This window comes from Tasmannia lanceolata, unplaced genomic scaffold, assembly GCF_043159265.1.
Source record: "Tasmannia lanceolata isolate RefF3 unplaced genomic scaffold, GAP_Taslan_0.1 ptg000002l, whole genome shotgun sequence".
NCBI lineage: Eukaryota > Viridiplantae > Streptophyta > Magnoliopsida > Canellales > Winteraceae > Tasmannia > Tasmannia lanceolata.
Window position 1 is genome coordinate 19397917 of NW_027518679.1, and position 144179 is coordinate 19542095.

The 144179-nt window shown below is 40.5% G+C and overlaps 3 protein-coding genes, 1 long non-coding RNA gene and 1 pseudogene across 5 annotated transcripts in view; 3 read left to right on the forward strand and 2 right to left on the reverse strand.

Moving 5' to 3' along the window:
• Positions 1-1619: 1619 nt before the first annotated feature.
• LOC143889017 (uncharacterized) lies at positions 1620-2192 on the reverse strand. The gene has a single exon (XM_077393364.1). The coding sequence runs from the start codon at positions 2190-2192 to the stop codon at positions 1620-1622; it is 573 nt and encodes a 190-aa protein (XP_077249479.1).
• Positions 2193-15967: 13775 nt separating this feature from the next.
• On the forward strand, positions 15968-110898 carry LOC143884869 (uncharacterized; annotated as a pseudogene). The gene is made up of 3 exons (XR_013253087.1): positions 15968-16517; positions 97849-98024; positions 110084-110898. The product of XR_013253087.1 is annotated as an uncharacterized LOC143884869 (transcript).
• LOC143882766 (uncharacterized) lies at positions 65775-66173 on the reverse strand. The gene is made up of 3 exons (XR_013252308.1): positions 66051-66173; positions 65877-65969; positions 65775-65795 (listed from the first exon to the last, which is right to left on the reverse strand). It is a non-coding gene; the product is annotated as an uncharacterized LOC143882766 (long non-coding RNA).
• Positions 110899-113885: 2987 nt separating the features above from the next.
• Positions 113886-115970, forward strand: LOC143882773 (RPM1-interacting protein 4 (RIN4) family protein). The gene is made up of 3 exons (XM_077386198.1): positions 113886-113946; positions 115020-115205; positions 115736-115970. The coding sequence occupies exons 1-3, from the start codon at positions 113920-113922 to the stop codon at positions 115781-115783; spliced, it is 261 nt and encodes an 86-aa protein (XP_077242313.1). The 5' UTR covers positions 113886-113919; the 3' UTR covers positions 115784-115970.
• A 27702-nt stretch (positions 115971-143672) lies between these two features.
• The window catches only part of LOC143882779 (RNA-binding (RRM/RBD/RNP motifs) family protein), a 645-nt gene continuing 138 nt past the window's right edge, over positions 143673-144179 (forward strand). Inside the window, exon 1 of the mRNA XM_077386201.1 lies at positions 143673-144179. This exon is cut by the window's right edge and continues 138 nt beyond it. Coding sequence (XP_077242316.1) covers positions 143830-144179 — 350 coding nt within the window. The 5' untranslated portion in view covers positions 143673-143829.

Consider the following 144179-nt stretch of genomic DNA (forward strand, 5'->3'; position numbering starts at 1 on the left):
CTCTCCGGTGGTCCGTCGAGTCAGCACCTGGGCAGTTCCTCTTCTTATCCGCCACCACCTCCTCCAGAGCAGTAGATGGATGCAGTTATTTGCTGATGGGTCAATTTTTTTGGGTCCGACTCCTTTGCTATATTCGGAGTCTCTTTGTGGATGTTTTGGGCTGTATTAGCTTTATATTTCTACAGCTGCTATATGATGGTTGGATATTTTTGGAGCTTTATATTTATATAGCTTTATACTTTTTGACAGTGAGTGTGCTTGATCAAGGATACCCCATTTGCAAATGGCATGAAAGTAGCATCTAAAATAAAACCTGTGTTGCAAACTTCATTGATGGAGAGAAATATAGAGAGTAAACAATTTTCTTACGCGCAGATCCAACGCCGGAGCTGTTAAATAATCAACCATTTTCTAGGTACAAATTGAAGGCTGTACATTATAAGGTATAAAACAGTAAAATTTCTCAAAAAACATATCTACACATAATGCTAGGCCATTCCCATATAACTTCATAATCTTCAGATGAATCCTCACTGGTTGAATTGCGCAGTGGTTCATTGGTCCTTAGACCAGAAGTTTTGGAGTTGCGTCTAGATGACGACCCTCGAAACAGTTTCTATCAACGAAATACAAGTCCCTTCAATTCAAATGATCCAAAAAATACAACAAAATAATCGTACTTAAAAGAACGGAGGCGGCCGGGATAGGACGGGCCTGCAATAAAATTTAGAAGAATAGTTTAAAGCTGGGGCACAGATTGTATTGAGGATCATAATATAAGAGAAAACACAAGTTTAAAAATTACATACCGGTTTCCCATTGGTGCGGAAGGCCCGATTGAGACCGCGTTTGGCTAAGGACTTACGATGGGCGGATTCTTGCACGATCTCTTATTATGTCCAAGTTGACCGCAAGTACCGTACTTATGGTGCACTCCTCTTTGCATCCCTCTCTCCGTTCTCACTTTTTTCGGTCGTCCTGGCTGTCGTCTTGATTTTGGCGGCAATACCAACGGCAAAGGATGGGTACGCTCCGGCCATTGCGATCGGTCTAACGTGGGGTAAATTGCTCCATCGTAACTCATTCGATACGTATCGGCATGATACCATTCCTCGCAGTAACTGTATGGGTCTCGTTGGTCCAGTCCCATGGCTGCTATCGCATGGGAGCACGGCATTCCCATCGTTTGGAACAAACAACACGTACATGTTTTCTTTTCTAAGTCCACCTCATCAACGTGGTACTTGGACTTGACCTCATATACGGTCCAACCACACTGTGCGCCATATAAGCACCTGCTAGAATACATTGTTCGGCCAACCAGTCTTCCGCGTTTGGGGTCAAACGAGTCGTCCACTTCTGACCTGCCTTCTGACAGTATTGAAAGAAGTCAGATAGTTTCCATCTTGTCTGTTCGACAAGTGCTGCAATAGGCAACTCCCTTGCGCCCTTTAAAAGTGCATTGAAGCTCTCAGCCGCGTTAGTTGTCAGCACGTTATATCTAGAACCTTCAAAATAAGCGCTGGCCCAATTTTGTTTAGGAATCTCCGATATCCATTTCTCTGCGCTTTTACTCATGGTTTTAATACTCTCCATCGCATCCTTAAAAGCACCCTCCCTTAGGAATATGCAGCATTCATAAAAAGTTTCCACAGATCTTCACTCTTAAATTTTCCATGGAAGTTGGCACTGAGGTGGTGGATGCAATAGAAATGGTGCGACCCTGGGAGACCTTCCGCTACGGCTCTAGGCAACCCCTTCATCCGGTCGGACCCAATCGTGATGACATCTCGTCCTGCAGAAATGAAATTCTGACGGAACAAATGCAGGAACCATACCCAGCTATCATACGTCTCAGCCTCGACTACTGTAAGTGCCAGCGGGAATAACCCATTGTTGCCATCTATCGCAGTTGCCGCTAGTAGAGTCCCCCTGTACTTCCCCCGCAGATGGGTCCCATCAATTAGGGCGAGGGGCCTAACACTTCGGTTGAACGCACTAATGCTAGGGCCAAATGACCAAAAGAAACGCCCAAATGTATCATCCCCTCTTGGCCGCAGCTCTCGAGTTCGGCACAACCGCACTACTGTGCCAGGATTCCTTCTTACCAACTCATCAGCATATGCAGGCAGGATGCGATATGACGCCTCGGCATTCTCACACATAATTTCTTGTATGATCATCTTTGCCATGTGGGCTTTTCGATACGAGATTGTTATTCTCCAGTGGGCCTTGATGTACCGTCTTATCATAGGAGCCTACTTTGCAGTGGCCATGGGATGATCGTTTCCTTTCATTGTGCTTGAGCATGTGTGCTGAGGGATAAATGTTTTTACCTTAACATAATATGTATAAGTGGTCCCTGTGATACGCTATGGGCATGTACGATCCTTGCATCTAACGCCGTACTTTGTGGGATTTGTCTCTTGTGGGACAAACACAAACCGATGCCGGATTGCGTACTCTGTGACTTTCTTCTGAAAGACTTTAAGATTTGGGAAGATTGCCCCGACCGAGAAATCCTCAGGTCCCACGATCACATTTACTTCATCACCCCCTACAACCATTTCATCCGCTTCCATCGGCTGCCTTATATTGGTATTTCCCAAAGCATCGCCTAGATAATTACTAGGTTCATCCTCCTCCTCATCACCCATCTCATCATCGTCACGGAAGTCCTCTTCATCATAACCGAAGTCCTCTTCATCGTCGTTATTACTGCCATCGTCCGGTGGACCCAAATCAATAGCATGAATATCACATTCAAAATTGCTACAGAAGTCCCAATCGTTTCTGCCTGGTTGGATTTTCTCAAACTCGGTCTCATTCAAAGTGGGATCTTCAAAATCCTGATTCAAGTCCACTTCATACCTGCAGATCGGTAGCCAATTAAAGTTAAAGTAATTGATTTACAAATGAAAGGAATGAATATTAATCGCACCCAACGTTCAATACTATAATTTACCGATGTATGGTATGAATACCGCCAAGCGTTCTTTTCTCTTTTCGAGCAACGGCCGTTACAATCGGTGATGCAGGAACTACGGGGACAGTACTAATATTCGGCCTCGAAGCCTCTGCAAATGAGGAAGGAATCATAGGCTCCGGAGAATTGTTTCCTCCGAATCCGAACTCTTTAGTTACATATAGGGTCACAGTGTTAATGACCGTACTATCAAAGAGCATCATTACTAGATCAAGGTCGTCGTCATCTCGAATATCATGTAAGATGATATGAGATGAGTCCAAAACATATCGACACTTTATAGATAGAGAAACGTCACTTCGATTGGTCCCAATTTTGCTATGAATTAGATTATCAAAATCTCTATATTTTGCTGTCCGGCCAACAATAAGAGGCAACATCTTCCCGCCCACGTATTTAAATGATACCACATCCTTTAGAGTGCCGTCGATGTGTAAGACAAAAGAAGCCCTTCGTTCCTCTCTCCTGTAAAGACAAAATTAAACACTGATTAGAAGTTGTTTAAAGCAATTTAAATGTGCTAAAAATGGAAAGAGAGGAGAATGGAAAGGTAACTACATACTTTTCCATGGAAGGGAGGTTAGTATTGGTGCAATGCAATAGAATGGTACTTTGGAGTGAACCAATCGAATGGTGGTTTATGCCCCTAGAATGAAAGCAATGGAATGGGGTGTAAACAAATAATGTGTGGGGTGTAAACAAATAATGTATGAGAAATTATTGATTTAAACCATTGATATTTGAAAAATGAGGGGTTTTCTCAACTGAGTTCTAAATTATTAGGCGTTTAAAACAATGATATCTCACACATTATTGGTTTAAACAATTGATTGTGGGGTGTAAACCAATAATGTGTGAGAAATTATTGATTAAAACTACTGATATTTGAAAAATTAGACGTTTTCTCAACTGAGTTCTGAAATATCAATGGTTTAAACCAATGATATCTTACACATGATTGGTTTAAACAATTGATTGTGTGGTGTAAACCAATAATCTATGAGAAATTATTGATCTAAACAATTGATATTTGAAAACTTAGAGGTTTTCTCAACTGAGTTCTATAATATTAGTGGTTTAAACCAATGATATCTCACACATTATTGGTTTAAACAATTGATTGTGGGGTGTAAACCAATAATCTGTGAGAAATTATTGATTTAAACCATTGATATTTGAAAAATTAGAGGTTTTCTCAACTAAGTTCTAAAATATTAGTGGTTTAAACCAATGATATCTCACACATTATTGCTTTAAACAATTGATTGTGGGGTGTAAACCAATAATCCGTGAGAAATTATTGATTTAAACCATTGATATTTGAAAATTTAGAGGTTTTCTCAACTGAGTTATAAAATATTAGTGGTTTAAACCAATGATATCTCACACATTATTAGTTTAAACAATTGATTGTTCAAACTTTAGGGTTGTAAACCAATAATCTGTGAGAAATTATTGATTTAAACCATTGATATTTGAAAAATTAGCTGTTTTCTCAACTGAGTTCTAAAATATTAGTGGTTTAAACCAATGATATCTCACACATTATTGGTTTAAACAATTGATTGTGGGGTGTAAACCAATATTCTGTGAGAAATTATTGATTTAAACCATTGATATTTGAAAATTTAGAGGTTTTCTCAACTGAGTTATAAAATATTAGTGGTTTAAACCAATGATATCTCACACATTATTGGTTTAAACAATTGATTGTTCAAACTTTAGGGTTGTAAACCAATAATCTATGAGAAATTATTGTTTTAAATCATTGATATTTGAAAAATTAGCTGTTTTCTCAACTCAGTTCTAAAATTTTAGGTGTTTAAACCAATGATATCTCACACATTATTGGTTTAAACAATTGATTGTTCAAACTTTAGGGGTATAAACCAATAATCTGTAAGAAATTATTGATTTAAACCATTGATATTTGAAACATTAGGGATTTTCTCAACTGTGTTCTAAAATATTAGTGGTTTAAACTAATGATATATAACACATTATTGATTTAAACAATTGATTGTTCAAACTTTAGAGGTGTAAACCAATAATCTGTTACAAATTATTGATTTAAACCATTGATATTTGAAAAATTAGGTGTTTTCTCAACTGACTTCTAAATTATTAGTGGTTTAAACCAATGATATCTCACACATAATTGGTTTAAACAATTGATTGTGGGGTCTAAACCAATAATCTGAGAGAAATTGTTGATTTAAACCATTGATATTTGAAAAATTAGAGGTTTTCTCAACGGAGTTCTAAAATATTAGTGGTTTAAACCAATGATATCTCAACTTCTTACAAACTGTAGGTTTAAACCATTGTTTTTGCAGAAATTAGGAATTTTCCAATTGATTTTCTAAAAATTTGTGGTTTAAACCATGTAGATTATGGGTTTAAAAATAAATTTCTGAGAAACTATTGCTTTAAACCATTGATCTTTGAAAAATTACAACTGATTTTCAATATATTAAGGGTTTTAAAAATGATTTTTCACAAATATTGATTTAAACCATTTTTTTTCCAAAACTTAGTGATTTAAACCATTGATCTTTGACAAAAGTGAAGGAGAAAGTCACAGTGAGGCCATTTCCAAAAAAAAAAAAAACCATTTCAAGAAAATAAAGTCACAGTGAGAGGGGTACCAACCTCTTTTGTGCCGGTGACGGGGAGAGAGAGGACAGTGAGAGAGGTAGAGAAGACCGCCGGAGAAGACCAGAGAGAGAGAGAGAGAGAGAGAGAGAGAGAGAGAGGTGGGTGGGTGTATACTGTAAAGTGCTTTGGGTTTCTCAAATTTAAATTTCCAACAGCTGAAAGTAATCATCATAGCCTCTAATTTGATTTGATAGGGGGAGAGAGAGAGGGAGAGAGAGAGAGAGGGAGAGGGAGAGAGAAAAACGTATGTAAGGGTCTTCTCGTCAAAGTCACTCTACATTGGTCATTTACAACACTCCCCCTTGACACGTCATTATCAAATTAAAGCCCTTTTTTTTGGTCATTTTCTCAAAAAAAACATAATTGATTAGATAAACTTTTTATCGAAGATAGAGAGACTCCTATGTAACATTAAGTTAAAAAAATATTGGGATTTCATGGTGTTGTGTTTGCCTTGAATCCCTTAAAAGGCAATTACTTGTTTTATTAGGACTCTTATATTGGCAGGTTCGTTTGATTGAGTTTTCCAAAGATAGTTTCCTATTATATTAGGAAACATTGAGAACGGTACTATCCAAAACGAACACAAGTAGAGAGAGAGTCTGGCATAACGTTTTATGCCTACAACACAAAGAAGGAAAAACGTCTTCACTGCATACGACTTTGAGTGAAACCAAGTTGAATTTTACAGAGAGAGACAAGGTGGGTTTTCTGGGGCTTTGGCGAGAGGTAAAGTGAAGAGGATACAACTGATTTGGGATCTCTTGTAGAGGAAGAAGCAAGGCCGCTAGGGAGTGAAGGCGCTTGGATCCTAGCGGGCGTAGAGATTGTTTTTCTTGTAATCTGGAGAAAGCTTGGGCTTTTGTAATCCGGTGAGTGCTTCTTGTAACCCAATTATTTTCCACATAGTGAAATATTTTTAAGTCTTCTCCCGTGGTGAACCACGTAAATCTTGTGTGCTTTATTTGTGGTTTGGCTTGCGCTTTACTTTATTTGTTCTTGCAAATTAACTACGAACACGTTGCCTAGTGTTAACACATAATACCGGAAACACAATTTCGTGTTCGGATTATTAATGGGTCACCGCGGAGGGCTGATTTTGAGCCTTAATTCCGTAACACATGAGTCTTTTATTGCTTTTACATTCTATTCACTCATCTTGATTAATCGTCAATATATTTTTCTGGGCATCATTTGGGCTGAACCTGCATTGGTGCGGCGGCTATGCACCTATCGTATTTTTTTTTATTTTTTATTTTTTATTTTTTTTTTGTAGTTTCTGTAGTTATATCCCAATCTGATTTCTAGCACGAGTAGGTCAGTCAAAGAAACTTAATGGGATAAGGCTACCAACCCCAAAAATGCGATGATGCGACCCTTTTACATAGAGAAAACAAAATTGGCTGGTTTATTGTGAAATATGTTCTTCAATCCTACCTTCTACAAATTTCAAAATTTAGACATAGTGTTGAAAATTTAGTGACCCAGTAGCATGAAGAAAAGCCTAGTGCATTCTGAATATAAGTTGTAGTATCCAGGCCCAATCATCATGATTAAACCACTCACAGGAAAGATAAGTGTAATTAAAAAGTTACGAAACTTCCTCAATGTCTTTTTTTTTCTTGAATGTGTAAGCTACAGGTTGAACCATAGAATGATTCAAAATGCATCACTTTTTAAATGCATTAAATTACTTCATTACATGGCATTGGCATCTTGTTTTCCCCAAATATTGTTGGACATCTGATCTTTTCGACCACAAGTTGCAGGTACCTTACCATTAACATTTTTCAAATGCAGTCAAATTTTAAATATATTCAAAATTTCGAGAAGAGGGAGAACTTGGTTGAGGAATTCGTGCAGTTTTTTTTATTTCCAAGTATAACTTTGGGATCACAAAAACATGTGTTGTTGTATTTTGGATGAAGTGTTATGATATACAAGCATTGTAATCAATGTTAAAATATCTTGAAACACAACTCTGACGCAATGAGGGTCCAAGTCTAACTCGAGTCATCTTTCAGTTGGGTTATTTGAGGAGGTTTTGTGTCTCCTATCCGTGAGGACCCATAGTTTTTTTGGAACTAAACCCTCAAGATACTTTCTCATTGAGATCGTTTTTTGGCTGCCTTTTATGTGTTGAGAAGTTCCTTCAGTGGAGTCACATGTGGAAGACTCCCATCCCTCCAAGGGTGCAACAATTTTTTTTTTGGATGGTGGCATTACAGAACAGTCAGTACTATTGACAGTGTTAAGAGGAAGAAGTTTTGACTCTCTAATATAATTAAAATCCTCAAGGTGGCCTCAACGTTTGCCCCTCTACTTATTCATTATGATGTGGTTAGGAAATTATGGATCTATGTTGGTATGGTTAGGCATTTTCAAGGTTTTAAATTTCGGTTTTGGTCAACATGGAAATGGAAACATTTCGGTTTCCGTGGAAATCTTGTAAAATCACGGAAACACATGGAAACATATGCAAATGATAAATTTTTTAAATCTTTAAAAAAAAAAATGCTAATGATGAAATTTTAAGACGAAACTTTGGGAAAAGCTAGAATAAGCACAAATACATACTTAGAAACAATCAATTAAGCAAGAAAGCCATCTATAATGGCTTAATCAAATCGAACACCTAGTGACATGCGTTGTCGCACATGTCTGGAATAGTAAAGTCTATAAAGAAGTACAATGTAATGAAGTATAAGAAAGTACAATGATCAGTCTCCCCTCTAATTATTAGGTATTATTTAGTGGCAAACCGTACAATGTAATGTAAGCTGTCAATACCACATAGAGTTACAAGGTATTATTGATCCTATGCCGATTTGGCATCCCATGCATAAGATACAGTTACTTTGTTGTGCAATTTAATGATGTTTCCTACCAAATATCATTCTCTACATAAATGAAGTGAAATGCAAATAATATCTTTCCATTTTTTGTGGTTCTGCCTATTTCGGTCAAATTTTGGCAATTTCGGTCCAATTCAGAAATTTTCGATCGAATTTTAGGAATTTCGGACAAAATTTTAGGGAAATAATGACGTAAAAGAAAATCATGTAGATTTCGTTTTGGTGGGGATGGAAATGGAAATATTTTGGTCATTTCGGGGAAGTTTCGGGGAAATTTAAAATCATGGGCGTCTTCCATCCTGTGGAAGAGTGGTCTTTTTGACACTTGGGAGATCGACTAACCATAACTCAACTCAACTCAACTAAGCCTTTGTCCCAAACTAGTTGGGTCGGCTAATGAATCCTTTAAAAAATTTGAATGAAGAAGGTGAAAGAATCTGCCCGGCTCAAATTGACTAAGTCTAATCCTGACACTAGTTGGGTTCGTCTACATGGATCATTTTCTTCCATTCTCTCCTATCCAAGATCATGTTCTCTGTTATGTTCCTAGCCATCAAGTCTTTCCTCACTGCTTCTACCCAAGTTGTTTTTAGTCTGCCCCTACCTCTTTTTACTCCTTCAGCTTGGCACGAGTCACTTCTTCTCACTGGAGCATCCACATGCCTACATTGGATATGCCCAAACCATCTTAGGCTGTGCTCTCTCATCTTCTCCTCAATTGGTGCCACCCCCACCTATTATGTTCCTCTCCAAGGTCGACTAACCATAATGGTGAAAATATCGTTCTCTGAAGAAATGTTTTCTTGTTCCATTTGGCCAGATCTGACCTTCATCTTCTCCAACAGTGACCTAAGGCACAACAAACTTGGTTTTTCTTATTCAATCAATTTAGTTGATAAATTGATGGATTGTGTCAAAGTTGAAATATCTAGAAAACTATGGCTTGTGATCTACCATTTCTCATTGCTTTCCACATGCTCTATGGTGTACTCCACTCAGCAAGATGAACTTTCCTATTGAATGGAAACCCCTCTGGATTCTTATCAACTTCTTTTCAGCTGTCCTAGGAAGTAGGTAAATAGACGTGAATTATATTGGCTAACAAGACCACGGTGCTTAATCAAGGCTAGCAACCTACTACCCTATCGTGCAGAAAGTATCTATGTCACAAATATCTCTGATATTTTCAAAATATCATGTCTTTATCACGACATTTTGATAAAATGACAAAATCATGAAAAAATCCCGAGATTTTAAAAATATAGAGATATTTTCATTTTCATCATAAAATATCACGATAATATCACAATATTATCCCGATATTTTTATAATATTTTATTTTATATCTTTTTATTAAATTCTATATATTTATATGTTTTTTAAATAATTTTTTTATTTTTTATCACCCCCTTCCTCATCTCTAACCAAGATTCAAAATTTTCAACCGCTTGCTTGTGTATGCATATTTATATGTTTTTTAAATAATTTTTTTATTTTTTATCACCCCCTTCCTCATCTCTAACCAAGATTCAAAATTTTCAACCGCTTGCTTGTGTATGCGACCATTTTCATTTGATAGACTGGTATATCTCAGGTATATACTGTTGGAAATTTGTTGAGGGTACTGTTGATGATAGAAAACAGAAACTTGTTGCTTCAAGGCGTGATATCACTTTCCTTAAGACAAGATTCGCCCCCACTAGTAGTGTGCAAAGGGGATCCGCGAATTGCCTCCAAGATACAATGAAGCCTAGTAGGGAAGCCCTACTAATGTTTGATGACGCGTAGCACTAGCGGAATCAAACCCGAAATGCCCTTCCGAAATTTCAAGCCTTAGAGAAATCTCTAGATTCTGTTTCTGCAGAAAAACAGTATCTAGAACAGTAAACAAAAGAAAAAACAGTATGTAGAAATACTTGGGGATTTTTGTGGGAGTGTAGAAGAGAGTGTAAAATCAGTCAGAATTGCCAATTCGATTTCTATATGAAATGACTGAAGTTTGCACATTTTTATAGACCATCTGGTGTCTTTTCAGTGTGAAAAACACCTCTACAGGGCACCTTTCCAGAATGTTTGAAATCTGACCGTTAGATCGCACCCATTGATATTGAATGGTCCTGATCGATTCTAGAGGTGACTGTTGGTTTGAGTAAATCCTCTCTCCAACCCAGTCATCGTTAGATCAACCATCTATGGTGTGGATCGCACCCCCTTGGCACATGACCGTTGGGGGAAGGGACACAACCCATTTGATCACACCCTTTGACCGTTGGAGTCATGGGCCCGTTGGGCCGACCGTTAGGCCCGAACCGAAGCCCAACCCAACTGAACCATTCGGCTTGATGGGCCTGCGAACCATCAAGCATAGATGAAGGTATCTCTCGATTTGAACCTTCACTTAGTGAGGACATATCAAAGTTAACCAGAATTGCATAGTAGACGTATCTTTGAACTAGCTATTCTATTTGGTTAACCGGATACGTCTCACACACAAGATTTCACCTCTTTGGGCAATTTCTAAAACCGACACATGTACTGGCCTTGTGTCTATATCTTGGTTTCGTGAGCGCTCTAGAGACTAGCCAGGTCTCATAGGAAGCGGCACCACTTCCACACTCACATAGGTAGGCTTATCAAGAGTGCCCCTGTAACTAAAACACTCCAACACTATGTTATAAGCCTATTAAGAGTTTAAATACTCAGCCTTCTCCTTTTAAACATTACAGGTACCAAGCACTTTACCTTGGGATGGCAAATAATACAGATTATAGTGCTTGCAATCACTCCATATGATGTACTTGAACTCATTGAACTCAAGACTTGATGTTTATTCAAGTGTTGAGTTGATGTTCCATCATTGGTGACTATTGGTTAATGGCTTTAACCCCATCCCTAATGATGTTTTACACACCAGATCTCTTGCAAGAGCTTTAGTGAATGGATCGGCCAAGTTTTGGCTCGATCTCACAAAATCAATAGTTACTACTCCATTAGTAAGTAACTCTCTTATAGCACTATGTCTAAGTCCTATATGTCTGGACTTACCATTATAAACATGATTATATGCCCTTGATAGTGTGGCCTGACTATCACAATGGACATAAATCGATGGCATTGGTTTAGACTATAACGGAATTTCCAATAACAAATTCCGAAGCCATTCCGCCTCTTTACAGCATGCTGCCAGAGCTATAAACTCTGCTTCCATAGTTGAAGTTGTTATGCATGTCTGTTTCTTAGAGGCCCAGGAGACTGCTCCCCCACCAAGGGTGAAAATCCACCCACTGGTTGATAAATGGTCTATACGCTCAGTTATCCAACTAGCATCAGAGTATCCTTCTATTACAGTTGGATACCCACTATAACATAAACCATAGTCTATAGTTTTCTTTAAATATTTTAAAACTCTATAGACTGCATTCCAATGAGAAAAACTAGGATTACTGGTAAACCTACTAAGTTTACCTACAGCATATGCTATGTCTGGCCTAGTACAAGTCATAGCATACATAAGACTACCAATTACACTAGCATACCCTAGTTGAGAGATAGTCCTACCAGTATTAAGATACAACTTTATATTTGGGTCAAAAGGTGTTGAAATGGGTGAACATTCAAAATGGTTAAACTTTTTAAGAACTTTCTCAATATAATGTGATTGTGTTAGAATAAGACCATTGTCCTGTCTTATGATTCTAATACCCAAAATCACATCAGCTTCACCCATATCTTTCATATCAAAGTTTTGAGAAAGATATGATTTAGTACTTTGAATGCTTGCAATATCAGTACCAAAAATTAACATGTCATCAACATATAAACAAATAACAACACCTTTGCTGCCCTTAAATTTACTGTATATACATTTATCTGATTCATGTATCTTATAACCATTTGACACTAAGACTTTATCAAATCTTTCATGCCATTGTTTAGGGGCTTGCTTAAGCCCATACAAAGATTTGATAAGCTTACATACTTTATGCTCTTGGCCTGGCAGAATAAATCCCTCAGGTTGTTCCATATACACTTCTTCATCAAGTTCACCATTTAAGAATGCGGTTTTAACATCCATCTGGTGAATGTGAAGTTTGTATATGGAAGCAAGGGCAATCAACACTCTAATGGTAGAAATCCTAGCAACAGGTGCATATGAGTCAAAGTAATCAATACCGGGTTTTTGAGTAAACCCTTTGGCAACTAACCTTGCCTTAAACTTTTCTATGGTCCCATCTACTTTGATCTTCTTCTTGAAGATCCATTTACAAGATTAATGTGACCTAAATGGGGACCAAGCAAATTAATTCACGCCACAACATTACAACTGACGTGAGCCGGCCCTTAATTTTAGGGAAATCATAAAAAGTATTTTTCTTTTTGAACACATGGTGTATTCTCTGCTAGGTCCTATTAGATCCTATTCTCGGTTTCCATATCATTTTCCAATAATAAAATATTCAAAATGAGACTACAAAGAGAATGATTGAGGCCGGGCTCTATAGTACCAGGAAGGGCAGAAGGGCCTTTGTTTCTCCACTTTTCCAAGATTAATGTGTTCTGAACTAAAGTCTAAAACTACACGCAGAGTGTAGTTGTTTGCATTCATTGCTCGCATGCCATACTTTTTCTCTTCCACCAATGGAGGCCTCTCCATCTTTAATGTTGTTATTGGGTAGCAGGTTAGTTGATCCGAAATAATTATATACCTTTTATCAAGCATGTAGAAAATACTTCTAAATACATCTTTAAGCCATTGATGCCCCCAATCTTGCAAATAAGATCTTAATTCCTCATATCAACGGTCACGATCAAAATCACCAAGGAAATGTTCTACTGGGCATTGGGTCATGCTCATTTTCCTTCATCAAGGCCATGAGTATTTCAAGTCAAATACCATATCCGTTCCCCGGCCAAAACAGTTAGGATAGATATTACCACCCGCTAGAGATAACTACTGGCGTGGATCCACTCTGATCTGACCAAACCCCTTTTTGTTTTCTCTCCTCCTTCCTCTTTTTGAAGCCATGTAAGCAAAAAATACAAGGAGAAAAAAAAAAAAAATTCTATTCAACCCCATTTACCTTTTTTTATCTTATCACTCCCATAGATTCTTTTCCTAGTCTTTATTATTGGGTCAGGTGGAAAAACCATGAAGCCAATCTGATTTACTTGCTCATGTATCATAACTACCTTCAAGATCATGATTGATCAATAGTTCAAAGGGGAGATCTTTTCTTGTTTTTTGGCATCATATCTCTGAACCATTTTTTCCCATAATTTCTCTTTTTATTGGGTTTTTTTTTTAACTGGTTTTGGATGTAACATATTTTGTTTTGTTTTGGGTGTTATTGTTAGTACGTTTTTTCTCTTTAATTTTTGTAATTTAGCTCATATCAGGCATTGATTTTGTCAAGAAGTGGAGTGGAAAGCAGGAAATAGAAATACCCATGTGGGTCATATTTGTTTTTTTCGAATTTCTATTCGTTAAACAATTATTCTTTTAGGAACCGGTTTGTTCATGCTGCCATTTCATGCATTACATTAATATGATCAGTGACTAGGTCAATAAAGGTTTGAATTTTATAGGTTAGTTTGATTTATATAAATGAATTGTTTTGCTGTTTTATAAAAAAAACATATAAGACAAGATTCGCCCCCACTAGTAGTGTGCAAAGGGGATCCGCGAATTGCCTCCAAGATACAATGAAGCCTAGTAGGGAAGCCCTACTAATGTTTGATGACGCGTAGCACTAGCGGAATCAAACCCGAAATGCCCTTCCGAAATTTCAAGCCTTAGAGAAATCTCTAGATTCTGTTTCTGCAGAAAAACAGTATCTAGAACAGTAAACAAAAGAAAAAACAGTATGTAGAAATACTTGGGGATTTTTGTAGGAGTGTAGAAGAGAGTGTAAAATCAGTCAGAATTGCCAATTCGATTTCTATATGAAATGACTGAAGTTTGCACATTTTTATAGACCATCTGGTGTCTTTTCAGTGTGAAAAACACCTCTACAGGGCACCTTTCCAGAATGTTTGAAATCTGACCGTTAGATCGCACCCATTGATATTGAATGGTCCTAATCGATTCTAGAGGTGACTGTTGGTTTGAGTAAATCCTCTCTCCAACCCAGTCATCGTTAGATCAACCATCTATGGTGTGGTTGCGTACGTGCGAAGTGCAAAGTGCGCCTAAAAAAGCGCCACTATGCGCCCTATAGCCCATAGCCCATTGCCCACGCCACGCGCGCGCGTGCGCGTGTGCGAACGGTGCGTTGCACCGTCCCGCGGGTCCAACCATGGGTTCAACCCAATGTGCAATCAACAAGAGTTAGAAAAGGTAGTGCTTTATAAGCCCTTCTCTTTCTTTTCTCTCATCCGATGTGGAACTATCTTTTCAACTACACTTCTACATCCTTTTGTAAAAGCAAATATTTCCAAGAAAACATTTTCTTTTTCCCAAACGCTTTTGATAAAATATTTTCCAAAACACTAAAACATGTAATATACATGATTTTGAAAATGCAAAATCACTAACATATACTACCATTCAATATGTACAGAGAGAGAGAGAGAGAGAGAGAGAGAGGTGCTGACAGGTATATACTCTATATTACGATCTCTTTTTACTCGGTCATTTCTCCTGAAGTTGGGATGACCATCAACTTTTCAGTCATTGTTAGTCTTAATAATGCTTGACTTTCCTTCTTCAGATCAATTAATATAAGCTTAACTCCGGGTCTATTAGATCTTCCCAAGGAAAACCTGTCAACTCACTCTTTAAAGTCTGTAATATAACTACAACACATTTAAATGCATTGTTGCAGTTTTGAGTTTTCTATGCTAATGTTTTGTTATTCATGTAGCATTCTGGTCTTGGGATTCTAATTTCCAATCCCGTTGTTAATGAACACTGTTCTATCATATTTCATCATTTGAAACTACCAGTTACTCCAAAAGCTTAAGCTGTTGGAGAAGGTGTTATTTAATCTTTTATACTTTTAACACTCCCCCTCATGTATGGCCCCTGTTTTTAGGGTTGGCCTAAACATGGCACATGTGGCCCCTCTTTTTGGGTTTGGCCATTGTATGTGGATTTTTGCTATCAAGAAGGTTTGAACTCAGGATCTTTGGCTCTGATACCATGTGAAACTACCAGTTACTTCAAAAGCTTAAGCTGTTGGAGAAGGCATCATTTAATCTTTTATACTTTAACACATCATTTGCACTTAAAAGACATCTTTAGACAATCATTAAGGTTTTTTGAGTTCATCATTATCAGTTGTTTTGGAGAACCTTAAATGAATTCCAACCTGCCAAAAAGGGAAAAAAAAAGATTTTTCCAATTTATATGACCACTGTTTTGTCAAAGTTAGAAATAGTTTCTATTGAATGAACACAACTTTATCTTCATTTCTTTGGCACTTCATGATATTTTTCTTTCTTACCTTGGTTTTTTATCTGCAGAGAAAATGCAAAGCAACCCTGAGGCATCCCTTAGATGCCTACAGGGTAAGGAATTTCATTACAATCAACCAGATGATGAAAATGCTGTTGAAACTGAAAACTCATTTGGAAGTGAGGCCTTTGCATTTCCAAATGAAGGTTATCACAGACCTCTATACCAACAAGACTTTTATATGTGGTCAACCTTTCAACCTGATGTTCAAAAGCCTCAGCACAACCAATGGAGTACCTTGGAAAACCATTTCTATCCAATGAACTGGGAGTACTATTTTCCCGTAGAAAATCGAATTCAGTACATGCCTTTCAAGATTTGTTCTCAAGGTTACCCGTACGATTTTCAGTGTCAAGAATTTCAACATTTTGTGGTCATTGACTTTGAGGCAACTTGCGACAAGGAGAAGAATCCCCATCCACAAGAGATCATTGAGTTCCCATCTGTTGTAGTTGATTGCACTGGGCAGTTGGTAGCTTCTTTTCAGACATATGTGCGCCCTTTCTATCATCAACTTCTCAGTGATTTCTGCAAGGAGCTCACAGGCATTCAGCAAATTCAGGTGCCTAGCATTTTTGATCTTCATCTTGATGCGGATTGTAGGCCCAATAAGAGGCATATTTTCCCATTAGGACTCTTAGGGATTTATTTCGACCTTATTTAGTTTCTAGGATTTTTGTTTCCTTGTTTTAGTTTTTAGGGCTTTTTTTCCCATGAAATTTTATTTCCATTGCCTATATATAGGCCTTGTGTATTAGAGATAAGAAGTTTTGATGATGGAATAGATCTGAATACAGATTCTCCCCTCTTCAAAAAAGCCCTAAAAACTAAAACATGGAAATAAAAATCCTACAAACTAAATAACATGGAAATAAATCCCTAAAAGTCTTAATGGGTAAATATGCCTCTTATTGGGCCAACAATCCACATCACATCTTCCCTCAGTTTGTGATATGGAATGATTACTTCCAGCTTACAGGCAGTTATAGTTTTCTGTTTAGTTGCTCGCACAATTTTTTTGATATTGCTACTGTTATGGTGCTTCACCTTTACGTGGTTTCAGTAATTTACATTTTTTTTACAAGAGTGTAAATATCCCACCGTAATTGATCTAGTTTTTATTGTTCACTATGTGTAAAAAGTAATGACTACAGTTTTCTCTATGAGATCCTTAGATCTTCAATTGAGCATCATTAGATGGAAATATGGTCTGTTGGCAAATTCTATTGGCGGGTTTAGACCAACTATTACGTTTTCAAAGTTAAGTTTTACTTGTCAATTTTCTTGTGTATAACTTTGATACAGTGTACCAATGACGCGAATCATTAAGAAAGTTTTGGGTCAAATGAAGTTTAATTTTATTCGTTAAACCTGGTTTGCCAGGGGATCCAAGTGATTGTCTCAGTAGATGCCTACTGCCTTCTATTAAATCCTCTGCTGATTGTGCATGTGATGCCATGACTATTTGACACATACTTTTCTCTTATGATTTGGTTGACACTTTGAATTTATCACCGACACACGTGTCCGACACAACACGCATGTCCACATGTTTCAACAGTCCTTTGGACACTTTTAAAGGTACTGCTAGAAGTGTTGACTTAATGTGGGTGTTTGAACACTTTTTTTTACTGTGTCAAGTGTGACATTCTTTTTTATTATTGAGTATACTGTTTTATTATTAACTCTTCTTTTATTATAAGGTCTTCTTTAACCAATATTTGTTGTTATATCCCCTCCCATAAACCTTGAACCTTAAACCCTAAACAAACTCTTATTCCAATACTATATTCATTGTATCATATTGGTCTCTCTTTCTCGTTCTATATTGGAGACGAAAGAGAACTAGATTAAATTGATGAATGCGTTATTATTTGATTATCTCATATTTATTTTAAATTATAGTTGATTAATTGTAAGATTTATTAGTTTGTTAAATGAATACCATATTTATATTGTTACGAATTATGATAGTAATTAGTAATCTTATAAGTATGTACTCGTCACCATTTCTAGATTTTTAGATATTTCCATGTCAGATAACTTGTATCTGTGTCAAAACTCGACACACGAATCCTTATCTACAAATCATGATTATATATACTTTGTATTTTAGCCGTGTCTCCGTTTGCAATTTTGGGGTTTGCCGTGTCCGACACGGTCCGATACTCTATGTCCGTGTCGACATGCGACACTTGTGTCCGTGTCCACATATCATAGCTTTTCTCAGGGTAACAACATCCTTCCAATGCTCAATATTCAAATGCTAAAGAAAGAATTTTGTTTTTTGTAAGATGATACAAGGCTGCACAAAATCTCAGGTTTGAAGCTCTTGTTGAACTGGAAATCGGTGCATTTCAAGAGGGTTCAGCCGACGCTATAGAAGTCAGGTACAGACATCTTTTACGGTGACAGAGACCTCAGGACATGGCTACCTTAGAAAACCTGAAGAGAGATACTTTCATGAAGTTTTAAGATAATATTTGAAATAAGTTTTTCTTTGTATAAATATTAATTTATTTACTGTAAAAAGATACAAAATTGTATTCAAATAAGCAGCAGTAAATTATTAGAGCATGAATAATATGTAAATAATGGAAATAAACAAGAAAATAGAAACTAAGCTTCAGTCCATAAATCTATGCTGGCACGTGCTTGAAGACTGTTCTCGGAAATTGAGTGTTTGGGTGTGTGAGGACTGAGGAGTTGGTTGAAAATTGCAAGAAGATCTGTACGGCCTTTCTTTCCTCTTCCAGAGGTCCACATAAAACTGGAAAAGTGTTTTCCAATTTGAAGTAAAGAATAGAGAAGGAAAAACCATGATTCTTGTGTCTATTCCTTGCCCTAACTCAAGCAAATTCCTTGCCACAATGGTTTTCAAATGTTAGGTCTAAAATTGGTAACAGGTTATGGTAGGGCCGGAAGGGCTGATCTGACAAGCCACAGCTGAAGGGCTAGTGGAGTCCTGCGCTGCACAAGCACAGACAAGGATGCAAAGGGTCAGAAGACCAACCCGGAGTGGTGCTCCGGACGGGCGCTTCGACACTCAAGTCAGTATGAGCAGGAGTGCAGAGCAATGTCAGAGCAGAAAGCTTAGGGTTTTTTATTTCAGATCCCTCACCTTAGCACAAGTGAAGGCTATTTATAGTGATTCTGAGCCACCTGTCCAGGACAGGTGGTAGCCTCTGTATGGACCAGGTTTCATACCTAGGAGAGGCAGGTGGAAGTCCCTGATTGGTCCAGGTGTCACACCTAGCAGGGACAGGTGTTGGCTTTGCAGTGGTCCCTGTGAGGGCCACGTGTCAACAGCCGATTGGTTGCAGATTTTGGACCCCATCAGTTGCCCCCTGGTTCTCCGAGCCATTTATGACGGCTTGGAGAAGCAAGAAAGCTTACTGCCATAAATCCAAGCCCTTCTGGGCGGCCTGGAAGGGCTGAAATTGCACCGGAGGTCTGTCCGTCTAGGCCTTCTGGGCGGCTCGGCCGGGCAGAATTTGCACTGGAGGTCTGTCCGTCTAAGCCTTCTGGGTGGCTCGGCCGGGCAGAAGTTGCACTGGAGGTCTGTCCGGCCGAGCCCTTCTGGGCGGCTCGGCCGGGCAGAATTTGCACTGGAGGTCTGTCCGGCCGAGCCCTTCTGGGCGGCTCGGCCGGGCAGAATTTTGTCTTCTAGCGAACGCGTCATATCCAGTCCGTCTAAGCCTTCTGGGCGGCTCGGCCGGGCAGACTTTTGTCTTCTAGCGAACGCGTCATATCCTGTCCGGCTAAGCCTTCTGGGCGGCTCGGCCGGGCAGAATTTTGTCTTCTAGCGAACGCGTCATATCCTGTCTGGCTAAGCCTTCTGGGCGGCTCGGCCGGGCAGACTTTTGTCTTCTAGCGAACGCGTCATATCCTGTCCGGCTTAGGCTGTGGACGGCCAGGCCGGGCAGGTCTTTTGGCGTCTAGCGGTTGCGCCATATCCTGTCCGGCTAAGGCGCTGGACGGCCAGGCCGGGCAGGTCTTTTGTCTTCTTCAGATGACCAGATTTTCTGGTCGGCCTGAGATGACCTCATTTTCTGGTCGGCCTGTGATGACCTCATTTTCTGGTTGGCCTGAGATGACCTCATTTTCTGGTCGGCCTGAGATGACCTCATTTTCTGGTCGGCCCGAGATGACCAGGAAAAATATCCTGTCCGGCCATAGTATTGTACCGGAGTGAACCAAGCGGCTCCTTAACCCCAGTTTAAGAACTTGGATTTCATTGTGGGTGGTTTTTGGCCCCCGTACTCTCCTGGCCGGGAGTTGGCTCACAGCCATTTAGAGGCGAACCGAGGTGAACCACCAATGCAAGATCCCATTTTTCTGAACTCGGATTTCAGGTGGTTTTCCACGGGTGGTCCCTGGCCGGAATTGGGTTCCAAGCCATTTCGGGACGGACCGGAGTGAACCACTGCTTGGATCCAAGTCTTCAGAACTTGGGCTTTATAAGGTGGTTTTTCACTGGGTGTCCTTGGCCGGAACTGGTCTCCAAGCCATTGCGGACGTGCCGGAGTGTACCACCGCTGAGCTACAGAGGTCTAAGTCTGCAAACACTGCAAACACTTAGAGCTGGGCTGAGGAGGTCTAAGTCTGCAAACACTTAGACTCTCCTCCGAGCTGTTCCCTCCGCCTATCATCAGAAGATGAAGTTCACTACACCAGGAGGTGTAGGGGTTCTCAGAGGGGATCAACCCCAGTCGAGGCGGTGCTATGTAGCGGCACTGAAAGGGAAGAATGCGTCCCTTTGTACAGCGATGACTACCTGAGGGTTGTCCAGATCGGCTCTGCCCTATCAGAGGCCGCGCAACAGGATCTTGCTCAGTTCCTCAGAGCCAATGCTTGAAGGCCTGTAAAGAATCTCTGTAATTAGCAAAGCCAACACCTGTCCCTGCTAGGTGTGACACCTGGACCAATCAGGGACTTCCACCTGCCTCTCCTAGGTATGAAACCTGGTCCATACAGAGGCTACCACCTGTCCTGGATAGGTGGCTCAGAATCACTATAAATAGCCTTCACTTGTGCTAAGGTAAGGGATCTGAAATCAAAAACCCTAAGCTTTCTGCTCTGACATTGCTCTGCACTCGTGCTCATACTGACTTGAGTGTCGAAGCGCCCGTCCGGAGCACCACTCCGGGTTGGTCTTCTGACCCTTTGCATCCTTGTCTGTGCTTGTGCAGCGCAGGACTCCACTAGCCCTTCAGCTGTGGCTTGTCAGATCAGCCCTTCCGGCCCTACCATAACCTGTTACCAATTTTAGACCTAACAGATTTGGCGCCATCCGTGGGACCCCGGAATGAAAAGCTGTTCGGAACCTCACTCAAGCAATGGTAGGAAAAAACGGAAAGCATGTGCCAACCTCCCGGACGACCCGGGCTACAGCCCCCTGCGAAGGAAGAAGCGAGCGACTGGCCTCGCAGATAGAGGTCGGGGCGGTAGGGGAGCAAAGTCCGACTCGCTCGGACCGCTCAGACCCTACCCCGACCCCGAGGGAGATGCATGCCCTTTTCCAAGAAATGACTGCTGTGATTGCGCAGTTCAGGAATCCGGCTCCCGCACTCCAGCAGCACCCAGCCGAGGCTTCTCAGCCCACCCAGAGGAGGGGAAGCTCCCGCAGAGAGCACACGCCCCCGCCCCGGGAGCAGACTCATCACTCCACAAGATGAGATCACCTCGCCCCGAGCCTCGCCTACATCACCGGTCACGATCTCCCTCCGTACAAAGGCATGGCAGCAAGAGAGACGCCACGCACGGAGAAGGATCGCGGCACCGGCGAAGGAGTCCGGCCAGTCAGTCCGGCTCTGCAATGAGCCCGCTAGCAAGAAGAGAGAGGCCCGTCCACCGGGCAGAAAAGAGAGACGACCTGATGTTACTAAGGATCCAGCAGATGGACCACCGGATTGAAGAGCTCGCCAGAGAGCAGGGCCGGCCTGCCTCCCGGATCTTCACAAGCACTCCCCCATTTTCGGACAGAGTGCTCAGCGCGGCAGCCCCCGAGGGCTGGAAGATGCCGCAAATTTCGCAGTATGACGGGACCACCGACCCCGTGGACCACTTGGAGACTTTCAGGACTACAATGCTCCTCAACGGGGCGTCAGATGGATTCCTTTGCCGGGCATTCCCCACCACCTTGACTGAAGCCGCGAGGGACTGGTACTCGCGGCTCAAACCCAGGTCCGTGGACAATTTTGATGACTTTGGGGACGACCTGGCCTGTCACTTTATGAGCAGCAGAAGACCCAGGAAGACGACGGCTTCGCTGATGGCCCTTAGGCAGGGAGATGATGAGGCCTTGAAAGTGTTCGTTGGTCGCTTTAATAGGGAAGCCCTTCAGGTTCCTAACCTGGATCCCTCCGCGGCCACGAATGCCCTTCTGGCCGGCGCCCGATCAACGGACTTCAGACGAGCAGTGGCCCGGCGCAATCCGCAGTCCCTCGCAGACCTGATGGCCGGGGCGGAGGAGTACATCTCGGTGGAGGAAACTCTCGCCGCCCTGGACTCTGCTAACAAGAGAAGGCCTGAGGAGAAGAACCCTACCAAGCAGCGTAGGGATGATAAATCTCAGAAGAAGGAGAGAAGCCCTTCCCGAAAGGGGAGAAGCCCCCACCCGAGAGAGCATTACACGCAGCTGACCGCGTCCAGAGCACAGATCCTGGCAGCCATTCGGGAAGAGGATTTCATTCGGTGGCCGGAGAGGCAGACCTCGTCGGGAAAAAGAAACATGTCCCAGTACTGCAGATTCCACAAGGACCACGGCCATGACACCAACGCGTGCCTTCATTTGAAGGAGGACCCTCGGAAGGTACTTAAAAAATAATGACAACAGAAGAGAGCGGAAGGACAAGCCGAGGAACAGAGGCAGAAGCCCCCGGGGCGCTCAACCTCTGGACGACCGCATCCAAGCTCCTGCCCCGGCCAGCCCCCTCCTCAGGTACCTCAACCTCAACCTCATGGTGTTATTAGTACCATTTCAGGAGGGCCGACCGCAGAAGGAACCTCTTCATCAGCCCGCAGGACTTATGCCCGGCAGGTCAACGCCGTCCATACCCGCAGCAAGAAGGCCAGGCTAGAGAACGAGATATCCTTTTCAGATGCAGATCTCGACGGCCTGATCCTCCCGCATGATGATGCCCTGGTCATCACCATGCTGATGGCGAACTGGGAAATGAAGAAGATCTTGGTCGACAACGGGAGCTCCGCAGACATCCTCTATTATCACGCCTTTGAGCAGATGCTGATCGGAACTGACCGTTTGAATTAAATTTCAAAGAGAAATAAAGTGGAGTTGTCACTAAACAGTGTCCCTCATTTTTGAGTCACTAATATATGCCAGCTCCTCCAATAAAAGACTCTAAGTGTTTGCAGACTTAGCTCTCAGCTTAAGTGTTTGCAGACTTAGAGAGCGGCAGTGGTGCACTCCGGCGCGTCCAATTTAGTTTGGAGATCAGTTCCAACCATGGACCCGCCCTAGTGGAAAACCACCTCAAAGACCTGCCCGGCCTGGCCGTCCAGCGCCTAAGCCGGACAGGATATGGCGCAATCGCTAGACGCCAAAAGACTCTTGTTTGCAGACTTAGCTCTCAGCCTAAGTGTTTGCAGACTTAGAGCGGCAGTGGTGCACTCCGGTGCGTCCAATTTGGTGTGGAGATCAGTTCCAACCATGGACCCGCCCTAGTGGAAAACCACCTCAAAGACCTACCCGGCCTGGCCGTCCAGCGCCTAAGCCGGACAGGATATGGCGTAATCGCTAGACACCAAAAAGACCTGCCCGGCCTGGCCGTCCAGCGCCTAAGCCGGACAGGATATGGCGCAATCGCTAGACGCCAAAAGACTCTTGTTTGCAGACTTAGCTCTCAGCCTAAGTGTTTGCAAACTTAGAGAGCGGCAGTGGTGCACTCCGGCGCGTCCAATTTGGTGTGGAGATCAGTTCCAACCATGGACCCGCCCTAGTGGAAAACCACCTCAAAGACCTGCCCGGCCTGGCCGTCCAGCGCCTTAGCCGGACAGGATATGGCGCAATCGCTAGAAGCCAAAAGACTCTAAGTGTTTGCAGACTTAGAGAACGGTAGTGGTGCACTCCGGCGCGTCCAATTTGGTGTGGAGATCAGTTCCAACCAAGGACCCGCCCCAGTGGAAAACCACCTTGAAGATTCTAAGTGTTTGCAGATTTAGCTCTCAGTCTAAGTGTTTGCAGACTTAGACCTCCTCAGCTCAGCTCTAAGTGTTTGCAGTGTTTGCAGACTTAGACCTCTGCAGCTCAGCGGTGGTACACTCCGGCACGTCCGCAATGGCTTGGAGATCAGTTCCAACCAAGGACCCGCCCCAGTGGAAACCCACCTTGAAGATTCTAAGTGTTTGCAGACTTAGAGAGCGGCAGTGGTGCACTCCGGCGCTTCCAATTTGGTGTGGAGATCAGTTCCAACCGTGGACCTGCCCTAGTGGAAAACCACCTCAAAGACTCTAAGTGTTTGCAGACTTAGCTCTCAGCATAAGTGTTTGCAGACTTAGAGAGCGGCAGTGGTGCACTCCGGCACGTCCAATTTGGCTTGGAGATCAGTTCCAACCAAGGACCCGCCCCAGTGGAAACCTTGAAGATTCTAAGTGTTTGCAGACTTAGCTCTCAGTCTAAGTGTTTGCAGACTTAGACCTCCTCAGCCCAGCTCTAAGTGTTTGCAGTGTTTGCAGACTTAGACCTCTGTCCAGGACAGGTGGTAGCCTCTGTATGGACCAGGTTTCCTACCTAGGAGAGGCAGGTGGAAGTCCCTGATTGGTCCAGGCGTCACACCTAGCAGGGACAGGTGTTGGCTTTGCAGTGGTCCCTGTGAGGGCCACGTGTCAACAGCCGATTGGTTGCAGATTTTGGACCCCATCATCAAACATCAAGTTTGTGGTTCCCAAGAGTGTAAAGCTGACACAATGACTGCCCTATATGTTGCTCTATGTGTGATGTAAAAGGATCCAAAAGTTTTTAAGTGATCCCTATTCTTCAAGATATCCAATTTTGCTGATTTGTTGTAACACATGGGTTGTATAGCCACTCTTCAGCATAATCAGTCGTAAGTTGATTGTAAGGCCTAAGTTGAAACTGGAGCCTGGAAGGGCTTGGCTTCTTGGGTGACATTGTTGTCTCTGACACTTTGTCACCCCTCATTGTACCGTAGAATAAAGAAATAGAAGCCCCAGAGTTGTTTCCATTTATCAAACTGTGGTCAAAAGAGTTTTTGAAGATGTTTTACACCCTTATTGTATTGGCCATCATAACTATTATATAATAATAATAATATATTGGTTGTGTTAGCATTCAAAACTATAACTATGAAGTTTAATATCTTGGTCTAGGTCTAAAAGGTAAGTATTCAACATGCTCGTGGACAGTATCATTGTCAGTTGTTATGTTACAGAAAAAGAAGGTTATGTGGATATGTTGAGACAAAGGTTGTGCATACATTTTAATAAGGAGTGCATCCTAAGAAGTGAATCCATTTTAGGTGTTTAGATGAATAAAATAAGGATTAATAATCTATGGAGCGTCTAAGAAGTGAATCCATTTTAGTAAGTGATCTTAAGTGTTTCAATGAATGAAATAAGGATAAATAATCCATGGAGCGTCAATGATTGTGCATACATTTTAGTAAGAGGGAGATTAGGCTATATATGAATGAAAAATGTAAGGATTAACAATCTACAATGAAAAAGCTAATGATGGAAATAATCTCTCTTGGACCTCCACTCTAGATTTTGGAGTGTATAAGAATACATCTCGGGCGAAAATCCAAAATTTGTAGTTTGGCCTAGAAAGATCAACTAGTTATTGCATGAGTAAATTTGATTAGTTCTCTCAAGATTCTTCCTCAAGTTCTTGATATCTCTATTGCGTAAGAACTTGAACTATGACTAAATTTGATGAGTTCTCTCAAGATTCTTCCTTAAGTTCTTGATATCTCTATTGCGTAAGAACTTTGGAACTATTTTCAAGATGAATTGACAATAGTTAGAGGCACATATCGAGATGAATGCTGCAATCGGAAGAAGGCTTCTTCAGCGTTTGATTACCAGTTGAAATGTCTTTTTGATCGGCTTGCTGCCATACAAAAATTTATCGTTGAGAAAGTTGAAGTCAGGATGTTCTTGGGGGCCTTGGTGATGAATATAAACTATAAAATCTATGTTACAGCATGGCCTTTATATGAGGGTGGAACTTCTACCTCGTGGCACAAATTTTCTTTGGGAACTAGTCCACTCAATCCTTAACTTATACAAAGGTTTGTATTAGTGACACATCTTCCACTCGTAGACATGGACAAGGTGTATATGTTACACCATGGTCACTTTATATGAGGGTGGAACTTCTATAGTGTGAGGCACAAAGTTTCTTTAGGAACTAGTCCTACTCGATCATTAGATTATATGAAGGTTTGTATTTTGTATTAGTGACGCATCTTCCAATCTTAGACTTGGACAAGGTGTCTCAGAATGAGCCTGTTGACAAGGTAGAGGACAATACTGCTTTCAGACTCACATGCAAATTGCTTGCTTATGAATCATCTTATTGATATTCCTTTTCATCTTATGCTCACAGACTCTTGGTCTCTTGCCCATCTCTCTTCCTACTTTTTACATTGCAGACTAGATTGTTGGCCCTTGTGGTTTTGGTGCTAGTGATACTATAATCCAAGTGGTCATTGTCAAATTCTGATGAAGAAAAAAAAATTCTTCTTCCCCATTCTCTTGGATATTGTCTTTACCCTTCCATTATGGGAAATGATATTTACGCCCCTTTTATCACCAGTGTTAGCCCAAGGGTTCAACAAGTACTCCTATTGAATTATTTTGATGATTAACAAACTAAATTTGTTTTAAAGGTTTTATACACTAATGATTTCCATTGGCAAAGTTATAATGTTCACAGTGTACCATCCTCAAGAGTGCATGACAAGGTTGAACTCAAGGTTGAACTCGAGGTTGAACTCAAGCACAAGAATGGCAAATCAACTCAAGCATCAATGGAGTTGAGTGAAGACATCTCAAAGCCTCTACAAGGTGCCAACAAGATTGAAGACCAAGTAAATTTAGAATGTAAATGGTCCTCAATGTTTAGTCTAGGTCTATGGCACAAAGGAGAGTTAAAATCAACCTAGATAGAATTTAATGGGTTTGTGAATGTTCATAGTGGTGTCTCAACATTGTTGGACTCTCATGACACTCCATTTATCTTGAAAAATCAAAGTTCCAAAAGCCCAATCAAAATCAGCAAAATATAAGGAAAATCTGCTGGCCGTAGGCTTCTCGGAACTCCGAGAATATTCTCGGAGCTCCGAGCTCGGAACTCCGAGAAAATTCTCGGAACTCCGAGAATTGTTCCAGGTTCAAAAAAAATAGCCGCTCGGAGCTCCGAGCCCGGAGTCCGAGACGACCGTTGGGGTGCGAATATTTTGTGATTTTTTGTCCCCTCTATTTATATGAACCTAGGGACTCTTGGGTTTTCTACCCAAGGACATTACAAAGATTTCAAGAGCACAAAAAGTCATTTGTTCTCCTTCTCTTGAAGATCTTCACTCTCCATCTCTCTCTTGTGCCATTTACCTTAGATTATTCTTGAGAGACCTTAGGACCTTCACTTGTTCAATCTTGTTCTTGTGAGAGTGAGTGAGCTTTACCTTAAATTAGCCTATCTAGAGGCAAGCAAGCTTTTTCATTTCATCTTCTTTGTATTTGGCACAAAGGGCGCCGTAGAAGACCCTTGGAGCGTAGAGCTCGATTTGTACAAGGCGGAAGGAACGCCGTATTTAAGTTCCTTGGAGAAGATAGTGGAATCCTCAAGGAGAGTAACTTGAGAAGAGTGGAGTAGGTCTTGAGATAAGACCGAACCACTATAAAAATCTTGGTGTCAAAGCTTCTTTGCCTCTTCACCTCTTCTTGTGTGGTAAGTTTTCACTATTGCTTTGAATACTACTTTTGATTTCCTATTCAATCTAAAACTAGTGCAATCTAAGTTTTCAAAATTCTTAAAATTTGAAAAGAAACCCAATTCACCCCCTCTTGGGTTGCTAAGTGGAATTTCACTTGGTATCAGAGCATAGGCTCTTACATAGGAATTCTCTTTGAAAACCTACAAGGGAAAGATTCAAATGGCAACCTTTTCTCATAGCAATGAGGGGCAATCCACCACTAGACCTCCCTTCTTCAATGGCTCAAACTATCCATATTGGAAAGCTAGAATGAGAGTGTTTTTAAAATCTTTGGATTTTGATGTTTGGAGAAGTATCCAAAATGGATATAATGAACCTAGTGTTGATATGGAACTATGGGATGAAAATGAAAGAAGAGAATCCACTATCAATGCAAAAGCAATGAATGCCTTGATTTGTGCCTTATCTCCCGAGGAGTTCAATCGAGTTTCTACTCTTGAAACCGCTAAGGAGATTTGGGATATGCTAGAGGTAGCTCATGAAGGGACAAATCAAGTGAAAGAGTCCAAGATGAATCTTCTCTTTAGAGAGTATGAGCTATTCATGATGGACCCAAATGAAACCATTGCCGAAATGCATACTAGGTTCACAAACATAACAAATGGGTTGAGATCCTTAGGTAAACAATTGTCTAGCAAGGACTTAGTTACCAAAATACTTAGATCTTTACCTAAAGATTGGGATCCCAAGGTCACCGCCATTGAAGAAGCAAAAGACGTATCAAAAATGGGCTTAGAAGACTTAATAGGTTCCTTAACAACTTATGAAATGATTTTAAAAGGAAGAGAAACCTTAAACAAACAAAAGGAAGATACAAAAAGGAAAGGAATAGCTTTCAAAGCAAGAGTTGAGAGTGAAGAGGAAGAGAGTGAAGAAGACACACAAGATGATCTTGCTCTCTTCACCAAGAGATTCAAGAAATTTCTCAAATTCAAGAAAGGAGGCAACTCTAGCCAAGGAAGAAATAGACCCTCAAACAAAGAGGAGATGAGATGCTATAAGTGCAACAAGGTTGGTCATATACGGCCAAATTGCCCACTCATCAACAACAATGACAAGGATAGGAAGAATAGAAGACATGGCAAAAAGGCTTTGTGTGCGGCGGCTTGGGATGAAGGGAGTGCTTCATCCGGAAATGAATCCAACGGAAAGGATGAAGATGACCTTTGCTTCATGGGACTCGCCGATGTAACACAAGACATCTCCTTATCCGAGGTAAATGATGTTGATGATATATCTCATGAATTCTCTAATGATGAACTAATTTTTGCTTGTGAAAAACTTCATGAAAATTTGGATTTACAACTCGCCAAAAACAAAACAATGAAAAAGTCCTTACAAAATGTCACTAGGGATTTTGGGTTCATGAAAAAGGAATTCGATTTGCAAACCAATACAAGTGAAAATTTGTTTTTGGAAAACAAAGCTTTGAATGAAGAAGTAGACAAATTAATCTTTGAAAACAAAAGCTTAAAAGAAGAAAATGAGAAACTTATTTTGAAATGCAAAGAACTTGATTTGACATTTAAAAAATTCTCATGTGGCAAAAATAAACTAGATGAAATTCTTGAAAATAAGCTTGTCTCTCTAGAAAAAAATGGTCTTGGTTACCAACCCTTTTCTAAAGGAAAAGCCTCATTCAAAAATAAAGCTATAGGAAATTTCTCCTACATCCATGCTAACACTAGTGCCTTTATTCCCACTTGTCACTATTGTGGTAGAATAGGACACTTAAGGTTTGCATGCAATGTTAAGAAATCAAAAGCAACAAAATTTATGTGGGTTAAAAAGAATGAGCTTTATGATGTTGCTAACCTTGAAGGACCCAAGAAAAAGTGGGTACCTAAAACTTCAACATGAGCTTTGATTCTTGTAGGTGTGCTTGAAAGGAAAACCTTCAAAGGACAAATGGTTTTTGGATAGCGGTTGCTCAAGGCACATGACGGGAGATGTAAGCAAGTTCGCCTTTGTCACCATGAGTCATCAAGGAAATGTCACCTTTGGGGATGATACAAGAAGCAAAATCCTCGGTGAAGGTACCATTAAAATTAAGGACATTAAGGTTGAACATGTTTTGCTCGTTGACGGTCTTTCATTTAATTTAATAAGCATTAGTCAACTATGTGATCTTGGTCACAAAGTTCTTTTTGAAAAAGATAGATGTAAAATTTTGAATTCCAAGAATAATGAAGTTGAATTTGTTGCATATAGAGATGGCAATATGTATTCATTAGCATTAGAAGACCTTGAAAATCAAAACATCCAATGTCTCTCCGCCATGGATGATAACCATTGGTTATGGCATAGGAGACTTGGTCATGCTCATATGGATTTAATTTCAAGATTATCTTCTAAGAATCTTGTGAGAGAGTTACCTAAACTCAAATACATTAGAGATAAAGTTTGTAGTGCTTGCATTCATGGAAAACATGCTAAAAACTCTTTTAAACCCATAAGTGTATTATCTACCTCTTGTCCACTCCAACTCCTTCATATGGACCTATTTGGTCCCATGAAGACTAGTAGTAGAGGAGGAAGTAGATATGTATATGTGATTGTTGATGACTACTCTCGATTCACTTGGGTGTTATTCTTAACTAGTAAAGATGAAACCTTCAAGAAATTTGTCAACTTGTGCAAGCGAATTCAAAATGAACAAGGGGTTTTCATAAATGAAATTAGAAGTGATCATGGAACCGAGTTTGAGAACTTTGAGTTTGATACCTTTTGCAATGAAAATGGAATCAAGCACAATTTCTCGGCTCCAAGAACTCCCCAACAAAATGGGGTAGTTGAAAGGAAAAATAGATCTATTATTGAAATGGCTAGAACTATGTTAAATGAGCACAATGTTCCAAGAAACTTTTGGGCGGAAGCCGTTCACTCGGCTTGCTATATTTTAAATAGAGTGCTCATTAGACCTCACCTTAACAAAACACCTTATGAACTATGGAGTGGAACACCCCCCAAAGTTAGCTATTTCAAAGTCTTTGGTTGTAAATGTTTTATATTAAACATGAAAGACACCTTGCATAAGTTTGATTCAAAATCCGATGAAGGTATCTTCTTAGGCTATTCAACCCATAGTAAAGCTTATAGAGTCTATAACAAAAGAACTCAAATTGTGGAAGAATCCGTGCATGTCAAATTTGACGAGTCATTTGAACCTCCTAATGTCATTAATGAAGATGATGACGGTGTCAATCTTCTAGAGCCTCTTAGTCAAGTAGAGTCCATTGTCCAACCCTTAGAAAATCTGGTATCAAAGATGAATTTTGGATGATAATTTAGAAGGTCAACCTATAGAAGAACTTGAAGTAGAAAGTCTTCCTAAACATAGTAGAATCATGTCTAGTCACCCCTCTACTCAAATCATAGGTGAAACCTCACAAGGAGTTAAGACAAGATCTCACTATAAGAATGTTTGTGCCAACATGGCCTTTATCTCCCAAATAGAACCCAAGTCCATAAAAGAAGCTGAAAAGGATGAATTTTGGATGATTGCTATGAATGAGGAACTAAACCAATTTGAGAGAAACCAAGTATGGAGGTTAGTTCCTAGGCCTAGTGATCACCCGGTTATTGGGACTAAATGGGTGTTTAGAAACAAACTCGATGAGCATGGAGATATTCAAAGGAATAAAGCTAGATTGGTAGCCCAAGGTTACAACCAAGAGGAAGGTATCGATTATGATGAGACCTTTGCTCCGGTTGCTAGATTGGAAGCCATAAGGATGCTACTTGCATTTGCATCCCATAAAAACTTTAAGTTGTATCAAATGGATGTGAAGAGTGCATTCCTAAATGGGTATATTATGGAGGAAGTTTATGTTGAACAACCTCCCGGTTTTGAGGATTTCAAATACCCTAATCACGTATATAGGTTGGACAAAGCCTTGTATGGTCTAAAGCAAGCTCCTAGAGCTTGGTATGAGAGGCTTAGCTCCTTCCTATTAGAGAGTGGCTTTCAAATGGGCACGGTTGACAAAACCTTGTTTATTAAAAGAAAAGGAAAAGATATGCTTATTGTTCAAGTCTATGTAGATGATACAATATTTGGTGCTACCAATGATAAGATGTGTGAAGAATTCGCACAATCCATGCAAAAAGAGTTTGAGATGAGTATGATGGGAGAGCTTACCTATTTCCTAGGACTTCAAATCAAACAATGTAAAAATGGAATTTTCATCAACCAAGAGAAGTATACTAAGGAACTCCTTAAGAAATTTGGCATGGATAGCTCTCAAATCAAGCCAACTCCTATGAGCACTTCCACCAAATTAGAAAAGGATGAAAGTGGGAAACCGGTTGATGAGAAAAAGTTTAGAGGAATGATAGGAAGTCTATTATATTTGACCGCTAGTCGGCCGGATATAATGTTTAGCGTGTGCATTTGTGCTAGGTTTCAATCGGGTCCTAAAGAGTCTCATTTGAGTGCCGTTAAGAGGATATTCAAATATCTCAAAGGAACTCCTTCTTTAGGATTATGGTATGAACGATCGAATGAATTCAATCTAGTAGGATTTTCGGATGCCGACTTTGCCGGTTGTAGAATTGATAGAAAAAGCACAAGTGGCACTTGTCAATTTCTAGGAAGGTCTCTAGTGTCCTGGTTTAGCAAAAAACAAAACTCGGTAGCCTTGTCTACAACCGAAGCAGAATACATTGCGGCCGGCGCTTGTTGTGCACAAATCCTATGGATGAAGAACACTCTCATGGACTATAATCTTGCATTTAGTAATGTTCCAATCCATTGTGATAATACAAGCGCCATCAACTTGACAAAAAATCCAATTCAACATTCTAGGACTAAGCACATAGAGGTAAGGCATCATTTCTTAAGAGATCATTCTCAAAAAGGGGATATTGAAATTAAGTACATCCACACCAATGAACAATTGGCGGATATCTTCACAAAACCCCTTAATGAAGATCGATTTTGTGACCTTAGGAGTGGACTCAACATTTGGAGTCTAGATCAAATGAAAGAGTTTGCACATGAAGCATGAATAGAAGACATAATTATCTTTGTATATATATATCTCATATTTTGATTGTGACTACATGGTTTTTGATGATCCAACCCTAACTCTAAAAATCACTCAATTGGTACCCATAGCCCACTTCATTTCAAGGGGGAGTCGGTACCATCACCCTAAATTAAGATACTTAAAACTTTGGCCTTGCGCCATCATCAAAACCCTCGGAAAGTCATCTATGTTCATGCATTGGATCATGGTTGGTTAAGTTGCAACTCAAAATATCACATATAACTCTGTTCTCCTCCCATTCAAAAAAAATAAAAAATAAAAATAAAAATAAAAATAAAATTCAATTCTCGAAACTCCGAGATTTTGTCTCGGAACTCCTAGAAAATGAACAGAGGGCTCTGGAGCGTTTCTCGGAACTCCGAGAAAATTTCTCGGAACTCCGAGAATCGGACAGTAGAAAAACAAAAAAAACGCGTGTGTTCTCGGAACTCCGAGACTATTTCTCGGAGCTCCGAGAATCGGTCCAGGAGCGTTAAAACCCCTGGATCCGGTTCTTCTTTTTTTCATTTTCTCCTCTCCCCTTTCCCTCTTCCTTCCCCTTCTTCTAAAATACTACCTCCATTTTCGTTCTTTCTCTTCCTTTTTCTCCTTTCACAACCCCTTTTCCTCCTTCAAACCATTTCCTTTCACTCTCTTCTTCCTACCAACCCATTTTTCTTCTTCAAACCCTAAAATTTCTCCTTTTTTTCTCCCCTTCTTCTATTTTCTTCCATTCTAGGGCCATTTCCTTGTTTTTAAACCCTTATCCTTCTCTATTTCTCTATTTTTCTCTATTTCTCTCTATTTCTCTCTATTTCTCTTATTCTCCTTCATTTTAGGGCTATCTCTCCACTCACATTTCTTCTCACAATGCCTCCCAAAACCAAAAATCTCAACATTGGAGGCTCCTCCCAAGCTGCAGACCCTGAATACTTTCCTGAAGAAGTTCTCGAGGAAGAAGGGCCTTCTCGGAAGAAGGCAAAGGCAAAGGCTGTAGCGGCTGAGGTTGTGCCTAACTCATTTTTTACTGGGGATAAAGCCAAGAAACTCTGGGCCGACATCGGCACTAGGGGCATCCTCACCGGCAGGTACATTGATCCTCCTGTCCTTCAAAATTTCGACTTACAGGCCAAATTTGATGCCCTTCACTGGACATCTATCCTACACCTCAATGAACCAGTATACCCTCGATTGGTGCGTCTCTTCTACGCCAATCTCACAATTTCTCCTTCCTTCTTCAAAATTGAATCCAAAATCAAGAAAACAGTGATCAAACTCAACTATCACACCTTTGCCACTCTTCTTGGGATCAGCTTTGATGGCCTCACCCACTATTTCTGGCCGGAAGATGGGACCCATTCACTTGATGATATCGATCATGACACGGTCTATGGTAGGATTACGCGGAACTACCACTCTGGTATGCCCGTCCAATCCGCCGACCTCATTCCGGTAGCGCGTATGCTTCACAACTTTATGTACCACATCTTCATCCCTCGTGGTGGGATGCGTGAAGCCCTCAGACCCTTAGAGGCCTATCTTATCTACAGCATTCTCGAGGGCCGCCAGCTTTGTCTGCCGTACATCATGTTTCGCTACATGTTTCAGACCCCTGGCCGCTACCGCTCTTCGTTGCCCTATGGCATGGTCCTCACCCGTGTCTTCCGTCACTTTGGCATCACCTTGGATGGTGAACTGACCATGACTCCGACTGCCCCGTTTGATGAGCAGACCTTTAACCGCATGGCTTTGAATCAAGTAGCGGTTGACGATGCTCCTGCCGCTGGAGGCGGCTACGAAGCCGATGCTCAGGCTGCACCGGCCCCGCAGCCATCACAGGATACATCTTCATACTGCACTCGCCAGGATTTGGCTCAGATGCAGGAGGCTATTGAACGATCCATGGCCTCACAATTTGCGCAGCTATCTACCCATGTTGACTCTGAGATCTCTGCTCGCTTCCAGACCATGACTACCCACGTTGATGAGCAGTGGGCCGCTTATTATCGCTACCTCTCCGGTGACCAGTGGGGCCAGGCGCCGGGCAGCTCTTCTCATCAGCCACCGCCTCCTCCGCCTCAGTAGATGGCTCGAGTTCTCTGATGCTCAGATTTCTATTTCTATTCGGTGTATCTATCTGTTTCTGTTTTGTATCGATAGTCTTTGGACTATACGCTGGTTGTATAGATCTTTTTTTTGGGATGTTTTAGGTTTATCTACATCTGTCGCCATTATGCTGTGTCATGAATGCTATGTACGCTGACTGATTGTATGCACTTTTCTGTATGCCATTTCACATCCTCTATATATATCTCTATGTTTCATTCTTTTTGCTTGCATACCATGTATTATGCCTACTCTCTTTATCGCATTTCATGTTACTTGTTCATTTGTTCTCACCTACCCTCACTCCTTTTGTTCCACCTTTTTGGTGATGACAAAAGGGGGAGAATATTTGAGCTCCCAATGCATATATTAAGGGGGAGCAAAGCTCTATGCTTAAAATGTTGCAATCAAATTTTCATCCTTAAAGTAATGCCTTAAATGTTCAATTAAATCAAACTCTTAGGGGGAGCCCAAAGTGTTTTATTCATCCCTAAAGGGGGAGCTCCTACCCTAAAACAAATTATGTTTGTCATCATCAAAAAGGGGGAGATTGTTAGCCCAAGGGTTCAACAAGTACTCCTATTGAATTATTTTGATGATTAACAAACTAAATTTGTTTTAAAGGTTTTATACACTAATGATTTCCATTGGCAAAGTTATAATGTTCACAGTGTACCATCCTCAAGAGTGCATGACAAGGTTGAACTCAAGGTTGAACTCGAGGTTGAACTCAAGCACAAGAATGGCAAATCAACTCAAGCATCAATGGAGTTGAGTGAAGACATCTCAAAGCCTCTACAAGGTGCCAACAAGATTGAAGACCAAGTAAATTTAGAATGTAAATGGTCCTCAATGTTTAGTCTAGGTCTATGGCACAAAGGAGAGTTAAAATCAACCTAGATAGAATTTAATGGGTTTGTGAATGTTCATAGTGGTGTCTCAACATTGTTGGACCCTCATGACACTCCATTTATCTTGAAAAATCAAAGTTCCAAAAGCCCAATCAAAATCAGCAAAATATAAGGAAAATCTGCTGGCCGTAGGCTTCTCGGAACTCCGAGAATATTCTCGGAGCTCCGAGCTCGGAACTCCGAGAAAATTCTCGGAACTCCGAGAATTGTTCCAGGTTCAAAAAAAATAGCCGCTCGGAGCTCCGAGCCCGGAGTCCGAGACGACCGTTGGGGTGCGAATATTTTGTGATTTTTTGTCCCCTCTATTTATATGAACCTAGGGACTCTTGGGTTTTCTACCCAAGGACATTACAAAGATTTCAAGAGCACAAAAAGTCATTTGTTCTCCTTCTCTTGAAGATCTTCACTCTCCATCTCTCTCTTGTGCCATTTACCTTAGATTATTCTTGAGAGACCTTAGGACCTTCACTTGTTCAATCTTGTTCTTGTGAGAGTGAGTGAGCTTTACCTTAAATTAGCCTATCTAGAGGCAAGCAAGCTTTTTCATTTCATCTTCTTTGTATTTGGCACAAAGGGCGCCGTAGAAGACCCTTGGAGCGTAGAGCTCGATTTGTACAAGGCGGAAGGAACGCCGTATTTAAGTTCCTTGGAGAAGATAGTGGAATCCTCAAGGAGAGTAACTTGAGAAGAGTGGAGTAGGTCTTGAGATAAGACCGAACCACTATAAAAATCTTGGTGTCAAAGCTTCTTTGCCTCTTCACCTCTTCTTGTGTGGTAAGTTTTCACTATTGCTTTGAATACTACTTTTGATTTCCTATTCAATCTAAAACTAGTGCAATCTAAGTTTTCAAAATTCTTAAAATTTGAAAAGAAACCCAATTCACCCCCTCTTGGGTTGCTAAGTGGAATTTCAACCAGGGACACCCATTTGCCAGTGTACTGTGTAATCAGAGCCTCTGAATTTTTCTGACATAAAGTACATGAGCCCCCTTTTTGCCATTGATACATTGACACTCTGGGTGTCCCTGGTGATGAAAAGGGGCGTAAATATCACTTCCCTTCCATTAATTGAGGTTCGTATGGCCTATAATATAATGGGATCTCAATCAAGGTTTCAGTTTTAGGTTTCAGTATGCGCTTCGACCTTTCGTTCATAATGTAAATGGAAACATGTCGGTTTCTGATCGATATTTTGGTGAAAATCTTGTAAAATCATGGAGACATAAAGAAACATGAAAATGATAGATTTCAGGAAGTGCTTTAACAAAGACGAATACACACTAAAAAACCATCACATAAGCAAAAAACCCGCCCATAATGGTTTAAGTACAGCAAGCACCTAGTGACATGCACTATCGCGCATGTCTGATAATTCAGTACATACCACATTTCACATGCCATTCATATTAGTATGTCTACATAATACATATAGAACATTCTACATGCAATTCATATAAATATAATTATGCAACACATACCAGTATAGTATACCACTAATACACTTGCGATTTTGGATTCACTATGTGATCAAGTTTCAGTGGGAATGTAAATAGAAACATCTTGGTCATTTTGTGCCGGTTTCAGTGGAAATTTAAAACCATATTGACCTTATGATATCAAGAATTAACATTCTCACATTTTAATAGAAACAAACTCATGTAATATTTTTTTTTTTGAAAAATGACAAAGTTTCATTAATATTAAGATAGCAAACGGGGCCAGGAGTCCCATCCTGCTTTACAGAATATTAAAGGATAAAGGCACAGGCATACCCAAAACCAAATCGAAGATGTAAAAATTCAGAAAAGTACAATAACCTAAACTATTCCTTACTACCTTTCAACATCCTAGTTTCTTTCAATTCCCATAACATTCTTTGTGCACCTACAGCTGTACGCCTCTCGAACTGCTGGTCAAACTTGCACTATGAAATTCTTGAGCTTTGAATCAAACATGATTCTCCAAGAGTATATGGCATGGCTAAAGTATCCAGACAAGCAAATCTTTCTGGATATAGATAGGAATATAACACTTCTTTTAAACATTAGCTATCTTGGGTGGGTGGCAACAAGATTTACGTCAACAAACCTGCCACCAAAAAATTGGGGTTCCCAAATCAATCAACTAAAACCTCCGAACTAATATTGGTGGATTTCTTCATCGTTTCGTCCAGCCAGATACTTCCTCAGGGATACTTACAGAGACAGACCTAATAAGAACATAGCAAATCCTCTAAAAGGAGTGACAGAAATGCCCCAAATGGTGAAAAACTCTCTCAAACTTATCAGTGTCCTTCCATACTTAAATTGTTCCAATGACCTCCAGTATGGGTTCAAGAAAGACTCATTAAGCTACTTGTTAATCAACACAGCAATCATCCTCCCTTCATTCCCGAGCCCATCTCAGAGGAAGTACTGAGTTATCATACGGACTAGTTGCTTAAACCCCTTCCCCAACCTTCTTATCGGCTTCTTTTTCTCTAACCTCCTTCTCTATCTTATCTCTTGCCGCCATTGCAAGAAAGATGTCTTTGGTAGCCCCCAAGTCTTCCTCGTATTCAATACCAAATACATCCCCTACTCTTAACAAGTCATCGAACTCTTTGGTGAACGATCCAAGACTCCTTAATTCTTCTGAGCTATCATCAACCCATTTTGCCTTACCTTTAGGGTCTTCATTAGGCCCTTGGGGCTCCCCGGCTTGCTGATCTATTTCCTGTCCTAAAATGACCGAGGTAGCAGCCGTCACAAAATTCGGGTTGTCCCGATTATTCTCCAGGTCCCTAATAACATTCCTTCTTTCCTCCTCCCAAAGGCGCCGTCGGGTTCGTCTTTCATCTTCTAGAATTTTGCTGAACATGGGGAGTTCAAGGAGAGGTAAATGCAATTCCTTATCACTTGTCGATTCAGAGGAATTAAAGCCGATGCTGGTGTTACTGGTAGAATCTTTCCTAAGCTGAGCCAAACGCTTCTTTAGCGGGCTGAGTGAAGCCTCACAAGGGGTGGGTGACTCCTTCCTAGCTAGCTTTTCATTATATCGAAGATCTTTTAGTAGCTCGATATCTCCAGCCACAAACGAAAAGTCCTGGGTGGCTGGTGAGTTTCCACCCTGAGCCGCTTCCTTGCCTGGCATATCTGATGGAGTGGTGATGTCAAAATCTCGAAGGAGTTTCTGGGAGTCAAAAGCCAGTCTCCTCCTCCTGCAGTCCTCTTTCTTAAATATACCTTTAAGTTTTCTTGTAAAGACTGAGAGACCACCTCGAGTAGCTAACACCCGTACTTCCGAATTTCTACGGGGTATATTAGCTTTTCCTGTACTTAGGTGCTTCTCCTTTGGCCTTTTACTTTCATTATTAAATATGTTTTTTATTGTTAGAGCCTTTTTCTCCTTAGCCGAGTTCAATACACAACTGTCAACAATATCTTTACGGAAGGCTTTTCCTTTCTCACCTCATGCTGTAGCAATTAATGATTTCCTAGTTGAACCAACTCCAGACTGACCTCACCTCCCAAGCATGGCAGCTTTTCTGTCCTCTGACTTTCTAGGCGGCTTGGTGGCGGCAAGGCCAGGTAAGGACTTGGATAATTCAAAATTCAAACAGGGGCCCACCAACGACTCTTTGGCGCTTTCACAGACCTTGGGATTATCGTCAGTCAACAATTCCGAAGGATCAGCCATCGTCAGCGAGTGTGTGTCGGAAGCCTGCTCAGGCCCTCACAAGCAGCCAAATTATTCTTACTGCTTGAATCCTCCATTACCGACACCGCCAGACTTTTAATACTATCCTCAGAGATCATCTTAACTCCAGCGGGGTAAATGCTGGAATCCACTCTTAAGTTGACGGATGAAGGGATAGATTTCCAAAGGGGAGTTATGACTAAGGCTGAAGCGGATGTCATACAGTGGTCATGATTGCCAAAGAGCTGATCTGGACCACCTGGCCCGGGTGTTGCCCAAGGGCCTCCACTGTTGACATTGACCATGCATGGAGAGGGATATCATAAAATCTGAGCCTAATGATTCTAGCACCCGTGTTATATGCCAGAAACCACGGTTGAAGGGAGGAGAGGTACCCCCCAGTGCATCACCTCCACGCCTAAGAATGGCAGTCACCTGTGATTCTGACTCAAAACAAAACAGAATGTCCGCTGAGTTAATGGAGTAAGGCTTTTGCAATTCCGGAAGGTCCCAACATCTTTTAGCCCACTCCCTTACGTCCTCCAGCAGCCAAGATCCAGTATTCAAACTCCCAATGAGGCAGCTCTTGAAGCTCTTCTTTCTTTCCTCCACCAAGGTAATCGAGATCTCAAGGGCCATGGGGTCAACGAGTACATCAGCCTGAGAGAGACCGACTTTAGGCCTCCAGACCATGGCGGCCACTTTGATCTTCTGTTCGGAGCTTTTTCTGCAGACATTACGCAATCCAAAATTTTTGTATTGACATTTCGAACACATCCAATCGCTACCATTAAATGCCAATCGACGGTTGAATTCAGTGGCTCTTCGGCCATGGATTCTTCTGGCTCCGAACTCCAACCGTCTCGCTCTAGTATCCCTGTCCCCAATACTTCCCAAGGACCCCGAATGAGATCTGGGAGGAGCCCACTGAGGCCTAACCAGGTTGTCACCTTGTCCGAACAAACTTAGAGTCCTACGGCAACAAGTATTAAGGACCCCCAAGGATTCAAAAACTTCCAGAGCATGATACCCTGCTTCAAGGAAATTTTGGAAGTGATCTACAGTATGATTGAGGTTAAATCCGCACGAGCAGATAAGAGGGTCCACCGGAAAGCCCGAGACGATGGCCACCGGGGGAAGAGTTCAACAGCTTCTGAAAACATCCCTGATAGTCATCTCCTCGATAATACATCTGTTTTCAATCCTTTTTTCCGGCCTGATCAATTGATGGAGGCAAAACTGAGCTTGTACAAAAATCCTCTGTCATTGCCAAATAGAAATGGCCGCCACATTTTGGACCGGAGGAGATGGTCAAAGATGGCGATGAGCGCCAAAAGAAATTTCTGTATCTTTTGACTGGCAAAAGAAATATCCGCTGCGAGCAATATTATAAGCATGATAGATGCAGATTCTGTAGTAGCTTCTCTTTTCGCATCGAGTTTATCCTTCTAAAACGAACTCATGTATATAGGAGAAATTATATGGTGCAAGGCCCTACAACAATAAGGCCCTTGTACGGTGGAAGTACCAACCTTGATATTTGATCCGACAGCAGCTTCTCAAAAAGTGAGCTGCTGTTGGATCAAATATCAAGGGTGGTACGCCTACCGTATTGTTGTAAGGTCTTACACCATATAAAAACTCTGTATATAGTATTGTACTACTATTCAAATATAATAAATAAATAATTAATTTACCTTTTTTTCTTATATTGAGAAGAGATGGTTGACTAGAGGTGACACCTATCTATGGTTTTAAATTTCTACTGAAACCGACACGAAACAACCGAAATGTTTTCTTTTCCATCCCCATCGAAATCAAAACTATCAAAATGCATAAACCAAAATTGTAAGTGCAGTAATGATATACTATATCAGTATGTATTACATAATTATATTTATATGAATTGCATGTGAAATGTGGTGCTTGTATTATGTAAAAATATTTATATAAATTACATGTGAAATTTGGTATGTTCTCAGTCACCAAACATGAGCAAAAATGCATGTCACTAGGTGTTTGATGTTTTAAACTATTATGGATAGTTGTCTTGATTATGTGATGGTTTCTAAGTGTGTATTTGTGTTTATTCTAGCATTTTCTGAAATTTCATCTTTAAATTCTGTAACGACCACAAAAATCCCTTATATTTTATGGCACCATAATCCGAAATTAATATTGGCACTCCACTGTTATGTTTTTGTTCAAGTGGAGGTAATCTTGTCACTTAGTTTATAGGGTGGGAGATTTATTTTCCAAAATAGGCAATTTTTCAAATCTTGGGCTAATGGGGGACACATTCCAAAATGTGTCATGCGTCGTCACACCCGCTGTGGGGCGCCACCTTGTTGTGGCTGCCTTATTAGTAAAATTTGTAAAAAAAAAAAAAAAAACTAATCTAAAGAAGGAATATTAAAAAGGAAGTGTATCTATAATATCCTTGTTTCAAAGCAAGTAGGGTGTGAGATTAGCAAGTAGAGTTGGCAATTTCTTTTTTTCATTCTAAGCAAGCTAGCAGTCAAACCACACAAATTTTGGGGCTGAGATTTTCGGCCATTATTTTTAGAATTTGGGTCTCACGTTTGGATCTTGCTGACCCAAGGTGGGTTGACTTGAGTTGGTTCCATATATATTGGGCCTTAAATTTCACTAATCAAAGAACAAATACAGTAAGTAAATAAATTAGCCTAACCATATTTCCTTGTTTAAAAACCCTAACTTAAGAAAAGAGAATAGAAATGGGTTGACAAATCCTTTCATTCCTATTTCAAAGAGGGGATTTGTGCAACCTTCCTTATGAATGAAGATTTGGTGTTTGGGTGTGATGGGGTCCAAAATATACAACCAACCGGCTGTTGACACGTGGCCCTCACAGGGGCCACTGCAACCAACCGGCTGTTGACACGTGGCCCTCACAGGGGCCACTGCAAAGCTAACACCTGTCCTCTGCTAGGTATGCTGCCTGGACCAATCAGGGACTTCCACCAGCACCTCCTAGGTTCCACCTGCACCTCTTAGGTATGAGATCTGGTCCATACAGGGGCTACCACCTGTCTTGGACAGGTGGAAGGACAGGTGGCTCCGAATCACTATAAATAGCCTTCATTTGTGCTAAGGTGAGGGTTCTGAAAATCTAAGACCCTTAGTGTTTTGCTCTGACATTGCTCTGCACTCCTACTCATACTGACTTGAGTGTCGAAGCATCCGTCCGGAGTACCACTCCGGGTCGGTCTTCTGACCCTTTGTATCCTTGTCTGTGCCTTGTGCAGCGCAGGACTCCATCAGCCCTTCAGTTGTGGCCTGCCAGATCAGCCCTTCCATAACCTGTTACCGATTTTAGACCTAACAGATTTGGCGCCATCCGTGGGACCCCGTAACAAAAAGCTGTTCGACATCTCACTTCAAGAAACAATGGTGGGGCAGACCGGCAAACGAGCGCCTTCGACTTCTCGGGCGACCCGGGCTACAGCCCCCCGCGAAGGACGAAGTGAGCGACTGGCCTCGCAGGTAGAGGTCGGGGCGGTAGGGGAGCGAAGTTCGCCTCGCTCGGACCGCTCAGACCCTACCTCGACCCCAAGGGAGATGCGGGCCCTTTTCCAAGAAATGACTGCTGTGGTTGCGCAGTTCAAGAATGCGGCCCCTGCACTCCAGCAACACCCAGTCGAAGCTTCTCGACCCGTCCAGAGGGGGGAGAGCTCCCGCAGAGAGCGCACGCCTCCGCCCCGGGATCAGACTCGTCACTCCATAAGAAGAGATCACCGCTCCCGGGACAGACACGTATGCCCCGAGCCTAGTCAGCATCACCGGTCACGATCTCCCTCCGTGCAGAAGCGTGGCAGCAAAAGAGACCCCACGCACGGAGAGGGATCGCGGCACCGGCGAAGGAGTCCAGCCAGCCAGTCCGGTTCTGCAATGAGCCCATCAGCCATCAGGAGCAGACCTGCCCGCCAGGCCGAAAAGAGGGATGATCCGATGTTGATGAGGATCCAGGAGATCGACAATAGAATTGAAGAGCTGGCCAGAGATCAGGGCCGCCCTGCTTCGAGGATCTTCAGTAGCAATCCTCCTTTCACAGACAGAGTACTCAGTGCGGCAGTCCCCGTGGGCTTCAAGATGCCGCAGATCCCGCAGTACGATGGGACCACCGACCCCGTGGATCATCTGCAGACTTTCAGAACTACAATGCTCCTCCATGGGGCGTCGGATGGACTCCTTTGCAGGGCACTCCCCACTACATTAACTGGAGCCGCGAGAGACTGGTACTCGGGCTGAAGCCCAAGTCTGTGGACAATTTCGAAGACTTCGGGGATGACCTGGCCCGACATTTCATGAGCAGCAGAAGACCTCGAAAGACAACAGCTTCGCTGATGGCCCTGAGGCAGGAAGATGGTGAGGCCTTGAAGGCCTTCGTTGGCCGGTTCAACAGGGAGGCTCTGCAGGTACCCAACCTGGATCCCTCCGCGGCAACGAATGCCCTTCTGGCCGGAGCCCGGTCAACTGACTTCAGACGGGCAGTTGCCCGGTGCAATCCGCAGTCCCTAGCAGATCTGATGACCGGGGCGGAAGAGTACATCTCCGTCGAGGAAACTCTCGCCGCCCTGGACTCCGTTAGCAAGAGAAGACCCGAGGAGAAGAACCCCGCCAAGCAACGTAGGGATGACAGACCTCAGAGGAAGGAGAGCAGTCCGTCCCGGAAGGAGAGGAGCTCTCCCCGGCCCCGGAAGGAGAGGAGCCCCCCGCCGAGGGAGCTCTACACCCCGCTCACCGCATCCAGGGCCCAAATCTTAGCAGCCATTCGGAAGGAAGACTTTATCCGATGGCCGAAGAAGCAGACATCAGAGGAGGGCACACGAGATATGTCCAGGTATTGCCGGTTCCATAAGAGCCACGGCCATGACACCAATGCGTGCATTCATCTGAAGGAGGAGATCGAGCAGCTGATAAGCAGAGGGTACCTCGGAAGGTACTTAAAAAATAATGACAACGGAAGAGAGCGCCAGGACAACCCGAGGCCCAGAGACAGAAGCCCCCGAGACGCCCAACCTCTGGGCGACCGCATCCAAGTTCCTGCCCCGGCCAGCCTCCCTCCTCAGGTACCTCAACCTCAACCTCATGGTGTTATTGGTACCATTTCAGGAGGGCCGACCGCGGGAGGGACCTCTTCATCAGTCCGCAGGACTTATGCCCGGCAGGTCAACGCCGTCCATACCTGCAGCAAGAAGGCCAGGCCAGAGAACGAGATATCCTTTTCAGAAGCAGATCTTGACGGCCTGATCCTCCCGCATGATGATGCCCTGGGAAATGAAGAAGATCTTGGTCGACAACGGGAGCTCCGCAGACATCCTCTACTATCACGCCTTCGAGCAGATGCTGATCGGAACTGACCGTCTGAAGCCGGCCAACTCTGATCTGTTCGGGTTCTCAGGAGAAGTTGTCAAGGTTGAAGGGCAGATTGAGCTTCCAGTTCTTATCGGGGAGCCGCCCTGCCAGTCCTTCGCCATGGTGAACTTCCTGGTGGTAAGGGCCAAGTCGGCCTATAATGCAATTCTAGGACGCCCTGGCCAAAACCTCCTCCGAGCTATTCCCTCCGCTTACCATCAGAAGATGAAGTTCATTACGCCAGGAGGCGTAGGTGAAGTCAGAGGGGATCAGCCCCAATCAAGACGGTGCTATGCAGCGGCACTGAGAGGGAAGAATGCGTCTGAGTCTTTGCCAATCGAGCTGTATGATCTGAGAGATGAAGCGCAGATCACAGTCAACGAGCCGGCCGAGGACCTCATTTCTATCCCATTGAACATCGACGACGACCAGAGGGTTGTCCGGATCGGCTCTGCCCTGCCAAAGGCCGCGCAGCAGGATCTTGCTCAGTTCCTTAGAGCCAATGCAGATGTCTTTGCCTGGGCTCCTTCAGACATGCCCGGCATCGACCCAGCAATTAGAACCCATGAGCTTGGTGTTGATCAGACTTGCAAGCCCGTGAAACAGAAGCGGAGGCACTTTGCACCGGAGAGGCGAAGGGCCATCAGAGAGGAGGTGGAGAGGCTTTTGAAGGCCGATTTTGTCCGCGAGATCCAGTACCCGGACTGGCTCGCAAATGTGGTGATGGTAAAGAAGTCCAATGGGAAGTGGAGGACCTGTATAGACTTCACAGACCTGAATAAGGCCTGCCCGAAGGACAGCTACCTGCTCTCGAAAATAGATCAGCTCATTGACGCTACTGCAGGTCACGAGCTGCTCAGTTTCATGGATGCCTTCTCAGGATACAATCAGATCAGAATGTATGAGTCCGACATCCCGAAGACATCGTTTGTGACTGATCAGGGGACCTATTGCTATCGGGTGATGCCTTTTGGACTGAAGAATGCAGGAGCCACTTACCAGCGGCTCGTCAACAAGCTGTTCAGAAATCAGATCGGCCGGAACATGGAGGTCTACGTTGATGATATGCTAGTGAAGAGCAGAAGTGCTTTCAACCACGCCTCCGACCTCAAAGAGGCCTTCCAAGTCTTGAGGGAACACAACATGAAGCTTAATCCGACTCCGTTTGGCGTCGGGGCAGGCAAATTCCTGGGCTTCATGGTAAGCCAGAGAGGGATAGAGGCAAATCCAGAGAAGATCAAGACAGTAATGGAGCTGACTCCTCCCAATACTATCAGAGAAGTGCAGCGGCTGACCGGGCTAGTGGCAGCCCTGGGGCGGTTTATTTCAAAGTCCGCCGAAAGATGCCTTCCGTTCTTCAACGCGGTCAAAGGTATAAAAACCGCGCCCTGGGCTCCGGAATGTCAAGCAGCGTTCGAGGAGCTGAAGCAGTACTTGTCCCCTCCCCCTTTGTTGTCCACGCCAGAGCCAGGAGAAGAGCTGATTCTGTATCTCTCAGTGGGACCCTTGGCAGTTGCAGCAGTACTGATCAGAGAGGATTCTAACCAGCAAAAGCCGATCTACTATGTCAGCAAGGTCCTCCACGATGCAGAGACCAGATATCAGCGAGTAGAGAAGCTCGTGTACGCCCTCATTATGGCGGCCAGGAAGCTAAGGCCGTATTTCCAGGCGCACACGATCAAGGTCTTGACAGGACAGCCCCTCAGACAGATCCTCCACCGGCCAGACACTTCAGGCCGACTTGTCAAGTGGGCCGTGGAGCTCAGCGAGTTTGATATCAAGTATCTGCCCAGACCGGCAATCAAAGCTCAGATTCTCGCAGACTTTATAGCTGAGTGTACAGTTCAAGATCCAGACCCCGGGTTGGTAGCAATTCCTTCTCCAGAAGCAGAGCTGACTGTACCCGAGCGGCGAATTGAGTCTGAAACGGCCCCGCCCCCCGGGACTGAGTCCGTCAGCCCGCATCCGGATTTTGAAGAGCCGCTCTGGGAAGTGTATGTGGACGGGTCATCAAACAAGACAGGGTGCGGTGCAGGACTAGTTCTCACTGGACCAGAGGACTTCGTCCTGAATTATGCCCTGAGATTTGGTTTCCGTGCGTCCAACAATGAAGCAGAATATGAAGCGCTCATAGCTGGAATGAATCTCGCTGTGCAGACCTGTGCTCAGAGGTTGAAGGCGTACTGCGATTCACAGCTGGTCGTCTGTCAGATCCAGGGGGTATATGAAGCCCGTGAAGAACGAATGATCAGGTACTTGGGAAGGGTTCGCAGTCTGGCTGATAAGTTCAAGAGCTTTGAGGTCGTCAGAATCCCCAGAACAGAGAATGCAAAAGCGGATGTGCTATCGAAGCTCGCAGCATCAGGTTACACCGCTCTCAGAGAAATTCGCATGGAGTTTCTGAAGAAGTCCAGTATCGATGGCCAGTCCGTCGTAGTGATGCAGATCGACGATGAACCGTGCTGGATGGATGAGATCATCAGATATCTGCGCAGCGGAGAGCTCCCGGGAGAGAAAAAAGAGGCCCGTAAAGTCATGCAGCGCGCAGCAAGGTTTTCACTGGACGGCGAGACTCTGTATAATAGGTCGTATACCCTCCCGTATCTAAAGTGTCTCCGCCCCAGTGATGCCTTGTTAGCCCTGCAGGAAACCCATGAAGGAATCTGCGGAGAGCACCTCGGGGGCAAGGCCCTCGCCATTAAAGTCCTCCTGAGAGGTCTGTACTGGCCTACATTGAGGAAGGACGCTCTGAGCCTTGTGAAGAAGTGTGAGAAGTGCCAGAAGTTCTCTCCGGCCGTCCACCAGCCCCTCGTTCCGATGGCCCCGATCATCAGTCCTCTCCCCTTTGCAGTCTGGGGAATGGATATTCTGGGCCCCTTTCCGCAGGCCTCTGGAGGCCGTGAGTTCGTCGTTGTCACCATCGATTATTTTACCAAGTGGGTAGAAGCCGAGCCTCTGGCCAAGATTACAGAGCAGAATGTATAGAACTTCTTCTGGAAATCAGTAGTGTGCAGATTTGGAATCCCCCGGGTCCTCATAACGGACAATGGCAAGCAGTTCGACTCAAGGAACTTCCGAAAGTTTTGTTCAGATCTGCAGATAGAGCAGAGGTTCACATCTGTGGCACATCCTCAGACGAATGGGCAGACAGAGGTGACGAACAGGACCCTGTTGCAGGGGATAAAGAAGAGACTGGATGGCAAGGCCGGGCGCTGGGCTGACGAACTGTACCATGTGCTCTGGGCGTATCGGACCACTCCGCGCACTGCTACAGGTGAGTTGCCCTTCAATCTTTCCTTTGGAACGGAAGCAGTGATCCCGGTTGACATCGGCGTCCCCTCCCCAAGGATCGTCCATTTCAATGAGCAGCTCAACGGGGACGGACTCCGTGCCAACCTTGACTTGCTTGAAGAAGTTCGTGAGGAATCTCAGATCAGGGCTGCAGCCTATAAGTAGAAAGTGTCCAGATATCATGACGCCAAGATCCGACCAAGAGAATTCCGTGCCGGCCACCTAGTCCTGAGGAAAGCCTCCGTCTCCCAACCAAGAAGAGTAGGCAAGCTCTCTCCGACCTGGGAAGGGCCGTACCGAGTCAAAGAGGTCATCCGTCCAGGAAGCTACCGGCTAGAGTCCCTCTTTGAGTCACTTATAAACGCCAACATACAGCACTAGACCACTCCGGCTCATCCTAGTGGCTTGGAGATCAGTTCCAGCCGAGGACGCCAGCAGTGAAAACCACCTTCAAAGAGACTAAGTGTTTGCATACTTAGCTCCCAGCTCGGTGCTTGCAGACTTAGACGCGCAGTAATGGTGCACTCCGGCTCATCCTAGTGGCTTGGAGATCAGTTCCAGCCGAGGACGCCAGCAGTGAAAACCACCTTCAAAGATTCTAAGTGTTTGCACATATAGCTCCCAGCTCGGTGCTTGCAGACTTAGACGCGCCGTAATGGTGCACTCCGGCTCATCCTAGTGGCTTGGAGATCAGTTCCAGCCGAGGACGCCAGCAGTGAAAACCACCTTCAAAGATTCTAAGTGTTTGCATACTTAGCTCCCAGCTCGGTGCTTGCAGACTTAGACGCGCAGTAATGGTGCACTCCGGCTCATCCTAGTGGCTTGGAGATCAGTTCCAGCCGAGGACGCCAGCAGTGAAAACCACCTTCAAAGATTCTAAGTGTTTGCATACTTAGCTCCCAGCTCGGTGCTTGCAGACTTAGACAAGCAGTAGTGGTGCACTCAGGCTCATCCTAGTGGCTTGGAGATCAGTTCCAGCCGAGGACGCCCGCAGTGGAAACCACCTTCAAAGACTAAGTGTTTGCATACTTAGCTCCCAGCTCGGTGCTTGCAGACTTAGACGCGCAGTAGTGCTTCACTCCGGCTCATCCTAGTGGCTTGGAGATCAGTTCCAGCCGAGGACGCCCGCAGTGGAAACCACCTTCGAAGCTTTTAAGTGTTTGCATTCTTAGCTCGCAGCTCGGTGCTTGCAGACTTAGAGGGTTGAAGTGGTTCACTATCGCTCGTTGTAAATGGCTTACAGACCCTCTCGGCCAATGACGGACAACCACTCCGGCTCGACAGAAAGAGAAGGAAGCAGCACAGAAATTATGCGTACAAAAAACAAGAATGCCGTACAGACAGTTGGACGAAAGTGTATTTGTATTCATATTACAAAAGTGCTCTCTTCGCCGAGCTGGCTTACAAAGAATGGGCCTCATGGACCGTACAAAAAGCATACCACCAAAAAGAAAGATAGGAGCAAGAGGGCTGCTACTCAGGCCTCCTCGTCGGCCACTCCCTCGGTGACGACCTCTGTAGGAGTAGGGGTTGCAAGCCCGCCGACCTCAGTGGTGGAGACTGCGGCCACAGTCACCTCCGGATCCACCTCAATGGGCCGGGAGGAGTCCGGTTCATCTTCCTCTTCATCATCCTCCCCCTCCGGAGGTGCATACGGAACGGTCAGTCCTGCTCGGAGCAGAGAAGGAAACCCGCCCTATAGGCCTGGAGGCCCAAGTCGAAGTGCTGAGCGTCTTTCCTCTCCTCGGTCTCCTTCACGGCCTTCTCCACGGCCGCCTTCTCCTTCTTTCCGGCCCTCTCCATCGAAATTAGGAGATCCTCTGCAGTTCGTTCTGCAAGCTGTTGAGTTCGGCTTCTTTGATCTGGACGGCTTCGGTAAGCTCGCCGTTCTCCTTCTGGAGCTGGCCCTTCTCGGACTCTATCTTTGTGATCGTCTCAGAGAAGAGATATCATTTCTTAGCCATGTCCCTCGAGTACACTTGGAGTTGATAGAGGGCGGAGCTGATTGCCGCTTTGCAGGTCTCCGGTACCTCTTTCTCGACTTCGCACCGGTCGCGTGGGAGGACGCCCTTGTACATCAATTCCGCGGCCACCCGGGTATCCCCCAGGCCGGTGTCCGTTTTCTGCACGGCCCAGTTCGGGCGGAAGACGTTGTCGCCTCCAATCGTCGTGGCGGCAGCGATGCCCAGAACTGCCCCGCCGTGTTGCGGCCCTGTCATCCCTCCGGACCTGGAGCTCTGTCCTGCGGTATTTGCCCGGCTCGATACGGCAAGCTTATGCGTCGCCCGACTGCTTTTCAGAGACTTAGCCAGTGCGACCATCGGCGGAGTAGACTCCGGCGCCTTCCTCTTCTTGCCCTTGGCTTGGGGCTGCTCCTGCGCTGAGGACGCTTGGGAGGTCTGCTTGATTTTGTCCAGCAGGGACATCTGCTTCACCATTTCTGAAAGAGAGAACAGAACGCAGTCAGAACTATGAAAAATCGAAGAGCAGTTCAAAAAAGTAAAGGCTGGCCTAAAAAGTCTACGTACGTGCCGGCGTCGCACGACTGACCCCGAGCGCTACCAGCTCGGCCTCCTCTTCGAATTCTGAGCAGTGTATTTGACCTCGCTTCAGCTCTTCTCTGATCAGAGCGAAGGTCATGTGGTCGTAGTCCTCAAGGGCTGGTTTCTTACTAAGGAGAAGAGTGTCCGGTGTTCTCCATTCCAATGAGAACGGCCAGTGGGAGCCCGGCTCGGTGTCCTTTACGTAGAAAAACCTGTTCTTCCATGTGTGAATGGAAGTAGGTATGCCGGTGATCATTCTCACTTCGGGCCTCTGGCTGATGTAGATCCAGCCGCCGTCCTTGTGCCTCTTCAGGTGCGCACACATCCTGAAGACGGGCAGGGTGGGGTTCCTATGGAGCCGAACTCCCAAAAGGTACAGGAAGCCGACCAGCGTCCTCCAAGAGTTCGGCACGACCTGTGTAACCGCCAGCCCGTAATAATTCAGCACATCGACAAAAAATGGATGGAAGGGAAGCCTAAGCCCGGCCCGTAAGGCCTCTTCATATAGGCAGAGATCTGCACTATCGTTGCTGGCCCGGTCCCCTTCAACGGCCGCCCTCAAAAGGTACCGATCAGGAATACAGTATTTGTCCCTGACGACCTGAAGTTTGCCCGGCCACAGATGATTCACCTCATACAGGGCCCCGATGTTGTACTGTGGATTGGCCTCCATCCGTGCCTCCGCTATCATCTCGACGGGCGCGCGCGCCAAGCGAGGAACTACCGCTTCAACGTCTTCTTCATCGTCGCTGGTTTCTACCCGGTCCGGTCCGTCCCCACGGACCGGGATTGTGTCTAAGTCCACAATCACTTCCTCTCCGCTCTCCTCGTCTACTACGATTACTATCTCTTCGTCCTCAACACCGGCCTCCATAGGCGAGGCCGGTCTCGTCCTCTCCGACGCCCCGGACCCCGTAGTACTGGTCGAACCGGACTCCTTTGAGCCAGAGTCCGACTCCGAACTAGTGCTAGACATTAAAAGGGAAGAAAAGAAAAGCTAAAAGAGATTACCGAACTGAAGTGTTGGACGAAGATCTCCGGGCTCACTGATCCGAAGCGGGCAGAAACTTGAATAGCCGAGCAGAAGAGGAGGAGAGTAAAAGGTGAAAAGTAAAAAATGAAGAGTAAACTTCGGTATATATAGAGAGGCTGGGAAGAGCGGGAAAAATCCCGCCCTTTTCCCGCCAGCCGGAGTGCGCCACGTCACCTGCCGCATTAAATGCGCCGTTCGCGTTAAATGCGCCGTCCGCATTAAATGCGAGGCACAGGTTCCAAAGCGCTAGACGACAAAAGACCTGCCCGGCTGGCCGTCCACAGCCTTGGCCGGACAAGATATGGCGCAATCGCTAGACGACAAAGCGCTAGACGACAAAAGACCTGCCCGGCTGGCCGTCCATAGCCTCAGCCGGACAGGATATGGCGTAATCGCTAGACGACAAAGCGCTAGACGACAAAAGACCTGCCCGGCTGGCCGTCCACAGCCTTAGCCGGACAGGATATGGCGCAATCGCTAGACGACAAAGCGCTAGACGACAAAAGACCTGCCCGGCTGGCCGTCCACAGCCTTAGCCGGACAGGATATGGCGCAATCGCTAGACGACAAAGCGCTAGACGACAAAAGACCTGCCCGGCTGGCCGTCTACAGCCTTAGCCGGACAGGATATGGCGCAATCGCTAGACGACAAAGCGCTAGACGACAAAAGACCTGCCCGGCTGGCCGTCCACACCTTAGCCGGACAGGATATGGCGCAATCGCTAGACGACAAAAGACCTGCCCGGCTGGCCGTCCACAGCCTTGGCCGGACAGGATATGGCACAATCGCTAGACGACAAAGCGCTAGACGACAAAAGACCTGCCCGGCTGGCCGTCCACAGCCTTAGCCGGACAGGATATGGCGCAATCGCTAGACGACAAAGCGCTAGACGACAAAAGACCTGCCCGGCTGGCCGTCCACAGCCTTAGCCGAACAGGATATGGCGCAATCGCTAGACGACAAAGCGCTAGACGACAAAAGACCTGCCCGGCTGGCCGTCCACAGCCTTGGCCGGACAGGATATGGCGCAATCGCTAGACGACAAAGCGCTAGAGGACAAAAGACCTGCCCGCCTGGCCGTCCACAGCCTTAGCCGGACAGGATATGGCGCAATCGCTAGACGACAAAAGACCTGCCCGGCTGGCCGTCCACAGCCTTGGCCGGACAGGATATGGCGCAATCGCTAGACGACAAAGCGCTAGACGACAAAAGACCTGCCCGCCTGGACGTCCACAGCCTTAGCCGGACATGATATGGTGCAAGCGCTAGACGACAAAAGACCTGCCCGGCTGGCCGTCCACAGCCTTAGCCGGACAGGGTATGGCGCAATCGCTAGACGACAAAAGACCTGCCCGGCTGGCCGTCCACAGCCTTTGCCGGACAGGATATGGCGCAATCGCTAGACGACAAAGCGCTAGACGACAAAAGACCTGCCCGCCTGGCCGTCCACAGCCTTAGCCGGACAGGATATGGCGCAAGCGCTAGACGACAAAAGACCTGCCCGGCTGGCCGTCCACAGCCTTAGCCGGACAGGGTATGGCGCAATCGCTAGACGACAAAAGACCTGCCCGGCTGGCCGTCCACAGCCTTAGCCGGACAGGATATGGCGCAATCGCTAGACGACAAAGCGCTAGACGACAAAAGACTTGCCCGGCTGGCCGTCCAGCGCCATTGCCGGACAGAATCGCATGAACCAATTATGCTCGGCTATGACGCTCAGGAAGCCTGGCCGGCCAGACTTCTGGTCCAAAATTTGGCCGTACTGGATAACCGAGAGCCTTCTGCCCGGCCGTGCTCCTTCAGGCCAAACTTCAAGGCCAGACCAGGGCGCCCGGAGGCTCCTGTCTGGCCACGGTTCCTTCCAGCTGAATCTGAGACCGGCCTGAGCTGCCCAGAGGCCTTAAGGCCGGTCAGATGCTGTTTTGACCTTCTCTTTGCTTCTCCCAGCCACTCTCATGGCTCGAAGAACCAGGGGGCAACTGATGGGGTCCAAAATATACAACCAACCGGCTGTTGACACGTGGCCCTCACAGGGGCCACTGCAACCAACCGGCTGTTGACACGTGGCCCTCACAAGGGCCACTGCAAAGCCAACACCTGTCCTCTGCTAGGTATGCTGCCTGGACCAATCAGGGACTTCCACCAGCACCTCCTAGGTTCCACCTGCACCTCTTAGGTATGAGATCTGGTTCATACAGGGGCTACCACCTGTCTTGGACAGGTGGAAGGACAGGTGGCTCCGAATCACTATAAATAGCCTTCATTTGTGCTAAGGTGAGGGTTCTGAAAATCTAAGACCCTTAGTGTTTTGCTCTGACATTGCTCTGCACTCCTGCTCATACTGACTTGAGTGTCGAAGCGTCCGTCCGGAGTACCACTCCGGGTCGGTCTTCTGACCCTTTGTATCCTTGTCTGTGCCTTGTGCAGCGCAGGACTCCATCAGCCCTTCAGCTGTGGCCTGCCAGATCAGCCCTTCCATAACCTGTTACCGATTTTAGACCTAACAGGGTGTATAAAAACACCCCATTGTTGTTCGTCCAACCCATTTTTTGGGCGTGGGTTTTGGCAAAAGAAATTTTGGCTGCCACCCAAACCCTCGTTCAAAAAGAGAGAGAGAGAGAGAGAGAGAGAGAGAGAGAGAGAGAGAGAGAGAGAGAAGAAGGAGAAGAGGGATTGAGACTCACCTCTAAGTTACAATTAAGTACCACCTACTGTAACTCTCTTCTTCCTTGTTTTGTTTCAATTGATTAAACCCACAATAAGCCAACTTTGATTTTTATCAAATTCCCACCCCATGCCAAGTTGATAATCGCAGCCCTTATTCAAATTGATGAAGGCAACCCTTGTTTCACAATATAGAATTCCACTCCCTTCCAACCTTGAAACCCACTCTCACCTTCAACAGCAAGCACCATTGAAATAAAACCTTCAAGTCACAAGACCCTAATAAAGCTTTATAAACCCCACAAATAGATGAGATTTCCACCAACCATTCCATGGCTGCAACTTCAAAACCCACTTTCTCTTTTTATCTTGTATGATCTCACCATGGCTTCCAACCTGTAAATTTCATAAATTTCCCTCGATCCCATGTTCGGACCATCGTCTGCGCATGCAAACCCATTTTCTCAAAACCTGCAAGTCAGTGAAATAGAAACAAAGTACAAGGGGGAAACAGAACTAAAAAAAAAGAAAAAGAAAAAGTAAAGAAGCCTAATAAAATAATAAAGTCACCCTCTTTCTACCTTAGGCCACCCGTTTTAGTATCATGGTTTCTACTTACAAACACTATAACAGGGTGGTCCAGGTAAGAAAGGGTGTGAGTAAAACATAATCGTCAGATGTTGTAACCCGTACTATAGTTCTTAAAATATATAGGCCACGTAGTAAAATTTGATTATTAATGCCACCACCCTATCTTTTAAGCCTTTGAGCATGACCATCAGAGAATCAATCCATCTTAGTTACCCAGACATGTGCCTCGTTCACTTCCACCTTTATGCAACCTGCAATAAGAAATGAAGATTTAGAAGAAAGAAATGTTAATTGAAGGGGAATTTTGACACAAATACTATATAATGGTTCAGGGTACTTCTCAAGTTGTTTTCGTGAAATTCTCATCAGCATTATCTCACTCCCTTTCCGCACAGCATCCAGACAAGTAATATGGACTCGCCTCATAACAGTAACTCAGTATAATTCTATGATTATTTGATATGTAACTGTATTAGGAGGTAAGGATATTACTCATGTTTCACTACTATATTTTTCCTAGACTTTCATTTAAGAAAGTAAATTGTTGTAATCTATGTCAGAATAGAAGAAAGCTGTTAAATTAAAAGTAGACCCAGCATGTTCACAGAGATAATTAGTAGAATCTGTATGCCAGGCCGAGAGCGTACGACACCTAAAGTCGTACGCTCTCGGGCAAAAGCCTAAAGTCAGATTTGGAAATGAGGGAGGGAGGACTAAGGCAGACCCTTAGATCCGTCCTTGGGCAAAAGCCTAAAGTCACCCAGGCCGAGAGCGTACGACACCTGGCTGACAATGCATTTCGGGTGGAACCATACGGTGACCCAAAGGGAACCCTAGAAAGGAGCACGTCCTACTAGGGTACGGAGGACTCTCTGATGGTCAATAGTTGACGGCCAGGCTAGAAGGCCACCGAACACGATCTTATTGGGGAATGCCCTACGACTATTGGGGATGAGAGTGCATATTGTTTGATTTACTTCCACCCATACCTCTTCATGAGTTTTGAACAATTTAAAATGGCAATGTAGATATATCCTATTTATGTAGCAATTAAGGAAATTGTATAGTTTTAAAATGGATTCTAACACTGTTCATTGATAATTGTTATAGTTATTATATCGTGTTGCTTTTATGTTGTTAGCCATTTTTGGGTTGGGTGACGGATGGGTCACCTGTCGTTTTTAATTTTTTTATAAACTCTGTTTAAGTTATTTAATGTTGGGTTGTAATAAACTTTATTTGGAGTTGTTAGGTTTTAATTTTTGAGCATAGTTAGTTTTAAATAAATGGATGGATTTTATTATTAGTTAATGCTTCCGCTCATTTAAGTTTTTTCAAAAATAAAAAAATAAAAAAAGGGGAAAACAAAAGAAATTTTTTGGTGAATTTATCAAAGTAGTTGTATCGGCCTGGTTAGGGAATCGGGTCATTACAAATTCTATCATTTGCATTTGTTTACATATGTTTTTGTGATTTTACAGGATTCCCACTGAAATTTAAAACCTTGCACCTATCACATCTCTTGCTACTTCCTCCACTCCCATATTCATTAACGTGGTGTCCTCTGAACTATCAGGTCTTTCCCTTTTCAGTTATCCATTCATCATTATATTTCATGGCCAATAAATAAAATTAGACAACCCCTTGATTGACCCTCCTCTTGTCACGATAACTCAAAGTTGAAGGTTATATTTTCAAATACAAGTGCATTATACATCCCATAGTTTTAAAACTCCCCCAGATCATAGTGGACTCCCCCAAGTTGACTCCCTTCTCACTCCACCGCATTATGTGTTTTGCCCTACAGAGTCAATAAAAACTCCTTTGACTTTCCTGAGTTATGGCCGCGTCAACTGAGCAATACTCAACAGTGTCAACCACATTCATGGCTACCTCCGTGCCGAGTCGACAAGGATTTTTCGTGGCCGCATTTTAACCTGCATCCTCATTTTTAAATATTGATCCATCCACCATATCATGTCATAAATAAATTGGATCGACCCCTTGATTGACCCTTCACTCATCAAGACGAACTCCTGTATTTTACAAATACAAGTGCATTCAACCTCTTCTATTCAAGTTTGTTTCTCCTCTTTGGGCGCGTTTGGATCGCCGGATTTGGGAATTAGAATGGGAGTCACATTCTTTTTTGGTGGGAATCTAGGGTGGACATCGTTACCCACCCCAATAGGTGGGATTCTGATTCCGTTCTCTCTGTCTCTCCCTCTCCAAAACAGCTATAAAAAGGAAGAAAAGCAATGTCTCTCTCTCCAAAACAGTTGTTAAAAAGAAGAAAAGCTACGCGCGCCTCTCTCTCTCTCTCTCCAAAACAGCTGTCAAAAAGAAGAAAAGCTACGCCTCCTCTCTCTCTCTGATAATCTTTTTCCTTCTTCTACCCATAAAATTTTTTGTTGAATCTCTCTCTCATCATCTTCTTCCTTCCACCCATGACAAATAATGTTGAATATCAGCAAAATACCATGTTTTTTTTCTCTCTCTCTCATCATCCCCATTTAAGAATATTTAATTAGGGTTTTCTTTTCCTTAGTCTGCTCTTGGTGGTGTTTATAGGGTTTGGTCGGAGAAACCCTAACCCTACCTCTCTGTAATCTTCAGTTTCATGGAGAGACACAATTTTAAAAGGGAGAAAGTTCTTTACAATCTGTACAATTTTAATTGAAGTCATTCCCCCTCTTCGTGTTTTCCAAGGGAAAGTTCTTTACAATCCCTACTTTTGCTTGGCCTGTAGCTTCATAGATGCAGTCCATCATAGCTGTCTCATCTGAATCCACTAATCATCAGAATCCCTATGCACAAGCATCCCTTCTTCATCAAGATGCTGAAGGATGAAAAGACCACTAGACGTCTTTGGTGGGAGGAAGATAAGCAGGTATGTGTGAAAAAATTAGAGACTATGATTATTAGGAAGAAAACAATAGGAGAGAAAGAATCATCTGATGTGGAGCGCTCGACCTTGAGCTTAGATGAGGAAGTTTTTGCCCTGGAGATTGATGGGCTCCTCTTGGAATTAAAGAAGTGCTCAGCTTAAAGGGAGTTCCTGTCTGGCCCCTGTTGGTATTAAGATGGTTTTGTTTTTGGTTGTCGGTATCTTTGTCAACTGTAAATAGGCAAGGGACTGCTGGTCCCTATCTTATGTAATTTTGCTTCCATATAATAATATATATATATATATATAAACCTGTCACTTTTCAAAAAAAAAAAAACTAGAGGAGATTTTCATTTCAAGAAATAGTGAATAGAAGGCCCAAAAGAAAGATATATCAACACAATACCATGGACCTTGATTCTATCGGATTTCCTATAAATGAGGTTTCCAATTTGTCAGAGGTGAACACCGACCTCAAGCACACCTTTCGATCTTTAGATTCTTTAGTGTAAGGAAGCAAGTGGCAAACCATACCATATCTATGCTTGTCAAGTCCCCTTTCGTATTCTTACACATAATATGCAACACACACCAATGACGGTGCATTTTGACATCAAAGAAGAGATAATTGACTTAATCATGACATCAAAGAAGTGGCAATTAACAAGATTAAATGACGGTGCATTTCTATAAAAGAATCTTGAATATTCTGACATATGTTGTCCTAATCTCCTTTCTTCCACACTTAATAAATAGATGCGTGCTTATCCATGCCTTTTTCCCCTCTATCATAAACTCATAAACTCAACTCAACTAAGCCTTTTTCCCAAACTAGTTGAGGTCGGCTAATGAATCCTTCAGAAAATTTACATGAAGAAGGTGAAAGGATCTGTCCGGATCAAATTGACTAAGTCTAATCCTAACACTAGTTGGGTTCGTCTACATGGATCATTTTCTTCTGTCATGTTCATAGCCATCAAGTCTTTCCCACTGTTTCTACCTAAGTTGTTTCACTTTGCCCCTACCCCTTTTTACTCCATAACCAATCCCCCAACTATGAGAGGAGTGCTCCCTATATATTTATATATAGGCCTTGGCTGGATGCCTTGGTGTCCATGCACTTGAGAGTTTTTTGGAAGAGATACATCCATTTTCTATTATTCTCATCATGATATTCTTCCACCTCTTGACCCTTGTCTTCTCATGTGTTCTCTTATATTCCCATCATAATATTCCTTTATCTTATGTCCATTGTCTTCTTATGTGTTCACTTTCTTTTATTCCTGTTTAAGTATAAAAATTAAATAACGCCTTCTCCAACAGCTTAAGCTTTTGGAGTAACCGGTAGTTTTACATGGTATCGGAGTAAATGCCTGGTTTCACCTCCTTGATAGCGAAATCCACATGCAATGGCTAAACCTGAAAGTGGGGGCCACATGTGCCACGTGTAGGCCAACCCAAAGAAAGAGGGACCACACGTGAGGCGTAGTGTTAAAGTATAAAAGATTAAATAACACCTTATCCAACAGCTTAAGCTTTTGGAGTAACCAGTAGTTTCACAATTCCCATCATGTTATTCCTCCTTATAACTCTTGTCTTGTTATATCCCTTCTTTCTTTCATTCCCATCATGATGTTCCCACCATTATTATTGCATGTATATACATAGATAATCCTATATGTATACAGATACTCCTGTCTATATACATACTCATGTCTACATACTCCATACATATCTCATACGCAGATACCCTTGATTAGGATATTGTTGTGAGTTATTTTCTTTAGCTTTCCATCATGTTTCCAAGTTGTGCCTGATTTCATCATCGAGATTGTCTAAGTAGTCCTGACCATCTCGATCCTCGATCATCTCGGTATGTCTATGACATCTGATCCTCTATCGAACTCCTAAGAGAACTCAGTTGATCTCCTCCAAGCCTTTTGACTTCACGGCGGCAGACTCGTTCCTGTGTACACTACAAGAAAAAGGAGATTCAACGACGTTCACGACCGTCGGTAAAAACCCGTAAAAACGTCGCTTTACATAACCCCGACGGTTTGGCGTAGCGTCGGTAATTTCACCGTGACTAAACCATTTTACCAACGTTGTTTAATAACCGTCGGTGTATGGCTTTATACCGATGCTTTGAAACGTCGGTAAAGTGACAGAAAAATTGGTTTGGAAAGAAACATTCACCGACAGTTGAAGGAACCGTCGGTAAATGTATTTTACACCGGCGGTCATGAGCGTTGCTAAATGGCGGTAAATGACGCTTGGATGGACTTTTCCCGTTTCTATATGCCGATGCTCATTCGTACGTCGGTATTTATGACATACACCGGCGGTTATAACCGTTGGTGAAATTTATAGAGGCGTATAGTTTTTAGATTTACCGACGGTTTGATGACCGCCGGTGAATAGTAATTTTTTTTTTTTGTAAACAAAGCAGCAAATTGGGGGACTTAGAACCTGTATAAATCCTGTACCCATTAGCAAATAACATGAATCTGTTGGCATCTAAACAAGAAAAAAATAAGGCATCCAAAGTCATCAAACAAATCATTTCCATGTAAAATTAACCAAAACATTTACCCATTAGAAAGTAACATGTACATATATATTGGCATCCAAACAACATAAAAAAAGGCATCCAAAGTCATCAAACAAACCATTTCCATCACTACAACAAAAAGGGTCTTTGGCAGCGGTCATAACCGCTGCTAAAAGTCACCAAAACCGCTGCTGGTACTTTTAGTAGAATCTGTTTATAAACTTCCTTACAATATACATAAAACCTGTATACGCACATCACATTCACAAAACAATAACAAAAACTATAGCCCAGTCAAAAATGTAATCCAATCACTTCAAAAAAGCCTTGGATATATGTTCCCCTCTTGTGATTTGGTACACAAAAACTTCTTGCATATATTCGCATGTCTTGACATATAGGATATAAATAGATAAACCGAGAGAGTAGACGTGATGATACAAACTCCTCACATACATTTGTCAATCGGATGAATATCACATCCTTTGCCCCCATATATTTCCACAAGTTCGTCTCGCTCCTGTGTACCAAAAATCATGATATTAGATAACATAAAAATATATAGGGAAAGCATTCATGTTCATACATAAATAGGAAATAATCTCTTGCATTAAGACATGAATACCATAAATACATAAGAACTACAAATAATACATCTTGATCCATCCCAACTAGAGATGCACCATTTCATCGAAGATAATGCTATATTTGAATCTTGTACTTAACAACAAATAATTCAATAACTCTACAAAAGAATCTGACATGAGTACTTCGCCTATTCAATAGAATCTGTGAAACATGGATTACGAGCAAAATGGAAAAAAATGCTAGTGTATCCTCTCTTTTTTTTTGAATGGTAATGCTAGCGTATCCTTACAAGAAAAACAATAATGGACATCTAAGTTGTGGTGGTATTTGAGATAACATACTTTCAAGAATATTATGCTTAATCTTAACCACGAGATTACATACGATCTAAGGACTAAGTTGCTCTTGATAAACATGCCTTAACTTACAACAAAGATACGTGATAAAATCCATATAAGAAAAAGCAATAGATATGCTTTTTTAATTAGTAGGAAAGACCTGTGCTTTTGATACCATATATGGTGATGGTGACCAAAGGAGCAGAATCCTTCACTACAACCAAGTGCTAAGGAGGTTATTAAGAAGAAGAAGTGTGAAGAACAGAGTAAGGATAACTATGATCCTACTAAAGGCAACTAGATTTAAGACATTCTAGAGAACATGAGGTAAGGATAGCTATGATCCTCAAGAAACATTCCGTCATCACCTTTTCACTTGGGCTACCCAATGATAATACAAAAAATGACAACATGAGGTATCGACACATTAAGAATGGTTGGCACAATGAAAAATTGAGAGAGAATATGATTTAAACAGGAGCCAAGATCCGACCACCCGGATTCTATCATGACGGGGACTGAAAGATCCTAAGAAAATCAAAGCAAGTAGAAATAGCATGAACGGACTCCTATCCTGCTATTGGTGTGCACACTACTTGGCTTTGATGACTCCATTAACTCAAGAGAAAGATGAAAGAAAAAAAAAACTTAACCATGAAATCATTTAACACATAGCAACTCCCCCTACCTGTGTAATTTCAAATGTACACAATCAAATAGTGAATCTCATATAGTGGTGAATTATAGTTAGAGCATAAATGAGATTAAACTATTTAGAACCAGGAATAAAGCTCAAATGTGTAAGAATTGATGACGACTAAATTTTGCCCAAACAAGAATGAATTTTGGCGGAGCATAGCTAGTGCTCTTTGACTGGAATTCAAGATTGCCTAAATGAGACACAGGTCATAAGCCCAATGCAAGGAAAGACATAGTAATTCATTGAAATAACAAACATGACTGATGTATCTTGAATAGGACCAAAATAGAAAGAATTATACATAAAGGTTATGGAGGTTATACCAAAGATTTTGAGTCCAATTTTATAGCACCCATTACTCCAACTGGAATAACACACTGACAGAATGGTTGAGATTAGCATTGGAGACCAAAATCATACCATTGAATCTTGCAAATATGCATTTGCTATTCATATGCACATTGACTCATAAAATCAATGAGAACCCAAAATACAGAATTGAATTGTTATTGCCAAGACAAGGGCTGAAACATGGATCGAACCTAGTGCCAAACTGGGTTGAAACATGGACTAAGTCTTGTATAGAACTGTGACTGAATTTATGTGCTAAACAGGGCAGCAACATGGACTGGTACTGTGCTGAAACAGGGCTGATTTTAATCCAAAACAGGGGGGCAGATTTTGGGGACAGAACCTGGGACCAAACAGGGCAGATTTTGTGGACAAAACCTATGCAGGAATTGGGACAGATTTCAGGGGCTGAACTGGACAAATTGGGCAGATTTCATGGGTTGAACTGGGCAAAAATTGGGACAGATTGTGCTTCAAAACGTGCATAAATAGGGCTGAATTGCTAACCAAATTGTGCCCAAAACAGGGGGTAAATTGTGCTTCAAAACGTGCATAAACAGGGGCTGAATATGGGTCTGTACTGTGAATTGAATCCAGATCAAATATTTAAATTTCCCAATCCATGACTGACTTTTGCAATAATTTCTCTTGTTTTTAATATTCCAATGGATGTCAAAGTATAAAAATGAGACAGCAGGTATGGGGGGGCAAATGAGAAAACATGCATACCGACCATGCATTTAAGCTAATGAAAGCCCCAAACAATATGACAATACCTTTACCACTGCAAAGACACAAGTACTAACCCCCTGCTGGTTCAGGTATATAATCAAGGACCTATATAACTATTACCAGAATTTAGCATATACGGTTAATGAACAACGCAACTGACTTATGATAACCCAAGCATGTATACATAAGCAAGACTCCCAGAATGCCAAAACTAATTGGCTACTAAGCATGTAGCAATAATGAGCTGCAACCTAAACATACAAGGAACTGAACTTCCTGCTTTGAGCCAGACTGAAATAGGAATGGATTTGTGGAAGACAAGAAATGTAAAGGGAAAGATATATCACTACAGACACGAGGCATGTACTACTCTAGCTATTTATGCTGCTAGCTCGAAGGCTCTAGCTATAATTCTGGTCTTATCACGCTTCAGTTTTTCACCTTTCCAAGCCTCATTCCTATACAAATTAACAAGTGCCTTCAACTCAGCTCTGGATGAAATGAACCATTGCTGCCCCAATTGCTAAACTATGCCATGAACATGCCAATTGCGGTATAATCTCACTAAACAGAAGTGTCAGTGTTACTAAAAATAGTACAGCACTCCATGCTGAAATTAGACTATCAAGGAAAATGAGGAATACCTCCACAGCAACAACATTGCAAATAAGAAGCGCAAAGTAGCAGATGCTGCTTTTGACTACTAGCAATATCTTTGTCTATGTTATATATATGATACAAATAAAGAAAAATCATCTCTGGATCAGTTCAAAATCTTTTAAGACTCCAACAAATAAGAATCTCCTCATTAATATTTTACTTATATGCATTGCAATCGCTTAGCCATCTCCTGCATTAAATCCGGATATACCACATTGCAATCTCTTGACATGATTGTCTCTAACACCACTCCCCCCCCCCCCTACACACATACTACTACTCCCTACTTCCCCCAACACACATAGTCCTACAATTCCCCACCTCTGCCACCACCCCCAACATACAAAAAATGAAGAAACACAAACTCAAGTACTAAATTTCTCATTAAGAATTCCATTTAAATAAAGACATGAAAGAAATGCTTAGAGATGGATTAAAATCTCTGAAAGAAGCTATAATAAATAAATGAAGCATTAGTTTCTGTTTTAGAAAAAATCCAGCAAACAATTTGAAATCTAAACTTCTATTTTCCAACATATAGAAACATCATGTGTGTTCTTCTAAAAAACAGCTTCCATAATATAAGAAAAGGATAGAGTGTATTTTACCTTAAATGAAGAGGGAACACGAATACTAATACTCCTTTAATAAACACAAGCACTAATCCAAGAAAGTATGAGCGCATCTATACATAAACAAAAAAGCGCAGTTCGATGGCTAAACGATTACTCCACCTACACAAATAAATATACTACTTGTGAATAAATTTAGCATCAAGCTATAATAAACATGTCGTCGTAATAAAATAACTTACCCAGTTCGATGGCCAAGCGATTATTCCACCTACAACGTCTCCAATCTCAGTGTAGAGATCGGTTTTTCTAATCAGAGGCTCTTTCGGCTTCAATGCAACCGTGATTTGAACCATAGTGAAATTACGGCCTAATGGCACCCCCTCGACTTCATGTGTCGGATTGACACTCAACCAAATACCACGGGCCACTTCAATCCCATCATTTTGAGTGCTCACTAAGGTAACCTTAGAAAAATCCAAATGATCATAAATAAAAAAATACAATTAAGCAGGAAAGTCACAAACCAATATATCATTTAAGCTAAAATTAAATAACAGTTATACCCGATCGCCATGGATATATCTATGGATGCTTGAGGAGGTTGCATGCGATCGTGACTGAGTATGATTGTCGGGTGGCTAGCATACAACAAGATAGATACATATTAAGGTAATAGTGAACTAAAAGAACTATGTATTGAATAAAAAATTAATGTCGTACATTGCTATTTTGGACGCCTTGGAACTGTGCTACGAGTGCTGCCAATTGGCGTTCCAAATGGGCCTGATTTTGTTGCATTGTTTGTTCCATTTGGGCCTGCTTCTCTCTCAAACATCCCACCTCATTTGTAAGTTCCTCGTTCGCCCTTTGAAGTGATGCAGCCCTCTCCTGCGACATCCCAATGCTGCGCGTAGAGCCAAATACGGAAGTAGGGGTAACCCCGGCACCCATCATGCGTACCCTACCACGTCTCTCCACACCAAGTACAATGCCGAGGCTGTCATTTGGGGCAACAGCGGGGCTGATATCGGGATGCTGAGACTCAATCTCTTTTATTTGATCCTGAAAAAAACAATATGTGATAGAATAAAATCTTTTACATGGTTCTATAACATTTTTTAAACAAGCATCAATGTTATGAAACGTACTATAATATTTTGCTCTACAACATCATAAGTCCCGTCTTTCTTGCGGTGAAGACGAATGAACATGTCACCTCGACTTACAGTATTCCCATCATTATTTTTAATCTGTCCCCAAATGAAGAATATCATTGATAGCTTGTCATAATCAAAAGCAAAGTAAATTAAAAAACTCAGTCACAACCCCACCTCCTCCTCCCAATATACTGGAATGGCCTTTGTTCCACCCCTGTGTTTGACTTTAAGTTTAGATCGATTGAGTTTATTTTGTGCGCATAGGTCCTATGCCATTACAGATAGTTAAGTTATTTTTATATATTTTTTCAAATTGAAAAAATGAGACATGAATTTTTAAAATCATACCTTTGATTCTTTCGTATTCCAGTGTCGACAAAGAGACATGTATTGCGACTCAATCACTCTACGATCAGTACATGGGAGATTCAGATCAAAGTATTTGGTCTTTAGTTCACTCTTCCATTCCCTCCACCGCCTACTGATTCGTTCAATAGCCCATTTTTTACGCTCATCATCAATGGCGCATTTTTCTTACATTACATGCAAGAATAGTACGACGGCCGTATGATATATTAAATTTATGTGTGTGTGTGTGTGTTTCTGTGAAGAATTCAAATGGTCTTACCTTCGCAATAACCCATGCATCTTCTTTGTTTTGCTGCAGCATCTTCCTCCACTCTGTACAATCAATGGGAAATTTATCACCCATTCTCACGCTGCTGCCAAATAAATTCATCATTTCACATGTATTTTGTGTACACGGCTGTCCAAGTGCATTAAATCCGACATTTATCATCTCATCAGAAGCCCACACGGATTTGCAATATGTCGGGCCTCGAACACCCTTCGATGAGGATGGAACAGAGGGATCCTGAGACGGCGAAGGAGGGAGCGTCTCTTGCGTATCCGAGGGTAGTACCGTCTCATGTACATATGAAGGTGGGAGAGTCTCTTGTGACTCCCATGCCGGCCAAGGTGCATGGGAGTCGTGAGGGAGAGCGGAGGTGTCTGGCTGCTTCTGGGAAGAGGGTTGTGGCTTTCTCATATGATAATGATGGGGCTCTTGCCTGTGAGCGGAAGGCTGCGACTCATGGGTGTTCGGCATATTCTTTCTTTTTCTCATGGCTCAGACAAAATTATGTCACCTGTAGTACCCAAAAGGAAAGTTTACATCAGTGATTTAAAGAAAATAAGCATTACATGAAAAACTAACATATACATTAAGTACAAAATTTACACTATACTAGTAGAACAAATGGGTCATAATTTGACTATTGAAAAAAGAATTTGATGTTTTGCACAGCTCAAATATGCACAGCAGATTATTAAAGTCCTAAATTTCAGCATAGACAAGTGGCATTCCAAGGAGCTTTCATTTAGCTAGCCAATTATAATTTTTGCTTAAATAATGCAAGAGCTACCATTAGGATATATAGCTTAAATTTTTGCTTGAATGAAGGAAAACAACCTCTATGATAGATAGCGAAACAAATGTGAAGGTAAGTTTTAAAACTTACATTATCGCCTCCATCATCATCATCCTCGAAGGTATTCTCATCTTCACTGTTGTCGTCTAACTCCGTATCATTTACTTGATCTTCTTGGTTAGATCGGATCAACTGTTCCAACGATTCGTTGATCTCAGTCCCAATTATATCTGTCCTTTCCCAACTTTGAACATCCTCCACATTTTGTTCTTCCGCTACCTCACACTGTATATATGCCTCTGGAAGGTCCCCAATCACGTCAAAAACGTCCCTAGGCTTTGTCTTAACAATCACGTGCCAGTCTTTATTATTCGGGTGCTCTTGAACATAGAAAACCTGCTCTACTTGAGCTGCGAAGACGAAAGGCTCATCTTCATAGCTACGACGTGCCATATTTACAACTCTAAAACCAAACTCATCTATTTTTACTCCTCTTCCCCGCGTTGCATCAAACCAGTCACACTTGAATAGCACTGCCTTTAGTTGTCCGAAATAGTCAAGTTTGATAACATCCTTCAAGACACCGTGGTAAGTGATATCATTCACATTGGGATTCATATCCCTTGCATTTGCAAAACTTGACGTTCGTGCCATGACAAGCACTCCACTATTCTGAGTTTATCTTTGTTGTTTGCGATCTTTCGTATGGAACCGAATTCCATTTATAACATACCCTTTGTAACTCCTAACAATGCAATTTGGTTGACCACTCAACCATCGCAGTTTTTCTGATATTTGTTCACTTCGGGACTCGCGCAACGTTTCAACCTATTCATAGTGTCATTTAGTAAAATTTTAAATAACATTTAGATAAAAAATCAATATAAGATCTTCTTAAGGTTCATCTGATACTTACATGAGCTTTAAATCAATCTGAAAAATCCATTTTTGTGATTGCGTTCTATATCCATTGGCCAAGAACGGGGATTGTTTCTCCTAACTTCGGTAATGTGTGTACTGCATTTGAATTGAAAAATATAAGAGAATGTTCTATGGGAACAGTGATTACAGGTTGACAAATCGAATAGACTTACTTAAGAAATGGGTCGACAGCCTCGCAATTGAAGAGTACATATCGATGTGCCTATTCGATCGCCCTTTCTTCCAGAGTTAAAGTACTAACCTTCCCTATAGGGCGTCCTGAAACTGAAAAAATTGAGAAACCTTCTTCTATTTCGGTCCGAACGTCCTTGTCATTCCTTTTATCTCGGTTCATCTTTGATTCGACCCCTTCTAGATACCTTGAACAAAAATTCAAACATTCTTCTGTTAGATAACCATCTGCTATAGATCCCTCGACGTAATTTCTATTGCGTACATATGATTTTAATGTGAGAAGGTACCTACAAACCATCACTTCTTAAAATAATTTCACAAACACAGATATGTAAAACACTTAAACAAATAAACCATGAATAAAAAAATGCATGTATACCTCTCGATGGGGTACATCCATCAGTACTGTACTGGTCCACCTAATCGTGCTTTGTCCGCTAAATGAATAGGTAAATGAACCATAATATCAAAGAAGGCCGGCGGAAAGATCTTCACCATATGGCAAAGAGTTAATGCGATCCTTTTTTTCAGTTTTATGAGGTTACCCGCTTTAAGCACTTTTGAACATAACTCCCTGAAGAAGCTGCAAAGCTCAATCAAAACCGAGCTAACATTCTTAGGCAATGTTCTTCGTATAGCCAATGGTAGTAATTGTTGCATCAACACATGACAATCATGGCTCTTCAAACTTGAAATCTTGCGTTGTTTAAGATTCACACGTCGTGATATGTTAGATGAATAGCTGTAGACACCCCATTTTGACTAAGCCCTAAACCTTCCCTGTTCGTGCCAAATCCATCCGAATCTCAGCATTAGGGTCCTAAACTTCACTCTAAGCTTGATTAAGGCTTTATTTTAATCTCTGCAAAATTTCATCGAGATCGGAGTTCGTTTGCTTGGCAAACGGGCTGAAATGGTGTGTGCAGTGCAAAGAGAGGGTGACCCACACTGTTTCTTTGATTTCCCCTAAAATCCTTGTATTTTAGGAAAAATCCCAGTCAAATCAAGCCCCTAAATGCCCATGAATACATTTTTAAAAGCCTTAAAACTTCAGAAAAGCCCTTGCAAAATTCTAGAAAAATCTGACAAAAAAATTCGGAAAAGACAAGCTGAGTTTGTGTGGCTATCAATGGCAGAGGGGGTGAATTAGCCATTCGGATTGCACATGTGTGCGCTTATCAAGTGGGGGTGCCAATATCAGCACCCAGAAAAGCTATAAATAGCCATTTAAGCTCATTTCTAAAGATCTCTTAGCTTTTCCTAATTTTTAGAGAGAGAGAAGCTCTGAGGAGAGAGAAACCATATCTCGTTCAAAACCACACCCTAATTTCCGATCGTCCCTTCCGTCAATCTCCGGCCGTGATTCCGACTAAAAGCTCCGGCAGAACAAAGAGATCCGAGATCTAAGAGAGAGAAAGTTTGAGAAAAACTAGAGAGAGAGATTAGATCTTGCTATTCTTCGTCTTCTCCGATCATCTCCGATCGAATTCCGGCAAGCCTCCGGTCAACTCATACTTTTGTTTGAGAACAACCTCAGGTCGAGTTTTCTTTCTTCCTTTACCATTTTTTTTTTTTTACTGTTATCTAAAACTCCAGTTTCATCTTCTCATCCTCTCCGATCGATTTTGATTTTTTCCGACAAGATCACAAACTCCGGTCGGTCATCTTCACCACTATATTTTTTGTTTTCTCCCGAAATTCCTTCAATCAGTTCCCAAACCCTAGATCCAGCCTTAGAAACCTCAGAAATCCCCAAATCTCAAACCCTTTTCTTCCGATCATCTTCTCCGATCCTCCTCCTTCACCTCCACCGGCTCCGATCCTCCTCCGGCGGATTTCTTCTTCTCCGATCCCTCCGGCAATCCTTCCGGTCATTCCTCCACTGCTCCGGTCATTTCTCCATCTTCTCCAACTAGATTCCGAGCTATCCTCATCTCCAATTCTCAGATCTCTGGCAAGTAATCTTCTTCTCCGGCAAGTTAATCGGTGCTTCGGCCGGTTTCCGATCACTCTTAATTCCCTCAAAAGTCACTTATCCTTTCCATCTCCTTCTCCGATCAACTTTGCTGGTAATTCAACCGGTGATCTGAAGCCCTAATCTCTTCTTTCCCATTTTCTCCGGCTTGATTTCGGCAAACGTTCGAAATTTCCCTTCTCCGGCTATCTCATCCGTGCTCCGGTAAAGGTTATCATTTTTGTCTCCATCAGCAGTCCTTAAAGAGGTAATCTTCATTACAAATTCAAATCATGTTTTTAACAGAGTATTGATTTGTAATAATTTTTTTTTAGATCATGTTTTTTTTATCTCCATCAGTTTTATCTCCATCAGCAGTCATTGAAGAGCTTTAAATGTTAGATCTAATTCCAGGTCCTATGTTAGATTTCTAATTTTTTTTTTTTTTTTTTAGTATATATGATTTCAATTTTAAGTGCTTAAGTTAATCTTGGATTCTTGCTCATATCCTTCCATATATAGGGGAATAGATTAAGCCGGTAGACATGAGAAATAGAACATAGTATCATATTGGATTTGTTTCTTAAGGGTGTTGCTCTTGGTTTAATGGTCTATTGACCAGTGATTTTTTTTAGAATTCTTTTTCCCATCAACTGTTAGGTTCATTTTTAGGTTCATTTTGTGGTTTTGGATAGAATGTCTCATTTTATACACGATTCTTTGAATTGAGAAATGAGAATTTGAATCACTAGCAATCACTTCACTCTAGAATCATGATACAGCAATGAATCCGTGGTTGAGAATTTTTATGATGCGTATGGAATGCTTAAAAATATTTGACAATCATTATTCAGTTTCAGAGAGATGGCATGTTTGGAATTAATCGAAAAGCATCAAATTATTCATGTTTTAGGCAATTGTATGGTTCAAATGATTTTCCTTTTTTATCTCTCTATGAATTACATATTCTAGCATATTGATAGTTGATACTATGATAGTTATGTTTTCTTAACTACATAAACATAACTCCCATTATTGTAATTCTTTTCTTTGCAAAAATATGTCAACACAGTCGTGTTCTGTTGAGAGCATTGGGCCACCTTGTCTTATCTTTTTGGACAACTGCTTCTTTGTGTGGATTGACTCATAATAGCAATACCATAGCAGCCCCTAACACTTGTTTAAAATGTACAACTCTCACATTTTTTTATTTTTTTTTGTATTACTCTTATTTAAAGGAAAAAGGAAAGATCTTCCAAAACAGAGAATTCATTCACTGATCTAGCAACCATCATATTTTAAATCTAGTTGCACTTGACTGGTTAGCTATATTAAATAAATGCTTCTTTCAATAAATTGGAAATATCATTTGATGCATTTCTATAATCTGTTAAAAATTTAAATATTCTTCTCTTATACTAAGCTTCGAGTTAGGGTTTGAAGATGGTGATGAATGGATTATTCAAGTGAGACTATCTAGAAGTTTATGATATTTATTTCTCTTTTATTTTAATAAATTGTTTAATAGGAAGAAGGAGATCAGATGACTACTCTATTCGATATTATCGACATGAGTACTGTCTGATCTCAAGGCGGGCTTAGAAATATTATCATGTGTATATGATATCAGATGATTACTTTGGCATCATCTGATTTCATTGGAGTCCCCGTATTGGGGTTTGTGGTTGGTTTAGAAGTGTTTGATATTGTTTTATTTTACTTTATTACGCTATCCAGCGGCTGGTCTAGACTAATTAATGTTGTTTATCATTTTATGATTGCTTTAGATTGTGTATTATTTTTTTTTATTGAAAATTCTTCTTTGCTTAGCACTTGATTTATTTTTATAAAAATAGAGTGAAATTTGCAATTATCTGGCAGCTTTTTCTTCTCTCTTTGATAGACTAACACAGTCTTATAGATTGCTGTTAATTTTCTTTAGATATTAGAATCCCCTTTTCTTGTAGGGCGATGAAGGCGCTAGCCTAAGCCCATCCTTAGGGGACTCTCTTAGTCCGAGTAGCCCTTCCCTCGTTTGTTTTTAAGACGTGCCCAGTCTTTTGAGATACCCTTAAACTTTGTCATTTAAAGCCTCAATTTAGAGAGACAGGCTATGTCTCAGACAGAGAAAGTTGTATCCTTTAGAGACAAGCTTTGTCTCATTAGTGAGTCTATCCTTAGGAGACATGCCATGTCTCGTCAGCACCTCTCTTGGAACTCATCTTTTTGTTTAGGAGTCTCATTCAATCTCATTTTTCTTCCTAAACCTCATCTTTGTGCGTCTTTTGGTTTTTGGAAGAACATCCTACTCGGCTTGGCATCATACCCCTTACCCTATGGGTATAGGGTTGCACATTTGTTGCACCCTAGGGCTAGGTAGCTGTCCGGCCCGGCTGGGTGTTTTACCTAAACCAAATATGCACAAGGTCTCTTTTTCCTTGTTCGCATTTTTTCTCTATCCTACCTCTATGTCTAAGAGACTTGCCCAGTCTCATTCTATTAGCATCCTCCTCTTTGTGCATCATTTGGTTTTGGGAGAACATCCTACTCGGCTTGGCATCATACCCCTTACCCTATGGGTATAGGGTTGCACATTTGTTGCACCCTAGGGCTAGGTAGCTGTCCGGCCCGGCTGGATGTTTTACCTTTGCCAAATATGCACAAGGTCTTTCCTTGGTACTTGTGAGTTTTATCTTAGCTTGATAGTCTCACTAGCACCCTTCTTTATCTCTTTTTCTTTTAGGAGACAGGCTTTGTCTCATTAGCACCTCCTTCTTAGAATCCTATTTTCAGAGTCAGTCCTTAGCCTAGGAGTCTGTCCTTAGCTAGAGAGTCTGTTTTTCTTTCAGGAGTCAGTCCTATCATCATAGGGGTTAGGATTTTATCCAACCTCTCATCAAATCTTGTGTTTTTCTATCCGCTCCTGCAAGGTATAGGATGCTGTCCAACCCTTGCAGAGCTGTGTTTCTGTTCTTTTCCCCCGCAAAGCATAGGATGCTGTCCAACCTTTGCGGGATATCAGGAGTCTGTCCTCCCCTTATGACGATAGGATTTGTTCCCCTTGAGTCAAAAACACTTAAAAATAACAAAAACATCTAAAAAAACCAAAAATCTCAAAAATCTTGAGTCATTAGGAGTAGTTAGGAAATCTGTTCCGAACTACGTTGGCTTGATCCTCTTCCACGAGGTACGTAGTGCAGCTTGGGATCCACATCCCAGGTCTAGCCAAACCTTTAAAAATAAACATTTCGAACCTTAAAAAAAAAATACAAAACTTCTTCAAAAATTTTATTTTTTTCAAAAAGATCTTCCCATAGAGTTAGGAGTCCGTCTTAGTTTGTTTGAGATGTTTTAGAGTTAGGAGTCTGTCCTGATTTGTATTGATATGGTGTGTCCTGTCGTGTGAGTGTCCCTAGAGTTAGGAGGCCTCAAGTCGATCGATTAGACATTTAGTCGAACCGATGGCTAGACTAGGAAGCATATAGTTAGCCCTTGGTTTTCCTTAGGTTGCACAGCCTAGTTACACATAGGATGTAGGACCCACCTGCATTAGCTTAAGGCTAATCAACTTACATTAGTTAGGGCATATAGAGAGTCCTGAAAATTACAATTCACTTGAATTTAAGCAATCATACAAAAAAAGATTTAAAAATCAGTTGAGTCTAATGGATCGAGTCTAGGATAGCGGTTCTAGATGTTTAGGCATAGTAGTTTGGAATAGGGCATCGAACTACGTTGACTCCGATTCTTCCCGAGGCCGGGATACGTAGAGCAGCTGGGATGGATGGCCATCTTGGTCCGAGTCAGGTTGCATTAGAGTTAGGACTCGTTTTGTCTAGTCAGGTATAGAGCTGATTTGTATTATATGTTTTTGCTGTGTTTTCTTACTTTATTGCGCAGACCTCATACTTTTTTGGTGTGTCATGCATGTGTTTATTCATCAGAACTTAGACACCCATTAGGCATGTCACTTATAACCTAGTTTTGCTTAGGTGACACATCTTTCATTTATTTTGTGTATGTGTTTAATTTTCATCTCTGAGACATGCATGATTAGGTAGACGTCTTCTCAGAGATATATGTTCCCATTTCATATGACTTTCGCTCAAAACTCTTCAAAATCAATAACAAATGGCATAAGAGACCAGGTGCTTGCACTTGGGTGGATGAGGTGCTCTTCAGACCTTCCGAATTCGTAACCAGGCACGAACCCCCTTTTATAATCTCTGGTTATCCGTTGCAACAGAGCATAGTATGGGATCCTTGGCCCACTTCCTTGGATGGCGACTCTTCTTTGTTTAAGGTACGCCTCGAATCTGGGCTAGTCCCCGAATCGAGAGGTATCTCACCTTTGTATCGCCACTCATGCTGTGAGAGGCATCTTCTTTCGAGAGTTCCTTGGTAGAGCTCTCCATACACGTGGATGATCCTGAGACTGACTCGCGTGAGGGCACACGTCCCCGCCGCCTCTCTCTCGGATCGGGGTCCACAGGCTGGCGACTCTGCTGGGGATTTATTGAAATGGAATCATCTTTGTATTCTATTTCGCAAATTCTGAGTTAATGAGTTTTGGAATTTATTGAATTCTCAGTTTTAGGTTAATTTAGGAGTTCTGAAATATTTTCAATCCATAAGTGTCTATAATTATTATTGATATTTATAGCCTTTTATCAGATTATTGTGTTTGATGTCTTATTGTTGTGAGATTCATTTATTTTTTAGCTTGTTTTACTATGATTTTCTTATGATAAGTATTTGATTTAAGAGGCCATTGGAAGTGGTTATAGTTATTTTATTTAATTGAATAAGTTGGAAGAGAATGTATCACATTGAAAATTCACTGCTTATCTGAAATGAATTCATGGTGATTATTTGAATAATATAAATATTCATATATTGAATGGAGTAGAGTCCAGAGCAGCAGCTGTGTGTTTTAACATGTAATTTTCTAGCTTGTTTATTATTCCTTCATTAAACTGTTGAAGTTATTCTTGTATGAAATGTAATAAAATTGAACCTCCATTTGTATAATAAAGGACTAGGTGCTGTGCTGTAGTTATTAGAGCCGGATGATATTGTTATAAAAGACCTAAGATCATAGGAAGGACATTGGTCTGATTGTTTGTTGTTGGTTGTATATTCCTTACTGATGGTTAGCATTGCAAATTGTTATTGATATAAAGACTAATGAACTGTCACATACATAACCCTTGTAGGATAGTCAGTTAAATTTTTCTCATTGATGTTGTTGACATTCTCTTTCCCATGATTTGCTATGTGCGTTGCCTTAACTTTTTTTTTTAGTTTGTTCATTTTGAATGGGTTTTTAATCCAGTCACATTTTGAAAAAAAAACTGTAGTGAAATTTTACTATGAAGATGTTAAATATTAGTATAGATGGTTCTCATAACTACATCTAAGAGGGTGTAATGATAAAAACAGTCTTTCCTATAGTATGATCATATTGGATAACTATTTGTCTATGCATATACTGAAGTGTCATTTGTTCAGAGATTGTCGTTTTTGTTGCATGTTATATGCAATCTGTGGGTCTAAAAAAAAAGTGTGAAATATGCGGTCTATGGTATGAACATCAGATTTTTATTTGTGATTATAATTTCGTGTTTAAATGTTTGTTATTTTGAAATGTGATTTTTTTTTATTTCGTAAGGTATAGTGATTAATTCATTTATTATGTCATTCATGAGATCAATATTTGAATGAATGAGGGTATGTTAACTCAAACAGAGATTTTATCCCAATATTATAGTACAAATAAAAATGATAGATGTTAGATATTGACGATAGTATTGATTTATATTGATGAGTATATCAAATTGTCTTCTTTGGTTATGAAATTCATAGTTTGTTTACATCACTTCAGTAGTTTTTCATCCTTAAGAGAATAGCTTAAGTCTTTTTGGGTACATTTCCCTAGTTGTTAGCCCTTTTCTCATTATGAAAGGGCGATGAAGGCGATAGCCCAAGCCCACCCTTAGAGGGATTTATTGGATTATGATAATACCCTCTCCCCTATTCTTTCCTCTTATTTAATTTTAAGTTAGATTCTGAAGATAAATGGATTGTTCAGGTGAGATTATATCAAAGTTCATTATACTCATTTCTTTTTATTTAAATAAATTGTTAATAGGAAGAAGGAGATCAGATGACTACTCTATTCGATATTATCGACATGAGTATTGTCTGATCTCAAGGCGGGATTAGAAATATTATCATGTGTATATGATATCAGATGATTACTTTGGCATCATCTGATTTCATTGGAGTCCCCGTATTGGGGTTTGTGGTTGGTTTTGAAGTGTTTTGATATTGTTTTTACTTTATTAGGCTATCCAGCGGCTGGTCTGGACTAATTAATGTTATTTATCATTTTATGATTGCTATTTGATTGTATATTCTTCTTTGCTTAGCCCTTGATTTATTCTTAGAATAAAATTTGTGATTATCTGGTAGCCTTTTCTTCTCTTTTTGATAGACTAACACAGTCTTATAGATTTCTGTTAAAACTCTTTGATATTAGAATTCCCTCTCGTTGCAAGGGCGATAAAGGCGCTAGCCTAAGCCCATCCTTAGGGGACTCGCTTAGTCCAAGTAGCACTCCTCTCATTTACTTAAAGACTTGTCCAAGTCTTTATGGTATGTATCCCCTAGAAATTAGAAATCCATTCATTGCAAGGGCAATGAAAGAGTTCTCTAGAGTCCTCTCAGGGAGACAGGCTATGTCTCAGACAGAGAAAGTTGTATCCTTTAGAGACAAGCTTTGTCTCGTTAGTGAGTCCATCCTTAGGAGACATGCCGTGTCTCGTCAGCACCTCTCTTGGAGCTTATCTTTTTGTTTAGGAGTCTCTCACAATCTCATTTTTCTTTCTAAACCTCATCTTTGTGCGTCTCTTGGTTTTTGGAAGAACACCTTGCTCGGCTTGGCATCATACCCCTTACCTTATGGGTATTGGGTTGCACATTTGTTGCACCCTAGGGCTAGGTAGCTGTCCGGCCCGGTTGGATGTTTTACCTTTGCCAAATATGCACAAGGTCTTTCCTTATTACTTGTTGAGCTTTATCTTAGTTTGATCAGTCCACTAGCATAGGAATCCGTCCTTAGTCTAGAGAGTCAGTCCTCTTGTTCAGGAATCAAATTCTATCATCATAGGGGTTATGATTTTATCCAACCTCTCATCGTATTATGTTTTTCTATCCACTCTTGCAAGGTATAGGATGCTGTCCAACCCTTGCAGAGCTGTGTTTCTGTTCTTTTCCCCCGCAAAGCATAGGATGCTGTCCAACCTTTGCGGGATATCAGGAGTCTGTCCTCCCCTTATGATGATAGGATTTGTCTCCCTTGAGTCAAAAACACTTAAAAACAACAAAAACATCTGAAAAACCAAAAATCTCAAAAATCTTGAGTCATTAGGAGTAGTTAGGAAATCTGTTCCGAACTACGTTAGCTTGATCCCTTTCAACAGGGTACGTAGTGCAGCTTGGGATTCACATCCCAAGTCCAGCCAAACCTTTAAAAAATAAACATTTCAAATATTTCCAAAAACACAAAAAACTTCAAAAGCTTTTCAAAAAAGATCTTCCCCTAGAGTTAGGAATCTGTCCTAGATAGTTGGGATGTTTTAGAGTTAGGAGTCTGTCTTGTTTTGTATTGACATGGTGTGTCCTATCGTGTGAGTGTCCCTAGAGTTAGGAGGCCTCGAGTCGATCGGTTAGACATTTAGTCGAACCGATGGCTAGACTAGGAAGCATATAGTCAGCCCATGATTTTCATTAGGTTGCACAGCCTAGTTACACATAGGATGTAGGGCCCACCTGCATTAGCTTAAGCCTAATCAACTTGCATTAGTTAGGGCATATAGAGAGTCCTGAAAATTACAATTCACTTGAATTTAAGCAATCATACAAAAAAGCTTTAAAAATCAGTCGAGTCTAGTGGATCGAGTCTAGGATAGCGGTTCTAGATGGTTAGGCATAGTAGTTTAGAATAGGACATCGAACTACGTTGACTCCGATTCTTCCCGAGGCTGGGATACGTAGAGCAGCTGGGATGGACGGCCATCTTGGTCCGAGTCAGGTCGCATTAGAGTTAGGACTCATTTTGTCCAGTCAGGTATAGAGTTGATTTGTGTTGTATGTTTTTGCTGTGTTTTCTTACTTTCATGTACAGATCCTATACATTTAGCTGTAACATGCATGTGTTTGCACACCAGAACTTAGACACCCATTAGGCATGTCACTTATAACCTAGTTTTGCTTAGGCGACACTTCTTTCATTTCTTTTATGTGTGCTTATTATTCATCTCCGAGACATGCATGATTAGATAGACGTCTTCTCGGAGATATTGATTCCCATTTCATATGACTTTTGCCCAAAACTCTTCAAAATCATTAAGTAAATGGCATAAGAGATCAGGTGCTTGCACTTGGGCGGACGAGGTGCTCTTTGGACCTTCCGAATTCGTAACCAGGCACGAACCTTCTTTTATATCTCTGGTTATCCGTTGCAACAGAGCATAGTGTGGGATCCAAGGCCTACTTCCCTGGATGGCGACTCTTCTTTGTATAAGGTACGCCTCGAATCTGGGCTAGTCCCCGAATCGAGAGGTATCTCACCTTTGTATCACCACTCATGCTATGAGAGGCATTTCTTCTTTCGAGAGTTCCTTGGTAGAGCTCTCCATTCACGTGGATGATCTTGAGACTGTTAGCGCGTGGGGGCACGTCCCTCACCGCCGCCTCTCTCGGATTGGGGTCCACAATAGCCATCTGGAACTTTGACGTACTTCAATATGCTGCAGAAAATATCTTTTTCCTTTGGAGACATTGTGAAGCATGCTGGGGGAAGGTATGTTTTGTTGTTTGTTTTAGTAATTGGGTGAAGCGTTCTCCTTAATTTCATTTGTCGTAAATCTAGCCGCGCTTTCACACCGTCCTTACTTTTTCCTTCAATATTCAGTAAAGTGCCAATTACATTGTCACATACATTCTTCTCAATGTGCATCACATCTAGATTGTGGCGCAACAGGAGCGATTCCCAGTAAGGGAGAGTGAAGAATATACTTTTTTTCTTCTAATTATGTTCCTTACGAGGCTTTTCCTTGGTCTTCTCAACAGAAATACACATTTTCGCGGATTCATTTGGTTTCTTCCAACGTTTCCTCTTCTTCTCACCAGTAACCTCCTCCTTCCCATTGATATTGGCCTCCTTCCCACTGGTATTTGCCTTCTTTCCCTTTGTATCCTTCTTCTTACCAAGGATGACATTAACATTTTCTAATTGTTCTAGGGCCTGACGCCCTGTCAGCGACCTTGGAGCTGGCCTCCTTTCCTCGGTGCCATCAAAACTCATTTTACCAAAACGGAATTTATGCTTTGCGGGTAAGAATCGTCGGTGACCCATGTAACATTGCTTCCTTCCATAGTCCAACCACTTAGAACATGTGTCCTTACAACAACATGGGCAAGCAAGTTCGCCTTTGGTGCTCCATCCTGATAGGTTAGCATATGCAGGAAAGTCACTAATCGTCCACAACATAGCTGCATGCATCTGAAACGTCTCATTCCTTGAAGCATCAAATGTCTGAAAACCAATATCCCATAGTTCTTTCAACTCTTCAATCAAAGGTTGTAAATAGACGTCTAAGTCATTTCCAGGTCTAGATGGTCCGGGAATAAGCAATGAGAGCATCATGTACGGTTGTTTCATGCACAACCATGGTGGCAAGTTATATGGAATAAGAACAACAGGCCACGTGCTGTGAGCAATACTCATCGTCCTAAAGGGATTGAACCCGTCACTTGCTAACCCAAGTCTAACATTACGAGGATCTGACGAAAAGTTTGGATGTCTACTGTCTAAATCCTGCCAGGCTGGGGAGTCTGCAGGGTGCCTGAATATACCATCATTTGTTCATTTATCATCATGCCATGTCATGAAAGCAGCTGTTTTCTTCGACATATATAGTCTCTGCAATCTTGGTGTTATGGGGAAGTAACACAGAATCTTAGCAGGAATTTTTGGGTCTTTTCTCGATGTCTGAGTTATTGCATCGTCTGGATGCAATGCATATGTCTTCCACCTGGAAGCCCCACATATACGACATACAGTCTCTTTCGCGTCTTCCTTCCAAAACAGCATACAATCATTGGGGCATGCATCTATTTTATCGTAATGGAGGCCTAAATCACTAATGATCTTCTTCGTTTCATAAAATGACTATGGCACCGATGCTCCCGTGGGAAATGCCTCTTTCAACAACTCAAGTAACATGGTGAAAGATTTGTTACTCCATCCATTGAGACACTTTATATGAAAAATTTGAACAACGAAAGACAATTTTGAGAGCTTGCACCCTGGGTATAGTTCTAGCTCGGCATCCTCTACTAATTTGTAAAATTTCTTTGCATTTGCATCAGGCCCCTCTCTACTTGTTTGATTCGGCCTTTCCCCATTACCTGTTGGCAAGTGGTCCTGATTATGGTTCAACCTTGGCCTTATGTCTTCTAACAAATCATGCATTTCGTCTTGTATCATTGGTTCTTCGTTCATTTGGCGATCACTACTATTCATATCAACCACCGATGACCCAGCTTCCCCATGGAAAACCCATCTGGTATAGCCCTTCATGATCCCATCGATAATCAGATGATCAAAACAATCTTTAACACCAACCAATTGAATGTTGGCACAATTAACACATGGGCATTTGAACTTATTCCCATAAACTGTATTAGCAAGTGCAAATTTAATAAACTCCACAACGCCAAGCGTATACGCTGGTTCATTCCTAATTAAAACATAGTTGAAAAAATGTGAGATTTGTATCTTCAAGTAATGGAAAAATTAAATCTAACTATGAAAAGGTAATGTCACTTTTGAGGGCCATACTTAGGCAGTTGCATCCAACTTTTGTCCATTGCTTATTTCATGAATTTTTTAAGAAGAAGATGAAATTTATTGAAAGGATGGATACATATGGAAAGAAAACCCACGTTGCTAATTCCAGCAAATTTTTATATGTCTGCAATTAATAACAATCATATCATTTTAAAATCCTTTGCAGTTCAATGTTTCTAAGGAAAGGGTTTCTAATAAATAGATTAATGCTAAACTGAATTTTTTAAGGAAAGGGGTTTCTAATAAAAAAATATATATTACAAGTAACAATGACAATGGGAAGACGCAGGGATACTCCAGGCCCATGCTATGCAGTCAGCCAGTACATCAATGACTCTTAATAACCAAACATGTGTGCCATGTATTAATGTAAGTATTTATAGATGAAAGGAACCACATATATTCTCGCCATTTAAAAAAAATTGCATAAACTCAATCCAACTTGTAGATCTGATTCACACCCAAAATCACAAAACCATTGGCTGTGAAATAAAATAAAACCACTACTTATCACAAAACTTATCAGAGTACTCGAATGATGTGATCATAACTTAGGAGCGTTAAAAGAGTTTTGACTGACTTGGTAGGGCAGACCACATACTCGAACAAGAACTTGGTCAATCTTAAAGGGAGTTGATATGGAAAAGTCAACGATTGATGCAGGATGTTTTGAAACAATGTGCAATTCCTATCTGCTTAGTTAGAAATAAGAAATTTAATCAAAGTGTTCAATGTAAGTATCATTCGTGTCATGCTATCTAGAATCTTATATTGCAATAGCATTGCAAATTAATGACTATGTCTCAAGAACCAAGTGTTGTTCGAAATGATGTCCTGAAAGAGATTCATGACAGATGCATTTCTAACCTTACAATGACCAAGGAAGGTTGAATTCCAAGGAATGATAGCCACAAATCTGGAACGGGGTTGTATTTTTGTTTTTATCCTGATGGTGTTATTCCCAGGGTGAAGCTGATGTGAACTTGAGGTGGAGTTCTACTCAAGAAGAGGAGTTTGATGCAGATCATTCCCTGACGCATCAGCCTGATCAGTGGTCACATCAGTTTAGTCGTTTTGACACATCGGCTTTGTAGTTTTACATCTTAGTTTTGTTGTTTTTACATATTACTGAAATTTTAGTCCAACTGGAGGATAGTGTGCTGTTCAGCTGAGATGTAGATGATCTCTGTAACTATAGGCAATGAAGTTTCACCTTTTTTTTTCGTGCTGCAATTGATCCGTGAGTTATGGATCTGTTCTGTTCAGAAACAGAATTTGTATCCTGCTCCTTCCAAATCTTTTAAGAAGATTGATGACCTATGTCTTGGGTTTTCTGGTTTCTCCACTACTCCATTCCATTGAAAACAGATTTGGATGAATCTTGAGTAGAACAAGTCTTTTCACAAGTTTTAGTTCATCTCCTCTTCAAAACGAAATCATCACAGCACTTGATCTTCCTATAACTTACAATTCAAGAACCGGAAAGATTAGTTATGTCGGTTCTGATAATCAAAGTTCAAACAAGATTCCAACAACGTTAGACCTACTGCTGCTCATATCTGATTTTAATTTCTGTTGAATTTAGTGAAACCGAGCACCACTCAAACTATTCTCAGTTTCTGCTTGTCTTTAGTTGGATTTCAAATCCAAAATTCTATTTTTCTGCAAGAACCTTGTTATAGTTATGATCTAAGGTGAGTTGAGCCTTGAATATCATTTTTTATGTAGCTGATCTGGACTTGATCTCGGAACAATTGGGCATGGATCTACCTGTTGTAACTCCCCTCCACCGACTGCAACCTACTGATTTTAACTTAGTTATATACTCAAGTGAGAGCAAACTTGTAGCATATTTGTGTCATAAGAAGCTGCTAAGTTTTCAAGGTTAATTAGTTTTGAGACATCTTAGTTCACTTGAACTGTTCCCATCTGAATTATAGGCATGCATAATTATTTTCAGTATGCAATAACTGCTCATGTTAGCCATTAATATTAGAATCATTTGAGAGCAGACTTTTGTGCAATAACTGCTCATGTTGTTTATCTGAGCAACCAGCCCAAGAACAGTTCAAAGAACTTCACCAGTAGAGAGTTCAGTTCATTTGTGACAAAAATGAACTAGCAAGCTGCCCTAGCAGCTCCTTCATCCCAGAAGTATACTTGCTTGTTGATCTTTGGCACACAGTTTTGAAATGGCTCCAGGAAATTACAGATCATAGACGATTTTTTGAATCACTCGAGCAAATGTTGAATGAGTTGCTTGTTGAAATCCAAAGCTGACATCAGAAATATGATCAGTTGGATACACAACTAAACTAGTTGAATAAACTTGTGTTTCAAGAAAGGGAGCAGAACGAGTATGGATTAAATGATTATGAGTTGAGAAAGACAAGGAGAACAGTCCCTAGGCAAACCTTCTAGTCATGATGATACAAGGTGCAATTCCAGCTGCTTCGACAGTAATTACATCAGTTAGACATCTAGCTAAGTGCAATGAATGCACTACTCTTGGCCATGACTTTAGAGACTTTCCAAAACAAGGGCAATTAGTGCATATGCAAGAAGAAATTGACCATGTTGATGAGGACGACGGACAGTCAGAAGAAACTGAAGATTGCTATGATGAGGGAGAAGACACTATCATGTTGGAAAAAGATGAAGATAGTATTGAGAGTGATAAGCTTGATGTTAGTGAGAATAAGGTTCTGGAGGAGATTGGCGACAGTTATGATGTTGAGGAAGAAGAATATACTGAGAACAAAGGAGATGTTGAGCTAGTGAGCACGGAAATGTTTACTAGCCTAGAAGTAGAAACTGAAAAGCAAGAAGTGGAAGAAGAGATTGGGATTCTACAGGGAAGTAATATTTCCTTTGCCATAGTTGCAACAAAACCGATTGCAGACATTCACAGCTACGCAACCAAGTTTCACTGACTTTTATGATGAGTTTATGAGTTATTCCTGACTGGTTTGCATTGTGGACTGCTGCTCATTACAATAGTCAATATTACATTGGTTTACAGTTGAATGTTTTTCAACACAAACTACAACACAGAACCTTGCTTGCAACAAGGTGAAAGGGTTAAAATCCAAGAGAAAGGCAAGGACACTTGCCTGCAATTCCCTTTCTTCCAAAATACAACAGTAGAAAATTCTACTCCCGGCCAAAAGTTTCTCCCTCTACAGCATCCCAAATCTGATTTAAAATTTCAAAACGACAAAGCTTCTCTGAAATGAAGGTGTTAAGGCTTTATATAGGTAGCCTTTCACAGCTAACACTCACCTAACAAAACTAAAAGAAAAAGAACATAAGTACATACCCTATAGGCATCAATTAACAAGAGGGTGGAAAAAAATAACAGAAAATAAACCCTTGCAATCTTAGGTTCGAAAAAAAGAATCAAGGATCTATTCCACTTCCACTCTCCTCCATAACAACAAAGGATCAAAAAAAATTAAACATGAATCCATTCCACTAATACCAAAACCCTAATAGCATAACTCAAATGAAAGAAAGAAAAAAGAATTTATGCAAGAAAAGAGAAAAGAACACAAACCAAAGTTACAGAGAAGAAAGGAAAAAATACCTAAAACTGTTTGCGTGGCCATCGATCACCTCTCTTAAACCGTAGCTGTCCCCTTCCAAAGATTGCAGAGAAGCTTTTATAACCAAAGAAAGGGATAATGAATAAACAAGAAAAGAAAAAAAAAGGGTTAGGGCAAGAAATCCAACTGCTATGCCTAAATCTTGAAACAAAGGAAAGGGAAAACACTTATCCCCATTGAACCAGTCGATGAGGAGAGTAAAAATCAGAAATTATACCCTAATAAATGGTGGGAGATGAAAGGGAAATGAAGAAACAGGGTTACTGCTCTGTGTTCAAAGGGAAGCTTCCCAGTGAAGTCACTGTTGCATGTTGTTCTCCTAGACCCAATGTACATGTGGGGTGTTGCTGTGGTGATCAGTTCAGTACCTCAACTTGTTAGCCCCAAGCGACCATTCTAAATGTAGTATGATCCTGGACATATGATCGTAGCCCTAGAAAAAAAAAAAAGCCTTTCTCATACATTATTCCAGAAAATTTCAATCATTGAGAGTTGGAGATCATACAGATACAGGTAGAAGATGAACACTCTTGGCCCGAATCTCATATTCCCTATTTTATAAACACCGAAATCGTCCTCTTCTTATAATCGACCTTAAATGCATTAACAGAAACCCTATCTTGAAACTATATATACCCTTAAAATCGAACGGAATGCATTAAACTAAACCCTAGATTGAATAGAAATAAATCAAAAAAGGGGGTGAACAAAAAAAAATCCGTACCTTTCTTCTTCTTCTTCTTGAACAAAAACAATCCGTACCTTTCTTCTTCTTCTTCTTCTTCTTCTTCCTGTTACTCCTTTCTAATGGGAAAAATCAGAGCAGAGGTTGAAATGCAATCTTTCTTTGAACCTAAACGGATGAAGATTAGGGTTTTTTTCTCCAGCTAATGGTCTGAAATGGATCAAAGAGAAACCTAGAGAAGGGTTGGTGGAGAGATTTCTAAAGATTTCCAATCCATTTGTTATTGATCGAGATGCAAATCGAGTTTCCTCGAGGGTTTTTTTTTTGCACGAAAGTGAGGTTTCGATTTAGAAGGCGAAATATGGGTTTTGCTCGAGGGTTTTGTTCCGAAAAGGATAGAAATTTTTAGAAAGCGCGGGGTCAGGAAACCTGGGGCGCGAGTTTACCTTTTCATGAGTCACCGACGCTTGGGCTAAAATGACGATAGTTCTTATATTCAGAGACGTTTCTTGAACGTCACAAAAAATAAAAGGATTTATCCGATTAATTACCGACGTTTTACATAGAAAATGTCGGCAAATACTTACTTTTAGTGGCATTTGTGAAACGTCGGTAAGTAGATACGACACAATTTTTGGGCGGGATAAGTTACTGGCGCGGGAGTACTCTTTCAACATCGTTCTATGTTATAAACATCGGTGCATATATAATTTTAGGGGCGTTTTTTTTGAACGTCGGTAAAGGAACGTCGCTAATTAACATTATTCTTGTCGTGGTATTACTAATCACGGCGAGGCTTAACACACTAGGCAAAGTAGCAAATGTGACAACGAAAGGAATAGCACTCTCAAATCTTATTAATGCTCAAACATAGTTATAATGGATGATCAAACAACACACTTCTTATCTATAGCTCTAAGAAACATTTAAGCAAGTAACACTCGAAAGGAAAATATTACAAACACTTTCACGAGGGAAAGAGAACTACAACAAAGGAAGAAGAATTAGAACAAAAGAACTACAACTACACACTATAAGATCTCTCTATGCAACCAATTTGTGGAATTCTAACTGATACCCAAACTATGAGAGGAGTGATCGCTATATAGAAAGCTTAAAAAAGTAGACCACACAAATGGAACCTAATCATAGACCACATCTTTCAAAATATCAGAAAGAACTCCTTGAATCCCAAATCTCTCTAAATTCCCTAAAAAATAAATATTAAATATTTTAAATGAGTTTTATTAGACCAAAATTAAACTAACTTAAACATTAAGTGTTTACGGGAAGAAAAGACAAAGAAGAGTGCAAAAACTCAAATTTTGGGTGGTCAGGTGGTAGAAATCACATTTTTTTGGTCTCAGGCCTGCAAGCCGTAAAACATTCATTCGTGTTGTCTGCCTCAAGTGAATGGCATACACTTTCATGCCTTTTACGCATCCCCCCCCCCCCCCCCCCCCCCCCCACAACACACACACACACACAGACTTTATGGCATAACATAATTTTTTTTATGCCTTGAGCCGGTTTTTTAACAACTCACCGTGAGGCACGCCTTAAGGCATATGACTCTCGCGCCTTTGAAAAGATCACGTTTTTTTGTCGCAAGCCTTAATTAAAGGCGTAAAAGATTCATTCGTGTTGTCTCCCTTAAGTAAATGGCATAAACCTTTCATGCCTTTAACTAACCCCCCCTCCCGAAACCACCACCAACACACACTCTCTCTCTCTCTCCAAAAAAAAAAAAGATTATGACTTTATGGCATAACATTATTTTTTTTATGCCTTGAGCTGGTTTTTTAACACCTCACCTTAAGGCGCCCCTTAAGGCATATGCCTCTTGTGCCTTTGAAAACACTGGTCCAACATTATTAGCCTTTACATATGTAGACGTTATCTCCGTGATCCTACATAATTTTATTTGAGAGAAGTGGGGTTTTGTGTGATTGTAGTTTAAACACAATAGAGGTGTTTTGTCGTTTTGACGAAGCAAGAAGCACATCTTGAGGAAGTAAGTCTCAAGTTCATTATTTTTGTTCTAATAAAGAATGTGATGCATTTATGCAGCTGGTGTAGGAGCACATTGCCAATTGAAGCATCCATGCAACATTGAACTGGGCACTTCATTCATACGTGTCACTACTGCCCTGAAAAAAGTTGCACAATTTTTCTCCATCTTACTAGTTGGCCTAGTTCTCTGGAGCAGGATTGGCATATCTATGTCAATTTTGCTCTAGAGTCCACTTATTGATCAAAGCTAGGAGGTGAACCCCCTTTTGAATCTGTAGTGGTTTTGCTTCATTTTAACTATAGGAGTGTAGTACTTTCGCTTCAATTTTTTCTACATACAAATAAAATTTCATTCAGGCATACCACTGCAATTAGTAAGAGATAAACCCTGGGCTTGATAGACCACTTCACAATATGCCGCTCCTTTTCGTAATTCAAATAAACTACTTTTGTCCAAAGCTGCTACTCTTTATCGCCTTCCTGGACTGATATTACCAACTTTAATTGTCCTAATCAAAGTAACCAACAGAAAGCCTTATGTTTCTGAACAGTAACCCGAACACAACTCCTAATTCAAACAAAATTCTTAAAACTCATAAGCTTCAAATCTCACATCCATACTAAATACCTTTTTAAGCAGTCTGATGCCACCTAAAACTCCCACTTTTCCCTCTATTTTTTCCCTCAATATCGATTTAAATCCAATTTGTTTGATTTGCTGACCATACACTCATTTCAAATAGGGGTCTCTTAATAGTTTAAACCCATCTTTACACCTCCAAAAAATTCTGAGAAATTTACTACATTTCTTAGCATAAAAAATGCAAAGGTCCTCTGGGCAAATTTTCTATACCTTCTCTTTTCTTCTTTTATAGGGTTCTTGGGGCCATTTAAGGTACATTGCGTCACTTAGCCATGGATGAAGTTTTTTGACATAAGGTAAGTACTTAGTCTTAATTACCAATGTTTTTTGTAATTTTTTAGAGGGGGTTTGTAGGTCTCATATCAGTTTGAGAACAGGCAAAAGATTCATCTTTCTGGTGCTGATTTGTGGCCTGCCATTTCCACCAGCACTTTATATGAATAACCAGATTGTGTGAATATACTCTGCATGTGTTTCCGCTGCTACATTCTTACTTTGGCAATGTGCATTCCTTAGTTCCAAAGATAGCTGGAAGCGGGGGCTGGGATGGTGATATAGAACAATTATATTATTTTTATGACCCAAAGCATCCTTGAATCCCGAGATTCATCCGAAGTCCAAATCATGAATAATTTATGAAATACTCAAGTCAATTCAGCATGCTTGTTGCCCACTTCTCTTCCTTAATGCTCGTCATTAGTCTGCATTTTCTTGTGTAAGACTTGCGAGTCCAATGCATAACAATTATCTCCTTTGGGTAGTTGCTAAATAAATTTGGTAAAAGGATGTGTATCAACACATGCATTCTGGCATGATTTTCCACGAGATCCTGAAGTGGTGCAAACCTGGGGGTTTGCCTGTTGTTTCGGAGAACTTAGGAGCTTGATGAGTTAACCTCCAATTTAAAATAGCACAAACCGGTCCCAATGCCAGATTAGGCATTCAAGATGTTAATCAAATAGCGTTAGGGTGGTTACTTTAAGTTAGTCATTGAGATAATTCAACAATAAGCTTGAAATCTATCTCAAACATGCACTTTCTGTAACGACCAAGTTATTTAAGTTACACTTGTTTGATAACTACAACCCTCCATTTGAATTCGTACACTTTTGATATGTACACCCCACTTAAGATCCCCAAAATCAAAATTAGATTATTAGGGGGATCTCTCTAAGTTCATAGATTTAGCCAAATTAGTATCACCTTTTAGGTATTTCTTGTTCATTAAGAAAACTAATTTAAGTAAGGCTAGGATTTGTAAGACTCCTTAGTTGTAATAATAAGGAAAATAAATTAGGGGAAAGCCAATTAGAGAAGTTAATGAAATTAAAAGATTCAATTCCAAGAATAGCTATTCTAAATTTATACACTTGCTATGGAGGTCAAACAAAATAAAGAGTCATATGGGGGAAAAGGAAACAAGATCCTTTTTGGATTTTAGAAAGAGGGTGTGATGGGTTTCAAAAACCCAACGTATGGTTTTTTTTTACCCATTTTTTGTTGCCGCTCAAAACAGAGAGAGAGAGAGAGAGAGAGAGAGAGAGAGAGAGAGAGAGAGAGAGAGAGAGAGAGCAAGCCTAAGAAGAAGAAGTAAAGGGATTGAGACCCACCTCCAAATTTCAAACTGCGCCTCTCCAACTTATAGGGACCTTTCTTACCAACATCAAAGAAAACAAGGCAAGTGATAATAATTCTATTTGGGTAGTGGTAATATGAGTGTTGTAAGTTTTTAATTATTATGCCGATTGAAAAGATGAATTTATTTCTATTATTCTATTCTCAAGTAAATGATGAAATTAATGACTTGTAGTTTGTTCAAGATAACTCATGCCTGATGATTGTTCCAATTGTATTCCAAGTGAACTGTTCATGTGTATTAGTATTAAGTGATCGTTAGGCTAAGAAGCCACCGCTAAGCCTAAAAGCCACCGCCAGGCTAAGAAGCCACCGATAGGCCAAAGGCCACCGTAAAATGAGAAAGAGAGAAAATGGGGATTTGCCCTATGATTACTGGGGAGTGAGAGTCATAATTGCCTGATAGGATTCATGCATTGTATTTGAATTCTATTACTGTATTTGGATGTTTTAAACCAAAGTATTGCATGAATTTAAAGGGTTCAAATTCTTTGCTCATGATGTATATAGTTAAAACTATACAGTGTTGTTGTTGCCTTACCTTGTAGAACTGTTAAAGCTTGCTGACCTATTTTCTCACTACAAGATCTGTAGGAGAGGTGGAGGGAGCATTTGCTCATGAGGACATATAGGACTAATCACGGGACAGGGGAAATGTGTGTCAAGATTTTTGGGGTGGATTGACAATATAGTCAATTACGTGGTTCCTTATTTTATTTGCAAGAGTTGTAGACCGTTTGAAATTTCAGACGGAGGAGATGGTTTTAGTTAATGGTTTATTTATGGCTAAGTATAGGATGGATGGTTTAAATAAATGATTTAAATTCTCTTATTAATTGTTAAGTTGTGATTATATTGTTTTTATTTCAATTTTAAATCTGCTTCTGCTAAATAATACAATGGTGGTTTTAAAAAAAACAAAAAATATAGTCTCATATTTTCTCGGGTCTTCTCCTTGGTAGCGACTTGGGATCAAATAAATTTCCGGGTCGTTACACTTTCAATAGCAACTCACCAAAAGAAAACAATTTATAGATATGGGCAGCAAATATGATTGGCCTATCTACAAACATAAAACAAAGCAAAGGTAAGCTCTGAGGGTAATCAGTCTTAAGAATAAAGTAGGTACGACCATTAATTGGCCAAAGGGTCTCAATGGATCAAAATCTAGTAAAGCTGTAAACATTTATGGTCAGATTGTTGGAAGGGTTTTCACCACGGTAATATCAGTCTCTGCTTGATCTACTCCTCGAACGGCCACGAACGATTTGATTACCGCAGACCCGCAAGTTGAACCAATGGATTCCTTCAAATTGTGCAAAGGGAAGTTGAAGAACTTTTCATCAAACATATGTACTGATATATATCAGTACCCTTGGATGGGAATTTGAATTTTCTTGATGGAGCTTAAGATTTTCTCAAAACAATTTGAACTATAATTGAAAAATTAGGAGACATAGAGAGAAAACTTGAGAGGAGAAGAGAGAGATAGTCTTGGATGTTTCTCCAAGGAGGGAGCACTAATTTTCCAGCCTCCAAAAACTTGCTATGATGGTTTATATAGAGTTGGTTTCCTATTTTAATTAATTCCTAAAGTTTCTTACACACTTTGACTCAAATTGGGAAAACTAGTTAAGTAGACTTTGAATATTTGAAACCAACACAAAGTAGGAAGCTATAAAGGTTTCCTACTATCATTGGGCATGTTCCCAATGTTGGAAAAACGTGGTTTGCTTGGGCTGGGCATTTTTGCATGTGGGGCCCACCCTGATGCAAGTGCCTTTCCGCTACAAATCTGCTAACCAAATTTCGACTTCAATTTTGGACCATCAAGTGGACGAATTTGGAAAAATCATAAACTATAAAGTTGTAGCCCTTTAAAATTTGTTCGAAACGAGTACTTACACACTCAATTTGGCCAAAATGTCAGAAAGTTATGATCGTTTTAGTAAAGCGAGTCTATAAGCTAAAGCACTTGTTATTTAATTTTTCTAATTAAATTAACTTTTTTCCTCCCTTCTATGGGATAAAAGCTCCATCCATAATATTCTATAATTCCTAAAATACCCCTAAATTAACAATTAACTCTTTGGGTATTCCAAATGCGTCCTACGGTGTGTATACACCAAAGAAAGTACGTAGATCTTTCCTCTCACATCAAATGCGACGAATCTAGTCTTTGTCATCTAGTAAATGCGGGACCTTTATCCAAAGGATATAAATGGGTCATTCGAGTTGTGAGTGAGATCGTTGCAGGGATCTAACGGTCGATCCTGCAGAACCCAAAGATGGGCCCACTGCGATCTTGCTCCGTAGTCAACATGATGCAGATATTATGATTTATTTCTGCATTAATTGGTTTCTAGTATTTTATTTCCATGTTATTAGTTTCTAGGATTTTATTTTCCATGTTATTTTTAGGAATTCTTATTTTAGTAGGTTTCTATCTTTTAAGTTGTTTATTTACCTATATCTAGGCCTGTTTACAGCTTATTTTGTAACTTGGATTGATATTGAATAAAGATTCTTCTCCCTCTAATTTTGGTTTTGTTCTTCCCTCTTCTGATTTCTTCTCTTCTCTCTCTAAATTCGTATATTCTTCTCTTCTTCTTCTACTTCTCCCTAGATTTGTCTCTTCTTCAGGTTATTTTCGTCTCTTCTTCCCCTATTCTTCTAATTCTATCCCGTTTCGTCTATTTCTCTCCCCTATCATCAAATTTCCCATCACGGTCCTGCATCAATTTGGTATGAAAGCCAAAAGATCCGAGAGTTTCAGAGCCAAAGATCCAAGCGCCCCTTGCAGTTGAAAACGACACCGATAATCTCTGTCATCCACATCAACAGGTCTCTGAAGGTCGGAGACCAATTAGCCCTTAAAACCAGTCCCAACCTCTCTTAGTTCAGCCATTTTTTCTTTTCTGCTACCCTCTATTAAAGCCCCACTAAAATCAGACTCTTAACCTCTGTTCAGAAAACCCTCAACCAGTCCCTTCTTGATCTTTCAACTCCCTATTTGCAGCCCCTTAAATCAGTCCCGAAACCATCACCCAAGAGATGAGTTGATCATTCCATTGAACCCAATCCGATCATCTCTGCAAACCAGCCCACCATCCTTGAAGCTTCTTTAAAACATCCCCAATCAGATGGTTTCCACGTGAAACCCAGAATCACCGAACCTCCAGCAGTTTGTGTTGATGATTTTAGATTCAGGCTTCAATGATATCTGCTTGCCGTGAATTCCACAGAAAGGACTTCGAGGGAAGGAGGATAACTTGCCCAACAAGTTATCACAAAATACCAAAAGAGGCAAGTCCCGTGTCCTTCTAAATCAAGAGACATCGAGTTAGAAACCAAAAGGGGGTCTTCAGTAGTAACCTGTAGTGAAAGGAAACTATCGAAATTAAAACTTTACCTTGCAACCTGTGGTCACAAGTAAAGTAGAAAAATAAAATCACGTGCAAGTTTTGTTTTGCTTAGAAAAGGTTACTTGTGGTGCAAGAAAGGCTAAAGTGCCAAGTATATGTAAGCCATCTCTCCACTTAGTTTGTCTTTACCTAGTGACCTGCTATAGGAGGTAACATGGAAAAGAGGCAGTTTGCAGCTTTTGGTACAGTAACCTGGCAGGTTAGGTTGTTGTGCAGTAAGTTGACTTTTTAAAAGAAAAAGTTACACAACTTATATTTCGTAAGTTACTTATTTTATCTACAACCCTCTTGCTTTTTATAAGTTGTTCACGTGACCACCTTCCTTTTCACAAGGCCTATTCCCCTAGCCCCTCTTTCCTCTTTGGACACCCCATCCCAATTAGGAAAGGCCATTTATCCCCACTCTTTTACCGCAGGCACCCCCCCCCAAAAAAAAAAAAAACAGAAAAAAAGACAAAATAGAATTTTCTTTTCTCAGCTTTCTCTCTCCTCTCTTCGTTAGTTTTCCTCTCTCTCCTCATTCGGACTATTTATGCTCGGAATTGGGCCTGCGACTTCAACACGAAAGTTGAAGAACTTAATTAGTAGAGCACACCCATACCAGTTTCAATAGCAGACAGTAAATTTCAGCACAGTTTCAGGAGCAGTCTCAGCCGTCACTTACGTGCCATCATCCGATCAACACCTTTCCGTCATCCGATTAGAGATCCGAGACAGGCGTTGTATTCCTTTCGACATGTGACGCCGATCCCTATGGCTCCTCCAGCTGCTCCATATTTTGATAGATATGATCCTCAATATTTTTCTGCACCACAGGTTCTATATTTCTATGGTTATGATGACTGTACCTATTCCTATGGAGATGTTGAGAATGCGTGTCTAGATTGGATCCGGGCACTGAATGCATACTATAGGCACTGTGGTTATGATCACCAAATAACAATTCGCAAAGTCACGGATACAGTGTGCCGCGAAGCCAAGTTGAGATGGAATTTCTTCGTTAACGAGCGTTGTGAGTTTTGTAAGCCTCCATTTCGTCGATGGGAGGATGGTCGTTATGAGTTTACATACAACTATCAAAATCAACAGAGATTGAAATGTGAGCGAGCAGTGTATGACCAAAGATTGATGCGTGAAGAAGCCGCTCGACGAGAAGAAGCAGCTCGTCGTGAACGACGAGCCGCAGCATGTCGTGCATGAGACGCTGAAATTGCAACCGAAAATTGATATTTCGAGTATCGCATGCACGAGTCATATTTGCAGAGCCACTTTATTACTTCATCTGTCCCACCTTACGGAGCCCGATGCTAGTATTGATGAGATCCTTGATGTTGAGCCTTTGATTCGATCAGATTCAGACTCTGAGATGGACGATGCAGAGGTAGAGACTCAGTTGATTGCTGATATCGACATCGTTGCGCATGATGCTTCTGAGATTCTGCCGCACCGATTGCCGATCATCTAGAGAGTGAGCTTCACTCTTCTGAGGCAGATATTGTGGCAGATCCACGTGAGGCTGATCCATTGCCTGAGTTCGAGCTGAGTGACCTGACTGTTGAGGCATTACTTGAGACGGATGTTCGAGAGCATATTGTTGAGGATTGCATTATTTTTTAGCAGGTTGAGCAGATTGTCGAGATTTGTGCTGACACAGAGGCGCTTGTTACGCAGATTGATCAGGAGGATCCGCTTGATATCACTCTGCCAGATATGATTCTAGCAGATGACTTTATTGTTGATTCCATTGTGCCAGATGTGATACCAGTGGATGATGACCTTATTGAAGCTGGTTATGGATTGGTACTGCCCATTGCTGTTATTTCGATCCCACATATCCAGGAGGAGTATGTTGCCATTTTCCCCGCTACATTACTTGTCAGGAGAGGTTTGCGCATTTATGGTTCTACATGGGCGATTTCTTCCCTCTCACTCCGTTGGCATTTCAGACACTTCTCACAGTTGTTACGAGCATTACATATCAGGAGTGTCGCCGAAAGATTGCGACTCATGCTGCTTGAGTGGGTCGTCTACATATTTGATCCAAGCGGATTAGAACTCGAGGGCGAGTTCTTTTCAAGCGGGGGAGAATGATGCAGATATTATGATTTATTTTCGTATTATTTGGTTTCTAATATTTTATTTCCATGTTATTAGTTTCTAGGATTTTATTTTTCATGTTATTTTTAGGAATTCTTATTTTAGTAGGTTTCTATCTTTTAGGTTGTTTATTTGCCTATATATAGGCCTCTTTACAGCTTATTTTGTAACTTGGATTGATATTGAATAAAGATTCTTCTCCCTCTAATTTTGGTTTTCTTCTTCCTTCTTCTGATTTCTTCTCTTCTCTCTCTAAATTCGTCTATTCTTCTCTTCTTCTTCTACTTCTCCCTAAATTCGTCTTTTCTTCAGGTTATTTTTGTCTCTTCTTCCCCTATTCTTCTAATTCTATCCCCTTTCGTCTATCTCTCTCCCCTTTCATCAAATTTCCCTTCACGGTCCTACATCACAACAACGACAACCACATTGGATCAGTGGCCTTCATCTAATATGTGCAACTCCTTTCTCCATTCCACATGTACTAAGTTGAGTCCTACGGGGGGTGGACATTCAGTAACCCCTGGGCCCACTCATGGTATACCTTTTAGTCAAGCAGTTAGGGCCAGCAAATGCATTTGCAAAATCATTTCAAAAACATGTTTTAATAAAACATTTGATAAGCCATTTATCAAATCGGCTTGGCCAAGCTATCTTTATAGGCCGATTGCTCTGACCGAAACTGTAGATGATATTTTCGTAATTGGGGTGGAGAATTCCATGTTGGGTATCCCTATTAGCCTCGTGGGTTAGTCCAAGACTCTAGTACTACCCTCTGGTGACCCCTAGAAGGACCACGGTTAGATAGACCAAGAATCAAGGTCGGGCCCACAAACCAATATGACCCCTCATATCTAAGGACATGTAAAGGGTCCTGTCTGGTAGAATAGCCTTACTAACTCCTGTCCACATGCTATTCTAGTGTGATCATGTTCAGTGCTCAATCCCTATTGTTGCACCCACTCTTCTTGATTAGGGTCTACTACCCAAGTGACTGAGATAAGCCACTCCACGACACGTGCATGTAGACAAGACTGGTGCTGGTTGTTTACAGGAGGAGATGTCCAATCTTGACCCCAACCAGGAACTTTGAAGGTTTGCAAAGAACTGGGATACCATACCTCCCTGCTCCTTAGGATCTGTGAATCCTTGAGCATAGTATTCCTACTTTGCTACCTAAGGAAGAATATGTGCCAGATAATATTAAGCACGTCACACATATTCAATCTGATAATACCCAATAAATGTCATGAAATATTTTCTTTATTATTTTAATGTGACAAGATATACGAAATATACTGGCTTTTAGGGCACTAACTCTAACAAAGATCTCACCCAGTAAGGACACACATCACCTTTAGATCCAGCGCGAAAGAGGCCCAAGAGAGTGTGGAGAAGCCGGGAAGCTCTAGTCAGTCCAAGAGATTAGTGGAATACGGATGAGTGGAACCCACACAGTAAAGTTACTAATAAGGAATATGAATCTGCGGTAAAGTGGTGTGAACGAAGGGAAAATCAGCAAGATATTGTTCCGGACAAAAAGGTACGCAGTGAGTGCGGTGAAAGATCAAAGTAGGCGAAGCAGAGAAGAGAAGATGGGACTATTAGTGCTGAACATTCTCTTAATCAATGTCCATCAGTCCTTGAGACTGTAGGAACAGCAGGGGAGTAGCTTCTACAAATAAATCAAGGTCTCTTGTTAAATTGAACACAATTTAATGTGAATTAGTGTAATATTCATCATGTGATCCATTCTTGATCACCTATTGTTTAGGAGACTATATTTTAAGTAGGGGCATTTAAGTCATCAACTAATGACGTGAGTTATATCCTATTTCTATTTTGGGAGCCTAGATGTGGTGATCGTACACATCACCTAGGCGCTTACATCACCACACCGCTATCTCTCGCTTTTACCTTGGTCATGATCCTCATATTAGCCCTAAGTGATTGTCGTTCATTGACCCTTTAAGTAGGGGCATGTAAGTCATCAACTAATGACGTGAGTTATATCCTATTGGTCCATAGGTTGGACCCACTCACTTATAACTTATTGGCCTTTTAAAAGGGGCCCACCTTGTTCTCACTTATCCCCAATATAAAGAGACCCAAAGAGGAGGAGAACCCCTAGTGCAACAGTCCCCTTTTGCTACTCTTCCCTTCACCCCCGACCTCTTCTCCCCACTATACTCCACTTTCTTGCCCCCTTTGATGCCTCCTCCTTCCTGTCTCCATATTGATCTATGCTGAACTCCATGGATCCGGATATCCTTTTGAGATGCATTTATAACTTGGGTTCACTCCTTATCCTATGAATCAAGCTATATCTCTCAACATCCATAGATGAGTGTAATTTAAGCTGAATAGAATATGGGAACTATGCTCCTCATAATGATCTTGCGCGTATATTTTTGTTGTTTTTTCAAAGTATCTGTTTGTTTAGCTGTTAGTTTATGGGTTGATGCTATATGTTATTGTTTATTCCTGGTAGCTTGATTCAAAATTCATTACACTGAACCGTTATTTATATCTTTCAGTTTCACTCTACATTTCATCTGTTGTTATAGAAAATTTCTGATGCATGATAAACAGGATACCTTTAACCTGTTCAACTGTATGCGATTCCAGGTGGATACAGGTATTTCTCTTAGTGAAGCCCTACTTAAGCACGATGAATGGTTGGAAGCAAAAGGAATCAAGAATACAAATTTTGCTGTAGTCACATGGTCTAACTGGGACTGTCGTGTAATGTTAGAATCAGAGTGCAGATTCAAGAGGATCAGGAAGCCACCTTACTTTAATAGGTAATGATTTTGAGAGCCTTCCTAACTTTTGGACATGAACCTTTGAAATTTATGGATTACTGCAAGATTTTTCTGAATTTTCATGAAGTGCACAATAAAGCACTGCATTTTAGAATTAAATAAAGGAAAAGGGAGGTAGTTTGGGCTATATTCTGGTCTAGGGACAAGTGTTACTCGCATATTTGATGAATTGAGGTAGGCCCTGTGAAAGACATGGGATACACGTTGTTCTGGTGTAGTTACCAAATTTGGCATTTATTTGAAATTTTTTTGATTTTTTCATGCACGCTTTATTTCTTTTTCAATGTTGCTATTGTCTTCTGATTTTTTCTATTATCTTAAGATTTTCTCTTTCTTGCTCTTTCACCTTTCTTTGCCAGGACATCTCTTCTTTAGCCTCTGGAATCTCTCTCATCTGTGTTGCTTTTCCCTTTAATATATTTGTGGTATTCTTCAAAAAAAAAAAAAAAACAACGAAATGCAGCTTATTGAAAACTCATATTTTTAAATAGTCCATGAATTTAACAAATAAATCATATGATATCGAATAAAAAACAATTTAGTCGAACAGTAGTAAAAAAACTTGAATCATACATGTTGGGATTTGAACCTGTGGCTCTTACAACAATAAAAAATTACTTGACCCCTTACAGGAAAGTGTGTATACATGGTCTCATGGAGAATATGGAAAAGGCAAAGAAGATGGAGACAAGGCAAATCTTAAAAAGCTCAGAAGACTCTCTCTCTCTCTCTCTCTCTCTCTCTCTCTCTCTCTCTCTCTCTCTCTCTCTCTCTCTCTCTCTCTCTCTCTCTCTCTCCCCTAGAACTCTGAAAAAGGGGAGGAAAAGAAGAAGGCAATGCTTGAAAAAACTCAAGAAAATTTCTCTCTCTCTCTCTCTCTCTCTCTCTCTCTCTCTCTCTCTCTCTCTCTCTCTCTATTCTCGCTTAAAAGCACATAAAAATTGGAGGGAGAGAGGAAGATAATCCTTAAGAAACTCATAAAACTCTTTCTCTCTTCTTCATCCTTCTCTTTCTTCCCTAGAACTCGGAAAATTCAATATGTCCCCAATATGTACTCACAACAACATCTAGAGCATCAAAATCGAAGAAACTTCATCATTTATGCATCAACCCGACACATGAGAGGCAGGCAATGTCGTTGATTATGAAGGCACGCGGGGTCTGAATTTCATGGCCGCCCCGCCATACATGACCATGATTGTCCTGCCATGGAATTTATGGATGAATTATAGGAATTCAGAGAGGATCTCGACGAGGGTCCAAGCAGGGGTTTGCGCAGATGTCTTTTTTTTCCATTTGGGCTGATGGCGATGGTGATGTTGCTAGAGGTGTGAATGAGGAATTGAAAAGGGTTAGGCTAGAAGGGTGATGGAGGAGGGTGAGAGGAAAGGTTCGGGTTTTGTTTTTTAGGGTTTACATGATGGAGAGGCTTAGAACTCTCTCTCTCTCTCTCTCTCTAACCATATTTAGAATGGATTTTTTTTTAGATGGCAAACAGATAATATTAATAAAAAAGAGGGGGCCCGAGATGGACCACACACAAAGGTACATGGAACAAGGACAAGAAAACAAAAAGAAAGAAGAAAATACAATATCACAGAGGGAGATAATCAAACTACTCCATCTCCGACCGCTCAACCCCACCCCTAGCCAGAGCATCCGCCTCCCCATTAGCAGATCGCCGCACATGATTAAAAACCAAAGAAATAGATCATCCATTTCATCAAACAAATGTGAAAATCTCCACGGGGGTGGCGTCTTTCCCTTCAACCACCGAATCACGTTGAGTGAATCACCGTCCACAATGATACTATCCAACATTTCTCTATTTAACCTCATCATAGCAAAATAGACGGCCTTTACTTCGGCCTCCGAAGCATCACTATCATTTTGACATAAGCCGCCAACCTCGGCAGGTCCCGGATTGCCAAAACTCGACCCATCAAAGTTTAATTTAAGCATTCCAAAAGGTGGAGCCTCCCATCTCTGATCAATCTGAGGTCTCATCTCCCTACTAAAGCAAACTTCTCTCCATCCCTCCCATAGATCAAAGGCCGATACAAAGCGGAATAATGGAATACATTTCGCCCAAGATATAGATAAGGAAATAACTTTCATATAAAGCCAATGCGGGGATTTGGAAACCTCCTAAAAAATCCTCGAATTCCTCTCTTTTCAAATGACCCACCATGTGGCAAGTAAGCAAATATTCCACAACACTTTACCTTTCCTACTCCAGGGCACAAGGCTCCATTGGTGCAACAAACTTGGAATTGATGATGGAAAGACCCAAAGAATGCCAAACCTCAGGAAGATAGAGCTCCATATCTAGCGGGAAAATGAGCAATGCATGAAGAGATTATCCACAGATTCACCATCCTCCAAGCATAGGGGACAATGGTCAATAAGCAACATACCACGCTTTCTCAGAAAGTTAATCGTTTGAATCCGATCATGACTTACCGCCCATCCAAAGATACAAACCCTAGGCGGGCAATGAAATTTCCATATCTTGGCAGAAACAGAGAACACACCACAAGGCAATAGGCTTTTGTAGAAAGATTTGACAGAGAAGATACCAGAAGATTCTGCGATAATTATTCTTTTATCTAACCCACTCCTCTTGATGTAGCACCTTTTAAGAGTATGAAGAAAATGAGATGACGACTCTTAACTCCCTATCAAAAACATTCCTTCTAAAGACCGGGCACCAAACCAACCCTCCCCCATTGCAGTCAAAATACTCGCAAACAAAAGCCTCATTATTAGAGGCAACCCTGGTCCGGGAATAAGTCCCTGAGAGGCTCCTTAGCACACCACACATCACCCCATAATTTGATCCTCTCCCCCACATAGACCCTAAACCTAATGGACAGATTGAATGAGGAAGACATTTTCAAAATGTCCCGCCACACCGTCAAACCTTGTTTCTTAAATCGATCATCTGAAACCCAATACCCAGGCAAACTACCATATTTACTCCCAATAACCCTCACCCACAATTGAGAATTTACCTAACAATGCATAATTAAATTCCCTCACTCTCCTAATTCCCAACCCACCTTTCTTCATAGGGAGACAAACTTTTTTCCAGCTAACCAGTGGAATACCTTTCTTCCCAACATTTTCCCCCATAAGAATCGACGTTGGATTTGTTCATTCCTAAGAGCAACACTAACAGCAAATATTCCACAACCATATTTAGAATGGATAATTTGGTTATTTAAGAAAATAACATTTTTGAAGAGAAAAAAAGGGTGGACAGGCTGAAGGGGGGGTGAAAATATCATTTTGATATCTCTCTCTATATATCATGTTTTTTTTAAATAAAAATTACTCTAACTTAATGGAATCCTAAGTTTCTCACAATTTGATTCGAATCAACTCAATCTCTAGTCAACTTTTTGGGCTTTTAAGCTACATGAATATCTGTATTATTAAACTTTGTTATGCGTAAATACTTATGTGTATAGAGAGCTGCTAGGAAGACTGACTAGCATCAATGATGTTTTTAATAGTCCTTCCTTATCGAGCCAGATGTTCAATCATGAATTAATAACTAATTTTTCATGAAAAGAAAATTCTTGTCTTTTTTATAAAATGACATACCCTTGTGATGCAGGACAGATACAGAAGGATCCTTATAGATGCCGTTGTGATACCAATTGATACGGGACTGGTACTGAAAGGTCATTGTGCATGCAACTCTGATACCAACTATATGTAGGGTGAATCTATGGCAGGGATGTTAGGGTGAAAATGATGGATGAAAATTAGGGTTTTGGATCCTAAAATATAAGATTAAATTGAAAAAGAATTCTATTAGGTTTAAAGTATTTTTAGAAGGGCGCATATTAGGGTTTTGGATCCTAAAATATAAGATTAAATTGAAAAAGAACTCTATTAGGTTTAAAGTATTTTTAGAAGGGCGCAGACGTGTTCCGAGAATGTGTAAACATATGCTAAGAAGGTGTAAACATATCTAGGGAATGTGCTTACCTATGTCGGTAAGGTGCATGCAAGGGTTTTTGGTGAGAATAAGGGTCACAAAGACAATAATAATAGGTAGAGATCGAGAATTGAAGATAATGTTGAGGTAACTGAGAGGCAAGTGGGTCACCCGACCGGCTACTGAAAGGTATCATATCACTGGCTCGAGCTCTTCCTAGTTCTCTCGAGGAGAGAGAACCGGTTGGAAAACCCCCTTCCGACGGACGGTCGATCTAGTCGTCCGCCGGGTCTGCATTTTAACTTGCTTCTTCCTTCTTCCTTCTTCCTTTTAGGGTTCTCCTTCTCTTCTAAACCCTAAATCAGATTTCCTTTTGCTGAACTTTAGATCCCAAAATGAAAACCTCCTCTCTTTAGCACAGAGATTAAGCATAGGGGGTGATGGAGGCTGGGTGTGTGGGTGGGTGGATATTGGAGAAAAAGAACAGATCTGGCCTTGTGAGTGAAAAGGAGAGAAGAATGTTGGGGTCTTGGATGTGTGATGGTTGCAGAGAGGTTTGTGGCGGCAGCTATGGAGACCGTGGCTTGTAAAGGTCATCGGAATGCGGCCAAATGTTGGATCTTCCCTTGCTTTTTTCCTTCTCTATTTTTTCTCCTCTTGAAACCCTCCTTGAAAATTTTTAGCTCTAAACCCTAACAGATGATCTTTGGATAGATCTGGGTTTAATGGTAGAGGTTGGGCCGGCCGATGGTTTTGAGGGGTGATCGGATTTTGGTGGACAGAAATGGAAATGGTTGTGCCGGTTTTAATGGAGGGGCTTGGTGGCCTGAGGGTAATGGAGGCTGCCGGGTTCAGAGTTTTTTTGAGGGGAGACCATAGTGAGAACCAGAACATCACCAGGAAAATTGGATCTGGCCGGTGGAGGCCGGATCTGGCCTTTGGGAGGCTGGATCTGATCTGAGGCCGTCGGGAGGAGGCCGAATCTGGCAGGTGGTCCTATTTGTTCCAAAGCTATGACTCAGAACCTTTGGCTTTTGGCCGACGGATGGATCTGGAGGTCGTGGGGGGCGTTGGGAGGCTGGAGTTGGAGGGACGTTGAGGTCGTAGAGGCCGTGGGAGGCAGAGGAGGCCATGGGAGGCCTATCGGTTGCCGAATGTGGTGACCATGGAAGGCCCCGTGGGATGCCGAATGAGGGGGGCGTGGGAGGCTGTGGGAGGCCGTGAGTTGCTGGATATAACAATGAAGAGGAGGATGGAAGAAATAGATTTGGTGTCAGATTTAATGGGGTCCGTCGAAGCTTGGCGGTGGTGCGAGGTGGAGGCTGCCGGAGATCAGGTGGTGAAGATGGCTATCGTACACGGTTAGGGGCGCACAATAGCTATAGGTCTTCGAGCGGTATTTTTGAAAATCGAAATCGTCAGCTAGAATGAAGTGGAGAAGTCTGTGTGGCATGGCAGACACGTATCATGGCTTGATGGGGCCCACAAATACTATTGGGTAATGTAATGGGGAATGGGGATGGTTAGCATATAACGAATATGTATGCAATTTCTACTGTATGCGGTAATGTTGTAGCCTGTTAGGGGACAACTTGTCCCTTATTTCGCACTTTTTGGAATAATAAATGTCAATTAAAAAAAAATTGAAGATAATGTTGATTAAAACAAGAAATTAAAGAGGAAGTTCAGAGAAGAAAATAACGGAAGGAGGGGGGGGGGAGATTACCCCTTAGGGTTTTCTCCTGAGCAAGGGTTCCTCGAAGCTTAGGAGTAAATCTTCAGTCTTCTATTGTGTAATGTGTTCTCAAGAGTGGCTAAAAGCCTTAAATTTATAGACAAATAAAACTTGGACTCCAAGACTTAATTCACTAATTCTAATGGAACCCAAATCCAATTCAAAACAAATTGGAATTCTTAACTCAACTAGAACTTCCTACATGGACTCTCCTACCACTGATTGATTGATAGACTTCTTTAAATTGCAAGGATGGGTCCTTGGGGTCGCATAAAGTTGAATGATTAATTACAAGTGACTTATTTACCTTTATCACTAAATATTTTTGTAATACACTTGTGGGTCCCATTTAAACACCAATAACTTACAGAAACTATGTGATATTGATGGGAAAGACCGTGGTACCCGTACTATAACTTAAAAGGGCTTAAAAATACCTAAATGACACTTAAAATTAAAATATGGCGCCTAGGATGGTCCCCATCATTCTCCCCCGCTTGAAAAGATTTGACCCTATCTAATGTAATCGTTGGCATTATGTTTGAGAGTTTGTCTTCGTACAATAAACAAACGGTTAATATTTTTAGCACACAAGTAACTTTAGACAGCCATGGCGAACAAGTAACTTTAATCAGTCATGCCGTTGGTTCAAGGTGATGTGGTCAGAAGGTGTGCTCTCGAGGTTATCCTTGTACTACGTTAGTTTAGGCAGAAAGAAATTTGGTCCCTCCACTTCCATAGGTCTATAGATATCTGTTTGCGTGTTAATGATTAAATAGTAAAAACTTGCAAGGGGTCCAAACAAGATGATTAGTGACTTTGTTTAGTATGTATTGAAAGAACTATTTTGTTCGATTTGTACGTCCTCACCTTTCTCAAACTCTTGCTCTTTTATCAGAAGGATGATCGGTTCCATGAATTGACATTGTAATTCCTGCAACATAAATTGAAAAATTGCGTTTTCTTCTGCTAACATTTGTCTTCATGTCAATTCTCATTTACTTTTCTTGTTGTAGTTGTCGTGTATTCTTTTTGACTTGATTCTTCAATCTAGCATTGATGAAAACTTCCTCAGGCATCATCTACCTCTCCTGTTGAGTATGTCGAACAATTCTCCTCTTCCAGGCATATTGGACTACACTTGCTACCCGTTCGATTCTCAAATAGTATTCATGGGCTAACTTTTGGCAAGATCAACTCTGAGTTACTTATGATGTTCTCTTTCTTAATCTATAAGTAATGTGAGCGAGTACCGATGACGAATGCATCTTTCATTTGTCGCTTGAGGTTGAGTAATTTCCACGCTATCTATCCTCGCGCACAAGCATGTATCTAGAATCTAGATGACCGAATTCACTTGTTTTCTTGCATGCATGCTCGGCCCCATACATTCGCCAACTTTTCTAGATCCTCATACAAGCAGATAGCTTCACTGCATGACCACGCTATCTATCCTCGCACACAAGCATGTATCTAGAATCTAGATGACTGAATTCACCTGTTTTCTTGCATGCATGCTTGGCCCGATACATTCGCCAACTTTTCTGGATCCTCATACAAGCAGATAGCTTCACTGCATGAGCCTTAGCTTTTTGAATCCTTCTAGTGCTTAGCTTTTGGTATCTCTTGAAAGTTTTCGATGCAAAACTTTCCAAAAACCAGTCCCTTATGTCGATCCAACGAATGATGGGTGGGTTGCTAATTAGGCTTTATTACTATTCCAGTATTATCCACATCATCCACCACTCTCTGGCATGCCCAACCAAAGTTAGCTTGACATTACAAATCATTTCGTCATCAAATGCGTTACATTTCCACAAATACGTCTCCAACGCGTCTAACCAATCGAGACATTCCCATTTAGGAATTCCATAAAAATCTGGTATGTCTTTAATCCTTGTAGTTTAACGATTACGATCCATAGGATCGGATCATCATGTCAAATTCTCTTTCTTTTGAGTGGCCATCTAACCTAGGATCTAATACCAAATTGATGCAGGATTGGTGCGGAAAGATCATTATTCATGCCACTATGATACAAACTGACGCGGGACGGATACGGAAAGATCATTATACATGCAGCTCTGATACCAAGTTGATGTAGGACAAATCTATGAAAGGGATGTTAGGGTGAACAGGATGGGGGAAATTAGGGTTTCAGTTCCTAAAATATATGATTAGATTAGAAAAGTATTACTACTAGGTTTTCGATAGGTTTGGTATGGACAGATCGTTATTCATGCCACTATGATACCAACTGACGCGGGACGGGTAAAGAAAGATCATTATACATGTAGCTCTGATACCAAGTTGATTTAGGACAAATCTATGAAATGGAATGTTAGGGTGAAAAGGATGGGGGAAAATTAGGGTTTTGGTTCCTAAGATATATGATTAGATTAGAAAAATATTTGATAGGTTTAGAAGGGTGCGGACATAAGTCGGGAATGTGCACACATATGCATTAAGATATAAGCATATGCCGGGATGATGCAGACATTTATCGGGAAGGTGTAGGCAAGGGTTTTTGGTGCGACTAAGGGGCGCATGGATCAAAGAATAATAATTAGGGATCATTAACTTAAAATAAAGTGGATTTAAAGCACTAAAAATAAAGATGATTAAAGCAAGAAATTAATGAGGAAGTTTGGTGAAGAAAAGAACGAAAGAGGGAGGAAGAGATTACCCCCTAGTGTCTTCTCCAGAGCAAGAGTTTATCGAAGCTTTAGGAGGAAATCTCCAATCTTTATTGTATTCTCATAAGTAGCCAAAGGCCTTACATTTATAGTCAAACAAAACTTGGACCCCAAGACTTAATTCCTTAATTCTAATAGTTCCCAAATACCAACTCAAAACAAATTAGAATTCATAACTCGACTAGAATTTCCTACATGGACATCTACTACCACCAATTGACTAATAGACTTCTTTAAGTTGCAAGGGTGGGCCCTTGGGGTCGCATAAACTTAAGTGATTAATTTCAAATGACTTAATTATCCTTATCACTTAAGATTTTCATAAGACGCATGTGGGCCCCATTTTAAACACTTATAACTTAAATAAAGAAGTGGTATTCAGGGGAAAAAACTATGGTACCACTCCTACAAGACCTAAAAACACCTAAATGACAATTGGAAGTAAAATATGGGGCCTAGGATGGTCCCCATCACCCTGTCTTGGTACATTTAGCATCATTATGAGAGATGTTTTGAACGATAATGCAGGAAAAGTCAAAGGGGATAAATAAAGAACCTTATGAGAAGGCTCTTAGGTTAAATAATGCAGGAAAACTAGGAGGGGATGAATAAAGAACCTTATGAGAAGGCTCTTAGGTGTGAATCTCATATCATCAAATAGATATTCACTGAAAATAAAAAACAAAGAACGCAAAACAACGTCAACTAAGTTAGAATAACAAGAAAAGATTTTAGATTAAGGGAACACAATGTAAATGATATAGTTCAGATTCAAGAAATCGAGATCAAGATTCAATAATCAGAAATGGTAGGCAGACGATCGAATTGAATTTGTATATCAAGATGAAAGAATTGAGAAAACAATGAGTTGAGCTTGGGTTAAAGAAAATAATGAATTCAAAATCAAGATAAAGAATAATGAATGATAATGGAAATTAACAGTAGGACAATAATTAGTAGATGAGAAGAATCGAAAAAAGAAGGGAATAGAGAAAAGGGAAGAGAGAAAGTGAAAACTAAATTGAGAAGCTAAATTAAAAGGGAAAAAATCTAAATTAATTTAGAGAGTGTAGGGAGAGAACAACACTTTAGAAAGGAATAAGAGTTTCCAAAGGAATGCACCGATGATACTAGGAATCCGACTAGGAAAGAACAAACCATTATCAAAGGAATCCACCTAGTGAAGATACTACTATGAATCTACACAGCAATAAGAGGGGTTTCAAAAGCTCTAAAAAAAATTTATTCATTAATTCGTCTTTTCTTTACAAGCCAAACCACCTTTTATAAAACCAATGAAAAGATAAGTAACTTATTGGGACTTGGACTACTATTTGAATTTAACAACTAACATCTCCTACAAATGAAACTCTTCTTGTTCGTATAGAATTATGATATTAATGATTCACTTGAATTGCTAAAAATTCTACTCAACTCAAGTCAACTAAGGCTTTGTCCTAAAACCTCCCAATTAAATTAAAAAAAAAAACTCATGAAAAATATACCTTACAAATAAAATGGAAAGAGAGCTTCAGTCCATGGACGGATTGTTGGAAACTATGGAAAAGTGCTACATTAAATCATCAGGGAAGGATCAAAGAATTTGGATCTGGAACTCGGGGGGAGAATTCTCTGTGAAATCCTTCTATCATCACTTAGTGCCATGTCTTGTGTCTTCTAAAGTGGCCAAAGTATGGAGCATCCAAGTGCCTCCAAGAGTTTGTGCCTTTGTGTGGGTGGCCTTCTTGAAAAGGATACAAACAGTTAATTTCTTGAGGAAAAGGAAAATTCTGATCATAGATCATTGCCCCTATGTCTAGAGGCGGGGGAATTGGTGGATCACTTGCTAGTGCAATGCAAGGTGGCAAGAGAGTTGTGGTGCAGACTATTGTCGAGGTTCGGAGTTGCATGGGTTCTACCGGCTAAACTAACACAGTTGTTTGACAATTGGCAAAGATCTCCTTGGAAGGGAAAAGGGAAAATATTGTGGGATGTATCCTTCCTTGCAATGATATGAGTTCTTTGGAAAGAAAGAAATGCTATGGTGTTTAAAGGCTTCTAAAAAAGACCTCTTTTCCTATTTAACAAAATCATAGCCCTCACAATATCTTGGGTTAGAACCATTCCAAGTTTTGCATTTGTGTTGGGTTATGATTTGTGGCATGGATGGAGAATAGTATGTGAGGGTGTAATGGATGAGCCTAAAATAACCCAATCTTGGGAGCCACCCGCTCAAGGATTCTTGAAACTCAATTTCGCTGGTTCTAGTATGTGAAATCCGGGCCCATCTGGAGTTGGGGGAGTTCTAAGAGATGACCAAGGCAATGTCATATGGGCCTTTTCGGTTCCAATTGGGATAGTAGATACCAATGAGGCAGAAGTCAGGGCCATTCACCATGGGATCCAGCTTCTTATGAATATAGACATGGAAAAGGTGGAAATTGAAGGAGACTCAGTCAATGTGATAAAATAGCTCAATGGCAAACACTCAATACTGTGGAGGTTTGTGGTTCTTTTTTATGAAATTCAAGACCGGGTTGGAGAAGCTTCTATAATAGCCTATCACGTAAAGAGGACCGCAAACGGTGTAGCGGGTAAACTAGTCCGAGATGGGGTATTCAGGGCAAGCTTGGAGCAGTTTGATTTTTTACCACCGTGATTGGTATTATTTTCTCTTGTATCTTTGTATTTTCTCTTCGTATCTATTGTTATGACCTCCTCGGTATCTTTCTCTTTACATTAATGATATTCACTATTAAAAAAAAAACCTTACCTATAAAATGACAGTTCTACCCTTATGAATAATACAAAAAACGCTAAGGCACTAGTAATGGGGCCCATCATGTTTTTCTTCTTACCTCTTAAATGTTAATTCCCATCAAACGACCTTGACACAAGGGTATCGGCATTCAAGAAAGCACTGTAAATGTTCTCTTTCAGGCTTTTCAACCAAACAATATGACCTCGTAGAGCAGATTTTGTTAAGTAACTTTGAGTATTCAGACATGCCCTCTTAATTCTTAATATGATGGCTACCTGTGTGGTTATTAATTTATTGATTTTCCGAACATTTCTCGAAATTTTGATCATTTGCCTCATTGAATTATTCCAGAATCCTAGTTAGATAACTACATATATTGGTTTTGTGGTTGCTCCCACATAGTAATTCAAATGTTTTACTCAAGCAGGTGAAGTGGTTCCTTGTTATTTCTTATGAAATAAGGGAATTTTGTTGTTATGCTTGGAAATGGAGTTACTTTCCATTTGCCTTTATCTGTTGATTTTGGGTGGGTCTTTAGGCCCCTGTTTTGCCCTCAGTATATAAATAAATCTGAATACCTTATTGAAAGCTCTTTACATGGATGAGTAAATTGGTTACATAGCTTCAAGTTGTTTTGAACATCTATTCGAGAAGAGTAACTCTGAATAAGTGAGTGATTCTTTTTCTCAGTTTAATTGTCATTTGTCACCAATGATTTTATTGGACAATCAAACAAGAAGGCTGAACTTGATAGAGCTAGTTTTGATTTGATTTGTTTGTTTTTTTTCTGGCATTTAATTTGCCTTCAACGATTAAGGATTTTGTTGGACGATCAAATTATTGCTGAAATGATGTTTACTTTTAACATGATCTTGTATTCTTTTGGACTCTGCCCAGGTGGATCAACTTAAAGATTCCGTTTCACGAGGTATTTGGCCGGGTCCGATGCAACCTCAAGGAGGCCGTCCAGTTGGCTGGTCTACCGTGGGAAGGCCGTGCACATTGTGGCCTCGATGATGCCAGGAACACAGCCCGCTTGCTTACTAACCTCATAGGTCGTGGCTTCAAGTTCTCCATAACCAACTCCCTCACATGGAACTCTGCAGACGACCCGTGTCCACTGATGTCCTAGGACTCTCCTAATCAGACATTAGTCCCCGCCCCTCTCCACCATCATCAGAAGCCGAAACTGCTTATACCCGTCATCCAATTCCATCCCCATGTGGGCCTCGACATCAAAGAGTCGTGCACATACTGTTTCTGTGGAGTGAAGAGCTGCAAACGCATGGTTCGCAAGCCTGGGCCGACACAGGGGAACTTCTTCTTTGGGTGTGGGAACTGGACAACCACAAGAGGTGCTCTCTGTCCTTACTTTGAATGGGTTTCTCCTTGACATTGGCTAAGCTCAAAATCTCTATCTTTCTCTGTATAAAAGAAAGGGGATGGGTGGTTTTATTTATGAGAAAGCAGCAGGCTTTAGCTGCTGTTTGTGGGGTGCTGCTGGTTCTTACATATATTAGTCACTCTGCGCATCGTCATAGGGAGCTCTAACCACCTGTAGAACTGACTTATTGTTGACAGAAGGGAAGGGGATCAAATGGGTTTTTGTAACTTTCGGATCTATACATGCTCAGACATGCTTATTTACCTTAAATCATATGCAAGATAGGGACTTTGCTTTTAATGGAAAATCAGTAAGTGTTTGTGAGCCATATCTTGAATTACTGTGCTTGATCTGCCAAATGTCATTCATTGGACATATAATCTTGAATATGTGTGCTGTTTTTTAGCATTCAGATCATGTGAGATGGTTCGCTGGAGGTCGCATGGTGGATGAAGATGATAACTATATTTTTAGGAGAGTTTGAAAAAGAAAGTTATTGTTTTTTGGGAAATTTTTTATGGATAAGACCATGTTTGCCAACTTTCAAAAAATATTCCATGGAATATTTATGGGGCTAAGATATGTGTGGGAGAAGAAGAAACTTGGGGTGGGGGGCATGAAAAACTAATAAAAATCATGTAAAATAAAAAACCAACTTTAAGTAGGTAACTTTTCACTGTCTTTTAGGAGTTTTTTATCCTCTATCCACTCCCGTAACTCAAGTCTTCCTCACTTTATTTCTCCGCCCCTCTCACAACTGAGCCCACCAATATTTCATAGAATATTTTTTCATTGTTGCCAGGCATTTGTTTTTTTTTTTTTATGGGTAATTGTTGCCAGGCATGGCCTAAATGAAGAGTTTTCCAAGGGAATGGATACTATCGACCCAAATTTTGGAGGATACACATTGTTTTCCCTAGAGTTCATTGGGGCATTGCCAATAGAAAACTATATGGCAATGTCTGACCACCTTGAAAGAATATTCCATGTAATATTTGTCAGGCTATTTTTGAGAGATGGTCGGGAGTTGGAGAGACTTGAGAGTAGGGGTGTAAATGGATATTCAAAACTTCGATTACCGTCTGCATCCGAATCCGTTTAAAGTTAATATTATCCGAATCCGTTTCAAGCGGATATTATCCAAATCCGTTTATGAGATATCCGGCTCTTAGCGGATGCAAATCTGGTAAATGGTATATCCGATCCGTTTAACATCCGAATCCGAGAAGTACATCCTTTTTATTTATTATTAATAATATCATTAATATTTTTTAGTAATGACACACTATCTTCCACCATCAGCCATCCCCACCGCCTCTCTCTCTCTCTCTCTCTCTCTCTCTCTCTCTCTCTCTCTCTGTGTGTGTGTGTGCGCGCGCCTTTGTTCTAAAAGGAAGAAGAGGATCTCATATATTTTAGGGTTTGAGAGTTAATTTTGAGAAGAGAAGGTAAATGTCTGGTTTTAGGGTTTGGAAAATTCATTCAAGGAGTAAGGAGAAGAAAGATAAAGTACTGCAATAAAATATTCAAATTTTTCAGATAAACGGATACAGATAATATCCGAATTGAAACAATATCCGCCGGAATCGAATTCGGTAATAGATATTAAATATCAGTCGAATTCGAATCCGGATATAGCCATATCCGCTTCAAATTCAATCCGTTTACACCCCTACTTGAGAGCGTGGGAGTGAGGGGACCATGAAAAGCTCTTAAAAACCATGAAAACAGTTTTTGGAGACCATGAAAAGCTCCTAAAAAACCAATTCTATATAAAGATTTTTTTTAAGCTAGTTTTTGGGGATTTTTTTTGGCTATTTGTACTCTCGCCCACTCAATTCTCTACCTCTCCTTCATTTTCTGTGCGCCCCCCCCCCCCCCCCCCCCCCCCAAAAAAAAACAGTTGAGCTCACAAAAATTTCATAGAATAATTTTTCATGGTTGCCAAACATGATCTAAAAATATAGGTTGGGGTGGGTTGTAAATATGATCTCCCATTTTTAAAGCATATTTTGAATTTTGAAATTTAACCCCCTGCACTATGGTTGACATTAGGGTTGCAACTCAGGTCGAGCAATTCGGGTTTTCATAACCCTACCCTACACGAGAAATTTTCTCTGGTAACTGAGTCTTTCTTGGGAAGACTCGAGATTCATAAAGCCAACCCTACCCAAGATAGTTTTTTGGGTCGAGTCGGGTTTTTAATGTTAACCTTACAATAGTGATTAATTTCATAGATGGTAGAAAACAACAAATCTTCCCACCAAAAATCTCTAAATTTAAGATGTCGAGTGTATAAATATAAGAAGGAAACTACTTTTCCACATCACAAACCTAATCATCTCAGTGAAAATAATGATATCAATATACTTGAAAATAATTTGGCATGTTATTTAAGAGATATTTAAGGAAAGGGAAATGATAAATGCACCCTTTTCATCACTTGGGACAACCAATTCACTGCATTGTATGTCACAATCACAATCACGTCACTTCATTCCTTAAATGTGAAGTACATCAGCCCCTTTTCAATCATGGATACAGCTGGTGTCCCAAGTGATGAAAAGGGGCACATTTATCATTTCCTTTAAGAAAATCATAGCACAACTAAAAGAGTTGGGCGGGGTTTTGGGTTTCTAGTTTTTTTTCTCTTTAAACACGATCCGGTCCGACCCTAGATCTGGTCGGGTTTTTAATCCAAAACCCAACCCAACCCAAGACCCATGATTTCTAAATCCGACCCATGTTATTTTCAGGACCCAAGGTGCAACCTTAATTGACAGACAATTTAGTGTTGCAACCTTACTTGACATACAATGCACAGTGCCCTACACAATTGATCATTGACTACTCTTAGTTCGGAGGGTTGGGATCATCATATGGAAATGATTTTTGGGACACAACCTATATATGTTGCGGCCCATCAAATGGACTGGACTATATGTGCTTACACCATATAAAAACTCTCATATTTATAGAGGCTTAAACAAGGGCTAAGAACATCTGATCAAGGTGGGACCAGCAGAGAGTGCACAGGTGGTATGCAACCAGATCAACCGTACAGTTATTGCCACGTGTTTCTCTCCTATAAACCATGGGCCCACTTCCAAATCTCCTCCTATGTTTTCAAACAGAAAAAACGCGTTCATTTCGTTGAAGCCGACTTGGCAAAAGGTATAGACGGTCAGAAAAGCAGGGTGTGTACCTGTTGTCTCTATCCACCAACCAGGAATAGCCACGCGTCATTCCAACCGTATCTCTCCCTCTAAAATAGATGATTTTATATATAAATATGCGGAGTTTTACTATTGCCACCCTCCCCCCCCCCCCTAACCTTGTCTTACCAACAATGCCAGCCATGGAAAAGAGGAAGGAGGTAAACCAAAAAAAAATGGAAAAGAAGAAGAAGAAAGGAATAAGAACATATATTGTTTTTTTTTTTTTTTCACTTTTTCTATTATTGGTATTTTTTTTTTTTTTGGGAGTTTTTATGGTGCAATAGATTTGGTTTATGTCGTTATTTCATTGTATTGATATAAGGTAAAGTTTCTAATTATCAATTTTACTTTTTCTTTTTTTTTTTTAGATTCATTGTTGTTGTAGCTGGATAGTTAGATTGTTGAGCATAATTGATTTGATGTTCTCTTGTTTCCATTTTATTATTATTCTTTAATTTCTTTGGTTCTTGGTTGAATTGCTTGGATGCATTGCATTCTCTCTTTAATGCTATATAGAAAAATGTTTATTTATCTTGTGATGATGATATTTATCTATTCACACACACACACGCAAAAATTAATCTGTTTCTTAGATTAATCTAGTGGGCAAGTTCAGATTAAATAGGTGACCTCAATGTTGCGAAAACTACGTTTTAAGAGTTGAATGAATTATATGCATAGAATGATGATAAGGAAAATGATATTTTCATCCCTTTTTGTACATATATTTTTTTTCATAAAATTGACTGCATTTCAACCCCTTTTGTTTTTGCCTATCCTGAAAGGCTCTATTTCTTTCGACGTAAAATGGTTGTAAAAACAAATGTTATGCCCATTTTTAAGTTCAAAATGGATATAAAATTTGTTTTCGCCCATTTAATGTTGAAAGAAATGAAATGTAAGACGAACAAATGGGAAAGAAATTAAATGTTGGGAAAGGGGATGGAAATATTATTTCCCTAGCAATAGTAACAAACAATAATAATCTATATATATTGTAGACTTTATCTTAGATTTTCTCCTTTTGTTCTTTTATTGATGGTTGTAGTGTTTGCTGCTTATGAATTTGATATTTTTTTACTAACTTTATCTTAGATTTCTGGATTAATTGAATCTCTTTATAGATTTCACACATTCTCTAGCTAAGAAATTTGGGTAAAGTAGATATTTTTAAGGTGGGCTTTTAGCCTTAAAATTTCTGTTTTAACCTGTTGGGTGTATGATTTTACAGAAAAATGGCTGGATGGCTGTACCTCAATTCGGGGGTTGGGATCAAAAGGCAGGTGGTGCTACCAATTACTCCATGGTCTTTTCGCAAGCTCGAGCGAACAGAAAGCAAAACAAAACTGACTTCAAGCGATCCAGCCTCGGAAATGAAGAGGAGCTTATCGCGACCCAACAAGTTGATTCCCCCTCGGTAAGAACCCGTTCTCTAGAAATTGAGCTCATATGAATGGTTCGGATCACCACAAAAAATGTGGGACCCATGTGATTGTGGCACTCTAGCTCATATAAGCCTATATGAGCTCAAGCTCACGAACAGTTCCCCCATATACCTAGCAGTTCAAATATAAGGGTTGCAACATTGAGGTTACAAGTTTAGTCCTGGATTGCCCATTAGTAAAAAGAAGATAAATGACAATGCAATTATGATTCATATGAATGTATGTGATATATGTATTTTTGTGTGTATGTTCGCGCACTTACGTAATGATCGCAACATTGAGGTCATGAATTCAGTCCCAACTTTCTTGCTCCTTCCGAAAGAAAGAGAAAATTTTATAATTACAAAGCAAACATATAGCTGTAATAAATGAATGAACAAATGTTACTATGAAATTCATATACAGTGATTCATAGTCTCTTTATGCCATCATTTTCCATTTTTTGTATGTGATGTCAATAGAATTCTTGTTTTTATTTCTGACCTCGTATGTTTATGTGCAGAAGAGAAAGAAGATTCTGAGCTACTTTAATTGCTTTATTAAGGCTTGAGATTGGTGATCAAATCAGACCCATCAGTTTCCAATTGTTTCCGTTATGTTGTAATGAATTGAAATTGAGATTTAACTATTTTTTTTCAAACTATGTGAATGTCAGAAACTGATCAAGCCTTCTGTAATCTCATATGATGCCACCAAAAATTTATTCCTAATAATTTTCTGTTTCTTTTTTTTTGTTATGCTTTGCTGTTCCAACATAAAAACTTATAAAGAAACATCTTAAGTAATATTTTGGTGGATTGTTTTCGAAGTAATTTTGATTACTTGAAAATGTTGGGTATGGAATTTTAAGGTAATTTTGACCAAGGTGAAGTATAAACAGTAACTGATAAGTGAAGAACATTTGGTTTCTGAATTTTACTCGCATTTCAACCTGGATGTTTAAAAGCCATGAAAATAATTTCATATTATGAACACAAAATAACTGAAATCTGAAGTTACACCATCTGTATTTTCGTAATTTATTTTTCTTTCAGAAAAAAATATATTACCGCACCTCAATTTGCAGCTCTGAACCGTTGAACAGGAGGTGCTCCTTTAGCAAAGCCCAAAATTTCAGTATAATTAATGTTTACAAGGAAATACAAATTTTATCATTTTTCCTGGTTCTTGGTATAAAATAAATTATTTGAAGGTTTAGTGTCCTCTGAACCTACATGTGTTTTTCTGTATCTTATGCATTTTATAGACTATGTTTACATAATCATATAGTATCACATAACTGTATGAACATGACAGCATGTCAGGTTAGAAGAAAACAGGGTTAAAGGACTCAATCCACTCATTATTCGCAGTCATTTATTAAGACCACTTAAGAAAAGTTACAATAATTCTCTATTTTACAAGCATTTAAATAAAAGATAATATAAAGCATGCAAATAGACTAAACTTCTCAGCAAAATATGCAAAAATGAATCTCTCAACAAGGGGGTGAATTCCAAGAGTGGATGTGCCATGGAGATTTAATTGCCTTTGGTTAGGGAGGGTAGTGGTGAATTCGTGTCCCCAAGAGAGGATGACTACCTTGCTCGGGCGGTGGTAGATCCTGCTGAAGATCCAATTGCGTGGGCTCCCATTGATTGCTCTAGCTCTCAAAACGATAGGGGATTGGTGAGATTGAAGTTCAATGTCAACTATGAAGGAGACTCTGGAAACAAGGTGTCCAATAGTAGAGCGAGAAGCCTTGTTGCTGGTGGGAGAGGGGAGGTCTTCATCTTTAGATTTGGACCAATGATGATTCTGATATGGAATATGCAGGATTTGAGATCCAAAACTTAAAAAAAAAACTCATGTAGAGGACATCTTGCGTAGGAATAGGCCTTCGATTTCTTCTACAGAAGATGAATATGGTTGGTTTCTCAGCTGCCAATATCGGAGAGATTGGTTGTTCTGCTTGATTCAATTTTTTTGTTCTTGACTTGGTTGGATAGAGGAAAGTTCTCCATTGAAGAAGAGATTGGAGGAGTTTTCAATATGTCCGTCAAGATGGGGATTGCGGATGATATTAGCTCTGGGCTTTCTCAGCGGTATATGGGTCGACTGTTGGATCCCTTTGTGGTCCCATGTGGAATGAGCTCAGTGACATTCAGATCAGGTTGGGAGATCTCACACCCATTTCTAGAGAAAGGACTTGGGGAGAGGATTATGTTATGTATGACGACCTTCTCTAATTTCATTGATAGGAATGATTGGGTTGATCTCCCTCTTACTGGAGCTCAATTCACCTGGGAAAAGAATCAAAGCAAGAGAAAATTAGATAGATTTCTTCTTTGACCCCAATGGTGCGCAGCTTTTTCTGGTGTCATTCAAATTGCCCAGCTCAAACTGATTTCGGATCATCGTCCCATTCTCCTTGATCCTAAGTTGGGTTCATGTGCCATGGATCCTTACTGTTTTGAGTTATCGTGGTTAGAATGCCCCACCTTGAAAGGCCTTCTTTAGGAATGGTAGTCAAAAGTGGAATGTTCTGGCAATGTAGACACGAGATTAGGTATGAAACTCAAATACGTGAAATCTAACTTCAAAGTCTGGGCAGAGGAAGTTTATGGGGAAGTGGTGAGAAGCTCGCAATTTTTTAGTCTTAGTAATAATAGGCAATTACCTTCTGATGAGCTCTTAGAAAGAACCCATCTTCAAGAATAATATCACCGTTTAGTATTCAGGAGTTAAAAATGGAAACAACGATCCAGGGTGAAATGGCTTAAAGAGGGAGACAAAACCATTGCCTACTCCCATAATTGAGCTAGTGCTAGGAGACAGGCAAACACAATCCATGCTCTGATCATTGGCAGCCCAAGAGTTGGCGACCTTAGAGTCAATATCTTAAAAAATTGTCTCTTTCTTTGAAGCATTGTACTCATCAGAGAATCACATTCTCCCAAAGCAAGAGGAACTTAGTTTTGAGCGCTTGGACTCTGCCTTCCATGGTGACTTAGAAAGATCTTTCATGAAAGAGGAGATTAGATTATCCCTTATCCTACGAGTGAATTAAAAGGGATGTGCTCAAAGTGTTTAATGAATTTTACAATGGTGTGAACCTTGGAAGAGGCACAGAAGCTACTTTCATTACCTTAATCTCCAAGAAAAATGGGATAGATCAGCTGACTAACTTCTATCCAATCAGCCTAGTAAGAAGTGTCCGCAAAGTGCTTGCAAAAATCCTCACCGATAGGCTCCGTAGAGTTTTGATAAGCATCATCTCGAATATGCAAAGTGCTTTCATCCTTGGTAGACAAATCTCAGATGGCGCCACTTTGATTGTTGACGAGTGTGTGGACTTTTATTATCAGATATTGAGAAAGCGTGTGATATGTAAAATTGATGTGAAAAGGCCTACGATAGAGTGGAGTGGGAATATATCGTATCGACTACCTTTTGGAGAGAATGGGGTTTGGCGAAAGATGTTGTGCTTGGACAATGAATTGCTTATCTTTGACTTGGATATCCATTTTAGTAAATGGGCACCCTAGGGGTTTCGTCAAATACTCTACACAATTGTGATAAGGAGATCTTTTATCTCCCTTATTGTTTATTATCTTGGAAGAGACATTAAACAGAATGATCCATAAGGCTAGATTCAGAGGTTTTATTGAAGCATTTGCTAGGCTGGTGTGTAAATTTCACACCTTCGGTATGCCGATGACACCCTGTTTTTTGCTGCTTGGATATCTGGAAAATTGAAAATATCAAGTGTTCACAAATGTGTTGGCTTGTAAGGTGGGATCTTTTCCAAATACTTATGAAGGTCTCTTGTTATGCATTGGTTGACCCCAAAAGGTTTGTGGGACTCGGTTATTGACAGAGTGGAGAAAAGATTATCCTCGTGGAAGAGAAGTATGCTTTCTCTTGGGGGTGGAATCACTCTAATTAAAGCAATACTTACCAATCTTCTCATTTACTAGATGTTGTTTTTTTGTTGTACTGCGGCAATGATTAAGTGAATTTAACAGCTCCAGAGAAATTCCACGTGAAATGATGAGACAGCAACAGCATATTTACTTGGCTAGATTGGATGAAGTTTGCAAGCCAAGAGAGCATACCTCTTGGCTTTCAAAAGGTTAAATCTGATGAATAACTCTCTTTGGGGAAATGGCTGTGGAGGTTCCGAGAGGAGAATGATAACCTTTGAAAATTGATGATTTATTCTAAGTATGATTCTAACTTTGGGGTATGTGACTTGTCGGATGATTTCGGACCTTCAAGGCTATTCGATTTAGAGGGATACTAGAAAATATAGAACTTTGTTTAAGGAAGATAGCCGCTTGAGAGTAGGGAATCGAGAGAAGATAAGATCCTGAATAGATAAATGGTGTGATAGCATACCTATATGTGTGGACTTTCCATCCCTTTTTAGTATGGTTTTTGACAAAGGACTTAGTATAGCATATTCTATTAGAAGGCTTAACAAGAACGCAAAGTGGAATGTTGGTTTCAGTAACAACTCCCTTTTATTTTGTGAACCTCTTAAGGATCAAGTGCTCAATTTGAAAGCTACTTTAAGATGTTACGAACTTATCTCTGGTCAAAGATCAAATTTTCACAAGTCTAAAATGTATGCCTTAAATATTCCCTCGGCTGAGGCTTTAGAGATGGCCGGAATTTTAGGGTGTGATCTTGACTACCTTCCCGCTTCTTATCTTGGTTTACCTTTAGGAGTTAGAAAACCTGATAAAACTGTTTGGGAACCGATAATTGAGAAGATTGGGAGAAGGTTGGATACTTGGAAGAGAAATATTGTGTCTAGGGGAGGTAAGTTGGTATTGATTAAGGCTGTATTGGCCAATTTGCCTATATATTTTATGTCTCTTTTCATGTGTCCGGTTAGTGTTGCCTTGCGAATTGAAAAGATCCAGCGTAGATTTTTGTGGGGTGGAAATGAGGAGAAAAAAGGCATCTCTTTGGTAAACTGGAGGGATGTATGTGTACCTATAAAGTTTGGAGGTTTGGGCATTAGGAGGTTTAGGGAGTTTAACCATGCCTTATTGGGGAAATGGTTGTGGAGATTTGGGGAAAAGCAGTCTAATTTATGGGCTAAGGTGATTTGTAGTAAGTATGGCTGTATCCCGGGTGGGTGGGATTCAAAGGACGAATATAAGAAAAATGGGTTGACTGCGTGGAGAGATATCTTGAATTTAGCTTGCTCCTTTAATCTAAAGGTGAGGTTCAGGGTCTATGGTGGTGATAGAATTAAGTTTTGGAGTGATGTGTGGTGTGAAGAGGAGCAATTAAGGATCTTGTTCCCTAGGCTGTATCGGGTGGCTGTTAACAAAGAAGCCTTAGTTTGTGAATGTTTTGATCGTAGTGGTGGTAAGTTGATATGGTGTCCTGCCTTTAGAAGAATCATTTTTGAGTGGGAAAGTGAGGATGAATCTCGGTTGCGGCGGCTCCTTAATAAGTGCTATGTAAAACGTGGGGGTCAAGACAAAAGAATATGGACAGTGGAATCATCCGGCATTTTCTCTGTCAAATCTTTTTATAATGGTTTGATACCTCCTGTTCCTGCATTTTTTGCAAAGGTATAGAATTTTCATTGCCCACCTCGGGTTAGTATCTTCGGTTGGGCCGTTTGTCGTCAAAGGATACAAACCATTAACTTCTTGAGAAACCGTGGGTTGTTGCTAATTGATCACTGCCCTCTTTGTCTTAATGATGGGGAATCTGTGAACCATTTGTTCATGCACTGTTCTTTCACCAGGATCATATGGAGATGTATCTTTCTGAGGTTTGGAATCACTTGGGTCTTCCCTAGAACTATTCAGAATCTTTTGAGTATGTGGGGGTTTATGCCATGGAAAAAGAGAGGGAAATTATTGTGGAATGTGTGTTTGCTAGCTACGTGGTGGGTGGTTTGGAAGGAAAGAAACTCTAGGGTGTTTGAGGGTTTGGCCAAATCTCCTTATTATTTGTACATGCGGATTATAGCATTGGTCATATCATGGGTTAGATGTCTTCCATCCTTTCCTTTTGTATCGGCCTTTGATCTTTGGGAACATTGGAGGGAAGTGTGCTTTAGTACTGAGAGGAAAATTAACATAGTCCAAAGATGGGAGCCTCCGATGCTAGGAATGTTGAAAATCAACTTTGATGGTGCTTGTTTTGGAAATCCGGGTCCAGCGGGGGTGGGCGGTCTTTGCCGTGATGAGTTTGGTGAGATTCTTTGGGCTTTTTCCGGTCCTATTGGTGTGTGTGATTCTTCTGAGGCGGAAGTTAAAGCTGCTTATTTTGGGATCAAGAAGTTAAGTAGAGAAGTATTAGACCATATTATTGTTGAAGGGGATTCATTGAATGTCATTCGGTGGTTGAAGGGTGGTGTAGCTCCTCCTTGGAGATTTTTGGCGTTATTTGATGAAATTGAGGATTTTGTTGCAGGTTCGGCTATTGTCTTTAATCACGTTTGGAGGTCGGCAAACGAAAAGGCGGATGGGTTAGCCAAGCAGGGAGTTGGGAGGGTGAATATTCTCTGGTTCGATCATCTTCCCCCGTAATATAATTTTGTTATTTTTATTGTATCTTTTCTTCTTCTTCTCTGTTTCTTCTTTCTTGTTTTTGTTCTCTGGGTTGCCCCTTCTCGGGTGCTCCCTTGTCATTTTTTCTTATTAATGCAAATCGCTATTTCAAAAAAAAATGAATTTTTCTGACTGGGAAGTGGATTTGGTCACTACTTTTCTTCATAAAATTAATTCGATCTATTTTAGGAGAAGAGACTCCCATAAGAGAATTTGGAAACAGGATCTTTCAGGAACGTTTATGGTCATATCCTTCTATTTTCACTTGTTTCTCCAGGAGTGCCCATCACAAGACAAGAGAACTTGGAATTTCAAGGCTCTGGAGAGAGTCAAGGCTTTTTGCTGGGTGGCTTGCCTTGATAAGATCCTCGCCGCTGACCATCTCTTGTATCGTGAAAAAATCCTTGATAAACATTGTGCCTTAAGTATCGCTAACATTGAATCAATCAACCATCCACTGTAGTTTCACGAGGGACATTCGATACTGTTAAAGTATAAAAGATAAATAACGCCTTTCTCCAACAGCTTAAGCTTTTGGAGAAGTTGGTAAGTTAACATGGTCTCAGAGCCAAAGGTCTCGAGTTCAAACTTCCCGGATAGAAAAAATCCACATGCGATGGTCAGCCCAAAGTGGGACCACATGTGCCACGTGTTTGCCAAGTGGGCCACACGTGCGGGGGAGTGTTAAAGTATAAAAGATAAGTAACGCCTTTCTCCAACAGCTTAAGCTTTTGGAGAAGTTGGCAAGTTAACAGGTACTTCATTTTTCACCTTTTTGGGGTTACAACTCTTCCCACTTTTGAAGTTTATTCAGCAACTACATTCTTCAGACACTGGGAAGGCATTCTATCAAGCTGCTACAGGATGGAGCGTCCCCGCCCAAGGTTGGTACCCCTCCGGGGTTTCTTATGTTGAATTTTAATGGTTAAAGTATTGAAAACCCGACTCCGGTCAGCATTCAGGGTCTTTTAAGGAATTCGAACAGAGAGATCAGATAGGCATTTTCAAATCTAGTTGGCACAACAGACTCTAATGAGACTGAGTTATAGGCTATTTGATTTGGGATTCAATTGGTGTATCAAACTTGATCAATCACTTGATCATTGAGGGTGACTTCCTCAATGTAGTTAGATGGGTGAGAGATGGTAGTAGGTATCTGTGGGTGATGTTCGATGCGATCGAGGTGATCCATGATTTGATCAAGGGTTATGAAAATAAGATTCGGCATGTGGCGTTCAATCATGGTTTTAAATTTTTACTAAAACTGACACAAACAAGCCAAAACGTTTTCATTTCCATCCCCACCGAAATGCATACCGAAACCAAAATCATAAGTCCATTAGTAGTATACTATATTAGTAAGTGTTACATAATTATATTTATATGAATCACATGTGAAATGTAGTGTATGTATTATGTATAAATATTTATATAAATTACATGAGAAATGTCGTATGTACTGAATTATAAGACATGCGTGACAACACATGTCTCTAGGTGTTCGATGTTATTAAACTATTATGGATGGTTGTCTTGCTTATGTGATGATTTCTAAGTATGTATTTGTATTTATTCTAGCATTTTCTAAAGTTTCATATTAAAATACTATCATTTGCATATGTTTCCAAACATTTTTGTGATTTTACGATTTTCTCTGAAATTTCAAATAGAAACTGAAATGTTTCCTTTTCTATGGCAACCGAAATTTAAACCTTGTGTTTAGCAAACTATGAGTCAGATCAACTTCTCGGTTTGGAGTTGACAGTGATGAGATTATGACATTTGACTTTTCCTCCCTGAGGAGTTTAGTTTCTTTGTTTGTGTTCTCCTTTTATTGTTCGTTCTCTTTTTGTTTGATTTGTATGTTTGTTTTATGTTGCGAGACCCCCTCGATATCTTTTGCTTGATTAGTGATTTGACATCCAAAAGGAAAAGGTCCCTCTGCCTAATGCCAACATATCTCCACCCCCAAGTAACTATTGTCAAATGATATGACAGTACATAGAAGCTAAAAACAAATGACAATATTTTTAACCAAGCAAAAAAATCCTGCAAAAAAAAAAAAAAACAATTGACAACTGAAAACTTTCTATATCTATGAAAAAATATCGATATTCTTGGAACCTAATCTTCTACTGAATTACATATCTGACATGGATCAGCTAGAATTTTGAGTTATCTAACAACGGTACATATTTTTGTGCTATACCTATCCATGCATCTATTTGTGTGCATGTAGGATTATGCACTACAAAAACTCATACGCAGACCAAAAAAGAAATTTTGGTATTATTTTAGATACTGATAGGCAGTTTCCCACTGCAATATGTTCAAAATAAAAGGATGCCTTTCAGTTCTTGTTATCCACACATAATCAGTGACTGATATTTGGCCAGACTCCTGCATCAAATAAACTTTTATGAGCTGAACCATCAATGGAAATTGACTAGAGTTCTCGTGAAGGTCATGTGTTTCTGAAACTAATTATAAATCCACGATAGCTCAACACACTAGGAATTTGCATTATAGAACATTGTTTATATTTTAAAGCAAATATAGTAATGCATGATGTGTAAGTGACAGTGGAAGTGCCTGAGGATGATATCCATGGCCAAAGGCTGAAGTCATTTATTAGAGCATAGCTTATAACAAAAATCTAGGCATAAAAAGAATCCAGGAAAAAAGCATAATAGAATGGTAGCTGTGAAGAATATGTCTGAGCATTCTGAGGTATGAATTACCACTGAAAATAGGAAATGTGGTTTGAGAAGCTAGTTTATGAAAAAAAAATGAAAGAAGTGGCTGATAGTACAGCCACAATCAGAAATAAAATAGAAAGAATAAAAAATGCAATAAAAAACATTTCCAACTAGAGATATAAATGTCAGTACTAACGAGACAAATTTTGTCAGAATCACAGAAACATATAGCATGTAATTTTTGATGTAGGAACTGTATGTAGAGGAGACTGTTAAGTGGATATGGTATGACTAACAGCTTTTACACTTATCTTGAAGTATGAGATTCGTTTGAACAATGCTATCTCTTTTGAAACCATGCCTACCAAAACTCCCTCTTTATTTAGAAGCATAGTTGCCTGAAACTCCTTGGGAAGGTGGGAAACCCGTTTTCCCTAAAATACGTTTCTCGCGGGTGGGAAACTCGTTTCCCCTAAAACGTGTTTCCCGCATGTCGGAACCATTTCCAAAACATGATAAAAAAAAATTGGAAAAATGTTTCCGGAACGCATGGGAAACATATGAGAAACTTGTGTAAATCATGAGTGAAACGCGTGATTAACGTATGCAACACTCGTAGAAAATGCATGTGAAACGTGTAGAAAACATGTGTGGAACTTGCAAAAATTATTTTGGGAAAAAACACATCAAAAATTATGGAACAATAAAAATAAGAAAAATTCAAATTGAAAATTGAAATTAAGAAAATTTAAATCTACAAAACCACATATTTCGTGTTTTCCTTGTGTTTCATTTGTATTTTTTCTACGAGTTTCTATTGTATTCCCGTTCCTCGTTTCCCCTATATATATTTTTCTTGCGTTTCCCTTTTTCGTTTCCCACCCTGGTAACTATGTTTAGAAGTACACCTTGCTCTTTCATAATGAAAGCCATGGCCTGTTGTCTACTGATACCTCCTTATCAAACCCTAAAATCTCGTCCTCTTCTCTTGATCAAATTCCCAGACCAGACTCATTCTGGCCCACAAAGATTACTGCCAGAGGAAGAAGTAAACATTGATCATATAGATGCATTTTCATCCTTTTTTATAGAATCGAATCTCATACAGTTTGTAGTTTTTACGAAGAATCACAAATCACAATCATTTTTTGTTTTTGCCACTGCAATTTTTAAAAAAGACTGTAGCTAAACTGTTGTATGCAATGTGTTCAATTTGCTCAGAGAGATAAATTTCAGTCCCGTGACAATTGTAATCATTAAAATCTTTGATTGAACCAATTTTTTTTGTGTATTGCTATACTACTAATAATTTTTCTTATTTCAGTTCTTGATTACATCATACTGAAATAGTTTTAGCAAATCTCTTTAAAACTCACATATCCCTAGTGATTCTATAAAATTACTAGTTCATTTGGCTGCCTTAACACCACCCTTTTACTGGAGGTTCATCAAATATTTCTAATATCCCACTCGTGGTTGAGTTGAAATTTTCTGATTGTTCAAAAAGCATTTCAGTTAACCTACATTCAAAATTTCATCTCGATTGCACGCATCACCGATGCCACTAAGAACTACTTACCTACCCTTCGACCTTCGTTTATTTCAGTCCCTTTGTTTTTTTTACTTGTTATACATATTATCCGTTAGCTCATCTCAATCCCGTTCATATGCACCAAAGGTCTGAACTCTCTACTCGATCTGTTTTGTCAAGTTAATTTGGTATTACTTCTATTTATATCACTTTAACTTGCAATTTACAACTAACATAGATTTTATCACAACACATTTTGATTAATCAATCATTTCAAGTTCCTATTTTTCTTAGTAAATACCTCATGCTTATTTAGGTGTAAAAAGACATCTATGATATTTGTATAGGAAGGAAAGTATTTTGGATGTGTTTTTGAATGATAGGTCTTAAAATAAGGGTTTGTTTATATGGCGTAAAAGTTAAAACACTCTATTTTAGGAGATTTTTATGAATTGGGTGAAGTTGAGTTTATGCAAATTATTTTGTTTAGCTGCTTGTTTTGACATTAACAAGAAGGCCAAAGATTCTGATTCTCTCCATAACAATGTTGTTTCTATTCTGTTATTTCTTAGAGTTGTGTCAAAATCACAAAGGAGAAGCTGATTTCCGTTGGAAAATTTTTCCTTCTCCTTCTTATTCTTCCTCCCTCGTCTCTCTTACTCACATAAAGAATGAAACATAGAATATGCAATCAGAAAAGCTAGCAGACCTGCTGCCATGAAAACACAAAGGATTTAAATGTCGGGTTCGGTGTAGGTTTCAGCTACCACCGATCGGTTTTGGTGGAAATTTCGGCCGAAATAACGTAAAACATTGATAAAAATTTCGGTTTTTTTTTAAATTTCCACTGAAATGTATAAAATTTCAGTAATTTAGGTGGAAATCTTTAACATTTCGGTGGAAATTTGTATGGAGATCTCACCGTTGGATCATCTTATTATACTAGGCAAGTTGGCTAGTAAAGGTAACCTAGATAGATTAGGAAACTAGATTTGATTAGTAATTAGGTTAGAATATTCTACACATATCTCCTTCCATAGTTATCTTAATTTATTTCTATGTTTATCATGTAAGTGCTCTTTATAAGCACCATCCATTCTCTTTGTAATTTATCCAAGAAATCCAAGAATAATAGAAATTCTCTAAATTTGTTATGGTATCAGAGCATAACGATCTTAGCTTGGCTTAATCGTGAAATTTGTTTTCCAGCGGACGGCTATATCGGCCGTCCGCCCGGCCCCATTCAATCACTTGTTTTTTTTTCTTCTTCTTACTTAACTTATCAATTGCCTTGTTTCATCCGGTAAGGTTTTTTTTTTTTTTTTTTCAATTTTGTAAATAAGGATGAAATTTGAGGGAAATTTTGGCGAAATATTGTACTTTTCCGATTCAATGTACTTTTGGTTTCGGTCCAAACTGACACCGAAATATTTCGGCAGAAATTTCAGATTTCAGCCAAAATTTAAAACTATGGAAATACTTAAAAAAAACATCTTCTTGTCTCTCAGTCTAATCTTTCTTTGGGGATATCAACAGCAATGACAAGAAAGATTGTTTTGTACAATAGAAAAGAACCCTAACTTCTCATTCTCTCCCAATTCATGGTCTGTAACCAATGCCACCAACCTCTGCAATTGGACTGGAATCATTTGCACTCTTTAGGAAATTTATGAAACAAAAATGTAGGACCTAATGTTTGCACCCTTCCGGGCTTAAGTTGTAATGCCCGACCTCACCAAGTGTCGATAGAGTTGGTAAAAAAATTGACTCAATCTTAACTGTAGATTTTTCCCATCGTAGATCAACGGTCAGATCTGTGATTTTGAGCCTTCGGACCGTTGGATCGATTACCAGATCCCTAGGACCGTCGATCAAGCTCAAATGGCTAACATATCACATTACTTGAGTATCGATCCCCCTTGTTCTTCAAGAGATCAAAAGATTGTCGGAATCAACAGCCCATAGTGTATTCCCGTCATTATATTTATAGCTTGATTATTGGACATCAAATCTTATCCGTGTGACTTGATTTTGGTCCCGTTAAATGGGTTTTTTGATTACCCATCCAACGAGCCCAAGATCACACAATTTGGATGTGATTTGATGAAGTTATGACCAATTTACTATTAAGGTATGGGTCAAATACGAGATTTGTGATTTAAACTTTCATTCAATTCCGTAAAATTTAAAAGTAATACATGTACCAAGAGATTTTCCAGGAAACCCTTTTTTCCATGAAAAATATTCATTTCCCCCATGGAAGGGACAAATTTTCCCCATGTGTGAAAATTTGCCAACACATGAGATTTGAATTAGATTTTTGCAAATTTCTTAGATCGGTGGACTTTTTATTTAAGGAAAAATTAGCTTGCATATCTTTTAACTAGGCAAAATATTAGACTTCCAAAATTTGAATTAGAGGAGGGAAAAACCTCATGGAATGTTTGGATAGTAAATAACACGTACATAAATCAAGTTTTAATTTAGGAAAGAATATTTTATTTTTGAACAACCAAATTCTTGGAGGGAAACCTAAAAGGCAACCATCCATAAAGTATTTATTCCTTAACCATTAAGATCCCTTAATTAAAGAAAGTCAAACATGAAAATCCTAAGAGAATTATATATGCTTGGCCTTTCCTTTTAGGAAATCATTCATACACAAAAAAAAAAAGGGGGAAGAAGAAGGAGAAAAAAAAGAAGTCTCCCTCTCCCTCATTGCAAAACGTGGGAGAGAGATATCGAGTGATGGAAGAGAAAAGAAAGAGAGAGGGAAAGGAGTGGAAGACTAAAGGGAGGCTTGAAATTCTCTAACTCTTGTCATCATCAAACAAGTACCCTTATTACCTTCCTTGTCTTATAGTGTTTTCTTGGTCCCAAAACAGACCAGATTTAGCACTGTTTTAATGTGTTTTTCTTGGTCCCAAAACGGACCAGATTTAACGATGTAATGAGTAGTTTTCCTTGGTCCTAAATCGGACCAGATTTAACACTACTTTTGTGTGTTCTTCTTGGTCCCAAAATGGACCAAATTAAGCACTCTATTGTGTGTTGTTCTCGGTCCTAGAACGAGTAGTTTTCCTTGGTCCCAAATCGAACCAGATTTAAAATTGCTTTTGTGTGTTCTTCTTGGTCCCAAAATGGACCAAATTAAGCACTGTTTTGTGTGTTGTTCTCGGTCCCAAAACGGACCAGGTTTAACACTATTTTGGTTTGTTTTCTAGGTTCCGAAACGGACCAGATTTATGCATTGTTAATGTATGTTTTATAGGTCAAAAAAGGGACCAAATTTACACCCTCGTAATGTATGTTTTATAGGTCCCAAAATGGACCAGACTTATACCCTGTTAATGTATGATTTATAGGTCCCAAAACGGTCCAGATTTGTACCCTGTTGACATGTGTTTCCTTGGTCCCAGAACAGACCAGATTTGTGTACGGTTGATAGGTGTTTTAACATATCAAAACTAGACAGATTTAAGGTTAGTTATATGCATTTTTATTATATATTAAAATTGGACAGATTTAAAGACCGTTATATGTGTGTTTCTATGTATCAAAACTGGAAAGATTTAGAGTCAGATATATTCATGTTTTCATGTGTTAAAATTGGACAGGTTCTACGTCATTCATATGCGTATTTTATATACTAAAAACGGGATAGCAGTTACTATGTTTGTGTGCAAGTTTATGCCCTCAAAACAGGGCAGCAATCATGTGTTTCTGTGTGTGAGTTCATGCCCTCAAACAGGGCAGTAGCAGGTTTTTCTGTGCATAAGTTTACGCCCTAGAACAGGGCAGCAATAGTGTCCTTTATGTGTCTTCTTGCTGCCCAAAAACAAGGCAGCAAGAGTCTTCTCCGGGTATGTATCTTTCCTGTCCAAAGATAAGACAGCTATGGTACGTCTATGTGCATGGGTTTCACCTAAGATAGGGCCTCAACGTAGTACCTGTAAGTATTTTTGAAAACTTAAACATAAGGAAAAAAATTGACACTGTTATGTTCTATCACTTGACTCCATGACTATCACACTACACTACATATCAGAAGCCGTCCATTCTTCCCCATTCGTAAGTGAAGGCAGGTGATAGCTAGACTCAGCTCGTATAATTATCAATTAATGTGATTGGGATTGTGATAAGAATCTTATTATTCTATTTCATGTCAAGACTAATTCCATATTTGTTCTGAGACTTTAAGAATTATCGTTTTGTGCTATCATGAGGTTTAAAATAAAGTAGTGCTTATTGGTTTTACGCTATGAGATAGAAATTTTCAGCCACGAAAATACATGTGATTAAAACAGACATAAGGAAGGAAAGAAATGAAGATCATAAATGAATAAGGGTGATGGGAGGCCAAGAGCTATCCCTGATAAAACGACTAGACAACATCGGAGTCATGCGCAACCCCTGTTGATGATGGAATCCTCTGAAGACCATGAGTCTCTAGGCGGTAGGATCTACCATAACAAGTCCGCAGGGAACTGACCGTGTAGGCCAAGGTAACAGGCGAATGGGAGCTGGGAGTACCTTGGGGAAACAGGGACACTTAAATGAAGAAATAATGAAACTTTGAAAATCTATATTTAATGTTTCAGCTTTACAGTTACTTATCTTGTTGGTTTCAGCTTTACAGTTAATTTTCTTGTTGGTTTCATAAAGTTTTATTTCGAGCACTGGTTTGTCGATAGATATTTCTCATGAATACTTATTGAGCTTAGCCACATGATCCTGTTGTTCTCACTCAGTTTCCATCTTAGGGTCAGAGAACATAAGATGAGCGTTTGCGGATGAGGATGTCTAGTTCATGGGACATGAACTAGAGTTAAATAAAGACTGGAGATGACGGGACACGTCATTCTTCGAGCTTATTTCATTATGATGATGGCTTTGAATCAAGTGGTTGATGTTGGAGTTTGGAATAGAAAAAATGGATTTGGTTTTTTTATCTTTGGTTATTTCTAATTTTCAGAAATATATTTAGAAATTATCCATTATGAGTTAGCTTGTTTCTTTTTGTGGTAGCGATTCGGATTTTGGGATTAAAAAAAAAATTGCCCTAAAAATCTAGGTCGTTACATAAGCCCATCTCAATTGGAAGGGGTTTGCGTTATTATGGGTTCAAGCCAGAATAAATACCAAACATAGGGAAAGAATAAAAAAGAAAAGAACAGTATTAGAATATGAACTTTAACTCAACTAGGCAACAAGAAAAATAATGTGGGAGATGATACTGGCGAGGTGGGTTTATTATGATTCAGAATGACAAGTAGCGAGAAGGGTGACTTGGTCAGGAGCTTTTTGATGTGAGTAGTGTTCCCAAGTCTTAAAGACAACGGGGATGGCGATGCCTTTTATTAGTGAAGAGGATTTGGATGATCTTCTTGACAGCCTTGATGGTTATTTGATGGGAGTTTTCATGGTCGGTGAGCTTTACATCACATTTGACCAATCCTATATATCTTAAGGGCTATTTGGATACGTGGATTTTAGAATCCAGGTTTTAGTTTGAAAGGCATGGCAGTCCTCTTCAATCTAAAACGGATTTCCAAACATTCCACTCCAGTCCTCTTTAGAATCTTGGATTTTAAGTAAGAAATCAGGTTTTAGAAATCTCTTCCCATCCTGAGATTTCTAGAACCTGGAAACACGGGAAGATCTCCTACTTTCTTGCTCAACGGAAGAAGGGGAGAAATCAAAAAACGACGGTCGGTCTCCTTCCCTTGTCTCCTATCCAGGATTTTGAGGACATTCAATATTCTAAAATCCGCCTATCCAAACAACCCCTTATGTGAACGTCTCGTTTACTAGGCGCTACTTTGGTCGGCGGCCATCACTTGCTAGCCAAAGAGCGAAGGGAGGAAACTGAAAAAGAGAGAGAGAGAGAGAGAGAGAGAGAGAGAGAGTAACTTCCCTTTTCGATTTTCTTTAGTTTATTTATTTTTAGATTTAAAATTATTTGAAAATAACGGTAAATGGCATAGAAATGTGTTCTATTCGTGGCATGACAGTCTGGGAAAAAGACTAAAACGCCCTCTTCTTCTTCGTTATTTTTTTGGTTAAATTCCCATCACCATCCCCCGACAATCTCTGCAACTCGGAAAGGGGGGGGAGAAGAAAATAAAGGGAATGAAAGAGAAGAAAAACAAAGACACTGGAAAAATTAAAAGAATGATGAAAAAGAAGAATCGATACTGGAAAAATGAAAGATGTTGGGAAAAAATGAGGAAGTAGGGAAGATTGAGATTGAATAAGAAAAGATAATGAGATTTGGGGTTGAAGCGATAAGATTTGAGCGTCCACTCGGAAATGGGTTCGACGCGGTCCGCCATTTTACCAAGTCGACCCCCCCCCTACCATTTTATTGAGTTGCCATGTTACCAAGTTGACTCCCCATGTTACCAAGTTGACCCCCTATTTTACCAAGTCGGCCCCCGATTTTGCCGAGTTAACCACTTATTTTGCAGAGTCGGTACCCATTTTACTGAGTTGACCCACAAATCTCACTGTTTTTATCCAAAATCTCACCAACTTTTCTTTTTCCAACCCCAACTTCCCTTCTTGTTTCTCTTTTTCCATTTTTTCCAATGCCGATTCTTCATTTTTCCTTCTTCCTCTTCTTTTCCATTTTTTTTCTACGCCTTCCATTATTTTTGGCGTTGATTATTCTTTTTTCTTCTTATTCTTCGTCCTCTACATCTTCCTCTTCAAAATTGCAATGATGGTCATCGGTGGTGGAGATGAAAAACTGGAAAAAAAAATTAAAGAAGGAAGATGCAACTGCTTTGAAGGGTATTTTCATTGTTTTCCTTGTACGGTGTAATTCTGACATGAATTCAAAAACAAGTGCAAGTTGTTGTCATCAGAAATAAAATGGATTGTCGAGGTTACTTTCCATCAAAATAAGTATAAGTGGTATATGGGAGAAACCTCTCCATTCCATGTGTTTAGCATGGATTATCTCACGATTCCTATATCATTTTTGTATTTTTTATCGGTTAGAATCTCTACATCTTGTGGTCTAAATTCTAACCTCAAGCAGGTTAATTCCTATGTTAAGAAGGAGACATGGGGTTCACACTCATTGAGGGGTTTCATGTTGGATGTCCCATGTAGCCTTCAACTTGTCTGATGCCAGTCTGGTAATCAAGTTTAGTAGGACAAATTCTTAGTTGCACAAAGTAGGAGGCGGTTGGAGAAATTACTAATGCACACGTGAAGTGTTATTCTAAACATTATCTTAATGATCCCTTTGGATCTTGGGAAATGAAAACAAAGAAAAACCCGAATTTAAACAAGATGGGTTTGATGTACCTTTCACCATGCCTTGTGCTTGAATGTGTATAATCCGATGATCCTCGTAGCTTTTTCCGAGCACGACGAAGGCCCAAAAACGCCCCTTGACACTTCTCTTACCTTGCACACCAATAGGTCTATGGAAAACCTCTCAAAAGTGAACTCTCTCTCTCTCTCAATGAGTTCTAGTGTTGTGGTGTGTGGCAAGAGGGACCAAGGGTCTCTTTTATAGGCAAAAGATCCCATAGAGCTTTCCTAGAATGCCCAAATTCGTTTGGCAACTTTGATCAAAGTAGAAAGTGATATTTAAATCACCTTTCCCTTCCCAAACGTTTCCAAATTCAAGGGATTACCTTATAAACATGAAAGGTTGCTTAGAATGCATGGCCACACTCAAATTTAGCAAGTCTAAACATAGAATCCTTGTCTTTTAGGGATTCAATCAAGTTTAGAAACTCTAGACTTTTAGAAACTTTCCAACAGTCTCCCACTTGGCCTGCATGGGCTTTATACCTTTCATAACTTTATATTCCGTTCAATAAGTGTACTAACAATGGATCGTGTAATCATTGGAGAGTTAAATTATCCAATGACCTCCCCACGGTCACAATGGTAGCAAACTTACCAACATGAATTAAACATGGTCCACTTTATGTCATTACCAACATTCTACTTATAAAAACATCCATTCAATGTGCACTATACAAATAATGGAAAAGCAGACAACTTTATTTTATCAGGATCAAAATCTCAAAAGTGATCACATTACAATGTCTATAACCTTTATGCAGACTCCCACCACCCAACGTAATCGGCCTTACCCACCAACCTTATGCGCGCTTTATGGTCATTGATGTCCCCATATGGTAAGCCTTTCGCTATTGGATCTGCTAACATAAGTGCAGTACTTATGTACTAAATAGACATTAATTGATCCTGAATTATCTTCCTCACAACAATATGTCAAAACATTGACTCCTTACTTTATTTGTCGTTCTTGGAAAAGTAAAACCACAACGGAATTATCACAACACATTCTCAGTAACTTGTCGAATATCAACAAGGTAACACCCTGAGATAAAATTCCAGAACTACAAGATATAGCTTAAGGCCTTGCAATACACCATAAACTCAAAAACCAAGGTGGAAGTAACTAATGGTGTATATCTTACATTCTTCCACGATTCAAGAATTTCTGCCAAAATATCCTTAAGCAGAACTCTAGGTGTCCGACAATTATAAAGTCAGAATTAGATTAACCAATTTCCTTAGGTCATCTAATCTACTACATGTGAGTCTTCAGCCCCTTACACACAACCTTCTTGGTAGCTTCCTAATGATCCATTCGGATCACATTAGTACCTTCTAAGCTGGCCCACCATATAAGTTATGTAGAGACAGGTGCAAACTCAAGCATTTATGAGATTCCCAAATGCGGAACTATATAGAATTCTCTTGTATTTGCTCTTGTTCAATTCTGGACCTGTAAACTTAACTGAATATATCATCACTAACCATAAGGGGAACCACTAGTGGGGTACTTATCCATGTTGATAATTCAAGGACCTCCTTATTATAGGCTTTCTGAGATAATATCAGTAATCCTTGAATACTAATTAGGTGAACATAGACAAAAATGTTCCACCTAGATCTTTTATACCAAGTTTCCTTACAAGACACAGTCAACATGGCACTAGAGTAATTCATCACCTTTGGGCAGAAGAATTACCCAGGCCAAGAGCCTGCGCTTGCTTGGTCTCAATGCAACATGGACAAAATGATACTACTAAAGAGTAGTACACCATTAACCCACAAATACCAAAATGATGGTATCACTTCCACTGTCCCTAAGATATATTCATTTATCCATGACATCACCCAAATCCTATTATTAATATGTAAAAACTTAAGCACCGCTGCCGAGACACCTGGTGCAACTCCAGAACAAAATGAGTCACAAAAAACCATGACTATACACCAAGAGTATTTCTCTGAAACTGGAGAGAAAATCTCTTTAAATTGTATCCCTCCCTTATGAGTGTAGCCTTTTGCAACCAGTCTTACTTTATGCATCTCAATGTCATCCTTGGAGTCAAATATTAGTCTTATAAGACCCACCTACAGCCAACTGGCTTGACTCCATTTGGCAACTCGTTGAGTTTCCAAATTTTGTTACTTTCTATTGAGAGCAGCCCTTCCTTCATGGCGTCAAGCCACTGAACGGACTGATCACTCATTATAGTTAGATGGGAAGAGGTGGGATCAAGGTTCTCCCACTAAGGTTGCCATTATTCCAAGCTCGTCATATCTTATCTCTATGATATAGGTACTATATCTAGGACAAGAAAACAAAAAAAAAACCATTAAACCTCTTATGATAACCACTTAAATATTAACTCCTTACTTTAAGGAATTGTAGATTTTAGCCTCAGCCAATAAATCCTCATATGTGCAAATATCCTAACATCGGTTTTCTACTAAGACTAAAAGGGTCTCAAGTGTAACTATATTAGGAAATTCGAGCTGGGATTTGCACCGCCGTCTTAAAGGCATCTCCCCTAAAGTAAAGATGATTTGCAGAACATACTCATAATCTTGTCCATAAGAGTACGGTCTCGCTTTTCAGCAATATTGTTCTCTTGCAGATATAAGATCAAAACCCTCAGACCATAGCTTCTAGCCTTCATTTAAAGAGATAAATAACAACAACTGAAAAATTAAACTATAAGGGTCAGAGATTAATGATCTCTTTCACTAACCTTCAGAGTCAGAAAAGGTCTACTGATCTTACCTAAATGCTCTTTAGTGGACCGATACTCTAAGTGACACCCTTAGACCCTTACCTTTATTTGTTTTCCTTTAATGTACCCCATACAAATACTAGAATCAGTAAAATCAAATGAATTTGGAATTTTCCTTTCAACCAACCATCAACCAGATATGTGGCATAATGTTTGAGCCACCAATTTTAATAAGCTCCTATCCACTTGATTTGCTTATTTTCAACATTAGTGACTATCTTACTCTCATGTAAGGTGATTCTAGTATGATAATAAGAAGAAACCAATCGAATCTTTATGGATTGCCTTCGAAAATGAACCACTCACATACTGAATGGGAGTGAAAAATCAGAAAGAACTCGCCATGCTTCCGAACTTTGATTCATAGCTGAAAGAACCAAGTTTCCTGAAATAAAGTTTCTGAAACTAATGAAACTCGTATTCAGAAATTAACAAAAAACAATAACGGCCTCAATTTGTACTTTATTCTCATTCCCTAATGTATTGATCCAATTTTCCTCTACTTAAAATCTACTTATAAGAATCCTCACATAAAACTTAAATATGGATAGTAGGATCTGAATCTATCCAGCAATTTATTTCTAGGAGTACTTACTTGAAAAAATAGGGTCCTACCACAATTTTACAACTATCACAAACTTAAGGTATTGTTACTTGATGTGTCCTCCCTTTACCACAAGGGCGACACTAAATACTAAGTCTTAATCTCTAACCAATTGACCCTACTAGGTCACTATATCTACTAGACTCAATATGTTGCTTTAGAAAAGACCTCTGAGTGAGCATTATCAAGAGTGCAAACTCCAATACTTCAAAATATGCTCATGTAGACCATTTTGGTCAACTCACCTTAGAGTTATCTAATCTCATCTTGAGGGTACTACTGAGTGTCCTGAATGATCATTTGAAAAGTTCATCGGCTGCATTCACAACCTCCTTTGCATTCCGACTTAGAATAAACATCTCGGATTGCAGTCAAGATGGAGCTTTTAGACTAATACAATTAGTGCACTCCCACTATTCACAACTTTTCTTCATATGTGAATTCAGTGGGCTTGTCTTTCAGGAACGTTATTGATCTGCTATATCACTCTCTTAGGTTTTCTTCAACCAATGTCCTACAATCAGGTATCCAAAATAGACACATTTAAGGTTCAATGTCATGGACCTAAATTTTCTAACAAGCTCACTTTCAATATCTATTATTCAGATTTTGATAAATTTATCTAACTTTGTTAGATTCTTACAAGATCACCAACAATATCCTCATGTGACCTTGCCGAGACACCCGGCTTGTCATCGTGGCCCTTCCGTTGGGCCGAACCACGACACAAAGAGGGCTCTCGCAACGAGACAAGTGAAAATGAACAACCTATCACTAGGAATTCCATCACCGTTGGGCAGAATAGAATTTCAAGCCTGGTTATTCATTTGCAACTTCCTTATACTGCCCAAACAACTCGGACAAGCATTCTTAGCTGAGTTAAACCTTTTCCTTTTTGGGTGGTAGCCAATTGAACATGATCTCAAAAAATAGATTGTAATACACATACACACACAATACTTTAAGGAGATTGCATCATTAAAGTTGGCCATAGAAGATAAAATCCAACGAAGTATTTATCTTAGAAAATACAATATCTCAATCACATGCATAGAGGCTACAATTATGAAATTTTGCAACCACATACATAAAAATTACATAGGAGCAATGACCTTCCGTTGGGCCGATCAAAGCCCTTACGCAATTTCCAAGACTGCAAACTCTCACAGTATGCACATATGTAAGCCTTTCATTTTGTTCCTCCGGCCAATAGGGATCCGTTGGAAACTTTGTTGCATGAATCCAAATAATCATTTACATATAGGCACAAAAATCTTTTATGTGAACAATGAGCATGTAGAAACCATAGTTGGGTGCACAAGGGAAACTAAATAGATATACTTGCAACAACGGTGTTTAACCACAACCAACTAATAATGCAACTCATAAGCTTTCAATCCCTTATTGTATGTTTACATATATTATGCTCTTAATTTGTGTTTCAAAAACATCAGGAATCCTTTGAAAACTTTGTTGCATGAATCCAAAGGTCATTCGCAGAAAATGCACAACTAAATCCAAACACAAAAGTACACTTAAAATATAGTTGGATATTCTAAAAGGAGCCTAAAAGCACATCTTCATATTAAATTCATGTCCAATAATAAAATTAATATGTACCCAATTAATAGTATGCCTCAAACCTCAAGAATGAAAAATCAGAAAGGGTTAATAGATCATTAAGGGCATATAAAAAATCCACAATGTGTATTTGGGTGCATAAAAATAAACTAGACATGCATATGACAAAAAAGATATTTTGTGCAACTAAGGCGTCTAAGATCAAATAAGTATCAATTGTGAGAACTCCAACTCTATAGGGTCCAAAACCTACTCACAAAGAGAGGCCCACAAGCACATTTACACATGAGATATAAGATCTGATTCTCAGATGGCTTCAAAACCTATGCCAATGGATCCGGAACGCCGAAAAATTCTAGGAAACAATCCTATCTTGTAAAAAAAAATTCCCAAAAATGACTTCAAAAAGCTTGTAGTGGGGGAACCTAAATATGCCAAAAAGTTCAAATTTTGTAGAAAACGAAAGACAATACCCCTGAAATTTTTACACAAGGTAGAGGGGACCTAGAGGATCCTGGAACCGGTCTTGTTTCATCAAGAAACGACAGAAAAAGAGCAGAATCGGCAGTCGGAAGAATTCTTACCCGTTTGGTCAAGACAAGTTTCGGATAAATCCACCCCCTTTTATTGTTGCCCCAACAGAAATCAAATTTTTTTTTTAATACAAAGATATTACCCCATTAACTACCCTAGACCACCTCATGTAAATGAAAAGTAAAGTGAGAACATAATAGAGTGGGCTATTCCATGTAATAAAGGGGGTGAATATAAAAATCTTTATCTTCCCCCCTTTTTTTTAGCATGCTTTGTCTTATTCATTTAATTCACCAAACAAGCTTTCATGATTTGCGAAACCATGACGCAAATTAGCTTTTGGAGAAGGTGGCTAGCAAATCCCTTATTAGTATTAAAAAATCAGTCATCTTCTCCGTAGGGGTGTTCACTATTCGGTTAAAACCGAAATAACTGACCGAACCGAATTTGGTCGGTTATTTCGGTTCGGTTTTTAATGATTCGGTTCGGTTTCGGTTTATAATTTGTACCAATTTCGGTTTTCGGTTTTGGCTTTAGTTTTTGTTAAGAAAATTTGGTTCTACCCGATTAACCGAATAGTGGCTTTTGCTAAGATTCCATTTGCTCTTTTATTTGTCCTCTTTGGCCTTTGCACATTTGTTTTTAGTTAATTTAAAATGCTTTTGCCTCTTGACAGCTTTTAACTTTTTGAGCACTAATACCATTTCTTGAAAACCATGGGCTGGTTTATTAAAAATCCTCCAACAAACTTATGACAACCCACGTGACTTGTAGTCTTTACCTCCATTACACTCCTCCATGGCTCCATTACAAAATTTTAACAAAATTATTTTGGGTGAAATTTCACTATGGTGCAGAGAAGGGATCTGAGCCACCTTCGCCTCCATGGTTTTGGGTGAGATTTCACTATGGCTTGGAGCCACCTTCGTATTAGTGCATAGAAGGGATCCGAGCCACCTTCATCTCCACCCGAGTGCCACCACCACTACCCCTTGCAAATCCGGCGCAACCCCACCTTCTCTGCACATTTTCCGACCACTATCTCCATTTTCAGCCACTTTTGCGACCTTCTTCTCCGGGAACCCTTGTCGGAATCTGGCAAAATCCTCCACAGCCGCCATATTCCCTAGCCTCCATCTCCACTTCTGATTTTAATCTCCACCAAACCATCTTCTTCTCCATTCACCCTCCATCAAACCCACTTTGATTTTCAGTAAGAAGAAATACCCAATGACCCAATCTAATGATTTTCAGTGATTTCGGTTCGGTTCGGTTCCTCACCTATGCGGTTTCGGTTCCAATCTTGGGTAACCGAAATATATTCAGTTTCAACTTTTCAGTTTTTTCGGTTCGGTTTTAACCGAATACGCACCCCTACTTCTCCGAGCGACTATTTCTAAAATAGTAGACTTTCTATACAAATTACAGAATCTGCCACTAGACTTTAGTTATGTGTTTCTCACAATACGACCGTTGGTTTTCAATGAAATTTTAGGGAAAGGATCCTCGGTTGGAGAGGAACATGTTGGTACCAATCACTTGCCGGAAAAGTTCACCGGTCGCCGGCCGGAGTTACTTTTCCGGCGAGATGCAAAATTGGTATAAGTTTATCCAAACTTGAATTTTCTTCGATTCCAAAGCCTACAACCTTTGCTCTGATACTAAATGTTATTCTAAACATTATCTTAATGATCCCTTTGGATCTTGGCAATGAAAACAAAGAAAAACCCGAATTTAAACGAGATGGGTTTGATGTACCTTTCACCATGGCTTGTGCTTGAACGTGTATAATCCGACGATCCTCGTAGCTTTTTCCGATCACGACGAAGGCCCAGAAATGCCCCTTGATACTTCTCTTACCTTGCACACCAATAGGTCTATGGGAAACCTCTCAAAAGTGAACTCTCTCTCTCTCTCTCAATGAGTTCTAGTGTTGTGGTGTGTGGCAAGAGGGACCAAGGGTCTCTTTTATAGGCAAAAGAACCCGTAGAGCTTTCCTAGAATGCCCAAATTCGTTTTGCAACTTTGATCAAAGTAGAAAGTGATATTTAAATCACCTTTCCCTTCCCAAACGTTTCCAAATTCAAGGGATTACCTTGTAAACATGAAAGGTTGCTTAGAATACATGGCCACACTCAAATTTAGCAAGTCTAAACATAAAATCCTCGTCTTTTAGGGATTCAATCAAGTTTAGAAACTCTAGACTTTTAAAAACTTCCAAACATGAAGAAGCAATTTGTGCTGAAATTCAAAAGGGAGCTCCTAAGATGAATGTTGAGGGTGAAATCGAGCAGCAACCGCATAATGACATGTGGCTCAAGTCCCATAAACCCCCCAGTCAAATGACCGCCACACGACATAGCAGGAGAGGATCCTCGACAACCTGGTGCTGACCAACACCACAACCTAATAGCTATTGGACTAAGCTGGTTAGGTTACAAACTTGTATGGTCAGCTCGTTAATCCGGTCTGCCGTTTCTACAGCTTCAACCTGTTGTGATAGCAAAGGAACTTTCGATGGGCCGTTATCAGCCTGTGGAGGCGGGTTCTGGGAACCATGCCTATGAGGAGACTACGCTTCTCTGCGGGTGTACACCTCTTGTTGAATGTATTTGCTCATGTTCTCCCACTTCTACTTTGTTTTATTTGCAAAAACAGTCTTCTAGTTTGACAAATTACAAAGAGAGTCATGCGAAGAATGCAAATCTGGTCATGCCATCAATGTGTGACCAAAATACCCATGGTACATTTTTTTTTCGGGAAATGATAAATGCGCCCCTTTTTATCACATGGGTCACCCAACTGCAGTGTATGTGGCAATCCAATCCGTTGAATCCTTATGACGGGAAGTACATCAGCCCCTCTCTAGTCATTGATACACTGCTGCTGAGTGTCCCTAGTGATGAAAAGGGGCGCATTTATCATTTCCCTTTTTCTCTGCATAAAAAGACCAAAATATTCTTGCATTTGAAAAGGGCTTACCCTATAAAATAACCAAAATATCCGTGACACTGAATTATATGTTTTTGATCGGGTGGGTCTCACCAAATCATCTCATCCAACCACATGCAGGGGGTGTAGATTAATGAGCTCCATCCCATCAACACATGAGGTATAGAATGGTGGGCCCCATCATATGCATGAGTTTGGGCGAAGATCATGGGACCTACCCTATCAAAATATGAGACAAATGGTGGGCCCCACTTGATGCATGGCTTCGAGACGAGTTGTTGGTAGGACCTACCCAATCAAAACATATCTCCGAGTAAGCATTTTGGTCTTTTATTAGCAAAAATATCCCAGTCATCACTTGATTCGTAAAATTCATTCAAATGCTATGCCAATTTTTAAAGGAAAAAGATATCACCACAACACGCACGCTTTAATAATTGCTCTAACTCAACCTGTCTTTGCTTTCCTAATTGGCTTGTGAGAGCTATCTGGGAACTATAAAAATCTTTGACAGCTCTTTAAGTAATAAAAGACAAGATTGGTAACCGCAATTATTAAAACATGGTGGTGAGGATATCACTTCCCTTTGTCAAATGTCAAATTAGAAGACTGTTTTTATAAGTAGAAGAGTACTTTTGCAAAAGCCCCAAACCATTAAAAAAAGGGAAAAATACACTTAGACCCCTTGTGGTTTCTGACACATTCAACTTAACCCCTAATGTTTAAAAAGTTACAAGTAGACCCCATGTGGTTTCAATTTGTGTAAGGTAGACCCCCTCAGTTGACGGTTCGTCCACAGATTGAAGGATTAGGATGATCCGATGGATCTGATTTTTTAGGCACACCCTATCTTTGTCAGGGTCCATCAAATGAACGCTTTGGATCATCCAAACAATGTGGGCCCACCGTGTTTTTGGTAGCATTTGGATTCGGGTATGGGCCCACATTGTTTGGATGATCCAGAGTGTTCATCTGATGGCCCTGACATAGATAGGGTGTGCCCAAAAAATCAGCTCCATCGGATCATCCTAACCTTTCAATCTTTGGACGAACCGTCAACTGAGCGGGCCTACCTTATACAAATTGAAACCACAGGGGGGTCTACTTGTAACTTTTTAAACATTAGGGGTTAAGTTGAATGTGTCAGAAATAGGATTGTCAATCGGGATGGGCAACCTCAAAGCCCGCCCGTTCAGCCCGCTAAAAGCCCGCCCATAATTAAAATGAGAACAAGCCGAACCAAGCTTGGTCAAAAGTTGAAGCCCGAACTCTAATTTGGGCTGAGCTTGATCAAGGGTCGTTCAGCCCATTATAGGCCCGGGCCCGATAATATATTTACTATATAATTTTTCAAGATTTTTTATGCCCTTAAAAATAAGTAGATATTAATTAAATATGTTACTTAAACATTAATATATTATAGGCTATAGTTCGACATTAAATAGGTTTTTTTTCTCTTCATTTTGCCCCTCTTCAGCTCACTCCATATGAACGGTTTGGATCATCATATCCTATAGGCTATAGTTCGACCTCAGATTTATTAAATGAATAAGAAAAAATCTGGCAAAAAATCAATCGGTGTGGCTTTTCTCACATGGCAAAGCCAACAAGTTTAATGGCTTTCTGTGAAATTGGCTTTTCTGTAGTTGGCTTAGTCTTTTCTCGTGCAGAGAATAAGAGGTGATGAGCAAGCCCGAACTTGACCTGAAGCCCGTTGTGGAGTTTGGGCAAGCAAATTTTCTAATTTAGTCAGGCCCAAACTGAGCCAGAAGCCCGTTGTATAGACATGGGCAGAGCTTGAGCACCTCAGCCCGCCCAAGCTCAGCCCGATTGACAGTCCTAGTCAGAAACCACAAGGGTCTAAGTGTATTTCTCCCGAAAAAAAAATTGAAAAAGGCCTCCTCGAAAAACATTGTGTTACTAAATCCTTTCGCCTCTCCTAATATTTCCCCATTCTCCTCTTTCTTCTGACAAAAACCCTAGGGTTTGCCACAGAGCAAGAGAGACAGAAAAATCCTCCAATTGAATAAAAATGGCGACAATAAGCCTACGAAAGGGTAACACAAGGCTACCACCAGAAGTAAACCGTGTACTATACGTTCGAAACCTTCCCTTCAACATATCAAGCGAAGAGATGTACGATATCTTTGGCAAATACGGTGCAATACGCCAAATACGTTTAGGCACTAACAAGGACACGAGGGGTACGGCCTTTGTAGTATACGAGGATATCTACGATGCAAAGACAGCCGTCGATCATCTATCTGGGTTCAATGTGGCCAATCGGTATCTGATAGTTCTCTATTATCAACAGGCTAAGATGAGTAAGAAGGTTGATCAGAAGAAGAAAGAAGATGAGCTTGCACGGATGCAGGAGAAGTA

Excerpts from the sequence above, each read along its gene's own strand:
- LOC143889017 (XM_077393364.1), bottom strand. The coding sequence starts at position 2,192 with ATGGCAAAGATGATCATACAAGAAATTATGTGTGAGAATGCCGAGGCG.
- LOC143882773 (XM_077386198.1), top strand. The coding sequence starts at position 113,920 with ATGCCAGCCATGGAAAAGAGGAAGGAG. Across the intron at positions 113,947-115,019 it reads CCATGGAAAAGAGGAAGGAG|AAAAATGGCTGGATGGCTGT; the intron begins GTAAACCAAAAA and ends ATGATTTTACAG. Across the intron at positions 115,206-115,735 it reads AACAAGTTGATTCCCCCTCG|AAGAGAAAGAAGATTCTGAG; the intron begins GTAAGAACCCGT and ends GTTTATGTGCAG.